Raw genomic sequence first — 138,955 nt, forward strand, 5'->3', positions numbered from 1 at the left:
TCTTTCAATATTCCACTCTGATATTTAGTCCCTTTTGATTTTGCATTTCTGACAATACCACAAATGACCACATCGGCATAGTTAATTTAGGAAATAAATTGTTCTATTGAACAGAACAGTCACAGAACGGTGATTTTTATATGCTAGATCACACATTGACCTGAGACAAAACCACACTGATCTAGTTTTAGACATGTCGCCATAAAGCCTTTTGGTGCAAAACAGTATGGATTTTGTAGGAATCTACAGATGACTTCCTGGTTAGACAAAATGCAATTTTCTCGCTGAGCTGGTCATTGTTTATAAACATTCCAGAAGATTTGTCTCTCCAGGGCTACATCAAAGTGGTATGGGAGCAGTGAAGATAAATGTTGGATCATGTGTCCATTAAGCACTAGAAATGCGTTCCTGTAGAAAAGGCTTTAGGTATGTCCATAACGTTTTATTTGATTTTGATTTGACGATACAGGGGAATGTACATATTGTTTTCTTTCTCAGGAAATGTCGGGGGTTTTCTGACGTTATGTAAGACCTTCGACAACATGACCTCATCCTACAATGGCACAGGAGCCTGCTACTCCGGGTGTTCAATCACCTCGGTCTATGAGAACGTGGTGGACATCTGTGTCAGCATCTGGGAGGTTTACAGTGAAGGTGTATGGACGCGTCAGTCTGTATGTGTTTCAACACACACCGTGTCCATCCCTTCAGGCGGTGGAGTGAAGGTAACTAGAGCATTGAGACTTTGTGCCGTAATGGACATTGAGCTGGATGAACACAGCGGCTTTAGTTGTATCATGAAGGAGAAGAGCTCTGGAGGACCCGTCCACATCTGCTCCTGTAAGGAAGAGGAGTGCAACGACAAGTCTGCTTCCCCTACCAGCGAGTCTTTTGTCTTTATTCCATTTCGTCCTTAGTTATGAAATGTAGAATAATGCTTGTGTTTTAACGTCCATCCATCCATCCATCTTCTTCCACTTATCCGGGGCTGGGTCGCGGGGGCAGCAGTCTAAGCAGGGATGCCCAGATGTGTTTTAACTTAAAAGGAAAATGATTAGAGAACATTAGAGTTAATCCATTTGACATCCGTTTTTTATTTGGTTACATTCTTTAACTTGTGTTTTTTGACGTGGTCCCATTGTGGTCCGGCAGGCCACGCTGCTGTGTGCACATGAACAGCTTCAGCGTGGGTTGGAATCTTTCATCAAAAACTCTGTCCTCCATCACCACGTTCCTGGTTCTGGGATCTGCTTTGACTAAACAGTGTCTCTTTGGCAACCAGTGGCCAGAAATCACACAGTTCATGTTAAAGCAAATTGTTTTTGTCTTATTATGTCATTTCATTACAATCTTGGGTGTAGCCTTTTATAAGCACTGTATCTGAGATTGATATTGCAACTGACATGCTTTCAATTATTATTTTCTTCTATGTGGCATGGGGGTCAGTAGAATGCTAAAAAAAATATGGTATTTTTCCATTAGGTGAAATTGAGTTCCTTGCTTCAACTTTTTTGAAAGTATTTTTGTTATTGAAAGAAGTGTTTAGATTTATGGTCAGAAATCAGTGGAGCCCAGCAGAATTTATTATGGTTTAAGTTTTTGTGAAAATTGTTGGGAAAGTTCAGTTCTACTATTCAAAGATAGTTTCATGTAGTAGATGCTGTTTCTGAAACAGCTGTCCTGCTTGTAGAGAATAGTCCGGTTCTGACTTCTAATCTTAAACACTGCTATATGTCAATCAACTGCTATATGAACGACTGTTGAGTCTGTTTTCACAATAAATTGCTAACATTTTCTATCTTGCATCCTGTATCAAATTACATCCTGTATCCTCCTGTATCCTACTGAATCCTGTATCCTCCTGTATCCTACTGAATCCTGTATCCTCCTGTATCCTACTACATCCTTTATTCTATTGTATCCTGTATCTTCCTGTATCCTCCTGTATCCTACTACATCCTTTATTCTACTATATGCTGTATCTTCCTGTATTCTGCATGCTCCTGTATCCTCCTGCATCCTGTATCCTCCTATATCCTACTACATTCTGTATCCTCCTGTATCCTACTGCGTCCTGTACCCTCCTGTATCCTACTACATTCTTTATTCAATTGTTTCCTGTATCTTCCTGTATCTTCCTGTATCCTACAACATCATTTATTCTGCTGTATCCTGCATCCTACTGTATCCTCCTTTATCCTGTATCCTCCTGTATCCTGTAGCTTCCTGAATCCTCCTGTATCCTCCTGTATCTTCCTGAATCCTCCTGTATCCTACTACATCCTATATCCTCCTGTATCCTACTACATCCTGTATCTTCATGTATCCTCTGTTATCCTGTATCCTCCGGTATTGTCCTGTATCCTATTTTATCATCCTATATCCTGTGTCCAACCTTATTCTTTGTTCTCTTGTCTCCTGTCTCGTCTTGTCTCCTGTATTATCGGCATATGTCCGTTTTCTTATTTTTTATAATGTTATTCTCTCATGATCTCTGGCTTAGGGGAAGTGTAGATGTTGTTTTATTATGATGTTGTTATGATGTTTTCATTTGAGTATTTGTTTTTATGCAATTGTTTTTTAATATTCTTTCATTTTTCTTTGTGAAGCACATTGACTGCTTCTATGTGCGATTGTGCTATATAAATAAACTTGCATTCTAGACTTGATGCACAGTGTGAAGTCGAAGTATTCACAGATTCTGCACAGTCTGAGTCATTTTTATCAACACAGGAAGTCAAATGTGCCAATTCCAATCTTCCTTGATATAAAACCAATAAAATGGCATTGATAGGGACGTGATATTATGCCTATAATGCCATAAAACGAATTGCCAGACAGATATTGCACTGCCTTGTCATTTGCTCCATATTTCAGTCTGAAACCAGAGTTAGGTAAGGTAACGTCATATAACAGGCTTATTATAAAACAACAAAATCACTACTTGGATTATCTCTAACAAATTAGAATATCACAGACACTGAAACATTCTCACAGTATGTTTACTTGACATATTTTAACTACATGGGTTCTGACCCTTGCCCAATTAATCAGCTTATGTCATCGATCAGAACTGTCAGACATGTTTTTTGATCTAGAAATCATCTTGAAGGTTCTCAGTTCCAATCTTTTTGTAGGGAAGATACTAACATCTGTACTCTTTGATGCTTACAAATAAATACTCAGAAACAACACAGCTTCCCGTAAATAAAATCTCAATCCACAGACAGTCCACGTAAAGGGTCCAGGAGATGACCCTGAAAATTGCAGCTTATTAGATTGTTGTCATTAGCGGAAGTGGACAGCAGCGTGTGACGGTAGTGCTGGATTGATCCTGAGAGGCCAGTGTTCTGCCGGCGAGTCCCACAAGGTTAATCATGAATGGGTTGTTGGGGTCAACTCTAGCTGCGGCTCAAGGCACCTCCCAGAGAGGCCTGCCGTTCGGTCGATATGTCATCATCTGGAACTCTGTAAGTTCACGCATGGCTACTGTGAACTGCCAGTCTGTGATGCCCCGATACAACTATATTAAAGGATTTGCTTCGTGGAGGCCTGGGGTCAGGTCAGAGAGGGGGAGACCTGCCCAGTGTCAGAGTTGAGCTAATCAGCGGAAAGCCAGGTAATATCGAAACGTGTGTGTGTGTGTGTGTGTGTGTGCAGAAAGTGGAATGATGAAGAAAGGAGGGAAGTGGACAGTTAAATAATGATTATGGGCTTAGAATACAGTCTCTCAGTTTTAATTTGAGAGTGTTCATATCCAAATTGGAGAAAGGGTTTAGGAATTACAGCTCTTTATTATGTAGTCCCCTCTTTTTCATGGGACCAAAAGTAATTGGACAATTAACTCAAAAGCAGTTTCATGGACAGGTGTGGGCTACTCCTTCATTATTTCTTCATTAATTAAGCAGGTTAAAGATCTGGAGTTGATTCCAGGTGTGGCATTGGTATTTGGAAGCTGTTGCTGCGAACCCACAACATGTGGTCAAAGGAGCTCTCAATGCAAGTGAAACCGGGCAGTCTTAGGCTGCAAAAAAAAACATTCATCAGAGAGATAGCAGGAACATTAGGAGTGGCCAAATCAACAGTTTGTACATTCTGAGAAAAAGGACCGCACTGGTGAGCTCTGCAACACAAAAAGGTCCACGGAAGACAACTGTGGTGGATGATCGTAGGATCCTTTCCATGGTAAAAATACAAGTAAATACAGAGGGTTCACCACAAGATGAAAACCATTCACATGCCTAAAGAATAGTAAGGCTGGATTAGACTTAGCCAAAAAAACATCTAAAAAAGACAGCTCAGTTCTGGAACAGCATTCTTTGGACAGATGAAACTAAGATCAACCTATACCAGAATGATGGGAAGAAAACAGTATGGAAAAGGCTTGGAACGGCTTATGATCCGAAGCATACCAAATCATCTGTAAAACACGGTGGAGGCAGTGTGATGGCATTCACCTGATCTCAATCCGATCGATCATGCATTTCACTTGCTGAAGACAAAACAAGGCAGAAAGACCCACGAACAAACTGAAGACAGCTGCAGTAAAGGCAAAACATCCCAGCGTTTGGTGATGTCCATGCCTTCTAGACAAGCAGTCATTCCCTGCAAAGGATTCTTGACAAAGTATTAAAAATAATAATAATATTAATTAAATAATGATTTATGATTGTGTTAAGATGTCCAATTACATTTGAGCCCCTGAAATATGGGGACTATATATATGCAAACTGTTGCAGTTCATAAACATTTCACAAAGATATGTTTGTTAAAACCCTTGAATTAAAGCTGAAACTCTGCACTTCAATTGCAGCTTGGTTGTTTCATTTCAAATGAATTGGCCTACAGAGACAAAATTATGAAAATGTGTCAGTGTCCAAATATTTCCAGACCTAACTGTAGCTGTACGTTTTTATGCAGAATCCACTAGAAAGAGTTTAAGCAAAGATACTACACATTTGATTGAATCGGGCCCTAAGTGAGGCTGTAAAATTCTCAGGTCCAATCTATTTTACATGTTTCCATTTCCAACCAGCTGATCAATATCCCTGATCAGTATTGACCTCTCCATCTGCTCAGCTTTTTCTTTCTCCTGTCTGTTTCTACTGCTTTTCCTCTCTTCTTTTTCTCTTCACCTTTTCTCTTTGTTCTCTCTATACATCTCTTCCACTATACACCTTCTTCCCACTTCTTTCTCCTTTCTACGTTCTCCTCTCTTCACCTCCTCTCCTCAGTCTCCTGTCAACACCATCTCTCTTCTTCCTCCTCTCTACACCTCCTCTCTTCATTCTCCTGTATTTATGTCCTCTTCTCTTTCGTCTCTTTACACCTCCTATTCTCTCCTCTCTACCCCTCTTCTTCACTCTTTCTCTTTTTACTTCCTTACAACCCTTTACAATTTTCTCTCTACTCCTCCTCTCCATATCCTTCTTTGGTCTACACCTTCTTCTCTCCTTCTTCTCTAAATCAATCTGTTCCTGACAGTTAGGTCATTGTTGATGAGCATGGAATTGAAATAAAGTGACTGTGTAGACATGTGTTAATATGTAATAATTATGGGCATTCATAATTGACTAGTCTATTTCGTAATGAGAAACAGTAGCCTACAGTATATTGAGTTGTGGCATATTTTCTACACACACCGTAACATTACAGAATGTGCACTGACTACATAAACATCAGTTAAATGACAACCCAATCATTCACGCTCATTCCCAGCATGCCTCAGTGCATGTTTTCCCATTTAGTTCACTGAGCTTAACCTCTGCACCACTGAGAGTGAATGCAATTCAACAGATTAAAACTAAGATACCTTATTACCAAGGTATTTAATTATCAAGGTATCTCATGAGGAATGTACCTCATGACCAAGGTATCTCATGACCAAAATGGATGTAAAATGGATGTTTCCAGGTTAGTGTTTGTTAAGCTTTTGCTAAGTTGGATTAGACCTGATGTCCTGGCTCAGTTGTGTTATTTGGGACTAAATGTAAAATATGTCCATTTTTACTGGTCAGTCTGGATGGCTATTGTATTCATATTGATATTCTGAGTTGATCATAGGAGAAATTATCAGTCATACTTTGATTTGATTGGTAAATGTTACAGTTTGTCAATCAATTACAAGCATTTCTTGGAACACTTTTCACGATGTTCATAACATTGTTCGCAAGACACTGAATTCTGAGGCATTTTACAAAACATTAAATGCATTCCTTCTTCCTTTCATAACATGAATCAATACACATTATACATGCTTTAATCCAAGGTAATGTATTAATTCTGGTAATGTATTAATGATCAGGGACAATGCTTTGGGATAAATGACAATCACAATACTGTTCCTAAAGTGCAACACAAATGGGTGTGAGACTGGAAAAATTCAAAAGCACCAAAATGAACAGACATTCTGCAGTGGAACTTATGGGCGTGTCATGCAACCAAGTGTACAAACAGTGGTATGTTAGCATGGGGGCCTGCTATTGATATTGAGACAAACAGAGAAACCTCATTCACATGACAGGACAAAGGCCTAAGGTCCCACAGACCACCCCTCCGCTTCAGTGGTTAGGTTGGGCCACTAGGGGGCGGTGTTTATACACTATACCGAGGTGTTGACCTGCCTGTGGCCGTACTGTAGCAACGTGAAGACTAGAAAGCCCCCACAGAGGATCAACCCCACAGTTTTTAACCTATGCACATTCCCATGTTATAACATGCTCATCGCTCCTATTGTGTTGCAGCTGTCTAAAGTGTACAAACATTTATATTCTAATTCCTTTTTGTATATCAAACAAAGCTTTGCTGGAATTGCCCCCAAGGCCTTTTCGATATTACGTTACCATGTAATTGACGTGTCATAATCCCCATAAAGCCTAGCGGCAAAGTGTGACACCGGTTTTTCTCACATTTCACCATTAATATGTTCCATGAGAAATTTCAGAATCGCTTCAGATAAGGCCTTGTTTATGTATACTCCGACTAGGCATTTTGACAACCATGTAAATCTGGCCAGGACAAGGTGACAACACATTTGCTTCAATTAACTCTAAATAAAAGTGTCTTTGCTTGTATTTAGCCAATATTGATAAAAGTCACCCTTGTCCTAGATAAGTCAAAACACTAAGGTGCTGTAAGCCTACATGAGACAATTGTATTATTTGAAGAGGATCTAATAATCCCTACGGACGAAAGAGATGATTCTCTGGTCTCGTCACAAGGTCGTCACAAAGTAAATCTGACCAAATCATCCACTTACTTTGAATCTTAAAGCATCCTTCAGATAGTTGTTTTGGCCATTTACTACACTTGTTGGACACAGCAAAATGAATGCTTCAAAATGTTGCCACAATAAACTACACTACCATTTCGTGTCTGAGGGATGTATAGGCTTGTCAACGCATAAACACTTCACTTTTTTCACTATTAGGATCATAAATGTGTATCGGTCCAACTGTGCTTACGTCCTGCTTTTCCCTGGTTTCTAAATACATTTCTGTGTCTGCACACTGCTACTCCTAGATAGCCATGAACACCTCTGAAATTCCACAGAGCATTCTCTTCAAATGCATAACTAATTGGACATAAAAATGCCTGTCTAATTTAAGAAGACCCCTCAAAACAATTTTGTCTCTAGAATTTCATGTAGAGACGGTTTGCAAAAAATGGGGTTTTCTGCAAAGTATGTCTATTGCACACAACTAGACAAACAAAGACATCTAAGAAATGGAACTTTGACCAAAACATCTGTCTGATTGATGCTCTGACAGTAAAAGTGGGAGGTCTTAAATCAAAATACAATGTCATGGTAACTGTAATTAGATTTATACAGAAATCTGAGCTGTGGGAATTTTCATCAACTTGGAAATGTGTACACTTTCCCTGTCAGTCTATGTCTCTCTCTCTCTCTCTCTCTCTCTCTCTCTGTCAGTCTGTGTCTCTCTCCTCTTAATCTGTAAAGATATTTCACTGCACAGTTGTAACTCTCAGAGGGTTTATACCAGCATTCCTTGAAACATTGGTGGTCTCTCTCTCCCTTTTGCACTCTCTCCCTCTCTTTATTTCTTTATCTCTCTCACTCTCTCTCTCTCCCTCTCTCTCTTGCAAGTAAGAGAAGGATCTTGTTCTCCAGCTTGGCGTTCAGCTCACCACCCACTGTCTGACTCGCTCACACACTTCCAGTGAGCCAACATCTGGTCCACACAGCAACCCCAGCGTTTAAGACCTGGGCCTTGTCACTGACCCAGAAGAGGCTGTTTCATACATGGTGCTCCATAAATACAGAATTCTACAATATTCCCCCACTGTTGGCAGTCACGGCAGCTTCAGTTTGTTGACAGAGTTACGGGGTTACCGGGACACCACAGTAGTCTACGAAATTAAAGTCAAACGCGTAAAATTTCCAAGGGAGTTGTTTTTCCTTCTCTTTCCATCCACAGAATGATTCAAAGTAAGACATGGAAAACTAACATGTCCCCTTCGCCAACACCCCTTCCTTTCAACTGCCTGGTAACAAATCTGCCAGCCTTGATGTTTACCCCTGGTTCTCTCTCTCGCTCATGAAATATCACGTCAAGGTTCAAATTTACCTGGGTGGACAGGTAGTCAAATGCCGCTACATGTTTGCGTGATGACCATGCTAGATTTAATCTTTGGGGCTATTTGTTATAATACTGTGTTATTGATAGACAACTGGTGAACTTTACTCTGCATCAGTTTCCACAAGTGTTTTATTACTACTGTTTGGTAATAACCATAGTATATTACTTTAATGCTCAACATTTTTATAAAAATAAATATTAGAAACAGTATCTAAACAGTAGAAATTGAGCAGGTCAGTAAGTTAACACATTCTTTGACACAAAACACTCACCAAACTAATAGGAGACTTCATGAGAGGTCTTTCTGTCCTAGACATTACTCAGGTCTCAGACAAATGTGGCTTGAAGCTATAAGTTAAACCAATAACAAACTGGGCCAAACATTTACTTTTCATCTTGAAGGAGTGAAATGGTGAAGGGCCATAAGGCCCAATTCATCATTGTATACTAGACTTGTCAGATCAGGCGACAACCAGCCCCACAGGACAAAAACTTGAGACATACATGTTGGTGGAAATGCCATGAAAGAAATGTGGCCAATCAGATTCAGCTATAACAGGTTGACTGAGTTTTGCGTTTTTTTTTCTCTTTTCAGTTTAAGGCCTTTACACTTGAAGGTCAGTTTTACCCCAGAGAAGAGAAAGGAGGTGAGGAGGAGTAGGAGCAGAGGAGGAGTAGGAGGACAGGAGGATATGAGGAAAAGAGGAAGAGGAGGAGATGAGGAAGAGGAATGGTGTCACGCCCTGGATCGTGAAATCCAACGCCCTCTTTGGAGCACAGACACCTGTTTGTATTTATTACCCTCACCTGTGTTCCTGATCACTGTCCCGATTTAAGTTCCTCCTTCTTTAGTGTATCTTTTTTCGGTCATTATTTGGATCTCATACCATTGTAGTATTTTTTCTGTGTTGGGGAGTAGTTTCTTTTTGTGCTACTACTTAGTTATGTTATTAAAGTCCTCTGCGCCTGTGTCCTGCCTCATACCTGCAGCATTACAGGAGGAATGGAAGATAGGACAGGAAGAGTTTAGGACATGGGGAGGAGGATGACAATGAATCTTTTGTGCTATCCCTGTTTAATTTTGTCAGTTTTCAAGGTCACTACAAACTTTAGGCTGTGCCTCTGGCCAGCAACTTCCGGCAGTCTTGGGAGAGTTTAAGATCCAGTGCAAAGTGCCTCTCGACAAGCAGTCGTTTTGCCCATTCAACCAGGAAGAACTCGTCAGTCATTGGCCAATGACCACAGATGAGCTTGCAGGATTCCAGTCCCCCCCTAGGAGTCACTAGAGCACAACGGGACATAGCAGCTCAGTCTGGAGATACCCGAACAGGTTTTTACATAAACCAATCCTGTCAGACTAGTGCCATGACTGGTGGATCCCATCCTGTCTGAGAAACATGTCCCCCTGTGAACTGAATATACTCACACATATTTGATGCTGTTACATTTGTGTTTACTTTCTAGTTGTTAAGTCAGGTAAGTGGAATGAATCATCTCTAAATGGAAACCTAACCTTTTAGTTTCCCACCTGTTTCATTGGATATCAGTTAGTAAAATCAATCTGCTTTGTTTAGTGTGTAAATACATTTCTACTACCGTGTGTATGTCAGGTAAAGACATTTCTCTGTGTCTGTCGGGCTCTTTCCGAATTTGGCAGTATGAACCATTCAAGCTTGGAAATGTACTGTATAGTGCTTGGAAAATGCAGTGGTTTATAAGAGGATGAGCATTCAGAAAAGACAAGAGTCACAACATCCTGTGTCGAACACCAACCACTTGAAATGAAGTTACATCTTCCCAAAGTAGAGTCTAGCGGAAAAAGATGGTGTCTTAATTATAGGACAAAAACAAATGTATTTTGTTCTTAGAAAAAAGTTTTTGTACACCTACATACCTCATATATATTTATATCTCATGTATATTTGTATACCTCATCCTAAAACTCAAAGCCACATTCCTAAATAATACATTTAATGTTTAAGTAGAAATACATTTTTGGTCAAAAACTGACATTCATTAAATGCCAGAGGGATACAATGTTGAGTTTGTTTAAAAAGATGTAGCCAAGCAGTGCATCCAAGTTATATTTGATTTACATGGTCATGTAAAACTGTAAGTAGAAGGCATGGGTTAAAAGGATTACATTAAAACAAAATGAATCTGCAACGTCAAAAATGAAGAAAAAAGGTTGATGGCGTTTTTTGCCTAAATTACGTTCCTACATTCTGACCCCCTTCTAGAACAACAACGTTTTATTTTCAATGCTGGGCAGCGCGCGAAATATTCAGATTCAAAATGGTTTCCATTGCTTCCGCGTTGTTCACCAAGAGTTTTCCCCTGTTTGCACAGTCAGAGCAGCGGCCATTGAAGTACGCAGTGCGAGTGATTGATGAAACAGGGGCTGGTGTCATGGCCAGACCAACCAGGGCAACAGCCTCAGGCCTTCCATTAGCGAGTCGTTCACAGGAACATGCACACACACAAAGATCTGCACACCAACGCCGCCTCACCTGAGAGCTGGGCCTTATCTGTAACCTTGGACACGTTTTGATGGGCATCAGCGGCAGACTAAGACAGAGGCCAGACCCCAATTACTGGTCAAATCAACCCCAAGCGACGTTTTACAGAAACTTAACGGCGTGGAGCTGCTCAGCGGAGAGGAGAGTAGAGAAAGATTGGTGAGAGAGAGAGAGACAGAGAACCTTGTTAGGTTTGCTAGCAGGTCAGGTCTTCCTCAGGGACTCTGGTGTCTGGTCATGTTGTGATGTGAGATCCTTGCTTAGAAGATGGCTGTTGGTTCCATCCAAGTCATCCTGAGACAGCTGTTTGTCCTCTCATTCCTACTGTGTCTATCAAACATGTGGAGAGGGAGACAGTTGTTTCCTCACACTTTGAAGAAATTATCAGTGAAATATAATAACTGCATGTACAAAGAGAATTGGTACTGCGTTCAACCTTTTTATTTTAATTGAATGTGCTGATTTGCATGAGACTACCATAGGAAAAGTTTTCCGGGAGCCGTGAATTAACTTTCATTGTTAGTCATTGTATCATTAACTCCTATCGTAAGAATCAGGTATTTACTCCTATAGAGTATTAATGTTTATAGTTATAGTCATGTATTAACTCCTACAATTAGAATAATGTATTAACTCCTAAAGTTATAGCCATGTATTAACTCCTATATTTAGAGTAATGTATTAACTCCTATATTTAGAGTCATATATTAACTCCTATAGTTATAGTCATGTATAAACCCCTAAAGTTAGAGTCACGTATTAACTCTAATATATAGAGTAATGTATTAACTCCTATAGTTATAGTCATGTATTAACTCCTATATTTAGAGTAATGTATTTACTCCTAAAGTTAGAGCCATGTATTAACTCCTATATTTAGAGTCATGTATTAACCCCTATATTTAGAGTAATGTATTAACCCCTATAGTTAGAGTCATGTATTAACTGCTATATTTAGAGTCATGTAATCACTCCTAAAGTTAGAGCCATGTATTAACTCCTATATTTAGAGTCATGTATTAACTCCTATATTTAGAGTCATGTATTAACCCCTATAGTTAGAGTCATGTATTAACTCCTATATTTAGAGTCATGTATTAACTCCTATAGTTAGAGTCATGTATTTACTCCTATAGTTAGTCCACTCCTATACAGTTATAGTTTCAGATCCTTCCAGGGCCAGCTAACATTGCTAGTTCCGCTCATACCCACCTGGCTTCCATTGGGACCTCATCATGGGATGCACCCATTCCTCTACCACCACCAGGAGGCCTCAACAATTATGACAACCAGCACCCATTCCTCCACCAACACCAGGAGACCTCAACAATTACGACAACCAGCACCCATTCCTCCACCACCACCAGGAGGCCTCAACAATTACGACAACCAGCACCCATTCCTCCACCCCCACCAGGAGGCCTCAACAATTACAACAACCAGCACCCATTCCTCCACCACCACCACCAGGAGACCTCAACAATTACAACAACCAGCACCCATTCCTCCACCACCACCAGGAGGCCTCCACAATTACGACAACCAGCATCCATTCCTCCACCACCACTAGGAGGCCTCCACATTTACGACCTCCATGACTAATTCCTCCACCTCCACCAGGAGGCCTCCACAATTATGACAACCAGCACCCATTCCTCCACCACCACCAGGAGACCTCAACAATTACAACAACCAGCACCCATTCCTCCACCACCACCAGGAGGCTTCCACAATTACGACAACCAGCATCCATTCCTCCACCACCACTAGGAGGCCTCCACATTTACGACCTCCATGACTAATTCCTCCACCTCCACCAGGAGGCCTCCACAATTACGACAACCAGCACCCATTCCTCCACCACCACTAGAAGGCCTCCACATTTACGACCTCCATGACTCATTCCTCCACCACCATCAGGAGGCCTCCACAACTACGACCTCCATGACTCATTCCTCCACCACCATCAGGAGGCCTCCTCTATCACGACAACCAGCACCCATGACCCATTCCTCCACGACCATCAGGAGGCCGTCCCAGAGACAACGATGCATCCTTATGAAAGGGGTTTGTAATTTGCTTTTGGTGTCCATTACCTTTGTCTCTCCCGGTTACAATATAAGTAAATACACTCACCTAAAGGATTATTAGGAACACCAGTTAAATTTCTCATTAAAGCAATTATCTAATCAACCAATCACATAGCAGTTGCTTCAATGCATTTAGGGGTGTGGTCCTGGTCAACACAATCTCCTGAACTCCAAACTGAATGTTTTAGGCACAGCCAGAAGAGGACTGGTCACCCCTCTGAGCCTGGGTCCTCTCTATGTTTCTTCCTAAAATTCGACCTTCTTAGGGAGTTTTTCCTAGCCACTGAAATTCAACACTACTGTTGTTTACTCCTTGGGGTTTAAGGCCGGGTGTCTCTGTAAAGCACTTTGTGACAACTGCTGTTGTAAAAAGGGCTTTATAAATACATTTGATTGATGTCAGAATGGGAAAGAAAGGTAATTTAAGCAATTTTGAGCGTGGCATGGTTATTGGTGCCAGACGAGTATTTCACAATCTGCTCAGTTACTGGGATTTTCACGCACAACCATTTCTAGGGTTTACAAAGAATGGTGTGAAAAGGGAAAAACATCCAGTATGTGGCAGTCCTGTGAGCGAAAATGTCTTGTTGATGCTAGAGGTCAGAGGAGAATGGGCCGACTGATTCAAGCTGATAGAAGAGCAACTTCAACTGAAATAACCACTCGTTACAACCGAGGTATGTAGCAAAGCATTTGTGAAACCACCACACGCACAACCTTGAGGCGGATGGGCTACAACAGCAGAAGACCCCACCGGGTACCACTCATCTCCACTTCAAATAGGAAAAAGAGGCTACAATTTGCACAACCTCACCAAAATTGGACAGTTGAAGACTGGAAGAATGTTGCCTGGTCTGATGAGTCTCGATTTCTGTTGAGACATTCAGATGGTAGAGTCAGAATTTGGCGTAAACAGAATGAGAACATGGATCCATCATGCCTTGTTACCACTGTGCAGGCTGGTGGTGGTTGTGTAATGGTGTGGGGGATGTTTTCTTGGCACACTTTAGGCATAGTTGGGCATCGTTTAAATGCCACGGCCTACCTGAGCATTGTTTCAGACCATGTCCATCCCTTTATGACCACCATGTACCCATCCTCTGATGGCTACTTCCAGCAGGATAATGCACCATGTCACAAAGCTCGAATCATTTCAAATTGGTTTCTTGAACAATGCATTCACTGTACTGAAATGGCCCCCATAGTCACCAGATCTCAACCCAATAGAGCATCTTTGGGATGTGGTGGAACGGGAGCTTCGTGCCCTGGATGTGCATCCCACAAATCTCCATCAACTGCAAGATGCTATCCTATCAATATGGGCCAACATTTCTAAAGAATGCTTTCAGCACCTTGTTGAATCAATGCCACGTAAAATTAAGGCAGTTCTGAAGGCGAAAGGGGGTCAAACACAGTATTAGTATAGTGTTCCTAATAATCCTTTAGGTGAGTATATAAATATCCTCTTTCTATCAGTTATTTTTCTGAAATGAAAGCATGATGACCTGATATATGGGAGATTGAGGGAACCTGATGGATCCTCATGTGAGTACCCTGCCTCTCAGTGTGGGTGGAGTGAGCCAGGGATTAAGCTGCCCTGGAGCAGGCTATTTCTATCTTACCACGTTGCTCTGAAAGTCTACCTGGTTTAAAGGTGAACCAATTTAGCAAGACCGGTTATTCCTAGTTGGACTGAACTAAGTTCACCTGTCAAACCTGTTTCATGGCAGAGGGCTCCTCTCCCTCCACCTCCCTTCAGGCTCCAGCGCAGACAAAGACTGAAGGTGAAAGGTCAGAGTATTTTGTTGTGTTTGCCTTGGGAAGGTGCTGCACCTAGAAATAGAGGTGTTAGGAGCGGTAGGTTTCGTAAGTTTCATATTTCAATCAGGAAGCCAGAGAGGAGGGAGGAGTGAGGAGATAAGGAGAGAGGAGGCAGGAGGGAGTAGGTGAGGACGTAAGGAGAGTGGAGGCAGGAGGGAGTAGGTGAGGACGTAAGGAGAGAGGAGGGAGGAGGGAGTAGGTGAGGAGGAAAGGAGAGAGGAGGCAGGAGGGAGTAGGTGAGGAGGAAAGGAGAGAGGAGGCAGGAGGGAGTAGGTGAGGACGTAAGGAGAGAGGAGGCAGGAGGGAGTAGGTGAGGACTTAAGGAGAGAGGAGGCAGGAGGGAGTAGGTGAGGACATAAGGAGAGAGGAGGCAGGAGGGAGTAGGTGAGGACGTAAGGAGAGAGGAGGCAGGAGGGAGTAGGTGAGGACATAAGGAGAGAGGAGGCAGGAGGGAGTAGGTGAGGACGTAAGGAGAGAGGAGGTAGGAGGGAGTAGGTGAGGAGGAGATAAGGAGAGAGGAGGCAGGAGGGAGTAGGTGAGGAGGAGATAAGGAGAGAGGTGGCTGGAGGGAGGAGTGAGGAGGCAGGAGGGAGCAGGGGAGGAGGTAAGGAGAGAGGAAAGAGGAGGAGAAGAGATGTCTGAGAAACCCCAAAATTGCCTTGTTAACATCCATCAGCGTTAGTCAACCAAAAATACTTGGCATTTCCCTGGAAACCTTTTTCCAAGATTGAAGCAATTCAATGTTTTTAGGCGGATACACATTTTTCCAGACCCTGAAAGGTGTGACAACATCGTTTTTGGAGGTGTGGCCATCCAGATTATAGGCAAACAGACCTTTCACAAAAGGCCATTATGACACCCTCTTGAAAACATTATTTACTGGCCGCTACGGTATCACAGTGTCAGAGAAAACAATAGGATGGAACATCATACTAGGAGAAAAGAAACAGATTAGACAACTAGTCATCCATTTCCCCATCATCCCTTTGTGAAACAGGAGTTATTCTGGACCCCCCTTCCCTCCATCCCCCTTTGTCCTCCCTCCCTCACCAAACCCCTCGCCCCTCCTGTCATCCATTTGTAAGGCCAAACAGGCATTTGGGCTGAGGGTCAGAGGGTAGGCACAGCTGTGTTTGCTGGCCTGTCAGCATGTTAGCACTAGTTGCCGGTCTATCAATACCACACACACACACACACACATATATGGTCCGTGTGTACCAAGCCTCAGCTTGTCTGCGTGAGTTCACGATCATTCGCATATTAAATGCTTCATATCCCGTGTCCTGTTTAACTGGTAATGCTTTTTGTTTGTCCAACAAACACGATATCAATTGACAAACGTACTGAGTATTGTCCCAGCACTGTTCTGTGTTCTGCTGTTGTCATAAGTTGTAGCTTAATAGAGTCAACATTAAATACCTTAACCTATTTCTTTCTGTGTATTAATCACGTTTTATATATTTAAGGAAGGATTTTTCAGTCAATGTTCAGTCAAATAAGGGCAACATTAGCTTTGATGCAATGTTAAAGAAACCAATTTCTACTGCATCAATTTGTGGTATGAACAGGAAACAATTAAGGCTGCTGTGTGTATAACTGAAATCAATCTAACTGACCCTGGGACAGGATATCAGAACACTGATGATTACTTATTTGCAGGAATTGATCACATATGAGTTGCTATGGCAGAGGGGACCATAGCAACCCTAAAACACAAGTCAAATGCCATTGGTCAGTGCTATGGAAACAGAGACAATAGAAACCAGTGTTGGGGTTAAGTTCAGAAATGAGTAAAATTCCAACAATGGCCTTTCCTCTACTGTTGAATACGCAGAACTTATAAACCAGCTGTCTCTAATGTTTTTTACATAACACTTAAAGACCACCTCTACCTACCTTTTAATTCACAGCACGTATAGTCCACTTGAATACGCAGAACTTATAAACCAGCTGTCTATAATGTTTTATACAGAGCACTTCTAGACTACCTGCCTCTAATGTTTTATATACAACACTTATAGACCACCTGCCTCTAATACTTAAAACACAGCACTTACAAACCACCCGTCTCTAATGTTTTATAAATGTATACACAGCACTTTTTGACCACCCCACCTTTACTGTTTAATACGCATGTATAAACCACCTGTCACTACTGTTTTATACACAGGAGACAGTAGTTAACTAATAGAAAACCATAATCAGTACAGACCACCCCTCTACTGTTCAATACACAGCAGATAGAGACCACCACCCTAAATTTCAATACACAGCAGATAGAGACCACCCCTCTACTGTTCAATACACAGCAGATAGAGACCACCCCTCTACTGTTCAATACACAGCAGATAGAGACCATCCCTCTACTGTTCAATACACAGCAGATAGAGACCATCCCTCTACTGTTCAATACACAGCAGATAGAGACCATCCCTCTACTGTTCAATACACAGCAGATAGAGACCACCCATCTACTGTTCAATACACAGCAGATAGAGACCACCCCTCTACTGTTTAATACACAGCAGATATAGACCAACCCTCTACAGTTCAATACACAGCAGATAGAGACCAACCCTCTACTGTTTAATACACAGCAGATAGAGACCACCCCTCTACTGTTTAATACACAGCCGATATAGACCAACCCTCTACAGTTCAATGCATGGCAGATAGAGACCAACCCTCTACTGTTCAATACACAGCAGATAGAGACCACCCCCTTAGATTTCAATACACAGCAGATAGAGACCACCCCTCTACTGTTCAATACAGAGCAGATAGAGACCACCCCTCTACTGTTCAATACACAGCAGATAGAGACCAGCCATCTACTGTTCAATACACAGCAGATAGAGACCACCCCTCTACTTTTCAATACACAGCATATAGAGACCACCCCCCTAGATTTCAATACACAGCAGATAGAGACCAGCCATCTACTGTTCAATACACAGCAGATAGAGACCACCCCTCTACTTTTCAATACACAGCAGATAGAGACCACCCCTCTACTTTTCAATGCACAGCAGATAGAGACCACCCCTCTACTTTTCAATACACAGCAGATAGAGACCCACCCTCTACTGTTCAATACACGGCAGATAGAGACCAACCCCTACAGTTCAATGCATGGCAGATATATTGTAAACCACACTTCTACTGTTTAATACACAGCAGATACAGATCACTTACCTCAACCTAAAACCTTTGGTTAATAACAGGAATATAGTACACCAAAACACTGCTATTAAACATTTTCTACAATATGATGGAATGTAAACCTTTTACAGTTGGCAACCACAGGTATTCGATTGACCTACTTAGAAAAGTAGACAACAATGAATTACAATGTAATGGAACACAATACACCCTATGATAATTTTGAGCAACCACATACATTTTTGATCGGCCCATTGGGCTACAAGTGGACCCTATGGCATTGAACTTTGGCCCCCCCGTTCCCAGATAGGACCGTCCTGTGAATGGGTGAAGGTGTGATCTGCGTATGGAGAATGATGGATGAGTCTATCAGGTTGCCTTTGAAGTCAAAACCCCTCCCTCTGGGCATTTTGTCCGTCCTGATGATAAACGTAATCCCCGCCAGGTTAGCTGGCGCTGCCCGGACAGCAACACAGCGAGCAGCGGGTCAAAGGCCTCCTCCGGCAACACAACAGGTAAAAGAAACGTGATACATCCCATAAGACACGGGTGGAGCGTTTGCCAGAAACACACAGCTACGGTGCTGTTCCATGGAAACCTCAGACAATGGTGTTACAAAGGTGTTCAAGGCTGGGACAATTGTCTCACTAAAATACATCAGCAAGCATACAAGCATTTGTAGAGCTCTACTTTACTTACTCCCGGCCAAAATACTTAGCGCGCTGTGTTTTGATTAATGTTTAAACCTATTCATTTTTTTTACAAAGCTTAATATAAAACATTTTGGTGTATGTAAGGTATTTTACAATGAGACAAATGGCTATCTGCCTAAGCTGAATTCCAGCATGAGTAGATGGATCAGATCTCAAGGTATTCTCTGCATTATTTTTCATTACACGTTTGTCCTTGGGAAAATGTACCATAGAAACGGTCACAATAGATATTTTACGGGATGACAAATTGTAATTATGTTTGTGGTGGCAATTGTGTGACATGGCCTTCAGTGAATCGACAACGTTCCTGTTGCTTTTATCTGTTGTATCTGTCCAATAAAGCATCTGCGTAGAAAAGGAGAAGGGTTTTTCATTACACTGTCTGTATATAAATCTCTCTCTACCTCTCTATCTGATTCAGTTTTTTTCTCACTCTGTCTTTCTCTTTTTCCTCTCTGCCCATGTTGCTGTCTCTCTCTACCTTTGACTCTGTTTCTCTCTGCCTCTACAATATAATATCATTAAAGTAATGACGATCAAGATTTTCAGCCAATTAATTTGTTTGAAAGAAAACATTTATAATAATGTTCACCCTTCTCAATGGCCGGGCAGAATCCAGTGAGCCTCCACTTCATCAAGAAGGTTTTGAACAATAACCACAGGCAGATATTGTGCCATGGTTGGAATGTGGATTAAGGGACAGATTGCACTGCAATATGCTTTTTGCTTGTGTTCGTGTTTCCCAAAAGGTCAATCTTGTTTTGTTTTAACTGTTTTGTAATTTGGTTAATTCTGGTTAGACTTTCTGGTCCTGAGGGTAAGTAGAAAAGGTTTTTTGCATCAACCTCTGGATGAAGGTGAAGGACTCTGCATCTCCCTCTCATGTCCTAACACACCCAATATGTACTTGGCTGAGGGAAAAAGCAACTGCCTCCAGAACTTGCCTCGCTCTTTGCTCTTTGCCTTGCATTTCATTAGCTGCCATCACAGTGTGTGATGTATGCCAACCTCCGTCTTGAATCCCCAAAGAACATGGAGCAACAGACACTGCAATGGTTTGAAGACAGAATTGGAGCAACTGACCCTGTAACGGTTTGGAGACAGAATTGGCAGTTGACGGAAGGTAGAAAACATGTGTGCACCTTCCAATGGCACTCTATTCCCTGGTTAGTGCACTACTTTTGACTGGAGGCCTATGAGGTAAAAGGGGGTCCCTAGGGCCGTAGTCATGGGAATAGGCTATGTGCTGAAGTAGCTAATTGGTATTGACAGAAGAGGAGCCGGCCTTTCAGATCAGAAGGGCAAATCCCGTCTGACGACGAGGAGGGCAGGAAGGGGGTGGGGTCGCAGTGGAATTCAGTCTGCAAGGTTGAAAGGTCACCGTTACAATCGATGGCCACTAAAAAACAGATGGAAAAGACACCATCTTTTTGTGTGTGTGTGTTACTCTTATCGATGGGTCGTCCATCACAAATAAGAAGGTTGTAAGCAGAAATATACATAACGAGAGGAAGAAGCAGAAGAATGAAGTACCCGGAGGCGTAAACGAAAGCTTGTCAAGTTGACTAGAAAAGTGTGTGTGTGCATGGGGGGGGTGGGGTGGGGTGGGGGATTTATTGTACCAGGCCAGTTCCTTAAGAACACATTCTTAGGCAAAAGGCTCTGGATCTGGGATTGCATGGGGGACACACACATCAAAGAAACACGGCAACAAAAAGGCAAAACAGCCTGGGGCACAACACCACAACACCACATCACAACACCGCAAAACAACTTGGGACACAACACCATAACAACACAACACCACAACATTACACCAAGTCAGACCAAACCACCAGGCACAACCTGACAACTTCCTACCCTAGTTAGATGGCAGATGTTATTTACCACTACCATCCACTTCGTAACCTCTGCCCTCCAGACTGACCTTTACACCTGTGACCTTTACACCCTGGTTAACCCTGGCCCTACATTCAAACCCAACACCAGACTCACTGGTAACTTATTTAGTCCCTTTTCATCTGTATCAGGTGTAGGATGATCACTGAATCAGGGATAGTTTGGCAGATGTAGGATGGTCACTTAATCAGGGTTAGTTTGGCAGATGTAGGAAGGTCACTGAATCAGGGTTAGTTTGGCAGATGTAGGATGGTCACTTAATCAGGATTAGTTTGGGAGATGTAGGATGATCACTGAATCAGGGTTAGTTAGGCAGATGTAGGATGATCACTGAATCAGGGTTAGTTTGGCAGATGTAGGATGATCACTGAATCAGGGTTAGTTTGGCAGATCCGGGACAGGAAGGAATTATTTATATAGAGCAGGCCAGGTGTGTCCGTCCCCTTGGCCTGCAGCCTTGAGTTGTATTGACACTGACAGTGGGACAGTATCCTGTCCGGCCAAATCCAAATCCCCGTACAAGGTGACCAGCTCTTAATCCACAGCTGGAGCAACACCTTTTCAATGAATGTTTTATGCAAATCAGCCACTCGTGAATTTCAGATATTTACCTCAGTGATCGTCGTCTTCCTAGGACTCACTGTGTTATTGAAGTGGATAAGGTGAAGGGGCAGGCAGTAGGGCAGATGTTCCCTGTGACATATGTGTAATTGAATCAGGACTTTTGTCTAGAGTGGAGTAATGATGACTATCATAGAATCCCTTTTATTTATAATAGACATGTTCTTTAGTCTAGTGAACATGCTTGTCATGCAAACAAATAGTACCATACCACATTATACTCATTCTATCAAGACTCCAGGAGATTTCTATTTTGGGGCCAGGTTTTGGGGGGCGGGTGTTGTGAATCCCTGAACACAAAAGAAGTGTCTTACAGACGGAATAGATGATTAAGTAAATTAAGTTAGAATTTTCACTTGTTTAATATGATTTGGTGGTTTGCAGATGACCCTTTGAAAAGAGCCATGGTAATCTGATCACTTGATCACATGACGCCGGTTGAATACTTTAGTTGTAATGAAGACTGGGGGTGAGGGGGGGCGGGATAAAGGGAAAAATAGAGGGAGTGAGAGGATTATTTAGAGAAGGAAAAAGAGAGAGTTAGGGAAAGAGAGGAAGAGAGAGAGAAAGAATGGAAGAAAAATGAGAGGGAAGGAAAAAGGGAGAGAGAAAACAGATAGGGAGGGAAACTCAGGGAGAGAAAGATATGGAGGGACAGAGAGAAAGAGGGAAAGAGAGAAAAGAAGCTGATGTTGGCTGACCATATAACCCTATAAGATACAATATGTAGTGGTTACTAACTATTCTGCTACTGGTCTAAACCACCCTGAGATTCAAACTGGTCTTGTTTTTCATTTGTGTACTTCACAGTTTACCAAAGTGACGGGTATAATTTCTCAAGTGAAACACTCGAACACGTATGAAGAATATAAATATAATGACAATAACGTCACGGACCCAACGTCTGGGTCAACCAGAGACACTCCCGCTGATGTTGTCACCATCATCATTGTCATCATCGTCGTCTTCATCATCCTACATAACATGAATGCTCTTCATCACCAACATCATCATCACCATTATCGTCAACACCATCATCATCACCATTTCAATACTCACACTGCTAAAGGGACTGAATAAATAATGTTCTAAAACTAAACACTCAAGTTTCCTTATGTCCCTTTTTACCACCTCTCCATCTTTCTTTCTGTCTTCCTTTCTTTCTATTTCTCTCTCTCTCACTCCTCTCCCTGCCACCTTCCTTCCTTCCTTCAGGCCAGATGGATGGCTGGCTGTGCTTTATAGTAGCGGTATTGACCAGCAGCTTGGCTGTCACTGGTGCATAAAATTAACACAGTGTTATAGGGGCATGGATTCCTGTCAACCTCCTGACAAGATAACCCATTATCGGAGACGGCGCTGCTGCTAATTTGTTTTTGTTTATTTAGAAGTGTAAAGTAACAGAGGAGAGAGGGTGATCTCCAATAATAACTCTATTACCTGCTGACCCTGGCCACGCCACAGAAATTGACCGAGGACCTTGCCCGGGCCACACACTAATCTCCAGTGAGGATAATTACATCAGCATTCCTCGCCTTAATTAACCAATCTTTACCCCGTTTTAGCTGCTTAACACTGCATTCACCACAGTTTCGCTCCTTTAATTGCCTGCGTTGGTTTGACCAATGGGATGTTGGCCTCTGTGCTGAATGCAGAGTTGTCAACTTAAGACAGTTGTCTTTCTCTCCCTCTCTCCCATCCTTTCTGTCTCTCTTTATTTTCTCTTTCCGTCGCTCTCTCTCCCACTCTGTCCATCCATCGCTGCAGAGATTAATTGACAGTTTCCTTTCATTCATTCAGTGCACCTGTGTGTGTCTGACAAATTAGGCCATCTGCTGTTTTTATTCAATTGTATTACAATGTCATATCTCTATTGGCCACTAATGCCATTGAAAATAGCTGGTGCCATATGTCGGTTTGGTGAGCCCTCCATGCTATACTCTCTCTATACTCAGCTTGTCCCCTGGAATAATTGCTTATGACATGATTGATGAATAACAGTTTGTGACACGGCGGATTTCCCTGGGAAGAAACACATTGCAAACAAACTATTATTAACTTAATCAACTTAACATATCAAGGCATTATTAAAATGCTTCAATTTAACACTAAAGAAATTGATCTGGAACACCTGAAACTGACCAATTCATTCATTATTCATGCGTGTCTTATTGAATGAATGATAAGAAGGGGACAGGTTGCTGGGAGTTGGTCAACCTGAGGAACAGAAAGCTGACATTTTAGGCTGTGTGAACACTTCAATCGCCCGGTATAATAATGTCCGAGAAGAAAAGAAAAAGAAAACTACCACGGTCACGAATTAAGATGCCTGTCACGAATAAAGATGTACTGTTAAAAAATAAGTATTTGAATAATTACATCCAGGCAACCACATACAAGCATTAAACATTGCAATATAATATTGATATATTAGATGGCAAAAAGCATGACAAAGTTTATATATTTACGAGGAAAAAGGGAGTTACAGACTTCCACGGTTAAGCTGGGAGAAACTGTGAATACCGCAGCAACAGCCTGAGTGCTTCACAAAAGTGGCCTGTATTGGAAAGTGGCAAAAATAAAACAACTCACACCAAATCTCAGTCAGCTGTAGCCAGAAGGCACATGGGAGACTGTGAAACTGAGTGGAAGAACATTCTATGGTCTGATGAGACATAACAACGGTCTGATGAAGCCTACCAACGGAAGCCTACAGTATCATCTTAAGAACACCATCTCCACCGTGAGGCATTGTGGGGGCAGCATCATGCGTCAGGGCATGGAAATCGAATGAAGACAGAGGGCAAAACAGATGCAGCAAAGTACAGAGAAATCTTAGAGGAAAACCTGCTGAGGCCTACAAGAGACCTGTAACCTGGGAGAAAAAAAATCTAGCAGCAGAGCAATGACTACAAACATACAGGCAAAGACACAGTGGAGCGTCTTAAAAGCAAAAAAGTTGATGTCCGGGAATGACCCATTCAAAGCCTTGACCTTAATCCAATTGAGAATATGTGGAAAGCGTTGAAAACTGCTTTTCACCAAAGGTGGACATGCAGCTTGAGCAATTTTGCTAAGAATAACTGCTGTGTCCAGATGTGCTAAGCCAGTTGAAACGTATCCAAATAGACTCAAGGTGGTAATTGCTGCCAAATGTGCCTTTTACCAATTATTGATTGATAAAGGGGATGAATACTACTATTTTCTGCTTGGAATTTGTAATTAATTTAGAACAATGTTTCATTTTTGGTTTCACTTTGACATTATGGACCTTTTCTGTTAATCACTGGCAAAAACTTCTGATGAAATCCTTTTTGATTTCATGTTGTAACACAATAAACTGTGGTAGAGTCTAAGGGGAGTGAATTCTTTTGAGAGTGACTGTATGTCATTTTTTAATCAACTAGAAATGTCGTCTATAACACAACAGAATGTGGAGAAACTGAAGGTGGCTGAATATTTTCAGAAAACACTGTACATAAAATGAAGAATAAAGACATTTGAATGAAGTTATAAGCAGTGTTTTATTTCTAAATATGCTACAAGTCAAATGGCAAAAACAAAGAATCTCTTTCACCTGTTATATATGTTTTTATTTTTATGTTTTCAATAACCCCTGAGCACCACAATCCAGCATTCCCATAATGCACTGGATTTATCCAAAATAAACAAAAGGGAAAAAAAAGAAATATTGAAAGCTTCATACACAGCGAATAAAGCCATTATAGGATCTACAATCTACAAGCATAGCATAGCTAAAATACAAAGTAAACAACATGTTATTTAAGTGATTTAAGGACATAAGCCAATGCTGTTGATTCATCTTTGTTACACTCAACAACTTCTCTGTCATATTTGGTAATTTTTTCATTAACAAAGTGATCTTTCTTGCAGTTTTTTTTGAAAAATATCTTTGGTTACAAGAATTATGTTGATTGTACTGGATGTTCTTGTCGCTTCAGTAAGCAAAGCTGCTCAGTGATTGGCTAAATGTTTTGGGTGTCCCGCCTCCAAGGCTGAGCAGTACAGGAAGAGATGTGAGCTGGAGAAACAGCCTTGAGACTTCCACCATGCCAGTGATGTGATATCAAAACCATCTCTGATATGTTCTGTTTCAGTTCTATTTCCCCCATAGGCATATAGGTCCTTCAGTAAATATCACCTTCATGGGTAAAACAATGGCTTCAGTCAGATTTAGAGACATAAATCGTTGTGTGGTTTGGTTATGTGGAGGATGGATGAAAATATATTGTACGTTCATCAGTGGGTCTCTGTATGGATTCCATAAAACATACACACCCAGTCCCGACACCCAGCTTCTCCCTGACATAAATCACTATCATATTTCACTCCCAGATGGCTAAAGTTAGGAGTTCTGTCTTCTCACATAGTATGTGGATGCTTATTACTCTGCTATGTTGATGCGTCGATTTGACCCAAAAAGTAGGACTAGGAGGTAACTATTATGGACGGAACTGGTTTCAAAGTGACAGAGCACTGCGAAGCATGGGATAAATGTGCTTCAGTGACTCCACAGAAAGTGACACTGTCCTGACAGAATGTTCTGCTCCTCAGCGCCGTTCCAGTGTCCACACCAGCATGCTACTCAGAATAAAGCAACGGTATATACAGTTCTGTGTGTTCTAAGAGGCATTCTAGCACAAACATTGGAATACAGCTTTGAATCTAAAAATGTTCTCCGTCCACATAATGACATGATTTCCAGAAGAACACATTTTTCAAGTGAACTCTGGGAATAATGATTACAGACGCATTCAATGACAGAAGTGACACCTGGAAAGACAATTAATTACAGTGGCCGAACGGAAGTTTGTTCTGTGTTGCTGCATGGTACCCTATTGTGTCATTACCATTTAACATTACTACCTATACATTATCTAACAAGATAAACCACAAACCTGAACACACTGTAGGACAAGAGCTGTGCAGTGTTGTACAGATGAAATTATGGATTCCAGGTGTTTTCCCCCAACAACAATACAAAAAGAGAAAAGTGTGAACTCCTTCACAACTTAAGTGGTCCACCTGTGTTGGTTTTGTCTCTGCATTTTCTGGTCTAGCAAATGTGTGTGTGGGTTTTGACCTAAGAAGGCTACACAGAAAAACTGGCAATTAGGATTGTGGTCATGTTTGATTGGCACAGTCTATAATGAATGAGGTAGATGTGTGTTCAATATTCCCTTCTTTGGTATAATTATACAAAATATGAAAAATCCAGTGATCTGTTGAAACAAAAACATTGATTCTTAAGTGGCTTTACAAAAAAAAAAATACAAATTAAATATATGAGGTATATTTTGTATTCATGCTCTGTAATATATATTCAGACAAAGGTTAATGAGGTATCTGTCTGTGGGAGAAAAGACAAAAAGTTTTGAAACAAAAGTTGTGTAGCTGAATGCATGGTTGCAGCCCCAAATCAAAACATAAAAACTAAATAAATAAAATATGAAACTATATGCTTAAAAGACTTAATAAAAAATCTTCTAACTGTTTTCCATTTCTCTTCACAATAGAAAAAAACTGATATCTTTATCTTCATGAAGCCAAGCAGAGAGAGAGAGAAGGAACAAGACAGAGATAAAGAGAGAACAATATAGAAAGAGCAAAAGAGTGAGTAGAGAGACTGCAGCGTTAGTCACAAGTGCATTACAAAAAAAGACATGATGCTATTTACTGAAAACCACTGTGTGATAAATGATTAGATTAGTACTCTGTATGTTCTGCTGTTTCACCCACATGAATCTGTTTGTCTGGACAGCAATCCGTAGGTTTTACCATGTGTGATTTACCTACATATCTCCTTCCACAGGGTCACACGTCGAAGTGCTCTGCCCAATCCTGTGCTCGGCAGATTGGGATCCCGTAGCAATTGTTAAAGTCTTAATTTCGTAGGATTTGAGACTGACTGCTCGGCAATAGTCCATCAGAAGATCCTTTTTTTGTTGTTGCTATAGTCTGATTGCAAAGTAAGACTTTTACACAAACTTTAATGGCAATGACTGATGGATACTGATGCGCAGTCAACAGAAGATGCCTTCCAAAATATTTCTCTTAAAGCCATCATGCATTCTGGGAACCTAGCCTAACCTGTCCGAAGGGTTGCTAAGAGACGTAGGCTACCAGGCCAGCTGACAAAGGCGTCGGAATAAAACAACAGGATGTCTTGATACTAGCTGTTACCCCTCTGCATCAGAAATGGTTTTGACTGCTTGTGACATTGACAGATCGGAACACTCAGCGTCTGAACCATCGGATTTCTGAGAAATGTTCGTCCCTAGAAGAGAAGTGATGAGGTTTCCCTGATTCTGTTGGATGTGCTTTTAGGGGAATATAGCGGTGGTAGTTTGATCACTGACACAACAGCCGCGGTTGAGTGTGTGCAGTGCATATTTCAGATGTTTATTCAGCTACTCTCTTTTCATTGGTTACTCTATTTTTTCTTTGGTTCTCAGATAAAAGTAGCAATACTCTAGTTCGTGATTTAAAGACAACGTGAGTTTTTTGGCGTTTATCAAGTGACAATGAAACGGCTTGTCATGCCTTGCAGTGGTCGCCTTCAAACCCTAGCGCAGATTAACAAGCACTCTCTCTCTCGAGGAACAAGGGTCAAGCATCTCATCTTTGATGGCGGAACAACAGACAGACAGACAGCAGAGAGCCAACTCGATCCCAGTGTCTTTGTTCCACAGTTCCTTATATCTGTTTGGATGCTTCTGCAAACTGAGCATCTGGTGTCAGGAAACAGAAATACAACCCACTCCCTCTGTACACAGACATGGTTCAGAGGTCCTCTATTGTACATATCACTGCTATTCAGAGTTCGGAGGAAGGAGGAGAAATTAGAACGAGAGCATTTTCTTTTTCTACGGAAGTATTTTTCTTGGTTAATAAAACTTGGATTCTTTCAACAGGACTAACAGAACTTGAGAAAAAGACAAGATTGACAATAGAAGTCTCTTCTCCAGGTATCACAGACTGCTTGTTGTCTTTCGGGGACGGGGGGGCGGAGTTTAGAAGTGAGACAGTGGGGCTGAGGGCGTGGCTCAGTTTAGGGGGAGGAGTTTCCATGTCCGTGGGTTGAGGACGTGGAAGATGTGGACGACAAGGAGCGGGAAGGCTGGATCTGCACAGAGGAGTGGAGCACCGGACTGGTCTTTTCCTGAGATGAGGATTGGTTCTGGTTCTGGACCCGGTGACCGCCCAGCATCATGGGGAGGGAGGGCTTCCTGGCAAACAGAACTCCTGGAAGGACGGCGTACGGCAGAGGTAGACAGAGTTAAAACATGTTGAGCGTGATGCCAGATCAATCTTCCAGTCACTGAAGTACTGCTACTGCTACAACTATCAGTACAATAGAACAGCTGACCATCAATGGGGACAACCTCTATTACTATCACTATTACGTCTAACATTTCTTCTTACTACCATCATTAACACTACAAATACTAACAGAAAACACTATTTCATACACGTCTACATGGCCTATCGTACTGTAGAATCTACACAATCAGACCCCACCCCAGTATCAACTCGCTAACAAATGGGCCCCATCACATAATCAAACAAATTACCTGAATATGACTAACTAACTGTAAGGCCCAGGGGGATTTAAAGAGAGGTCCAATCTGGTGTCATTATCAATCAGATCCACCCAATCAGATCCACCCTCACTCAGCACCGAGTTTCCGACAGGCGGGGAAAGCTCTCCGTCAGTTTAAACGGTGGTGGCCACTTCAACCCCACCGGAAGCCTTCCCCCAGCAGGCTTATCACCGGACCACGGCGTCGGTGGCCCGCTCTGCCCATCTCAGGGTAATCACCACCGTCTCTGCGGTGAGAGTGCAGGCGGGAGGCGTCGAAAGCGACCCCCCTCAGCCTCTCCCTCCCCCCCCGGGTCTAAGACAATAAGCCCCATCGACCCCCCGCCCGCCCGGCCTCCACCAGCCCGGTTCTGAGATATTTAACTTTTTTAACTCCATTGGACTGCCACTTCATTACGATGGATTTTATAGCAAAGACATCAACTTGTGTGGAGGACTAAGCGCCGGGGCGCTGCTATAACTTATTGAATTTCCTGCCTGCAATTACATCAGCAAACGGACCCTCTATTTACCTGTGTAGACAACTCCATTTATTTCTATTGACATGTTGATGCTGCTAATGCCGCTGGTAGACAGATTCAATGCCGTCTCTTGTCTGTCATCTGTCAGGAAGCGGGAGAGAGGAAAACTCAATATGAGCATTTAGAATGGGAACACAGGAGATGCAGGAGAGGAGTATTGGCGATAACTCACAGAGTGACAGGCTAAGGAGCAGTTTATTAAAGAGTTCTGAGGGAGAGGGAACTGTCCAAAGATGTAGCAGCCATTTGTACACATCGGTTATCTCCTTCCCCCCCTCGGGGGACACGCTGACACGGAAGAGTGATGTCACAGGACACGGACAGGCACCTGGAGAACTTTGATACCACTGATGTTACTCATACTACTGTTTTTACTGACACTACTGACACAAATGATATTACTCATCCTACTGTTTTTACTGACCCTACTGACACTGCTCGTGCTGCTGTTTCTACTGACAATTGATACTACTCATACTAGTGTTTCTGCTAACACTACTGACATAAAAGTGAACATGGAACAGAAAAGAAACAGAAAAAAAACACGAGTGTTTCTACTACCATTTACACAACTGACACTATTCATACTAGTGTTTCTACTGACACTACTGACACAAATGATAATGCTCGTACTAGTGTTTCTACTGACACAATTGATACTACTCATACTAGTGTTTCTACTGACACTACTAACACAAATGATAATGCTCGTACTAGTGTTTCTACTGACACTACTGACACAACTGATACTACCCATAGTAATGTTTCTACTGACACTACTGATAATACCTATATCACTGACACAAGTGATACTCAGGGAACAACAGGTTTTCCCAAATGAAATAAAAAAACAAGCAAGTATAGACAAATACAGACATTTTATTTATGTAACCAGTTGAAACATTAATCTCATAATGTGCTTATCATTTAACACTAATATAGGGTGAGCGGTGTGTAAGCGGAAGACGTGCAAAGAAATTCCATTATCGAAGCTTAAATGTCCCTGTTTTTGCTAATTGTCCCATTTTCACAACACTCACCCCACATTATTGTGATGCTCTATTTCTTAAAAAAAAAAAACAGGCCCATTATTACTGAACGTTTCAGGGGAGTTCTCCAACCAGGCCTACCATATTTAATCATAGTGTTTTGATGTAATCTGTAAATGAGTGTGTTTATTTGTAGGGCTGCTGCCCAGCCAGCCAGACAGTTTGTGTCAGCCAGTGGAGGAATTAACCCGGGAACAATCCTGAATCATTCTACCATCAAGCCTCAGAGCGAAACCTACTATTATGACTAATGCCTGAGAGGCAGTCATGTGGAGAGAGATGAAATCACACACGTGAAGATAGGCCTCTCAATCTTTAGACCCTATTATTAAAGCATCTAGGACTTATGACTTGTTCTATGCACCGCCCCACTCAGAAACATCAACAGCTCTGATATTCTGACCAATCACATCTAGCCGATTGGCCGAGAGCTGGTTCTGGTCCGTATATCTTCATAACATCTGTGAAGTCCTCAGAGATCTCATTCCTGATGCTATAATGACTTGCCTCTTTGCATTAGCGGATCATGCATTTTATAAAGAGAACTCACCAACCATTTCTACAATTCATTTACATATTGGTCATTTAGCTTATCGTGTGACTTACAGGAGCAATCTGGGTTAAGTGCGTTGCTAAAGGTCACATTGACAAGATGTATTGCACCAGTTGTTTTGATGCAGGCAATTGGCAAGTTTGCAAGCTACATTTAATCACTAGCAGACCTGATTTTCTTTTTATAAAATGCTTTAAAAAAAGTTTTCTTATGGAGGTTATTCTTTTGATAATTGGATTAAGTCCCAATTAACACAGATGATTTCTTTCGAAATTCTAAAGATTGTTTGGGATTATTGTGTCATAGACAATCTATCAAGCCTCCAAACTCCTGAGGAATGGTATGTTCCCCATCGATATGTGGTTTTCCATGTTTAGCAGTAGACTATGTAGCTCAGCTCGGTTGCTAGATTTTTCTTTTGGCCGGTAGATTTCTGAACACGGTGCTTTACCTTTTTATATCTGGGCACAGCCTTTATGATTTCATCAGTCTACCTCATCCGTGAAGTTTTTCTCATGTCCTGTCTGAATGACGCTGTACACTGACAAGGTCTGACAAGGGTTTCACAACAGACAAGCCAGACGGGCCAGCCCCAGGGTAAAATAAATATGTACGTCTTATCTTGTCAAAGTGGCAATACATTTCCACTCTATCTATCTGACATGGTATTTCTATCTCTCATTATCTACAGTATCTATTTAACATGCTATGTCAATCTCACATTATCTACAGTATGTATCTAATATGCTATGTCTATCTCACATCTATTTATCTAACATGCTATGTCAATCTCACATTATCTATCTGACATGCTATGTCAATCTCACATTCTATGACTTTCTGACATTATATGTTCAGTGCTGATGCCATTTTTGCTCTGAACTTAGCAAAGTCATGAAAGAAGGCTTGCCAGCTGCTAGCAATGAGAACGCTCGTCAGGACAGTTTACTGTGGAATTTTGCAAGATATAGACAAGTTGAGTGGAACCAAAGGCTGAATCATCTTAACACCATGAAATCTCAGTCAAGAAGGACCAACGGCTGAAACATCTTAACACCATGACATCTCAGTCAAGAAGGACCAACAGCTGAAACATCTTAACACCATGACATCTGTCAAGAAGGACTAACGGCTGAAACATCTTAACACCATGACATCTGTCAAGAAGGACTAACGGCTGAAACATCTTAACACCATGACATCTGTCAAGAAGGACCAACGGCTGAAACATCTTAACACCATGACATCTCAGTCAAGAAGGACCAACAGCTGAAACATCTTAACACCATGACATCTGTCAAGAAGGACTAACGGCTGAAACATCTTAACACCATGACATCTGTCAAGAAGGACCAACGGCTGAAACATCTTAACACCATGACATCTCAGTCAAGAAGGAAATGTAATGGTAGCTAAAACTTGCAGTGAAAATCAATACAATCTCAATCATTTAACTCAATCATTACAACTGGTGTAAATGACTGCAAAATGAGCCTGGCTTGGATATTATTCTGGGCAGAGATGAATATTCCTAGTCTTTTCAGTGTTCGGGAGTCATCTCATTTGAGTCCCGAAAAACTCTTGTAAAGGCCAAAGAGTAGGCAAGAATTATGTACGAGTGAAATACACGTTCAAATAAATTACATCTATTTTCCCTGACTGTAGCTGTCGCAGAAAAATGTGCTGTAAAAGGTGTTGTTGTGTAATCACATATATAATATTATTATTATTAAATTTTTTTAATAACATGTAACAATGTTAATATGGATTTTGCAATGTCTTGGGCAATAACAATACCCGTTTAAAGTAGTGAATTCTGTTGGCTAATTATCATGCGTATCAATGTGATCAAGCAAACTAATCAGAATAATCTTTCTAGAACTTTCTGATGTTATACTTCGAGTAAGGCGTTTGTGAAGAAAATAAGTAAAAAGATTGTTCCTAAACTATTCCTAAATCTCTGGTCAGAAGGCGCACACTTTTTTCATGGTGTTTGCTGTTAGAAGTAAGACGTTGAGGAACACAACAAACACTTGTGAAACATCAGTCGGAGCGTAGTTCATCTGTTCATCTGTCCAAAACCTTTGGGAGCTGATACACTGACATTACTCTAAAAATGCACTGAGGCACAAAGATGTGTTCTCCTCAGTATTCAGTGTTTCTGCACTGCAACATTTAGTGAACCATTTTGTAACTTATCTAACTGTTGTTTATGCTAAAAAAGTTAAGAAAACATGCAGAAAAAAGAAAGCCTCACATCGCCAAAGAGATTTGGTTCTCGGCATTGAGTAAAAAGAGATGTTCAAAAATAGCTGTTTTTTTCCTGAATGACCCTTCACCAGTTTTGTAGATGTAGTAAATATTCAACCCCAAACCACTTGGATATGGTCTTATTCTGGGGGTGTGGTTAATATTCAACCCCAAACCACTTGTATAGGGTCTTATTCTGGGGGTGTGGTTAATATTCAACCCCAAACCACTTGGATATGGTCTTATTCTGGGGGTGTGGTTAATATTCAACCCCAAACCACTTGGATATGGTCTTATTCTGGGGCTGTGGTTAATATTCAACCCCAAACCACTTGGATGTGGTCTTATTCTGGGGCTGTGGTTAATATTCAACCCCAAACCACTTGGACATGGTCTTATTCTGGGGGTGTGGTTAATATTCAACCCCAAACCACTTGGATATGGTCTTATTCTGGGGCTGTGGTTAATATTCAACCCCAAACCACTTGGACATGGTCTTATTCTGGGGCTGTGGTAAATATTCAACCCCAAACCACTTGGATATGGTCTTATTCTGGAGCTGTGGTTAATATTCAACCCCAAACCACTTGGACATGGTCTTATTCTGGGGGTGTGGTTAATATTCAACCCCAAACCACTTGGATATGGTCTTATTCTGGGGGTGTGGTTAATATTCAACCCCAAACCACTTGGACATGGTCTTATTCTGGGGGTGTGGTTAATATTCAACCCCAAACCACTTGGATATGGTCTTATTCTGGGGGTGTGGTTAATATTCAACCCCAAACCACTTGGACATGGTCTTATTCTGGGGCTGTGGTTAATATTCAACCCCAAACCACTTGGATATGGTCTTATTCTGGGGCTGTGGTTAATATTCAACCCCAAACCACTTGGACATGGTCTTATTCTGGGGCTGTGGTTAATATTCAACCCCAAACCACTTGGACATGGTCTTATTCTGGGTGTGTGGTTAATATTCAACCCCAAACCACTTGGATATGGTCTTATTCTGGGGCTGTGGTTAATATTCAACCCCAAACCACTTGGATATGGTCATATTCTGGGGCTGTGGTTAATATTCAACCCCAAACCACTTGTATAGGGTCTAATTCTGGGGGTGTGGTAAATATTTAACTCCAGCTACTTGAAAGCACCACTACAGACTGAGTTAGGTTAGATATTAAGCATGTGGATTTAGGTGTTGTTATAGAATACAAATAACCGATGATCTGTAAATAACAGTCGGCATTCTCCAAGTGCTCGTCTGTGGGTTTTCAAATGATTCATTCTTGTATCACAGTTATTAAAGCACAGATATCACAAAACTATAATTAAAAACAGAACAACACATTATTATCCGCATTAGCAACTATGGATGTTCAGGAAATAATATTTGATATCATATAAAATAAGAATAGTGCCTTTTAGACCCATCCAGTACTCATCCACTATCTGCATTAGTGACTCTATGATGAGTGGTACCAGGGAAAAGCCCATTGCTGTGGTATTTTGGTCATTCGCTGCAACCCCTAGTGCTCAGTTGTTTAAAAAATGTAACATAATAATACACAGAAGAAAATGTAATATAATAATGTAGTAACGTTATATGTAATAACATGATTACAGGTTCAATTAAAGACGGTTACAGGGCTTCTCATTGTGTCGCATGGTGTACATATGGGCTGCTCAACCCTGTTCACGGAGATCTACAGTTCTGCAGGTTTATTCTCCAAACCTAGTTGTGAAAAACCTGATTTAGCTTTTCATCACGCTAATAATTAGAACCAGGTGGGCTCAATTAGGCTTGGGGAGAGCCCCTGTGGGATGGCAGCTGTCCAGGAACAGAACTGCACAATACAACATGCTAATAACAGTGAAGAAATTTAGGCATACCTCTCATCGCCTCACCTCGGTTGTTGAGCTTTATGTTCATGGGCAGCTGCGTTGCCATGGCGAAGAGGTTCTGCTGAAGCGCGTGTTGCATGAGCCTGTGCTGCTCCTCGGCCATCATCATCATCTTCTTCTCCGGCGGCTCGCCGCTCTCCAGCTTCTCCCTCAGCTGCTCCAGGGCCGCGGCCTGAGCCGACTGGGCCGCCACAGCCTGGGCGGCGGTTTCCCCGTGGTGCCCCCCCAGGGACATGGTCACGCCACCGGTGCGTCCCGACAAGCAGCCCCCCATCAGGCCGTCCTCTGGAACAAAACACTCCATTAATCTACGGCCCGTTTTTTACTGTCTTTCGGATCTCGGGAGATATGTGTGTGGGTTTCTCGGGGCTTGACGCAATGCCATGATGGGTGAAATCACGCGGGCAGAAACGTTTCCCTGAACACCACTCTTCTCCCGTGTTTTCTTATGGATGCCCTAACATTGGTTGTGGTATTGCGGAACACACACGTTAGACACACAACAGCATGTCTGTGAAATTACCCCAGTGAATCCCAAACCAGCAGGGGAAATAATCGGGGTGACAGTCTGTGAACCCTAAACCAGCAGCGTCCCAGTGGACATAATCGGGGTGAAAGTCTGTGAACCCCAAACCAGCCTCTCTGCCCTGCTCACTTAGTCATGTCGCATCAACTTTAGGACACAGCTGTGACTGGAATGATGCAGTGTCCACTTTTTAATGATAAAACAAGCTTGACATTTAAACAGACAAATCCCTTCTGGTCTTTAAGATGGAACTGACCTGAGAAACAATTAAACACTTAATTTATCAGCTATTTCATCGGTCAAAATGTGTCAAGTCTCGAAATCATGCTTAAACATGCATGTGTCACATAATTAGGCAACCCTGAGCCATTCTGTTTAAAATATTCATGTGGGTGAAAAAAAGTAATAATGTGGTACATTATGGGATTCCACTAATCAAGGCTGCATTTTTGCACACGCATTGGAAGGATCTAATTAGCCCGCTACACCCTGGAACATTTTCTTTCCCTGGACTTTAGGACACGGTCTTGTTATCCACATCTCTCTCTCTCTTTTCCTCTTCCTATCATCTCTCTATTTTCCAACTTATCTCTGTTATGTTGCAGTCTACTCTCATTTTCTATCTCTATTCATGTTGTTTTCTAACCCCTCAGTGTTCCTTCTTCCTCTATGATCCACAGGTCATCATCCTAAATTGCTCTTTGTTTCTGCATTCCATTCCTCAAGGAAGCTGACAGCAGGGCATTGTGGGTATGAGGAAGTCCTGCAAGATGTTTCCTCTTCCCGAAGATGATCGGACTGCCCACAGGTTCTATGTGACTGAATGGAGGGCAGTGTGTGTGTGTGTGTGTGTGTGTATGTGTGTGTGGATATGTATGTGTTTCTGTGTGTGTTTGTGCAGGAGAGTGGGTGAGCACCCTGACTGTGAAGTCATTAAACCCATGAGTACAAATCAAACTTCTGCATCCGTAGGTTGGTGTTATGACACAGTACAGATATAGTATATTACATCCCCTTTATGTTGGTGAGGAAAACCTATCGCATATATCTACTACATATAACTACTATATATATATACACATATACATATAACATATACATATAACTCTTATATATATATATATATATATATATATATATATATATATATATATATATATATATATATATATATATAAGAGTTATATATATGCTGTACATTACATACATCTATTATCTATTCATGGAAGTGGAACTGCTGAGTGCTGTGTGTCACCGCAATTCTCTGAAATAGAATAAGAAATGTTGTGGTTTTGAGGGTGTGTGTGTGTGTGTACATCTTTCATGTTCTTCCTTTTGATGATGCTCTCATCTAGAGCAATTTAGCGTCTACGGTACTTTACAACACATGTTAGTCACAGTGGGAGGGGGATAATTAGCCCACTGGAGGACGGAGATGATTAGGTGGCCATGACGGTTTGGCGGACAGATTGACAATGAAGCCAGGATGCCCAGGGTCAACACCACTAATGTGTCCTGGGATCTTCAGTGACCACAAAGACACGCGTTTATTGTCCCATCTGACAACATCTTCAACAGGGCCCTTGGTCACTGGGATTTAATATTAAGACCAGAGAGAAGAGTCAGACCACTTCCAGCAGTAGCTGGTCTCCCATCCAGGGGCCAAGCCCGACCAAGCTCCCTTAGCTTCAGAGGCCAATCAACAGGGGGATGCGGGGTACTCTACATCCGGAAGAAATCCCCCACAGAACAGCAAAAAGCTTCATTTATATTTAGAGCAAAGTGAATCTGGAGTCAACCACAACTTCATCTGATTTTGTTGACAGATCTTTACCGCAGAGTTCCTACCTACACCTCTCCACTCTGACACCTCCACCTATATACTACAGTTCCTACCTCCACCTCTCCACTCTGACACCTCCACCTATATACTACAGTTCCTACCTCCACCTCTCCTCCCCAGACACCTCCACCTATATACTACAGTTCCTACCTCCACCTCTCCACTCTGACACCTCCACCTATATACTACAGTTCCTACCTCCACCTCTCCACTCTGACACCTCCACCTATATACTACAGTTCCTACCTCCACCTCTCCACTCTGACACCTCCACCTATATACTACAGTTCCTACCTCCACCTCTCCACTCTGACCCCTCCACCTATATTCTACAGTTCCTACCTCCACCTCTCCACTCTGACCCCTCCACCTATATTCTACAGTTCCTACCTCCACCTCCCCAGCCACCTTCTGCTCCTGTCACATGTCAGTGGGCTCTGCGTCTCACCTTTCTTGATGCTGGGTCCCTGGGTCAGGTGTGTTCCATTATGTGAGGTCATGGCCAGATGAGACATGCTCATCTTAGGGGAGGAGAGGATCGAAGGGGTCCCCACGGGGGAGTAATTAAAGATGGCCGACCCGTAACTCTGGCGACGACCCTCGCGGCGGTTGCTGTCGATTGCCGCCTGGAGCTCTCCGGGGGAACTCAGACCCCTCTTTTCACATTCGTATGGGTAAAGGTACTTCATGTACCTGTAGGAACAGGGGACAGTAAATTCACTTCTCAGTCTTTTAGCTGACGTTCTTATCCGGAGGCACTAACATACATTATTAATCGCACAGATGCTGTATCTATAGCCCTTTACAATCAGTTTTCATTACAGTGAGGAGGAGCTCATTTCAACAGTGAAACCGCTGAAATGATAAGCCTCTACAAGACTTTCGTGACGTCATCCTGTCCAGTCTGTTTGTCCTCCCAGACACATGGGCCATGTTAACTGCAACTCACTACATATTCTCCAGGTTCACCACTATACAATGCAATAAACACGGGTGAAGTAAAATAAATAAAGCAGTAAAATCAAGCCCCAAATGTAGGAAATAAAATAATACATTTTGCAAAAGTATAATAAAAGCTTCACATTATAGATGATAGCTTTAGGTTCCATTGCTATCTTCAGGCTGCCGATAGCATGCTGGGTAAATTAAAACATTAATATATGACAATAGTTAACTTTTAGGATTTGAATCAAATAATGATTTATAAATCAATTAAGTTTAGGTAAATAAAGTAAAGAAAACAGACGGATGAATATTTCTTCATTCTGCATGACATTGTGTTTGTATCTCTGTTTGCAAGGCTGGGTCGCCTAAACATGCCGTCAGTACTGGACGACATCTGTCTGTCACATCCGCCGCCAGCCGATAACTCTGTCACATCCGTCTCCAGTTGAATACGGTTGGGAGAGAAATGTGGCTGGTGTGAGGACGCAGCGGACCTGAGTGACAGTGTGGGAACAGGCATAAAGGCCCCCCCACCCTGCTCCATCATTACCACGCCCCCTGGCTCTAACGGCAGACACTCGCTGAAAAAAATCAATGTTATTGTACCTATCAACAGTCTGCTAAAACATAATGACACAACTGTCCAGCAGTGATGATTCCATGGGGTGTTTCTAGAATTAACCACAGAATAGTGGCAATAGTGGTTCAGGTTTCTCTACTCCTGGCCTCACAAACCCAACGTGAGCCCGGACAAAATCTGAATCAACTCAGCAAACGCCTCACGATTAATTGATTCAAGCTGAATTAGGTGTACATGTCCAGGACTATAATTAAAATGTGTATTTTTTGTGTAGATAAGAAACACAGGTTTGAATCCATCCATCCATCCATCTTCTTCCGCTTATCCGGGGTTTGAATCATATTATAAATATCCCAGTAACAAACCTACAGTAGAATACTGAATGAAGTGTAGTGGCACAGAAGAAAACGTATGGCTAGTTTTTACTTTAAGGCCAATGCGTAAGCCAACGCTATAAATCTTTGAACCAGCCTTTAATCTTTTCAATCGGCATTTAATCTTTTGAATAAAAATGTCATCTTTTTAGTCAGCTTTGAATTTATTGAATCAGCTTTGACACTTGCGCATACGTAATATAAAAATCCCTTGCCTTTTCCGGGAGAAATCAAGTTGGATTTTTTTTGGCTGGTAGCTATTTTACTGGGTAAAGTGCAATAATAATGGCGTTTGATGTGGATCCCAGCCTCAGCCTTATGCATGCTGGGAAGGGGAGTCCCAGCCTGGTGATCACATATTATTTTACAACTCCGAGTGGCTCCAGACAAGAGCATCCGCTGAACGATTGATACGTAAATCCAGATAAACCCTGCGCAGCCTTCAAGTGAACTGCACAACAGTTCAAGGGTCATCAGGGCCGGGTCATCCGTGTTACCGCCAGTTATCATCAACGGTGTTACTCACTGAGTTCGCAGGGTGAAAGCAGCGCTGGTGATGGAGGTGGGCAGGTTCAGGCCTTTCGTGATCTCACGCCATATTTTCTTATTGATGACCTCCACTAAGCCTCCTTTTTCCGTAACCAGCTTGTACAGCGTGTAGAGGTCCAACACCTGCTTAGCCATGATAGGAATACGATTCACTGGGGTCCCTGCAGAGAGGAGAACACAATATCCACAATCAATGCTATTAACTTCACCCCATCGACAGAGGGGGTTTCCACCAATGCCGGCTTATGAGGACAATTTATCAGGAGCTGGTCAAATAGCTGACAGCTGGGTTAACAAGACATATTACTTTCTGAAAAACTCCCCCTTGACTTTTTATACAGCGTTTTATTAAAGGGGCAATTTGTGTTTGCTAAATCAATTATTGATTTCCGAAGAATATTAATTATGAAAGCATCATGAGCTTAGTTCAACTGTCTTACTAAATTCATTGTACGATATTCTTCGTAAATGATCTGTTAATTTGAGATGAACTTCATTTTTCAAACCCATCCCTCAGCTACTTACTGAAGAGTGACTCTTTAATATACAACCATGATTCCAAAAAAGTTGGGACGCTGGGTAAAATGCTAATCATTTCAAACAGGGGATGCGGCGACCATGATTCCCGAAAAATATCTAAACATTTTATTCATCAGACCACAGAATAGTTTTCCACTTCGCCTCAGTCCATCTAAAATGGACTAAGCTTGGGCCCGGAGAAGGAGCCGGCGTTTCTGGATGTTGTTTATGTATGTTTTCTTCTTTGCATGGTAGAGTATAAACTTGCATTTGTGGATGCAGCGACGTACTGTGTTCACAGAGAATAGTTTTGAGAAGAGCCCATGCAGTGATGTCCACTACAGAATTGTGTCGTTTTTAATGTAGTGCTGCCTGAGGGCCCAACGATCACACCATCCAGAATTGGTTTTCACCCTTATCCCTCGCCTAAAGAGATTTCTCCAGATTCTCTGAATCTTTTAATGATATTATGTACCGATGAGATCCCCAAACTCTTTGCAATTTTATGTTGTGATACATTATTCCTGAATTGTGCCATGCGCAGTCATTCACAGAGTAGTAAACCCCTCTCCATTCTCATCTCTGACAGGCCCATCCTCTCTGGAATTGTCTTTTAATACCAATCATGTTTCTGACCTGTTGATCTAATTAGTTGTCTGATATTTTTTGAAACGTGTACCTTGCATCAAATTTAAAGTGAACATTTCTCAGTTTCAGCATTTGATATGTTGTCTTTGTACTATATTCTATTGAATAGAGGGTTTAAATAATTTGAATTCTGCTTTTCTTTACATTTTACGCAGTGTCCCAAAATTTTTAGAAACAGGGTTGTATTATCATCTTGAATTAAACTATGCTAATGAAATGTATGTATTGTACATTCTGAACATTATGTTTTAGTGGAACAAAGGGTTATTCTACACAAGACTTCTAAAAGATAGTTATAAAATTCACTAAAGCATGTGGAATAGAATATTACAAACTCAACTAAAGTGTGTTGAACAGACAGTGGCGGTCGCTACTATTAGGCAAGGTAGGCAGTCGTCTTTATTTTTTTGTATTTATTATTTGTCTTAAGATCTGATTGTGTTACTCAAAATGATACTCAGATTAAATCCTGCCATTTAATACATATTTGTACAGGGAATTAAATTATATTTGAGACAGAACCCCCCTCTCCTACTCAAATGGTCCCATATTGTTTCTCACGGTAGTTCCTACTTCCACCTCTCCAAAAAGTTTATAAAATATGAAACGCTGGTATGTGAGTGGGCAGAAAAAAAGAAGGAAAGAGGAAAATAGGGTGAATGTCCGGTAATAGCTTAGCGGCTACGGCTACTACTTGCGTCATAAACTTGAATAGCTTAGCGGCTACGGCTATTAGCCTACTGAATATGACACTTTGACAGTCACATAAGAAAGTGCTATCCCTGACCTGGACCAACACGAACGGCCACCAGACAGAGGATAAGAAGATATTGATTCAATTCTTTCACGTCGTTATTCAAACATCAGGCATTTTGATTAAAATGATGCCAATGTTGATTGTTATGATGATAATGATAAGCTACAGTGCTACTGATCACAAATCAGCCATGTTGACGTTCACCCTCCCCTGGTACCCCAAGAAAGATCTGACAGTGTAGTGACACAGAATATATCTGATCCAGGTGTTTGTTGCCCTCCCAGCTGACAGATGAGAAAAGGTGCGCCATAGTGAGAAAAGGAAGGTAAATGAATGCAGTTGATTAGGAAACTGTACACTTGAACAAAGTGGCTACGTGCTTTTCGCTTCAATGTAGTGGTAGATTATGAGTCAGTATGTACCCATCAGATAATTATTTTTACTGTAATTATTCTTAAACAAAGTTTTTTACTTTACTGAAAGGGGCAGCAGTGCAAGTGTCTATAGAAGTGGCAGTTCCATTCAACATTAAAGAAAGAAGGTATGTTCAAAATGTTGCCGATATGGCTTGGATGAGGACAACAGCGTAAAAAAAAATGTATGATGTTGGGGCCTCAACCAATCACTCAAACCGCCGCTGGGATCAGAAAGTTATAAACTTCACTAAAGTATTTGGAACAGAATGTTATAGACACAACAAAATTACACATATTTTCAATTTGAAAGCAATCGTAATGGCGAGCCCTTAAATCATGTCAATACGTGACCACATATTTAAACGGTTAAAACACCTGAAATAAATACAAAAACTCCCTGTAGCTATTCAGTGGCCATGAGGCGTTCAATTTGTTATTAAGTCTTTGCGCATTTCGGTATTTTTCATTTTTGTAAATATTTATTTTACTACCTTCTGAAACATGTATAGTGCTCGGACTGGTGAACCAAGATTTGAAAGGAGTTGACCCTATAAGGTTGGGTGGCTGTCTCTTGGGTCCGTTGATCAAACACCTGAGGACACATCTTTAGGTCTAACATGATTAACATTCAGTCAGCTCTATGTAGCAAGTGCTCACAACCCTGGAGACGACTAGCATAGCAACATCCCCAGGCTAGTTCTGGGCTGTGTAAAAAGACAAGACAAGGCTTTCAAGTTCCTCCCCTCCTCCCTACCCCCCCTTCTCCCCTCCGCCCTCCACCACACTCCCCTCCAAGACTCAGGTCTTAATTAGCAGGATAAAAGGAGACTGATAATAATTTGTACAGTGCAGTTTAATGCCCTGGTCATAAAGCGGGAAAGGTCGGCCCTTTGTGAGCCGCCTGACCCTGAGATAATTAACCTGTATTTTGCTGATAGAGTTCCATTGTGCCCATCGGATTTACCATAATAGCAATCAATACCAGCAGAAATATAGTGCAAACAGCAGCAGCCAGTGGAGTGAAAGCTGGGAGGAGAGGGAGGGGTGGTTGAATTATTGTCTGAGGGGGTAAAAACACATCAATTAAGGCCAGTAATTATGAGACGGCTTGGGTTCACTAGAAGAAGGTCTGAGAGAAGACAACATTAAAAGTGGAGATTTATTCTGTTTCTCTGCCAGGAAAATGCTGGCATTTTATCTAAAGTAGCACCAAAAGCCTATCTATAGCGGCTTCCAATTTCACACTAAACTGTCTATATATCATGCATGTATTGTGACTGGCTGGCGGACTGACTAACTGACTCAGGGGTGGCTGGCTGGCTGGCTGACTGGCAGACTTTCCGGTGATGGGAATTAGTGACAGAAGAGTGGGATTCAAGATAAAATCTAGTACAGTGTACCTCAAGTTATCTCATAGTTAAGACTGAGTTACTTGACTGAGAGCATGGGGGGATATGGTCTGTTTAAGTCTCATGAAGTACAGAATATCTGAGCCTTTCTCTTTCATTCTAATGTGCCTTTCAGAACAGTGTGGAGGAGGACAGTATAGAGGAGGACAGTGTGGAGGAGGACAGTGTAGAGGAAGACAGTATAGAGGAGGAGACTGTGGAGGAAGACAGTGTAGAGGAGGACAGTGTAGAGGAGGAGACTGTGGAGGAAGACAGTGTAGAGGAGGACAGTGTAGAGGACAGTGAAGAGGAGGACAGCGTGGAGGAGGACAGTATAGAGGAGGACAGTGTAGAGGAGGACATTATAGAGGAGGAGACTGTGGAGGAAGACAGTGAAGAGGAGGACAGTGTAGAGGAGGACAGTGTAGAGGACAGTGAAGAGGAGGACAGTGTGGAGGAGGACAGTGTAGATGAGGACAGTGTGGAGAAGGACAGTATAGAGGAGGAGACTGTGGAGGAAGACAGTGTAGAGGACAGTGCAGAGGAGGACAATGTGGAGGAGGACAGTGTGGAGGAGGACAGTGCAGAGGAGGACAGTGTAGAGGAGGACAGTGCAGAGGAGGACAGTGTAGAGGAGGACAGTGCAGAGGAGGATAGTGCAGAGGAGGACAGTGTAGAGGGGGACAGTTAGAGGAGGACAGTGTGGAGGAGGACAGTGCAGAGGAGGACAGTGTAGAGGGGGACAGTTAGAGGAGGACAGTGCAGAGGAGGACAGTGTAGAGGAGGACAGTGCAGAGGAGGATAGTGCAGAGGAGGACAGTGTAGAGGGGGACAGTTAGAGGAGGACAGTGTGGAGGAGGACAGTTAGAGGAGGACAGTGTGGAGGAGGACAGTGCAGAGGAGGACAGTGTAGAGGAGGACAGTGCAGAGGAGGACAGTGTAGAGGGGGACAGTGTAGAGGAGGACAGTGCAGAGGAGGACAGTGTAGAGGGGGACAGTGTAGAGGAGGACAGTGTAGAGGGGGACAGTTAGAGGAGGACAGTGTGGAGGAGGACAGTGTGGAACAAGAACATTTTCAAGTGCAGAACAGAGAGGATGAAGGAAATAGGTGAGCAGAGAGTAGTAGGTAAGGAGCGAGAGTCTGAGGAGAGGGGAGAAGTGAGATGTGAGGAGTAAGAGGCTCAGCTGTTGTGGAATTTGACTTGTGACCAGAAGCAGAATACAATTTTTGTAGGAGTATTCCACACACATGGACAGGTTGGTAACCTGGGAAACATCGGCCATCACAGAGGTAGAGTCCACTCTGCATTAATCCAGCAAGCTCCTTTGGAGCTCAGCCCAATTACCTTATTTTTTTGGCAATTACTTTTCGACCAGGCTATAGGAAACCTACTGTATAGTAACCGTGACAACCGTTGAACATAAAAGACCCTCATGCATACGCCCTCCACTCCTATTCTCAGCGGTGATAATGCACAGCCAGGCCATGATCCATAAAACAATTATTTCTCTGGATCCCACAATGGCCAACACAACGAGCGACGGGGCTATAAATACAAACGACCCTAGTCCAGAAAGTCTTTGTCTGGCCGGAGCTGACCCGTCCAAGACAGGCCTCTTAAAAACAGATTTATGTGCTTTCAATACACGGCATGATGTATTCTTCTGGACGATTCCCTGAAAGAGATATGGAGGATAAAAGCAGAGAGGAGGGTCTTTTGTCAGCAGGGACGATCTGATCAGCTCATTGATCACATTGACAATGAGGAATGGCAAATGCCGGAAAAACACCTCATATAACGGTTTAACAGTGGAACGCCAGTCCTCTGGTTAATCGCTCACTTGCTAAAAGATTGGAGTGTGTAATTGGAGCTTGCAGAGGGAATCGGGGCCTACTAGAGAAGAGTAATCATCATCTTTGCGCTCGACTTCGCTACCGATGCGTGGACTTTCGCACCTCGCAGCAGGCTGATAATGAGGCTGGCGGGAGACATTTCTCCCGTTCATTGACCTGCTCTTTTAACCCGTGAAATTAAGGACGAATGCAATGCAGCTAGCAGGAAAACAACGGTTTATCTACACAAGGACATCCCATCTAATTGGAGTGGCGCTTCAGTGGTTTTCTACATTTTAGTCATTTAACGATTTATATTCTGAATCCACTGTCTTTGAGCTTAGGAGGCCATATAGAACTACGGTATAATAGAATAGCGCTCTGTTATTCTTAAGAGTAGAATACGATGAAAGAGTCGTTTATTTTCCATAAGAGGTTGGAGACTACATTTGTCTTTCTCCCCCTGTCCGTCTCTCAGTTCCCCTGCTCAAGCCATGGAGATGTGTCTTTGTCTCCGGAGATCGATCAGCCTGAAATAAATGGAGCGGGAAAAAGATGAAAAGCCAAAAGCCCTACAGATAAAACCATACAGAAAGTCTGTATGCCGACACGCCTGTATGGCTCAGCTTACACGTCATCGGCTACCTTGAGAAATTACCAAAGTGCACCTACTATTGTATGCCAGAACGCACATCTGACATGGAGGAACCAAAACCCCAACAGCAACATCCCAGTTCCAAACATTTGACTGCTTTCAAAACTAAGTCTTGATTTTAAAAGAAGACTCAGAGGAAGGAGTGGAACTTGAAAAAGGAAAAGAAAAAGAACAGAAGTCAAAGCACCACCTAGTTTCCTACAGGATATTTAGTGTTGTAGCGATCGAAGCTCAGGACCATTCTTTAACGCTATGCTCAGGAGGTCTTTTCTTCTCAGTTAGTATTTCAGATAATTACACTGGCTGGGACAAAAGTTAAAAGACTTATTCAACAGAAAGTGCTGATGGTGGTTTCTGGAGTGGTAATCAATTAATATCCACAAACAGCGCCGGGAGAAGAGCGACTGTCCATCACACAGGATATTTATCAGTACACAAAAGACACTTTAACATGAGCATTGTTCTATCGGCTTCTGACCAGATCTCTCTAACAGCCTCCATCACTCCTCGGACAAGCTACAGGTCCGGGACAAAGATATTTCCTTCTTTATTTAGGAAAAGCTTCCAGTGGACGTGTTCCCAGAGTGTGTAAAACTACAACCAGAAACCAACTAAGATGTCACTATTTCACCTCAGGCTTATTATCGTAGCAAATCAATTTCAGTTGTAGTCAGTACTTACAATAGAACAACGCCTGAAGTTCTCCCATAGACTTTAGCTGGCCAGACAGAACACCTGGACCAACTGTCATCAGTGTGCTGCTTACAGGACATCTTCCCCCACTCTTCCTGTCCAATAGCAGGCTACGAGCAGCCTTTAAATGGATCCCTCCATTGGCAACATTTCAAGATAAATGTGGCACGAACATTGGGCATCTTCTCATTGTAACCTGTCAGCCTGACCTCCTGGGGTCCCTGAGTGAGCGGCAACACATTGAATACATACATACTGCCGTGCTTGCTGCTCAAATCCTGTGCAGGCAGTGCAAGCAGAATAGGGAAGGGTGGTTGACTTCGATATGTTGGCCTTACGTGTCGTGTATGAACACAGGACTGGATATGGTGAGAAAAAGTGATCTTCTGATCACTGGCACCAGTCTGCTGTTACTGAACAACGCCAAAAAAAACAACCTACACACCCCACATGAACACACACACACACACACACACACACACACACACACACCAACACACACACACACACACACACACCCACACACACACACACACACACACACACACACACACACACACACATTAACACCCACATAGCCAAGACTGTCTGAGTGGTGAACAGTGACACGATTGTCGTGCTGCTTCAATAGGAAAAAAGAGTTCCTGCATATTCTCGTTTCTGCCCAACCGGCCTGTGCTGTTTCCCTGGCAGCTCGTGATTAACGACGGTCGGGCCAGGGGACACCACGGGGGTCACGACCCCAGGCCTCAGGGCCTCGCCCGCAGGGATGGAGGAGTTGGGCCCCAAATCCCCTTTCAGGCTAGAGCGCAGCGGGGTGCACTGGTGGAGCCCAGAATGGGTGGAGGTAAAGACGAAACGGGGGGGGGGGGGTTAATCTGACTGTTCATAGGTAGTCTGGTAATACAATATGGGGTTGCTGGGACAGGAGGGAGACAGGAAATGTTCCCAGAGAAGGAGAGGATGCTAGCAGAAAAGATGCTCATTGGACGAAATGTCAAGATGACAGTTTAATTCCTGACTTGGGAGTTCAAAAGCAGCTCCGGGAACTCTATGGCGTCACAGTAACAAGGCACTGGATGTTTAAACCAGAAAAACATTAGAATGAGTTTGTTTTTTTAAAACATGCTGCCACTGATACAGCAAGCACATGGCTACAGTACCTGCATCACTCGTGTGAAAGAAAAAACAACAGATAAAGATGATGAGTACAGCCTGTCTCAATGTGTATGATGAGTACAGCCTGTCTCATTGTGTATGATGAGTACATGTTCCACTATAGATCCAGTCATTAAATACCCCAATTGATCACTGTGGCTTTGATAATCTTTCTAGCAGCTAGAAGCCTGTAAGGAATTGAATCACTTTAATTTGTCTTAATCTGACTGTTCATAGGTAGTCTTGTAATACAATATGGGGTTGCTGGGACAGGAGGGAGACAGGAAATGTTCCCAGAGAAGGAGAGGATGCTAGCAGAAAAGATGCTCATTGGACGAAATGTCAAGATGACAGTTTAATTCCTGACTTGGGAGTTCAAAAGCAGCTCCGGGAACTCTATGGCGTCACAGTAACAAGGCACTGGATGTTTAAACCAGAAAAACATTAGAATGAGTTTGTTTTTTTAAAACATGCTGCCACTGATACAGCAAGCACATGGCTACAGTACCTGCATCACTCGTGTGAAAGAAAAAACAACAGATAAAGATGAAGTCAACGCCACGAAACATTCTGTTAAAATAGATCAACCCAATCAAGTGGGGTACTAAAGCCAAAGTAGTGATATTGAGGCAGGTAAAGCCGACCCAGCAAAGTGAATCCGATTACAGGGTCAATTCTAACGACTGTCAGGTAGTAGATATTCAGCAGACAGATTCATATAATTTCAGCCCCCAGTCACATCTTTACTGTAGCTAGGACAGTTGATATTCAAAAGACAAATTAAAGTGATTCAATTCCTTACAGGCTTCTAGCTGCTAGAAAGATTATCAAAGCCACAGTGATCAATTGGGGTATTTAATGACTGGATCTATAGTGGAACATGTACTCATCATACACAATGAGACAGGCTGTACTCATCAAACACAATGAGACAGGCTGTACTCATCATACACATTGAGACAGGCTGTACTCATCATACACAATGAGACAGGCTGTACTCATCATACACAATGAGGCAGGCTGTACTCATCATACACAATGAGGCAGGCTGTACTCATCATACACAATGAGACAGGCTGTACTCATCATACACAATGAGACAGGCTGTACTCATCATACACAATGAGACAGGCTGTACTCATCATACACAATGAGACAGGCTGTACTCATCATACACAATGAGACAGGATGTACTCATCATACACAATGAGGCAGGCTGTACTCATCATACACAATGAGACAGGCTGTACTCATCATACACAATGACACAGGCTGTACTCATCATACACAATGAGACAGGCTGTACTCATCATACACAATGAGACAGGCTGTACTCATCATACACAATGAGACAGGCTGTACTCATTATACACAATGAGACAGGCTGTACTCATCATACACAATGAGACAGGCTGTACTCATCATACACAATGAGACAGGCTGTACTCATCATACACAATGAGACAGGCTGTACTCATCATACACAATGACACAGGCTGTACTCCTCATACACAATGAGACAGGCTGTACTCATCATACACATTGAGACGTTCTCATCATACACTTTGAGACAGGCTGTACTCATCATACACAATGAGACAGGCTGTACTCATCATACACAATGAGACAGGCTGTACTCATCACACACAATGAGACAGGATGTTCTCATCATACACAATGAGACAGGCTGTACTCATCACACACAATGAGACAGGATGTACTCATCATACACAATGAGACAGGCTGTACTCATCATACACAATGAGCCAGGCTGTACTCATCATACACAATGAGACAGGCTGTACTCATCATACACATTGAGACAGGCTGTACTCATCATACACATTGAGACAGGCTGTACTTATCAAACACAAGGAGACTCATAAATATACTCTGAGACAAGGTGTACTCATATACAGAGCCAAGTTGTACTCATATATACAGAAATATGTTGAACTCATTTATACTGGGACATATTGTATCCATCATATGAATGTCACTACCATCAAGACACTAAATATAGTGTGTGTGTGTGTGTGTATGCATGAATGCATCTGTGTGTGAAATGGAGAGACTGGGAGAGATTTGAGATACTCTTATGAAACTAATTCCCAGTAACTTGATTCTGACACTCCCAAGCTTCGCCCATAAATAGTTCATGTTATGGGCACAGATATGCCAAACCACCCAACACATCAAAACTTCTATGAAATATGATCCTATTCATCAACATATTTTGATACACAGCAAAGCAGAGAGGTACTTTGTGGTTTAACAACACAGTGGGTTCTTTACTTGCCAAGACACAAATGCTTTATTATAACTTGTTTCAGATTGTGACAGCAGGAAAAGACATTTGAATTGTTATGTGTTTTACAATGAATGGTCATTTTTCATATGTGCTGATTTTTGTTCTTGTGGAAATTACAAATGTAAAAGCCTTTATAAGCAAATAAACTTCTAGTTTGCTGCTAGAAGGGAAGTTACTGCAAGAACAGAATAAAGTTATTCCAAATTATTGTGTCTCCTAATTATGACAACCTTCTGGGCCCCCCTAACTAAGCTTTTTGCCTATCTCCTAATTTTGACTGCTTCCTCCCTGTCTTCTATGTATGACAGCTTCCTGCCTGTCTCCTAACAATGACAGCTTCCTGTCTGTCTCCTAAGTACGACAGCTTCCTGTCTGTCCCCTAACAATTACAGCTTCCTGTCTGTCTCCAATGTATGACAGCTTCCTGTCTGTCTCCTATGTACGACAGCTTCCTGTCTGTCTCCTAACTATGACAGCTTCCTGTCTGTCTCCAAATTATGACAGCTTCTTGCCTCTCTTCGCTGCAACAGCATCCTGCCTGTCTTCTAAATATGACAGCCTCCTGCCTGTCTTCTAACTATGACAGCTTCCTGTCTGTCTCCAAAGTATGACAGCTTCCTGTCTGACTTCTAACTATGACAGCTTCCGACCATGCCCTGGGGGTTTTTCTTGTCGAATGTTCAATATTGGAAATAATACCCATCCTCAAACGAGAGACACACGCATGCCCACACACATACACACCCCTACACATACACACACACAACCACACGTACACACCCACACACATACACACCCCTACACATACACGTACACACCCACACACATACACACCCCTACACATACACACACACAACCACACGTACACACCCACACACATACACACCCCTACACATACACGTACACACCCACACACATACACACCCCTACACATACACACACACCCACACGTACACACCCACACACATAAACACCCCTACACATACACACACACACCCACACACATACACAAACAATCGACTGTCATCTCAACCACTGCAAACCTCAGTACCCTCCGGGGCATAAACAAAAGGACAATGTGTGCGTGTCAGTGTGTGTTTTCATGTGTGTGTCTGTCTGTGAGTGTAGTGTTTGTTCCTAGGTATTATAATAATACCTAATAATGACAATGCCTCTTACTCTTATACAAACATTATACAATAAAATGCTAACATTCACGCTTGTGGCCACGGCAGCATCAGTCAGCCTGTTCTGTTCTTGGGTGTAATGAGCACAGAATGGAGTGTTTATGAGACCGGATGGTGCTCAATAAATGGCCTGTACGACAAAGTTGGATACTTCTGTCATGGTTTAGAGCTGACAGTAAATAACCCTGGAAAGTAACAAAAAGGGAATTTGAAGTACTATTTGTTAGGCATCAATAATTTTCTTTGAGAGAGGTAAATAGTCCAAAGACTGTGTGATATATTTTTGCTGTTACAATCACTACGTGAGGAGAACATTTAAAAAATTTAAACATTTTCAGTTACGTTTCTAATGTCATGAGGAGTTACAAAGGTGAACATTAGGTGAATACATTCCAAAGAGTAGTCGCTCCTGATTGAAGTTCAGAAGGGAATAATTACAACCTTCAAAAGACCTCATCGTGGCCGGTGTATTTATTCAGTCATTCATCAAACGGTTCAAATTCAAACCGACGTCAATAACATTTACCTGGAACTCAATTGGTGTTCATCTCATTCTAGAATCAACCACTTCATTTAGAGCCTATTTATCACCCAGCAGTACAGGATATGGTATTCAAAATAACCTGCCATCATTTACAACTGACATCTCAGTAGTCAGGACGCACCCCTAATATCTATTCATTACTCTTCTGAATGTTTGCTAGGTTCACATCCCCCTGAAACCCACACTAAGACCTGCACTGCGCTGGAGGTTATAAATAATAAAATGCAGCACAGGATCCATTTGATCAATGACCTTTCGTCGGCCAAGCTCACGGCTGAATTTAGACTAGCCAAACACAGCCCGTGGTAAAGAGGTTGGGCAATTTTAGACCTGGTGGCATGACGACAGCTGGCCGCTTCACAGCCTCAACTCTGTCTTGCCGTATCCCTCCGCCCCATCGCTGACTCAGGGTGACTGATTCCTCATTGCTGGAGTTAGGATACGGAGCACAACTCTGTTAAACAGCCTCACACAGTACCTGGTAACCCCTCCTGGCCTGCCAGAAAACACTTGAAACACATATGCCCCAAAACGGGCATCACGCTTACGAAGTATAGCCAAATTAATCTAGACTCGGGCCTTAGAACCCGGAACAGATGGGAAGAGGTGTTCTACTGATGGATGTCTGATTGCATAATGTGACAATGTCACCTCCTCAAAATGCACAGTTTCGTTTTAAAGAGCAAAGATGTACTGCTGTGCTGCATCTCAATTCAGTTTCCCCGGCGTTGCAGGACTTTTCTTTAACTGCAGGAAAAACAAGATGTGCATTCTAGGTTTAAACAGGTCTGTAAAGTTTGCAATTGCCAATAAAAATGTGAGAGCCGATTGGGCCGCACAAAAAAAAATAAAATGCACATTTTTGCAAAGAATGTCCATTAATTGTAATCCACACAAAGTGGCCTGGGGGGTCCGGCACACCTCAGTCTAAACCTCTGCCCCTGGTGCATGGGACGGCTCCAGCATGGGATTCCGTCACACTCTTTCAGCAAAAATTGTCTCCTCTGTCATTTTGAAATTTTTCCACCATCACTGCAACATTCTCTTACTGAATGTAATTTCAACTGTAAGTACTAATGGGTTACAGCAAACGATTAATCTTGTTTGACTTGTCAGGGAACCTGACTGAAATATGAGTGAGATTCAACCCACACGCACCCCAAAGACACAAACCAGTGCTTCACATCCCCTATTACTGTCAGCAGAAGGACCCAGATCAGGGTCGGCTGCAATATGAATCATAACAGTGTTCTGGTGTAGTGGACTATGTAGATTATAAGGTGCTCTATCCTGTAGAAGTCCTGGTCATTTAGGCCTCAATCAGTCTATGTCTATCTCTATCTAAATGTCACTGTCTCTATCAGTCTCTATCTGTATCTGTCTCCAAATGTCTCAGTCACTATCTGTCTCAAAATTTGTCTATCTGTCTCTATCTCTCACTGTCTATCTGTCTCAAAATGTCTCCATTTGTCTCAATCTATATCAAAATGGGGATTTTGTGTGAGCCCCACTCTTTTAAACACTTATTTTAATGAATTGTTAAGAACACTGGAGAGGTATGCAGCACTCTGCCTCACACTGCTGGACAACTGAAAATAAAATGTCTTCTATTCGTCAACTAGACTCTAGAGCCTCTGTCTCCAACCAGGAATGCCTTCAGCAGTACACTGATCTTCTCCACAAATTCCATCAGACCTGGGCACTGGCGGTTAATCTCAGTAACACAAACAGTTTTTCAAAAAGGAGGTCCAGGAGCAGAAGTTCTAACCAGACGTGGAACAAAGAATTGGCCCAACCTCAGCCTAGACATCAACAGCCAAGAAAACGTAATGTAAAACTTGACATCCCAATTACAGTCTTAAAATTCTCCACTTATAGACCACTTAGAGAACCCTTTGCCCTCTAAGGATGAGTGTGTGTGTGTGTGTGTGTGTGTGCGCGCTGTGAAGACAAAGAGAGGGACAAGAGGGAGGACTACAGTCCTGTTTCATGTTGGAGCGCAGACTAATGGAATTCAAATGATGCTGACTTTGAAAGTCTTTTCCGGTAAAAACATCCAGCATCACATTCAGCATTTAGTTAGCATTCAGTCAGTCAAGATGATTTCAGAAATACAAGCAAATTTAGGAACAGAAGTGTTCAAATTAAGAGACCACTGCAAATTGAACGCTTCTGTTCCTCACTCAAAACGTTCCTTTTCAACTTTTTTGGAAAGGAAAGAAAAAGGTAGAGTGGTCTCTTAATTTTTTCTGGAGCTGTATGTCCTGTACTTTATTTAGGCCATGTATTTTTGGTATGCTTTATATAATGCCATTTCCCAATAAATGAATCAAATCTGACAGAGTAAGAAGAGGTTGTCAAATCAAAGTGTTGCTGTATGAAAGACCAAGTAGGAACTGGGGCCCTGGCTAACCAAGGCGGTGTCTCCGGAGCTAGCTAATCATAAGACATTAAAACAACAACACAACGTGGAGGTTAAAACAAAACTGCATTCTGGTTGTCAATAATTTTACAAGACATTACAGACTGGCCTGACAAAAACGAGAGACAGGGCCACATCTCTCCGGTCCACTCTCCTCTCTCTCCTCAGGATCTCAGCCAGGCCATTATTGGCACCCGGTAACCAGATGACAAAGACGTGTTGGAGAGACATTGATTAGTAGGATTGGTCCGTCCGGGAGACAGGCCACTCTGATTAAGTCTTAAAGACAGAGAGAGATACTGCAGATATTGCGGAGGATGATGAACCTTCTCTCCGACCAAGTCCGTCTCCGCCCTATCGCTAAATCCTAAATCAATCCCTAATTGAACGCTTGGGCAACAATCCATAAGGTCTTAAGCCCTAGTGACCGAGAAGTGTCTCCAAACTAGACCCTTGTCACCTTGTGAACTTAATATATCTACTGACATACACACACACACACACACACAGGCGCACATTTGCAGTCGCACACATACCACTTTGCGGTGTGTTATTCACGTGACAAACCCCCGTTGTTTATCATTAACCACATAAAGTAAAATACCTCAGAAGGCCGATGGTAACCTGGGGGTGGGCCAACCTAAAGCCACGCCTTAAACTGTCCAACACTTCCATTAATGGATTAAAGTTGAACAAACACCCCTCCCCCCAAATCCTCTGTCTGAACCGCTGGAGCTTTCCGTCTCAAACGGCACCCTGTTTCCATACAGCACACTACCTTTGAGCCGGGTCAGGGAGAGGAGGGTCATTTGAGACGGGGAGACGGATAGGCAGCGTGTGTTTTTCTGTGAGACAGCTGACTAATTCCACCCGCAACATTGAGCAACTCACATCTCAGGATCTGAATGCAAGTGGCGCGGTTCGAACAAAACAGGTCTGACCCGATGGTCTCCATGCGTTGTTTTTCTTTTTTACAATGTTTGTCGAGAAGTTGTGATTGATTCACCGCCTCAGAATAGAGGACATCAATGTACACCCATGCTGTTACAGGTTGATGTGGCCTTTGCTTTTCCCCGTTGAGAAAAAGAAAATGTATGTCGTGTTCGAATATCAGGCCTCTTTGTTGACAAAGAGGCCTACAGTTTATCTAGAGTGGTAACTAAAATGATTCAGGCAGTATTGGATTTCTAGAATGAAACTACACAAAGGATAATGGTAGTTTGGATTCCCACCTAAATGACAACATTTTCATTTAGCATAATTTCAGCTTGTTATACTAGATGAAGATTGAGTTACTACATTAATAGTATACGGTTAGGGGTCAAATTAGAAAGATACCATTTATTACACACCTTGGATAATACAACCCTTATTTGAAAACATTGGACGCTGCGTAAAATGTCAATGAAAACAGAATGCAAAGATGTGCAAATCATTTAAACATATACACAATAGGAAATAGTCCCAACAACATATCAAATGTTGAAAATGTGACATGTAATTGTTTCTTGAAAAAAATATACCCAATTTGAATTTGATGACCTAGCAAATCAGTCCTGGCAATGGGTGTGAGAAATTAGGGCCGGTAAGAGGACTGAGACTGAAACTGGGGCTGGTAATGATTCTGAGACTGATACTGGGGCTGGTAATGGGATTGACACTGAATTAGAATTCAACTTAATTGTCATTGAACAGTACAAGTACAGTACAACGAAACACAGTTAGCATCTAGCAGGAAGCGCAAATAGAGAAGTGCAGAAAATGTATTAAGTATGTGTATGTACACGTGGAATGTATAGGTGTGAACATTTACCAATTAACTATAATGTACAGTATGTACAAGTGAGATACATAGTTGTAGCAATTTTCAATGGCATTCTGAATTTGCAATCCAGGCAAATTAAAAGAGTAGGGTAGCATGTGCAACTGACATAAAGGGCTGGTAATGATCCTGGGACTGAAACAGGGGCTGGTAAAGAGACTCACACCAAAACAGGGGCTGGTAATGGGATTGACACCAAAACTGGGTCGGGCAATGGGATTGACACCAAAACTGGGGCAGGTAATGGGACTGGCACTGAAACTGGGGGCTTCTAATGGGACTGACACTGAAACTGGGGCATGTAATGGGACTGACACTGAAACTGGGGCTGGTAATGGGACTGATACTGAAATATGCGCTTGTAATGGGACAGACATCAAAACTGGGGCTGGTTATGGGATTGACACCAAAACAGGGAGTGGTAATGGGATTGACACCAAAACCGGGGCTGGCAATGGGATTGACACCAAAACTGGGGCTGGTAATGGGACTGACACTGAAACTGGGGCTGGTAATGGGACTGACACTGAAACTGGGGCTGGTAATGGGACTGACACTGAAACAGGGGCTGGTAATACGACTGACACTGAATCTGGGGCTGGTTACAGGACTGACACTGAAACTGGGACTGGTAATGCGACTGACACTGAAACTGGGGCTAGTAATGGGACTGACACTGAAACAGGGGCTGGTAAAAGGACTGACACTGAATCTAGAGTTGATAAAAGGTCTGACACTGAAACTGGGGTTGGTAATGGGACTGACACTGAAACTGGGGCTTGTAATGGGACTGAAACAGGATCTGGTAATGGGACTGACACTGAAACAGGGGCTCGTAATAGAACTGACACTGAACCTGGGGCTGGTAATAGGTGTGACACTGAAACTGGGGCTTGTAATGGGACTGACAATGAAACTGGGGCTGGTAATGGGACTGACACTGAAACTGGTAATGGAACATTTAAAGGTGATACATTTACAATGTTTCCAAAGACCATTAAGTGGGAAAAGAAAATACCTAAATTGGACAGATAATAATTATAACCGTGATTTGATGAAGCAGTATTAGGTTATTAAGACCAAAAACATACCTCTCTTCTGCATGAAACTAAAGAGATCATCAAGAAACTCCTTCCTCTTGTCATCATCATCCAACTCGTACAACTGGAAGAAAAGCAGAACAAGACAATCTGTTTTAATTCACTTAGACAATAATCTGGTTAAAACTGACTCATGGGCAAATCTTTCAAATACATGAAAAAGAAAACAGTGACTGCAGATTGTCACCACTCCTTCAAACTCGTTCACAACGATCAGCAACCCCCCCCCCCACCCCATGAAAACAATACAATGTTTATTTGGTCACGAATAAAGGTAAGGGGAGTTGTTGTCGCCACGGCTTCCAGACAATCTGGAAGCAACCTTGAGTGTTCAGAAGACATTGGATGGTTATGCGATCAGGAAGCAGAGGGGCTGGATACAAAGAGAAGTCATGCCACCCTGGTGAAGGAACAATGTGAGGAAAATGCATGTCTCCACAGCGGGCAGGACTCACTGCCAGCTGTTCTCACACAACCAGGACCCAGAACAACATTTAATGGCTTGAATAACAGGAGACGGTCACACCTTCAAACCCTTTGATTGTCTGTGTTTATTTTGTCCACAACAGATACACTCCTGTAGCCGGGGCTGGAAATTACGCTCCCTTTCTATAGATTCATAAAATAAACGTGTTCCACTTGAGTATTTTTCATGCTTTAACTGCCTAAGTCCCAAGCCACAAGTGCAAAACACGAGACATTGTTTTTGATGTACAATACAATAGGTGCTAAAAATAACAAAACAACATCATCAACAACAGTAGCCATGTGTTCTCAGGACGGGACTAGACTGAGATGGTGTCACTGTCCTGTGTATGAGGACATGAAGGATAACCCAGCATGCTTCACTCCCGAACCCTCCAGGTACTTTATATCTCTATCCCCCTCATTGACAGATCCATTACGGCCCTACAAGCCACTACTACTCACTGTCCTGTTCTACAGGCCGAGGGGCCTCGAAGACCCAGAGCTGCCCGAGAGGACAGACAGCAGACACGTTAGAGGGAAAGAAAGAGATAGAAAGACAGACCGAAAAAGAGGGAGAGATCGGGGGACTGGGCCACGTGAACAGGGTGATCAGATCGATATAGGAAGACAGAGAAATGACCTTTGGAATCAGCGGGGCAGCGTGAACCAGCCCCCTGAGATAATAACCGGTCATTTAGGAGTGAATTAGCTGTCACCTACATTAAAGAACTGAGAAAGAGGGATAGAGGAGGGGTGAAGAGAGAGGGAGAGAGAGAGAGAGGGGGGGGGGCAGTGAGACAGCTGTTATCTGTAATAAAGAACTGACAGACTGAGAAAGGGAGAGAGAGAGAGAGAGAGAGAGAGAGGGGGAAGGATTGAGGGTGTGTGGGCGTTCAGTGAGTGTTGCATTACAGGATTATGTGGTACAAACACCATCTTCAGACCGTGTCATGCATACAGTGGTAACCTGTAACCAAACACACATACATTCCGTGTGATGTCTGACTGACGGCCCGAACTTGCTGATATTGTCATTGCAAACCTTGATCAGCCTGTTCATCTGGATGTGAAACCAGGGGAAAGGAGATTTCACGAGAACTACGGAAGCTCTAAACCAAACATTCCTCAGTACGCCAGCTGTAAACCCCAACCTTCCACATGAGGCTCCAGTCATTGGCTTAGTTTAATAGGTGCACCGATTTGTGTAATCTCTAACAAACTGGTTCATGTACATGTTGGTGTGTGTAAATGTAGCCAAAGACCACCAAACCAATCCCGGCCAGACAGTCAGAGATCCCTCAGTCCGATCTCGTAATTCACTTTTAAGAAAATACTTACTTAATACTTAGATTTTAATCCACATCCTAGAATTCCACCCAGCATTTGTTAAATTAAATTAAGTAATGTTTTTATTGTGCTGTGCAAAGTGACTAATGACTTGTAACAGGAAGTGACTCAACATGGACATGCTTTAAAGGAGCACCATGATCTCAGTTAGCTCCATCATCAAATATTAACAGATGGAAAACACCTCCCCTCACCCCCCACTAGGAACTTCCTGTCATCCCTCGTCTCTGTCATCCCTCGTCTCTGTCTGACATCTTTCTTTTATTTAACATTCATTCAACCAGGCCAGGACATTTCGCATTTACAACGTCGAACTGGCCAAGAGCTAATAAACGAAAGACAAGACATTCGACTACACATGAGTACAATAACAAATATTAAAAAAAAAAGACCACAAAGAGATTATTTACTGCACAAGAAAATACCCAAAAGTTCAGTAAGTCACACTCAGTGATAAACATTTACAGATGCATAAGGTGTCAAAAGATCAGGTTATCAGGTTAGACTAACAAATACAAAAAGACTAAGGTGTGAACTGTGTCACCATGAGGTGAAGTGGGTGTGGCAAGGGGCAGGGATCGGACAGCAGTTCGGACAGCATAATGTTTCTTCAGACGGCATAGCTCACCTGCCATGCCACTCCGAGCCTGAAGGAGGCAGCACAGCACTGGAAGCATGGTCACTTGGTGCGCTGCGCGTAGCTTCAGCATTCTGGCTAGCTGGCTAAATGTGCTAATGTTGCTATTGTCGTAGCTAAGCCCGAGCTGTAACTGGATCCCTCAGCCCTCCTCTGCTCCACACCAGAGGCTCCGGCCCCAGCAGAGCATCTGTCAAGCTACTCGGGTTTGTAGGTGACACCACTGACGGCGATGGGCACTGTGGAGGGGTCGACCCGGCCTCGGGGGACTGGTGCAGTCAAAACAACTTGGGCCGTGGACCCGTTGGTTGACAGAACTAGACACATTCGATACACCACCAGCATCAGCAAAAAAAAAGGCTAAAATCTCCCAGTCAGCCCTCGTCATGCTAACCACTGATCTCAGTCTGGTTCTGCACTCTGTCTCACCGCTGCTGAGATGAACTGCAAACCATTGTATGACATGCAGATAGGGTCATCTGCTGCCAATGTGTATATTTCTTTAGGGGTCAAAGGTGATGCTGATTCTAGAGGGACACGAATATATACCTTTTTAATAGATATTTCCTGTGCCAGGTCATGGTGGGAAGCGGGTGGAAAACATGGTTTTATTTATCCAAATGATGTCCTTATTAATGACATACAGGGTCTGCTGGGCTGACAAAATGGAGACAGATTTATGGCAGGGCCAAATGTTTTTTGTCTAATTCTAAGCTGACTTGTTCCTGAAGTATGGAAAGCGACTTATGTTCTTCCAGTCCAGGATTTCCAAAGGTGTAACCTGTGGTTTGATTCCGGGTCCTCATAGTTCATTAATAAAAGTCCCAACAAATGTAATTAACATTGATTAAAAAAAGTCCAAAGTAGGTATATGAAGCAATTAAATCAATACTCAATTAATAATCAACTATTACAGATATATAAAGAAAAACTCCTTAACAAAAATACAGAAAAAACTAAATACAGCAAATTAAATGTTTTGTATAATTGCAAGACCAGTGTTCAAATCCTGCTTGCTGACTGGCATATAGATGCTGTAGACAGTGAACAGTGACAGGGTTTAAAATGTACATTTATGGGAATGGAGAGAACAGACACACAGACACAGATAGGCAGATGGACAGACAGATAGAGACAGACAGAGACAGACAGGAGACAACTCCTGTTGACTCTGTGAACTGTCCTGCCTTGACACCAGCTTAGACAGGCTGGAGACTGTATGTACGAACAGGACTGACAGCACACACGCACACACACACACATACAGACACACACACAAACACACACACACACACACACAGACACACACAAGTGCACTTTTATTCTGTAATAACTAAATGAGTGTGTTTGTGTTTGTGTCTGTGCACTCATTAGACTGATTGTTTTACAGTGAGCAGACTGACAGGCCAGCTGTTGTGGCAGTATGACAGTAGAGGGAGCTATTTACAATACATTTATTACATTACAATATTTACCAATAGATCCATATATGGCAGAGAATATCATTCCTATGGCATCTGATTTACTATATTATTTAATATTATGTTTAACAACAGCAACATCTGGGAAAGAAAGAACGTCATCTCCAGATTGTGAAGGAAAGATGAGGGGATGAAAGGACAGGGGGAGGAGGGAGAGAGAAACAGAGAGAGAGAGGGAAATAAAGAGAGGGAGGGAGAGGCAATTAGTGGGAGAGAGGAGGCAGAGATGGAGAGCAGAGGGAGAATGTGAGGGAGGAAAAGAGGGAGAGTGACAGGAGTGCGGGAGAGAGGGATAGAGAAATTGAGTGGGATAGAGAGAGGGAGGGAGGGAGGGAGGGAGAGATTTGGATAGAGGGATAGAATGAGAGAAGGAGAGAGAGAGGGAGAGGAGGAAGAGATGAGAGGGGGATAGAGGGAGAGAGGGAGAGAGAGAAACACTCTGAGTTCAAAAGGACCTTCAGGAGCTAAACTGGACCTGGTTCAGGTCGTATTAGAAACCAACAGGTCACCAAAGGGGAAGAGCTGTCAGCATATTGAAAAGATGTCTTTCTTTACGTTTACATTCTGCTCTCTCTCCCTTTCTGTCTCTCGCTCTTTCATTCACTCTTTCTCTCCCTTTCTCTCTCTATTTTCTCTCACTATTTCTTTCACTCCATGATTTAGGTTAGAGACTTTACAGCAACTGAAGTATTTGCTCTGAAATTACAGATGTCCTAATTCTCTATAACGCCACACTGTAATTGTACAGCTATTTGTAATCCTTTTTATTTATTTAATGGTCTTCCCACACTCTAAAAGTATTCAATCTAGAGTGCAAAAAACGTCAGAGGATCAAACTCCTAAGAATAGAAACTCTGACAGGACTCTTCTCTCATCTCCTCACCTCTCCTCTCTTCTCCTCCTCTCCCACCCTCTCCTTACCTCTCCTGTCTCCTCACCTCTCCTCTCTTCTCCTCCTCTCTCACCCTCTCCTTACCTCCCCTGTCTCCTCACCTCTCCTCTCTTCTCCTCCTCTCCCACCCTCTCCTTACCTCTCCTGTCTCCTTATCTCTCCTCTCTTCTCCTCCTATCCCACCCTCTCCTTACCTCTCCTGTCTCCTTATCTCACCTCTCTTTTACTCCTCTCTACCCTCTTCTCCTCACCTCTCCTCTCATATGTGTGAGCACAGTTTATCCCACACACTCTAGGAGAGTGAATATGAGCATTCATGTTTGTGTTTTTTAGAGAGACAGAGAGAGAGAGAGAGAGAGAGAGAGAGAGAGAGAAAAGGGGGGGGGGGGGCGTGCGCAAGAGGCTTGGAGTAAAATTACAGAACAAGAGGACCACAAGAGCTCTCTCTCTCTCTCTCACACACACACACACACACACAGAAAAAAGCTTGGTCATGTTGGCACTCTGCCAGCTGGCTCCATGCCCGGTCTTCACAGTTCTCTCTGTTACGTTGGCTCCCATTCCCTCATACACACACACACTCACACACACACACACACACATTGAGAAACAGAGTAGGCGATACACATACCCTGGCACAATTCGCATACACTGACAACCGTATATGCATGCGTGAATACACACTATTGCCCACCAACATACCCATGATGCATTGGGCTGGGCTGATAGAAGGGTGGGCCTGGCAAGAAGGGTGGGGCCTGACAGAATGGTGGACCTGATGCAAGGGACGGGGCCTGACACAAGGGCGGGGCTGACACAAGGGCGGAGCAGACACAAGGGCGGAGCCTGACAGAAGGGTGTTGCTGTCACAAGGTCATGTGAAAGCTAATATGTAGAGATGATCTGTGTCTCCCTCCTCATAAAGCCTCGACCTAATCAGATTAACTGACTACTTGAGCTGAGGCCTGGATTAAGTGACAGCGGTTTTGAGGCTACAATGTAACACGACCAGAGAAGGGGGAAACCACCTTGTTTTAGATACAGGTGATTTATTGACAAGCATTATTGAACGCTAACTGTACTCACAGTTACATTTCACAATGATGTGATATCTGATTATCGTGGGAAAAACACGTAATATTTTCGATTCCCCAGCCTGCGTATGATATCCTGCCATGGAAAAGTCAGATTCCCTGTGATACCTGTTACCACAATTCTTCTCTCACTTTTTCTCACACACACCTCTTAAGAAAGCATGAATCACTGGGTGATATCAAGCCTTAGCAGCCTAATCCCCGGCTGCGGTGGTGGAGGCCATCTTGTAAATCCTGTCTTGATAAACAGACACTGTCAGTGTAGCTAACCGTGTTTCACAAAGCAGCTACCACAGCGTTAATACAGACTGCCTTGTAAAAGCGAGAATATATTCACTTAGTGGAAACTTCAGACACAGTCTCCATGAAGGAGGCCGTTTAAGGCAATCCACGTATTTGAATGTACATTTTGAGAGAAGGGATTATGACACAGAATTTACTGGGTTCAACTGACGACTACAGAAAAACTGTTACCTGTATTAACACTGTTAACCAGTGTTTAACAGAAAAATGTACCTATTAAACACAGGTTAACAGTGTTTCTCGCCCCCTCAGCCCACAAGATCCACTCATGTTATGTCAATATCAACTCCCTCAGGAGTTAGAGAGCGCCTGTAGCATGCTAGCAAGCTACTATAGCGTGCTAGCAAGCTACTACAGCGTGCTAGCAAGCTACTACAGCGAAATGCTTGTGGGCCACACAAATGCTATGGTATGGCAAAACTAAGGCTAATTCCAATTAGGATTACACCGCTAGGTTAACCTAAGATAGAAGGCAATACCAGCGGATTGGCGTCTGGCCTCCCTGGGAGACATAAACAACACATTTGCTCTGCGGCCTGCTCTCTCATTAGCTTATTTACAAAGACCTTGAAAGCCAGAGCGTAAAGCTGCACACTGGCACATGCCGTGCGTAGCGACGAGGGAGTCGTTCATTTTTGTGTGTCCCCAAATGAACGACTCACTTTTCCTATAGATCTCCTAATCCCCCCCGGGTCCTATACCAGGAACATCTGGTTCTGCTAAACTTCTCCATAAATGTTAGATGTGTTGAAGAACGTGGTGAATCAAATCCCTGCTTCATCAATTGATTTAGCTGCTTGGTTCGATGTTGGCTTGGATCATGTTATAGAAAACTGACCATCGCACTAGATAGAGGGTCTCTGATTGAATATGATGGGAGTGTTTGGTTGTAATTTCACACCCTATTCTAGTGCATGACTTTTGTAGAGCCCATTTAGAGACATCAAAACCCCTCTGCTGTGGTCAAAGGTAGTTTTCTTTCAAAAGGGTTAATTAGCTGTCCAAGTCCTGTCCTTTTTGGTTCCGGGTAGAACCCATTTTCAGCACCATGTAAAACCATGTAAAATCCATGAGTGTTCAACCTGGAACAGAAAAGTGCCCTACATGGAAACAACAGTTTTTGGAAAAGGTTCCACAGTGGGGACAGTTGAGGAACACTTAGGTTTCAGACAGCACTTTGTTTTCAAAGACTGTGGTAATGACATGGTCCCACCGTCAAGTCATTTAAGGATCTCCCAGAAAATACACCCTTTCTCTCCCTCTCTCCTTCTCCAGCAGCCTCCCTCTTTAATTATGGTCAGGGTTAAAATACTGTAGATCTCTGGTTTGGAACTGCTGGATGAGGGAGACCCTGAATTAAAGATGGAGTGTTGGGTTTGTTCCTTCATGTCTGGTTAGCATCCATAATTCAATACCATGGCACGTCTCTGTCTGAGTCCAAACCTGTCCTAAAGCTGTGGTATGGTGAGGAGAACATACATGAACAAGGCTCGGGCAACTACCACACCCTCCGGGGAGGACTCTGAGGGAGATGTGTTCGGAAAACACAGTGAAAGCCTGCCATTCAGAGACAATGATTTGAATCAGATAATGTTAGCACTTAAGCTGATATAGGCAGCAGGAAGCAGGTAAGACAGAGAAGTTTAGTGGCCAGTCACAACCCCCCGCCCCCCCACCCACCCCACCCGCCCTCCACCCCCCCTCCACCCCCCAGCCAGACTCAGCTCTAAGAAAAACAGACAGGCAGGCTGTAACCTAGGCAACCAACAGGCTGTAGCCTATAGCCTAGGGAATCTACAGTCTGTAACCTAGGCCCCAAACACTTAAAGAATTGAAAGTGCCTAGAAGAACTTTGGGGTTTTTAAAGGCCCTAGAAGAGTGCTTAAAAACCTTTCCAACAACACAGAAAGTAGCTAGGAAATTTAGGCTAGCTCTAAATGCCAGTCCTTTTGCGAGCTGGCACACTGCTAACAAACAATGCATGAAATGGTGTTTACAGCACTAGCTACAAGTCACTAGTCAAAGATGTTACTAGGACTAACAAGATTTCAATGTGAGACAAGAAAAAATACACACAAAAAAACACATTTCTAGACTGCCATTCTAGACACAGATAGGATAAATAACAAAAAAGTGTTGCAATGTAGAAATATTTTTGACATTGTAATCCTGACAAAGCAAAACTAACCCTAACCTTGTTACTGCTTTGGTTGCACTTAAAAGCCCTGATCTAAATGTGTTTGCAGCTGAAGACAGTAAGTTCTCTGGGGATGGGAGGAAAGTATTGAATGTAAAGGCCTAGAGCAGAACAATGATGTATTTATTATTATTATGATTATTGTTATTTTAAATTATGCCAGCTGACACGGTTAGTCTGACACTGTGTTTGTGTGCGTGGGTGAGCGTGTGTGTGTGTGTGTGTGTGTGCTTGCTGTGCCCATAGAGGTCAAAACATTAAAAAAAAAATTACCTCCTGCCTCCCGTCTCTCTCTCCCTGTCCTGCCTCCTCTCTCTCTCCTGTCTCCCATATCTCTCCCTCTCCTGCCTCCAATATCTCTCCCTCTCCTGCCTCCCGTCTCTCCGTCTCTCCTGCCTCCCTTCTCTCTCCCTCTTCTTCTCTGTGTTCACCATATTATAATACAATGACCTGGTCCATTATTGAAAGGCCCACTTCAAAGCAGAACCACAGCCAACCCCTGCAGGCCTGAAACTACAACCACAAAACACACAACCTCCATACTAGTCATGTCTCTCACACACACAAACACACACACACACACACACACACACACACACAACCACCATACTAGTCCACCATATGAGGAATGTACTACTAACTTTTCTCAGTCTCCTCCAGTTTTAAATTTTAGGAGGAGATGAGATCCTGGTCCACACCTGCGGATTACCTGGTTTGGGGGGCCCGTTGCTGTCCCTGTCCTTGTCCACCTGGTCATACTTCTGACCTAGTCTAAATTCAAATAGACTCTGGATTTAGCCCAGAGAAATTTATTTATTATTCCAATTGGACTCTTAATATCTCACCCGGCACAGCCAGAAGAGGACTGGTCACCCCTCTGAGCCTGGTTCCTCTAGGTTTCTTCCTAAAATTCGACCTTCTTAGGGAGTTTTTCCTAGCCACTGAAATTCAACACTACTGTTGTTTGCTCCTTGGGGTTTAAGGCCGGGTGTCTCTGTAAAGCACTTTGTGACAACTGCTGTTGTAAAAAGGGCTTTATAAATACATTTGATTGATTGATTGACTAGTCATGTCTCTCTCACACACACACATACAACCTCCATACTAGTCATGTCTCATACACACACAAACACACACACACATACAACCACCATACTAGACATGTCTTTCACACACACAAACACACACACACACAATCTCCATACTAGTCATGTCTCTCACACACACAAACACACACATACACATACAACCACCATACTAGTCATGTCTCTCTCTCACACACACACACACATACAACCACCATACTAGTCATGTCTCTCACACACACAAACACACACATACACACACATACAACCACCATACCAGTCATATCTCTCTCTCACACACACACACACACACACACACACACACAACCAACATACTAGTCATGTCTCTCTCACACACACACACACACACACACACACACATACAACCACCATACTAGTCATGTCTCTCTCACACAAACACACACACACACACACAACCAACATACTAGTCATGAATCACACACACATACATACATACAACCACCCCACCACATCATGTCACAGACACACAAATACATACACATAAATAAATACACACACAAACCCACACACTACCCAGAATTAATTCTTCCTAAACTGATTCTTTGTTGGTTGATGGGATTCAGAATACGGAAATGGTAGGTAAATCTGACATATTTTTGAATTTTGGGGTCATCAAATTTGCATGTACAGCACTTCCCTTGCATACACACACACACACACACACACACTACACCATACACATTTCAAACCTTTTGCAAAAGTCAAATATATTCGTAAAGACATTGAATGTTTACTCAAATTTATTCAAGTTTATTTTTATATTCTGTTGAATATTTGTGTTTCAACTATGTTATCTTGCATATACAGAAACAGTGAGTGTGTCCAAACTGTTCACTGTATACTGTAAATACTGTTAACAGTATATAGATACTTATCCAACCACTGAATTTTTTTCCTACAGCAGTAGGCCTCATTAACATGCCCCTGGAACCAAACTGACTTTAGCCCCCTGCCCACATACACACACAACCCTCAACTGGACACATATATAACCCCTCCCCACACACACACACAACCCTCAACTGGACAAATCTATAACCCCTCCCCACATACACACACAACCCTCAACTGGACAAATCTATAACCCCTCCCCACATACACACACAACCCTCAATGGACAAATATATTACCCTTCCCCATATACACACAAAACCCTCAACTGGACAAATCTATGACCCCTCCCCACATACACACAAAACCCTCAACTGGACAAATCTAAACCCCTCCCCACATACACACACAAACCTCAACTGGACAAATCTATTAACCCTCCCCACATACACACACAGTAATGCAATCTTTTTGCACAATTTTTATGCTCAGTCCACTGTTCTTATCTGTGTTTATTTCCCTTATTCCTTTTAAATTAATTGTTGCACCAGTGGCCAGAAGAAACTCCTTGTTTGTTGTGAAACATACAGGGCGATAAAATTACTTTTGATTCTGATTGATTATTTTCACAACACATATTATCACAATAACAGCAGCATCGAGGTATTGATCACTGGCTCTGATCATTAATGTATGGAAATAAAATACAAAAGCAGGAGCCTTGAGACAGACAGACGCTGAAGGAGAGCGGAAAACATCAGTGAAGACCTCCCCTGACACACACAGCTTACATTCTGCTTAGTACACGTGAAAGTGGTGCGCGTGTGTGTGCTCTTGTATGCATATGTGCAGCTGTGTGCGCACGTGTGTTATCTTTCACACACATGTACACACAAAGACACAAGCACACGCGCACATGCACGCCCACCAATTCATTCAAACACACACAAAGCCACACAAGACAAAACGTAACTGATGCGTTATATTGTCTAATGTTATATGCGATTGTAAATTATCTTTCCAAAGACGTTAGGACACTGCGTAAAATGCTAATAAAAACAGAATGCAATGAAGTGCAAATCACCTATCCCTATATGTAATTCAAAATAGTACAAAGACAACATGAGAAATTTTATCAATGGGTGTTTTCAATGGGTGAAAGGGCTGGACTGGCGGCGGGTCAATTGAGCACCTGGACTTACTATGGAGCAATGCTGTTGTAATACGTGCAGATAGGGGTTTGGCATTGTCTTGCTGAACTAAGCAAGGCCCTGCCTGAAAACAAAGTTGTCTGGATGGCAGCATGTGCTGCTCCAAAACCTGTATATACTGTTCAGCATTAATGGTGCCTTCACAGATGTGCAAGTCACCCCTGCCATGTCCACTAACGCACCCCCATACCATACACAGATGCTGGCTTTAAGACTGTGCACTGATAACAGGCTGGATGGTCCCTCTCCTCTTTAGCCAGGAGGATCCATGATTCCCAAAAGTAATTTCAAATTTGTGTCCATCTTAAATGAGCTCGGGCAGAGAATTTGAGTGCGGTTCTGGATCTTGTTTATATATGGTTTCTTCTTGAGGATGCAGTGTCATACTGTGTTCACAGACATTGGTTTTCGGAAGTGTTCCTGAGCCCATGCAGTGATGTCCACTACAAAATCGTGTCTGTTTCCAATGCAGTGCTGCCAGAGGTAGCGAAGATCACAGCCATCCATAATTGGTTTTCGCCCTTGTCCCTTACATACAGAGATTTCTCCAGATTCTCAGAATCTTTCAATTATATTATGTACCATTGATGATGAGATCCACAAACAATTTTACGCTGAGAAACGCTATTCAAAAATTTTGCACTATTTGCCCGCACAGTCTTTTACAGAGTGGTGAACCCCTCCCATCCTCATTTCTGACAGACCCATCCTCTTTGGAATGTTTTTTTAATAACCAATCATGTTACTGACCTGTTGCCAATAGACCTAATTAGTTGTGTGATATTCTACCAGGTTTTGTTTTTTTAACATTACACAACTTTTCCAGTCTTTTGTTGCTTCTGTTTCAACTTCTTTTGAAACGTTGCTGGCATCAAATTCAAAGTGGGCATATACGTACATTACATCTGTAAAAGCACTTTGTGACAACTGCTGATGTAAAAAGGGCTTTATATAAAAAAAATATTGATTGATATATTTTTCAAGAAACAACAAAATGTCTCAATTTCAATTGTCTTTGTACTATTTTCTAGGGTTTCTAGGGTTTAAATGATTTGCACATCATTGCCTAATGTGTTTATTTACATTTTACACAGAGTCCCAACTTTTTGGAAACAGTGTTGTGGAACTGCATATAATATAAAAGTATTCTGAAGTACATAAAACAATCTATAATAATGTTATGAAATAAAACTATTTATAATAGTGTTATAGAGTAAATAAGACAATATATATTATAATAGTACTATGAAGTAAATAGATTACAGTAGAACATCTCTACACCCTTCTTCTTCTTTTGGGCCTGTCTATCCATCTCTCCCATCCTGTCCAGCCCTCCCCCATCCTGTCTCGCTGTAACCGTGTGTGTGTGTGTGTGTGTGTGTGTGTGTGGTGATGTTAACTCTGTGAGCCCCAAGGCCTCAGCTGTAATTACCCCCACATGAAAAGGGGAATGTCCCCCCCTCCCCCCTCCACTATTATTACAACTATGGTTCATACTTAGACCTCCACACAGCCTCTCACAGTGTCACACGCAGGTGTGTTGTGTTCATTACACACACGCAAGCACGCACGCACACACACGCACAAACATGCACTTTCCTCAGAACCCCATTATTCCGGCCCGCCATTTCATACCGCCTGTTCGTAAATCTGTGCCAATCAGACAATAATTCACATGATGAGATCACTAGTCGTGATACTTCCTCTCTGATCCCTGCCACCACCAGGAGTGAGCCTGGGGCTTCTTTTCATTTCTGTGTCTTTCATTCGTACGCGGTCGCGGGTATGGAATTACTGGCGGGCGGGGTTGATGGGGCACCGGGAACCACTGGCGAACAACGTGGAAAAGTGTTTCATGTGAAACACCCCCCCCCCCACACACACACACACACACCCCGACCAACCCCCCCCCCCCCACCGAAAGCTGCTGGGTCGGTGCCGTAAGCGGAGGATAGAGCATCTGCAGGATCAGCGCAACGCTCAGTGACAACAATACCGGGGGGGTGTCGACAGGGCGGGCACGTGGAAGGTACTCCATGTTTCGGTTTCGCTGACAACAGGGGTCACCGGCCAATACACTGGACCCCTGACCCCTGGCTGGGGGGCCACAGGTCACGTCTCACACAGGCCGATCCTCTCCCTTCACTCCCCCAGAGATATGAACTGTCACACCTATGTTGTTTGAGAGCATCAAAACCGCAGTGCATCGTGGGTAAATCGTGATCTGTAAATAAGTGATTCAAAGTGATTCGTAGGCCACTCATTCAACAGTCGCAGTTGTTTTGGTCCACTCAAAGTGTAAAAGGTCATGTCAAAGGTCAGGGTCAATGTCCATACAAAAAATAGGACTTGTAAAACAATAGAAAACCAAGTCTTCAGTGATCTACATACAACTTATTTGGCTGGACAATAGAAAAAGAATGTAACTGAGCTGCCTGTCTGATAAATGCCAGCTGAATTCATCAGACATACCGGTTACACTACTGGTCTTGCTGTTTTATCGAACTATTAGGAAAGTGCTTCAAACCGTTGTAATTTGTGGATATTATTAGCAATATCATTCATATTTGTTTAAGGATAAGTAATCCCGTATCCAATAAAAATCCTATATCCTGTAAATAAGATTTTCAAATGTGGCCCCAGTAAGACTTGTTGTTGGACAGCCATATTGTATATCATTTGGACTTGGCATTGTTTTCTACAAAGCAACATCAGGTGGTTAAGATGGGAACATCTTAAATGCTTATCTCTAACACTTGGCTTACCAGTCAAGGCATTTGGAATTGTGTTTAGATTGTAAACGCCAGAAAATGTTCGCTGTGTAGCAACAAAGTGTATAAAGATGCATTCTGGGGATTTCTGGGCACTGTTTGTAAAGGTGGCGCTGTTGGGCCAAAACAGGTCCCAGGACACAGTGTCCTATGTATGTGCCAATATGTGCCCCATGTCATCAAACCACACACTTTGAATTCCATGGCTAGCTGAGGTACCATAGCGATTCTATTTATAGAGGATGCACACATAGACAACATATTACACATCCAGCCCAAAATGGACGGTTTAAACATACATTTTGTTACTCCCAAAAGTCCTTAAAATGAAACACTAGGCCTGTACATTGTTGGAATGGGGGAGGGTGATTAGACATATTTTCATATTTCCCAGCATTCCCTTCAAATGAATGAGACCCATCCATGACTCCTGTAGTGACAGAAACATAGATGTTGCATTCAAGCGTGTGTAACTATGAGGTGTACATCAGCAGCCATAATTACAGTCATCCTTACTGATATCTGAATGCATCTACTACCACTGATTAATGCTAACACACTAAGAACAGCCACTTCTTCTACAACTACTACTGATACTTTACTATTCCCACTACTGCTAATATCAATGATAATATCACTGCTAACATCACTAAAACCTCTTTAGCTGTCCCCTCTGGCCGCGGGTTCTGTAAAACACCTAGCTGTCGCTCTCACCAGAAAACCTAGGGAGACATCATTTCCTGTGACGCAGGGAGGGGCAGTGCCGTACGCCAAACCACAGCCTCCAAAACCAAACCAGATGGGCCCTAAGAGCCAGGCCCCCATTAGCTCCACAACCACTTCACCGGCTCTAATGGCTTTGTCCTCCACCACCCCCAGCTCCGCTCACCTCCCCCAGCTCCGCTCACCTCCCCCAGCTCCCTTCACCTCCCCCAGCTCCGCTCACCTCCCCCAACCCGAGGCTCAAAATACTTAACTTGTACAGAAAAAAACATTTGATAGGCTATAATAGGCATCCATATGACCCCCCCCACCACCCCCCTTGCACGAAATACTTAACTGGGTACTGAGAAAACCATTTGATAGGCTATAATTGGCCTGCCCCCCCAACCCCCCCCCCCCTCACCAGTGTAAATACTTAACTTGTGTGATACAAAGCTTGGCCCAGTGGGACTGATGCACTGTTAATCATTGTCAGAGAATTAGCCATTAAACATTTTATATTAAAATGCCTCTTCACGCCACTCTCCCGTGGAGAATGTTGTGGCTGAGGTTAATGTTCGATTTGTTTTTCCTCTCCTCCGGCGGTCCGCTTCTGATTCATTTATTCCCCAACAAACGTCTGCAGTCTTAAAATAAGGTAAAGCCAAACAACGGGCGTGTGATGTTAAGTCAAGAAATGTATTTAAAGTCCAACCTTGACATTAAAATCCCAAAAGATATAGGTGTGGTCTTTTGACTAGACTTCAAGGGGGACATTCTGTGTCAGACAAAGAGAAAATATTCTTGTCAAACGCATAAAAATGCTTCATCCCTATCTCTTGATGCACAACTTGTGTAAAAATGTCCAGGTTGTGTCTATTTCATGCCTGTTAGACCTCTGAGGTCAGTACACCTTTCCCGTCGATGACAACCACAGTGGACATAAACAAGATGAAGGAACAGGTGGTACATGTTCTTACCTGTGAAGGGGAGAAGGACCGACGGTCCAACGGGACAGTACCGCGTCAGGGAGAAGAAAAGACAGAGCAGTCAATTAGACAAAAGCTCAGGACGTTGAATAACTGAACCGAAGTCACACAGTGACACTTGATGTAGACAACATACAATGGCTAGAATGCCTGTTAAAACCTGCAAGTTCGAATCCGAGTCCAAGTCAACAAAGTGATCTGTTGATCTGCCCTTGTGCAAGGCACTTAACCCTAATTGTCGCTGTCAATGAAGGCTGACCCCTGGCCAGGACCCCATTGTCAGTGTCCCATGGGGATCTGAAATAAACACAGTTCTGCAAAACACTTCTTTTTGAGGGCTTCTTTAACCTCATGTTAATTATTTATTAACAAAACTAAATCACAAAATAAAGAGTTTTGAGATGAATGTGCTTCAAGTGACAGTATTTGTTTTCATAAAAACCATGGTGAGAAGGAACTGCTTGCTATTCTGACCATGACTGCCGATGTTAGCAGTTTATCTCAACGTTTCTTCTTGTTTTGATTACTCAGACTCTTTTTGAACGTGAGATATTTCAATGTTAAAGCCACTAATGTGCATTATTCAGCATACACACATTTTATTTTATAGGTTTAATCACAAAACAACTGTTAGAAAATGAAGAAGTGGTTTTGCAATGTGCCATGTTGAGTTGGTGTAACTGTAATATGCAAATCAACTTCTAACACCGTGGGTGTTGCAGTTAATATTTCACATGCATTTTAATACTTGAACAGTAAAATAAAAGATCCTAAAACACTCACACAGAAAACCTATTCAAGGGTGTGCCACTTTTATACAAGTCCATATTTGGGCTCTTTAAATGGGATCAGCAGGTCAACTGTGATGGCATGTAGTGTAGCAACATAAATATTTGCATTAGATAGCAGGGAATACTTTGAAACAGTCCGCTGCCCAAAAATCTGTCAGCTAAAATGTTAAAAAGGCATTCTTTAAACTAAGGAAGAATATATTTACACTTACATTTTATTCATTTAGCAGACACTCTTATACAAAGTGACTTACAGTTAGTTCCAAAACGTTTGTGCGAAACAAGAAAAAAACGATGTTGCCATGTTCTCTGGCGTGTCTTACATGACCATATTTGGGCGGTGCGGTGGGCTCGGCAGACCGGAACGGCATAGTGTGGAAGTGTAGCAGGCAGACTGGTTGAGTAACACACTCTGCGGTTACGATTGAACACCTCTTATTTCTATCCAACCGTAACGTGAAAAACAAGCCCTGGAAGCGCTGGTGTAATGTTCTCCCTGGGAAGACGTGTGTGTGATAAGACATTAGCCAGCCATGGAAGGCCATGTGACCTTCAAACTAAGTCCCTTAAGCATATTGAACCGAAGACCATGATAAGACACTCATACTACATGATTTCCTATAGGAAATGATGGGTCTTTCCTAAGACAAAGCTAGCATAAGACCTTAATGCACACAGTCCACTAGCAGGACTTTATTAAATGATTTACTATAACAATTCCCCATATCATCTCAGTCTCTCGGACCGCAGATGTAATGATCCATGAACTCATTCCCCTGCCGTATAGATTCTGTGTAATTTTGCCCATCTTTGACTTTTGATCTCCGATGTTATTAATCATTATCAATAGGATTTCACCACTCCAAACTCACTAAACCCGCTCGGCTTAGATCTGTGTTGCTCAACTAAATAGTTTGCTAATAGGTCATGTGGGTGTGCAGTATGACGGCAACTGTCCGCTCAATCGCCTGCGGACACAAAGAAAAATCGCAGGACAAGTTTCTACTACCAGGGGCATTTGGCGATACCCACAAGGCATTTTATACTGCCTGACGGGGTCTAGGACTGCCAAACCCAGTCAATGTAACATTTACATTATGCGACGGTAAACGAACCAAACAAAAATATATTTTATATTGCCTAATACATTTTACAAATCATAGTTGTATTTTATTGGATGAGATTCAAAAAGTGGTCCTCAACCTAATATATTACATTACACTGAAATCCAGAAAGTAGCAATTATTGTTAAGGCACATAATCCCTCTTTAAAAAGATACTTCAGAAAATAACTAATTAACCAATGAACATTAAAGGCAATAAATCTGATTCCCAAGATCCCCCTGACTATAAAACAAATCAAACTGATGACAAAATCATATGGGTCTTCCTCCAGATTTGATGGAACATAAACATTTAAGAGAATGCATGGAAGAAACCACGCTAGAGTCGAGCACCTTGACAGGACAAAAAATACTGGTTTTAGTAGGCCTGACATCGTTTTACATGACGAGAATAAAAACGTTCTTGTCATTACATCTCAAAGTGTTGTTTATTTCCATTGCATTTTCGCAGGTGTTGTTTAAATAGTTCTATTTAGTTGTATGGATTGTGTTTCAAATGTAAATACAGAAGTTCTTGTCGATAAAGGTTTTGTGTGGACTCCAGGAAGACCAGCTGTTAGAAAAAAACACCAATATGCTTCAGGACCATTTCTGACACCAACTTTCCCTGTTGACAACATGACCAACTAAACAACTCACTACCCCAAGTCCAAAAGACCAACCGCCCACTACCCCAAGTCTAGTAAACCTACCGCCAACTACCCCAAGTCCACTAACCCAACCACCCACTACCCCAAGTCCACTAAACCAACTGCCAACAACCCCAAGTCTAGTAAACCTACCGCCAACTACCCCAAGTCCACTAACCCAACCACCCACTACCCCAAGTCCACTAAACCAACTGCCAACAACCCCAAGTCCAGTAAATCAACCCTCAACTACCCCAAGCATACTAAATCAACCACCCACTACCCCAAGTGCACTAAACCAACCGCCAACTACCCCAAGTTCACCAAATCAACCGCCCACTAAACAAAGTCCACTAAACCAAAACAATGTAAAGACTGAGTGCCTCTTGATTTACACTGATGTATAGGCCTGATTAAATTAATTTAAAGGTATTTGGGTTCATCAGCCCATTCTGAAGGAACGAAAATGGCACAAATGCTTAATTACTAAAGTCATATGACAAAGAACTTTGTTCAGTGTGATTTTGATTTAAGTAAACTAAAGGGGTGTTATTAGCTAACATTGTCTTCGATATAGGCCCCTCCCACAGTAGCAGTTGGACACTGAACAGAATTCTCAAGGTCCTTCTTTGTAATCAGTGATTTTCAAGGCAGCAACCGATGACATAGAACAGAGAAAAACTAATCATCCAACTAACAGCCTTCTTTTTAAAAGGATTCATATAACAGATTAGACCATTTTGTCCACAGATTCTCACTGTATGTAATAGGTATTTCTAAATCCTGAAAACATGTCACTGAACCTTTACACATCATCAGTGGAAGAGGCCAATCCAAATACATTTTCTTACATACATTTTCAGATAACAGTGAATGACACGTTTGTTTACAAATCTGTCTCATTTTCTAATTTTTAAGTAGTTAATATATGATCGAGAGAGAGCCGTTGCCTCAGAAATTCAAGAATAAACCAACTCTGTGCTAGATATAGTGCCCTGTGTTCTCCAGACTGAACTATGGATTTCCCTGGAGGCACAATAAAGCAAATGAGTGTTCCATTCCTGACGGTTGTAGAATCTATAAATGCTGTTATTCTGTTCACTACCGCCAATCAAGGGCATCCAAGCAGTGGAAGTTATTCATTGTGGTATAAACTAACTGACTTCCAACATCAAAGGTCTCTCTCTCTCTCTCTCTCTCTCTCTCTCTCGCTTTCTCTCTCTCTCACTGGTGAAGATGTTTTTGTTCGGAAGTCTGTAAGGCTTAGGGAGCCCAACTCAGGAACCCGAAAGAAAGGCGACCATGAGAGCCAACCACACCCTCTACACTGGGCTAACCTAGCGACTGGCACCTGCTGTATTCGCTTATGTTAATTTATCTCATGTATTCAGCGTCTATAAGCAGCTATGGGAAGCATGTGAACGGAGACAGACTGGTACAGGCGTCCTTCCCAACAGGCCCAGGTTAGGCACAATGCTTGCTGGGTTTTAACTGACACACAATAGCTGCCCAGCGCAACCTACTCTGGCCAAATGTATTCCACAATGTTTGCAAAAGAAATCGGACATTTTTTTCCCCTCTGGATTTTGACATAAAAAAGCATCAAGGGTCATTGTTCAGCCTGTCTGTGTGTTGGCCAGGCTCTCTACGCACTGACCGAGAATAATGTTTAACTGTGCCAATTGAAAGTCTGGTTTAATATACAGAGATAATCTATTCATTTATATGCTTTAATAGAAACAGAAAAGGCCCTGAAATGAGCCCAGGAAAGGCCCACAGCATGGGTTCATTCTGACCTCTGGGGAAAAAGGTAACACAAAGTCGCCCTGACATTCAATCATTAACGAGTAGACTTTAATGACACGACAGCTAGCGGTTACCTGAGCAACTAATGTCATACTAGCTTACATTAACTTTGGGCATTAATTATAGCCACGCTATCTAACATTAACCTGAGGCATTCATGACAGACCCCCTAGCTAGCATTAACACAAGGCTATAGCGATTGCGCTAATTACGTAGCTAGCTAGATCCTTTGATTAAAACAGTGCCAGTCCAGTGAATTGGATTAGCATAGCATAAAGTGGACAGGGGTTGGACAGGTCAACAGACCAGCCATTTGGCCCACAGTATGCAGGCCCAAAGTAAAGAGGCAATATAAAATATTTTTACAGTTAAAATATTTTTAGGTTAATGTTTCATGTTTCAAATAATATTTTTCTACATAATGGAACACAGTAACATATTCTCCATTTAATCTTTTTCGCCAGTCCATCTATCAGTTTGCCAACTTATATCTATCTCCTTATACTTGCTCATATATCTCCTTATAGACATTCGCTATCAGTACTATCCTTCCCACTCAATACCACCCTGGACTAGCTAGTACTATACTGGTCTTGTTCAGCAAGGGAAGACAAGGAAGAGATTTTTGTCATTGTTTAGAGAGTCGGTTTTACGCACTGCCCCTTTAAATAATTCAAACGTCCATTAAATGGCTAACTGATGACACACTGCTAATCAGCAACTTAACCCAAACTGTTCTGAAATTGGTTTGGATATATGCTAGGGTCCTGCACTTGCAGTTTCAAAACACGGTATTTGTAGACTATAACTGTCTTGATAACCAGCTGTTATGCAACAGGCATTGCCTTTTCAAATCCCATAAAGTGCGTTGGGTGTTTTATTCAAGAGGTCAACAGTCTGTTGTGGACGTTTGTGTCTGTGTGTGGTGTGTAGATAGACCCCCCCCCCCCCCACACACACACACACACACACACACTACCCCATGTCCACCTTGGTCAGTCTTCTAATCAAAGTGATCAGCTCACATCTCCCACATAATGACAGATGGAAGCCAACCAGGTGGCCAAGCTGTCGATGTGGGGGGAGGGTGAGATGAAAGGGGGAGGCGGGAAGGGGGAGGGCGGGAAGCAAGGAAGTAGGGGGCGAGGAGGTGGGGCGAGGAGGTGGGGCGAGGAGGTGGGGCGAGGAGGTGGGGCGAGGAGGTGGGGAGAGATGGAGGATTTCTTATATCTTAGCATTGTTAGTTAATTGTGCAAGATAAAACACTGATTTCTGATCTGACAAGCAAAACAAAGTCAAATTTAATATGCAATTCCTTGTCTTTGTGTGTGTGTGTGTGTGTGTGTGTAACATTGTGATAAAGGTTCAGATTGGTGCAACACACAGGGACCATAAAAAAGGGACAGAGAGAAAGACATGCTTTAACCTGTATCTCTTTCTCTACCCCCTCTCTCTCTGTCTCTCTCTCTGTCTCTCTCTCTCCGGTCTCTCCCTCCCTCTCTTGCCCTCATTCTCTGGGTGTGTTTGTGTGTGTGTCCTTGCTTGTAGTTCATATTTAGCAACTTGTCCCAGTTGGCAGTTTCCCAGACCTTCACGTTATTGAGTCAGCAGCAGCACATTGCCAAACACACACAGACACACACACACACACATTTAAGCACGCAGACATTTAAACACACAGACATTTAAACACACAGACATTTAAACACACAGACTTTTAAACAGACACACAAACCACAGAGCTACAATTAAACTTTTGGCTGCCACTTCTTTCCTACAAAAAACAAAAAGGAGCCAAACCAATAAAAACAGTCATAAATGACTGACACATATCTAGACCAATAGAAACAGCCATTCACCATTAAAATGTATTTTGATCCTTCAAACTAAGCTCTGGACCTCGAAGCCAGTAACACACAAATTTAAGTGTGGCCCTCTACACAGGGACTTATTTAGACCTGGGACACAAGGTGGGTGACATTAATGATGAGGTAGAAAAGAAAACCAGCAGGCTCCAGGCCTCGTGAGGCAAGAGTTGAACACCCCTGATCCAGACCAACAGAAACAGTCATTTCAACATGTTTTATAAATCCAGAGAAATGTACAGTGGCATGTTTGAAATGCAGATGGAAGTTGGGACAGCGGGATACAAAAACCATGTATATTATGTTAGGGTTTCACGGCTCTGCCCAGGAAAGATGTTTTATGTTTTAATTTCAGGGTCATAGTGCGCGCGCACACACACACACACACACACACACACACGCACACACACGTCCTTACACTGTTTACCACTTGTGTTTATACAGGAATAGCAGGACACACAACTCCCCTATCAGGACAGAGATAATGTCTCTGCTGCTGTGTGGAGGAGATGGAAGACAGTTGATTGACCCGTGTCCCAAACCCCTGGTTGGTCCTTGTGGGCCTGGTCAGAGTAGGGTACTACACAGGGAAGAGAGTTTCATTTTGGACTCAGTCTCCGTCTGTCTGTCAGGTCAGGAATGCCAGGCCCGATCATTTACTGTGGGCCTGGAACCACACTGACACTGCCTTCAATACCAGCGCACTGCTATGGTGTGTGCGTGTCAGTGTGCGTGTGTGTGTCTTTGCGTGTCAGTGTGTGTGTGTGTCTTTGTCTGTGCGTGTCAGTCTGCGTGTGTGTCTTTGTCTGTGCGTGTCAATGTGTGAGTGTGTGTCTTTGTGTGTGTGTGTCAATGTGTGCGTGTGTGTCTTTGTGCGTGTCTGCCTGTGTGTGTCTTTGTCTGTGCGTGTCAGTCTGCTTGTGTGTCTTTGTCTCTGCGTGTCAGTGTGTGTGTGTCTTTCCGATGTGTGTTGCTTTTCTGTGCTCTCTGTTCCATTAAAGCAGTAAGCTGGTGGAAATTCCTCTGACAGACACCTCCCCAAATGCCACCCTCGTCCTCCCCAGACACTTCGCCCTCCCGAAACATGTCCTCCTCACACATCCTCCCCAAACACCTCCTCCCTGTTCCTCCTGCCCAAACACTTCCACCTCCCCAAGCAGCTCCTCCCCTCACATCTGCCCCAAACACGTTTTCCCCACACATCCTCCCCAAACAGCTCCTCCCCCGTCCTCCTGCCCAAACCATTCCTCCTCCGTCCCAAACACCTCCTCTTCTAACTGCCCCCAAACACCTCCTCTGCTCACCTCCCCAAACACCTCCTCTTCCCCAAACACCTCCTTCTATCTCCTTCTATCTCCTCCCCAACACCTCCTCTTCTCACCTCCTCCCTAAACACCTCTTCCCTGTCCTCCCCCTCTTTCCTCCCCCTCTCCTTCTCCTTCTGTTTCTGTTATGCTGCTACTAATTCTCCAGATTGACTGTTGCTTGAAAGGTGTTCATGGTAGAAGGCATCCGATGAATAGCTGAAGGACACCCAACATCTCTCTCCCCAACCCCTCCCTCACTCCCTCTCTGTGCTCCCTCTCCTCTCTCTCATTCGCCATTTTAAAAGCATCACAGACCGTCCTGACACTTTAGTTCTTTGATTGGAATCTCTTGAAACATTAACATTTCTAGTCCAAGAAGAGACATTTTGAATATTCTGTACAGTATGTGGCTGTAAAGTTTAATGGCAGGCCACCAGGGGTATTTAAAGGAGAGTTTCCCAGTGAAGGTTTTTTTAAAGGAGAGGTTCCCAGTAAAGTGGTTTTTAAAGGAGAGGTTCCCAGTGAAGTTTTTTTTTTTAAAGAAGAGGTTCCCAGTGAAGGGGGTTTTCAGTGTAGATATCTTTAATCAGCTAACTGGGTCCAACAGCAGAGATGGACATGGTAGTAATGACACGTCATAAAAACCAGCCAAGGGGCTGTAATCTGCAGTCCAGCAAAGGACACACACAGACATATAGACAGACACACACACACACACAGGCAGACACACACACAGACACACACTCACTCACATACGGACCCCCCACCCACCAGGGCCACACCTAGACATTGAGACGGGGACCAACGCCCTAAAAGTCCACGGAAAACCGTCCACTGGGAAGTGGGAGGGGAAGTGGGGAGTGGCGAGGGGGCACAACCCGCCCCTCATGGCTCGCTGCCCCTCAATGATGACTGACTTCAGAGGAATTTTAAGAGGTGTCTAGTCTGGCTTCCAATCAGCCTAGTCTTTTATACCACTGAGACACTCCCTGCCATTCCGGCTCTTCACAGGGGATAGCAGCATCTAAGTGGTGGAGGGACATCCATTTAAGCAGGGGTCAGTGGCCATTTTGGGTCTACAATCTTCTTATTTAAATCTGTGCAACAGATAGCAGAGTGGTCAAGCGTACATTTCTCTGGAGGCGATAATTAAATTGACTGAAATGTGGAAAAAACTGCTTACTGACAGCTTTCAATTAGGATGCGACTCCATCTCCCAGAATGCACTTAGAGAAACAGATCCCACATCTGCGTGACACGGAATAAGATTTAAAATCTGTGTGGCGACTGAAATGCTCCACAGATGTCTTGCCCAGTGATGATTCTAAGCCTGAGAAGCAGAGGCAGGAGGGCTGTGACAAACCCGTCCATCTGTCTAGCATTTAGCAGTCATGTCAACACCCATTTAAAGTGTGTGGACACATCTCCTGAACCCCTCCCACTCAAAGAGCCAATGCAAAGTGCCAACAGTCAACCTATGCCCTATACTGCTCAGGTTTAAAGTAGTGTACTATTTAGGGAACCGGGGGTTCTAAAGTACTGTACTATATAGGGAATAGGCTGGTATAAAGTAGTGCACTATATCGGGAGAGTCTAAATAGTTCCTATCTCTATATTTATTTTATCCGTCTATCTGCCTGTCTGACTGCCACATGTCTCAGTGTGGCTTCAAGTCTCCAACCAATCAGAGGTCTAAACGTGTTCTGACATGCTTTCATTGAGCGGCATTACTGCACCATAAAGAACTTCAGAGGGAGGGCGGGGGGAGGGAAGCCCACTCTGCTCATTTGTCCTTCATTCACAAGATGGAGGGTTGATATTGAAGCCTATTAGTTGGGGAATGTTGATATTGAGGGCTGGTAGGCGGAGGCTTGATATTGAAGACTATTAGATGGAGGCTTGATATTGATGACTATTAGTTGGGGAATGTTGAGATTTAGGACAATTAGATGGAGGGTTGATATTGAGGACTATTAGCTGGAATGTTGATATTTAGGACTATTGGGTGGAGGCATGATATTGAAGACTATTAGTTGGGGAATGTTGACATTTAGGACTATTTGATGGAGGGTTGATATTAAGGACAATTAGGTGGAATGCTGATATTGAGGACTATTAGGTGGAGGGGTGACATTGAGGACTATTAGGTGGAGGGTTGATATTGAAACCTATTAGTTGCGGAATGTTTATATTGAGGACTATTAGGTGGAGGGTTGATATTAAGGACAATTAGGTGGAATGCTGATGTTTAGGACTATTAGGTGGAGGGGTGATAATGAGGACTATTAGGTGGAGGGTTGATTTTGAAGCATATTAGGTGGAATGCTGATGTTTAGGACTAACATTTAGGGGCGTAGTCATCGGCGAGAGCATTCCAGTTGATTGGACCGTGTGGTTCTGCCGGCTTCAGAAAGCCATGCTTGAGAACATGGAATCTCAATGTTCGACCAAGGGAATAAGTTCCTTCATAATTTGAGGAGGGGGACGAGGGGTGAGTAGAGGCAATCATTAGCTGGGAAATGTAAAGGCGCGCACGTAGAGTGTTAAAATATATTATGTGACGGTCAAGACAGACACAGTCTAAAGACATCCACCGGCTGTTCAGGAGCAGTGAGATAAAGAACCGATCCACTGGGTTACACAGCGTGTCTGGACAACACCTTTCTCTTTCAGGGCGCGTGTGAGCGCAAGGGGCTATGTGGGGAGACAAGCAGGAAAAGAACTAAGAACAGTCTAAAATCATTAAGAACAGGAGCCTATGGTGAAAGATCCACATCGGGGGAAAAAACGCGTTATTCAACCCCTAAAACCACTGAATAAGAAATCATTAATGCAGAAGGAAGGCAACATAGAGATTGACCAGGTCACGGTTTGACCTCTAACTTCACAGGCGTGGAAAGGTTTAGGAGAATCAGAATGGTAAGCTGTGTAAAGCATACACACCACATCCCCAGAGTGCCCTCAAACTCGGGACTGTACTGCTCTCTTAAACCTTGTGTTCAGGACGCCCAATAAATGTTGGCTTCATAATTAACAAAACGTGCACACCTCCTCCAGTTCTCCTCCTCGATCAGCCGCCTCCCCAACCCTGATCCTCCCAACCCAGATACACCATTGGGAACAAACACAACACAATTTGTTTGTTTTCCAATCAAATGTGCATTTTTATAACATTGACTTCCCTGCCTAAAATGCATTTCAAAATAAAAAATACAGGGTAGAAACACGTTGTTTTGACAAATCCAAACTATAAATGGTATATTTATATGTGGAATATCAAGACTGTGATCAGACTGGTGATCCATTTATACTATAATGTATTTATAATTCAATAATTGATTGTATTTTAAATGGAATTGAATGTAAATTAAAAAAAGACACTGGTACACTGGTCAGACTGGACACTGGTCAGACAGATGTCTCTATTAAATCCCAGCGAGGGTGTTTCTGGTGGGGTATCTGAATGGCCCCCAGACACAGAAATATATGACCCCCTGACACACGAATGACCCCCTCTTGTCCCCCCGACAACCAGGGTGAGAATGGGGTGCGTTGATCCAGGTCAGGGACCGTCTCACCCTGGCCAACCCAGGAGGGACGCACCGATTTCAGACGAAACACACTGATCGCTGGGCCCTGGGCTCCAGCCACCCAATGAGGGTATTAATAGAAGGTCAGGGAGACAGAAAGTCAATGTGTAGATGTGTCCAGTTTAACCTGTGTGACCCAGGACAGCCGTCAACCTGTCAGTCGCAGTCCCCTCCGCTCGCCTCATCCCAGATGTCTAGGTGCAGGACAGGGGCCGGATGCTGGCAGGAAGGGAGAGGACTGGCTCTCTAGAGACAACAGACAAGGACCCCACTGCCCACGTTTCCCTCAGGACACACACACAGATCCAGGATCAATCTGAAATCGAATCACGGTAAATCCCTTGATGTTTGGTGAAATATTGCGGTGTGCAATGACAGCAGGAAAGACTTGTGACACTCTGCCATGAGAAACAGGCAACCAGTGAAACACAAACAGAACTGTGAAGTTAACCGACATTCATCTGTTGCTTTCATGCATACCTCTGCACACTGTTACAACACCGCAAAGTTATACCGTTCTAACCCTTAAAATGCTATTATCCTTTTGAAAATGTTTTCATAACTTTTTATTTAAACAATTTAATTCTCATGACAATAAGACGTTCACAGAATTAGAGAAAGAGAGAGGAAATTAATGAATGAGACTGAAACTAAAACAGGCAGAAAGATACAGAGAACAATAGAGAGAGAGAGAGAGAGAGGGAGAGAGAGAGAGCACTGCATTCCACAGCTCTCCTTCTCTTCAGAAACACCCCAGGGAAAAAAACGAGGCACAAAGCCAATGTGTTCCAATCATCAGCTGTGCACTTGGCTCACACAGTCACTCTAACTCACACACACACACACGCACCCACACACACACACACACACACACACACACGCCCAGCGGCTTCCCCATTTGTGGGAAGTGTAAATCTCTGAGTGCTTCCCAGACATATGTATGTAGTGGAAGGAGCAGGCGTGTGAACAGAGAACTAGGAGCCAGCTGGATCTCAGCCAAATGGAGCATTGCAGTTCACAGAGGATGGAGAGATACAGGTGATGAGAGAGAAAGAAGGGGAGATACAGGTGATGAGAGAGTAGGAAGGAGAGATACAGGTGATGAGAGAGTAGGAAGGAGAGATACAGGTGATGAGAGAGAAAGAAGGGGAGATACAGGTGATGAGAGAGAAAGAAGGGGAGATACAGGTGATGAGAGAGTAGGAAGGAGAGATACAGGTGATGAGAGAGTAGGAAGGGGAGATACAGGTGATGAGAGAGAAAGAAGGGGAGATACAGGTGATGAGAGAGAAAGAAGGGGAGATACAGGTGATGAGAGAGAACGAAGAACAGACACAGGTGATGAGAGAGAAAGAAGGGGAGATACAGGTGATGAGAGAGTAGGAAGGAGAGATACAGGTGATGAGAGAGAACGAAGAAGAGACACAGGTGATGAGAGAGTAGGAAGGAGAGATACAGGTGATGAGAGAGAACAAAGAAGAGACACAGGTTATGAGAGAGAAAGAAGGGGAGATACAGGTGATGAGAAAGTAGGAAGGAGAGATACAGGTGATGAGAGAGAAGGAATGGGAGATACAGGTGATGAGAGAGTAGGAAGGAGAGATATAGTTGATGAGAGAGAAGGAAGGAGAGATACAGGTGATGAGAGAGTAGGAAAGAGAGATACAGGTGATGAGAGAGTAGGAAGGAGAGATACAGGTGATGAGAGAGTAGGAAAGAGAGATACAGGTGATGAGAAAGTAGGATTCGAACCCAATTCGAACCCGGGTCGCACACGGGAAAGGCTGCATCATTAACCACTACACCACAGAGCTGTACACTTGCCTGCTGTCAGTATAGCCTCTTGTGTCTATCCTGAAGAAATCCTTTTAGGCCATTGGCCGTTTTAACAATTTATTGGCCATTCGCAAATTACACTGATACAGTTTCACTGACTAACGTTTCTAAATTTACCTCCACCACAAAGAGCTTCTATGTATGGCGTTTGCCACTGTCCGTTTTAATAGCGTATTAGCCAGTAATAAGCTTTACCGGTATCTACAAACTTACTGGAATAGTCAAAAGAATTTAGCAATTGCTAGCGAGTCTGCCAAAGCTATTTAATTTCATGGCATAAGAATGTATTTTTTTTCTTTCATGGCATAACAACTCACTTTTTTCTTTCATTCGTGAATGACATTGATACAATAACTACCAATAAAAGTGACAGTAACAATTTTTTTCATCAGGTGAAAAGACGAGAGAATCTTGGAATCTACAATAAATAATTAATAAAGGTCATTGCTCTCAATAGATTCAAACAATAGATTCAAACAAAGGGCTTCCAAATGAGAGGCACTGTCTTTAACCACTACGCCATGGCTTTACACGTTTCAGGAGTCGCTAGACACAATTGAGGATTGTGTTTGACTGACTAACATTTCTTATTAAGTTTACCTCCACCATAGCGTCTATGAACTGTATTACTTTTGCCACTGGCCGTTTTAACAGCTTATTAGCCAGTAATAGGCTTACTAGTATCTACTAACTTCCTAGGAATAATCATTAGGATTGAGCAATTGCTAGCGAGACTGAAGATGAACTTTTCCATGCCAGAAACAGTCGCAATATAACCGGATACAGTTTAAGGCTTACTATAACGTAACTACTGTATGTTGTAGCCAGCAAATCTGTTTGTCTATCCTGACCCAAAGCGCATGCACGGATGCGTACTTCGTAAATTCACAAGAAACAGTTGCAATATAACTGTAAACTGTTTTATTTCAGGCTTACGGTAATGTAGTTAATGAAGGTTTTAGCGAAGTTTCCGTCTATACAGAATAATTAGTGATGCGTACCTCGCTTCGCCGACGAGGAGTTACGAACTCAAGACCTATAGTTAACAGGTCCGCTCCTCTAACCACTAAGCTATCTAACAAGGTATACTCAGTCAGTCAGTAAGTGATATTTGCTCTTCTTGGCCGGCTCCGCATAAGCCGTCCGGCAAAAAGAGAGGAAAAGAAAGACAGAAAGAAAGGAGACAGTGAGCTCCAAGCATTATCAGCGTGTGTGAAGGTCATATAGAGTGTCGCATAACGCTTGTAGAGACAGAGGAGAGACCAGTGGAACGAGTGACAGAAATGTAGTGAGGGAGCAAGGGAGATAAAAAGAGAGGGATAGATGAGGGGGGAGATAAAAAGAGAGGGATAGATGAGGAGGGAGATAAAAAGAGAGGAATAGATAAAGTGCACCGGTCCACAGCAGTTAAACTGACATTACTGGTGCTAACTTCATCCCCCCCACAGCAGTTACACTGATATTACTGGTACCAATTTCATCCCCCCCCCCACGGCAGTTACACTGTGACATTACTGGTGCCAACTTCATCCCTCCCACAGCAGTTACACTGTAACATTACTGGTGCCAACTTCATCCAATCCCACAGCAGTTACACTGACATTACTGATGCCAACTTCATCCCCCCCACAGCAGTTACACTATGATATTCCTGGTGCCAACTTCATCCCTCCCACAGCAGTTACACTGTAACATTACTGGTGCCAACTTCATCCAATCCCACAGAAGTTACACTGACATTACTGATGCCAAGTTCATCCCCCCCACAGCAGTTACACTATGATATTCCTGGTGCCAACTTCATCCCTCCCACAGCAGTTACACTGAAACATTACTGGTGCCAACTTCATCCCCCCACAGCAGTTACACTGTAACATTACTGGTGCCAACTTCATCCAATCCCACAGCAGTTACACTGACATTACTGGTGCCAACTTCATCCCTCCCACAGCAGTTACACTGTAACATTACTGGTGCCAACTTCATCCAATCCCACAGCAGTTACACTGACATTACTGATGCCAACTTCATCCCCCCCACAGCAGTTACACTATGATATTCCTGGTGCCAACTTCATCCCTCCCACAGCAGTTACACTGTAACATTTCTGGTGCCAACTTCATCCAATCCCACAGAAGTTACACTGACATTACTGATGCCAACTTCATCCCCCCACAGCAGTTACACTGTAACATTACTGGTGCCAACTTCATCCAATCCCACAGCAGTTACACTGACATTACTGGTGCCAACTTCATCCCTCCCACAGCAGTTACACTGTAACATTACTGGTGCCAACTTCATCCAATCCCACAGCAGTTACACTGACATTACTGATGCCAACTTCATCCCCCCCACAGCAGTTACACTATGATATTCCTGGTGCCAACTTCATCCCTCCCACAGCAGTTACACTGTAACATTTCTGGTGCCAACTTCATCCAATCCCACAGAAGTTACACTGACATTACTGATGCCAACTTCATCCCCCCCACAGCAGTTACACTATGATATTCCTGGTGCCAACTTCATCCCTCCCACAGCAGTTACACTGAAACATTACTGGTGCCAACTTCATCCCCCCACAGCAGTTACACAGTAACATTACTGGTGCCAACTTCATCCAATCCCACAGCAGTTACACTGACATTACTGGTGCCAACTTCACCCCCCCACAGCAGTTACACTGTGACATTACTGGTGCCAACTTCATCCAATCCCACAGCAGTTACACTGACATTACTGGTGCCAACGTCATCCCTCCCACAGTCAGTTTCAGATGACATTGGAAAGAGTGTGTTAACAAAAAACATATAGCAAGACTCTGACCTAAATAACACTGTGACCCAGCTCGCTTTGAATAATAGCACACACTTATATATAGACATGCACATGCACACGCACACGCACACACACACACACACTGCACCATGACCTCTGAACTCCAATGCCACTGCACCCAGACTTAACCTGTGCCGACATGGCCAAGCAGTGGGGATGGGAAGGCTGGTAGGAAATGTGTTGGAGAGAAGTTATATAATTTCACTAGATAAAACCAATGTGCTTCAATGCCCTTCAATGTCTGTCTGTCTGTCTTTAGTTTGTTATTTCGGAGGTGGGGATCAGCTAGCATGCCAGGAGTAATCCGGAAGACTCTGTGGCCTACACAGGCCGGTCAACATGCCAAGGTCTAGGGCCCATATCGGTACGGGAGTGGGGAAGGGAACGAGGTGGTAGAAGGGATTGATGAGAGGTGATTTCCAGGCTATATCTACACTGACTATATCTACACTGACTATATCTACACTTACTATATCTACACTGACTATATCTACACTTACTTAACTGTTTATACGAAGTGTAACTCAAAGTTAGTGAAATGTTAGTAGACTTATTGCAACTTAGACCAATCCCCTGAGAGGACCCTGGTTACATACAGCCCATTCAACATAAATTAAGCCCCTGGCTTTAAAATTATTACTTGAATGTAGTTTTTATGTTCCACTTGCATTTGCACAGTAAAATAATCTTTCCCAAGACAATAAATATAGTAAAGCCCTATGAATTGAGTGAAGACAGAATCAGAGAGAAACAGAGAGACAGAAACAGAGAAAGCGAGGGAGAAAAGAGGTGGAGCAACTAGAGTGAAAGTTAAGGAGTGAGCGCTCATCCCTTCTCGCCAGTGGTTTTTCCCCAAGGAGGAAGTAGAGGCCGTCCAGGGGGAGGGAGGGATGAGGGAAGAGGAGGGAGGGCTGGGGGGAGGGATGGGGAAAGAGGAGGGAGGGCTGGGGTGGAGGCATGAGAGGGGCCTCATTAATGGCTCCAGCTGAGTTGGGGGCTTTGGCGTATCAACAAGCCAGCCCTCCGTGAGCCGGCCTTTCATGGGGCCTGACAGCCAGGCTCCAAATGGCTGCTATTCCCAGGACACCACTGTTTTTATAGGCCAACAAATATCATCAACCCCCGTCTGACTAGCTGCTGTCCTGTCTCACTGTCTCACAGCTCAGCTGTCTGTCAGTCTCCCTGTCTGTCTGCCTGTTTGTCTGTTTGTCATCCTGCCTGTAGGTTTCTCTGTGTGTCAGCCTGTTTGTCATCCTGCCTGTAGGTTTCTCTGTGTGTCTGCCTGTTTGTCATCCTGCCTGTAGGTTTTTCTGTGTGTCTGCCTGTTTGTCTGTTTGTCATCTTGCCTGTAGGTTTCTCTGTGTGTCTGCCTGCTTGTCTGTTTGTCATCTTGCCTGTAGGTTTCTCTGTGTGTCTGCCTGCTTGTCTGTTTGTCATCTTGCCTGTAGGTTTCTCTGTGTGTCTGCCTGTTTGTCTGTTTGTCATCCTGCTTGTAGGTTTCTCTGTGTGTCTGCCTGTTTGTCATCCTGCCTGTAGGTTTTTCTGTGTGTCTGCCTGTTTGTCATCCTGCCTGTAGGTTTATCTGTGTGTCTGCCTGTTTGTCTGTTTGTCATCTTGCCTGTAGGTTTCTCTGTGTGTCTGCCTGCTTGTCTGTTTGTCATCTTGCCTGTAGGTTTCTCTGTGTGTCTGCCTGCTTGTCTGTTTGTCATCTTGCCTGTAGGTTTCTCTGTGTGTCTGCCTGTTTGTCTGTTTGTCATCCTGTCTGTAGGTTTCTCTGTGTGTCTGCCTGTTTGTCATCTTGCCTGTAGGTTTCTCTGTGTGTCTGCCTGTTTGTCATCTTGCCTGTAGGTTTATCTGTGTGTCTGCCTGCTTGTCTGTTTGTCATCTTGCCTGTAGGTTTCTCTGTGTGTCTGCCTGCTTGTCTGTTTGTCATCTTGCCTGTAGGTTTCTCTGTGTGTCTGCCTGTTTGTCTGTTTGTCATCCTGTCTGTAGGTTTCTCTGTGTGTCTGCCTGTTTGTCATCCTGCCTGTAGGTTTCTCTGTGTGTCTGCCTGCTTGTCTGTTTGTCATCTTGCCTGTAGGTTTCTCTGTGTGTCTGCCTGCTTGAAGGCGGTTGTGTATAATTTATGCATAGCAGCATCCCCATATGTCTCTTTGTCCCTATGTTGAGGAGTGTTATCCTACATCAGGGGATCCGACGACCCCAATTCGATATCTAACAATTCTCACGACCCCAACTATGTGAAGAAAAAGTATATAATCGTTATTTTTTTATTTGGGGCTATGAGAGTCAATTTTAAAACATTCTCCCCCGACCTCATTTTCATATCAGGTGACCCCACATAGGGTCGCGACCCCTAGTTTGGGAACCTCTGTCCTACATGTTGAAAAGTGTTATCCTACATGTTGAAAAGTCTTATCCTACATGTACAAATGTGAAAAATCAACTAATAATATCACCACCCATAGTTTTTTTGGAATTCTATTGGTGAATAATAATAATAAAAAGCGAACAATCAGTGTATATTTTAGAGGGGTTGACATCAAAATTATTGTTATATTACAAAACTGTTTAAGTTAAAAACATGTTTTACATTCCTGCTCAATCAGGGAATTGAAGTGAATCCTAAAGACCTACAAATAAAGATATAGATTTGACCCAGCCATTTTAACTGTCCTTGCTACTTCACAGTGCAGCCAACCACAGGAACAGGAGGAGACCCATTTCCACTTAGTTATCGGTTATAAACATTTATTACTTAGAGAGAGGGAGCGAGAGAGCGGGTGAGAGCTAAAGAAAGGAGAAAATAATAGCATTAGAGATGAGCGGACGAAAAAACTCCCTGTGAAGAGCCAACCCCCTGTGAAGACCTAACCCCCTGTGAAGATCTAATCTGTCTGTGAAGACCCAACCCCATGTGAAGACCCAACCCCCTGTGAAGACCTAACCCCCTGTGAAGATCTAACCCCCTGTGAAGACCCAACCCCCTGTGTAGACCCAACCCCCTGTGAAGACCTAACCCCATGTGAAGACCCAACCCCCTGTGAAGACCTAACCCCCTGTGAAGATCTAATCCCATGTGAAGACCCAACCCCCTGTGATTATCTAACCCCCTGTGAAGACCCAACCCCATGTGAAGACCCAACCCCCTGTGAAGAACTAACCCCCTGTGAAGATCTAACCCCCTGTGAAGACCCAACCCCCTGTGTAGACCCAACCCCCTGTGAAGACCTAACCCCCTGTGAAGACCCAACCCCTGTGAAGACCCAACCCCCTGTGAAGAACTAACCGCCTGTGAAGATATAACCCCCTGTGAAGACCCAACCCCCTGTGTAGACCCGACCCCCTGTGAAGACCTAACCCCCTGTGAAGACCCAACCCCCTGTGAAGACCCAACCCCCTGTGAAGACCTAACCCCCTGTGAAGACCCAACCCCCTGTGAAGACCCAACCCCCTGTGAAGACCTAACCCCATGTGAAGACCTAAACCCTTGTGAAGACCCAACCCCCTGTGAAGACCCAACCCCCTGTGAAGACCCAACCCCCTGTGAAGACCTAACCCTGTGTGAAGACCTAAACCCCTGTGAAGACCTAATCCCCTGTGAAGACCCAAACCCTGTAAAGACCTAATCCCCTGTGAAGACCCAACCCCCTGTGAAGACCTGAAACCCTGTGAAGACCTAACCGCCTGTGAAGACACAATGCCCTGTGAAGACCTAACCCCCTGTGAAGACCCAACCCCCTGTGAAGACCTAACCCCCTGTGAAGACCCAACCCCCAGTGAAGACCTAACCCCATGTGAAGACCTAAACCCTTGTGAAGACCCAACCCCCTGTGAAGACCCAACCCCCTGTGAAGACCTAACCCTGTGTGAAGACCTAAACCCCTGTGAAGACCTAATCCCCTGTGAAGACCTAAACCCTGTAAAGACCTAATCCACTGTGAAGACCCAACCCCCTGTGACGACCTGAAACCCTGTGAAGACCTAACCGCCTGTGAAGACACAATGCCCTGTGAAGACCTAACCCCCTGTGAAGACCCAACCCCCTGTGAAGACCTAACCCCCTGTGAAGACCCAACCCCCTGTGAAGACCCAACCCCCTGTGAAGACCCAACCCCCTGTGAAGACCTAACCCCATGTGAAGACCTAAACCCTTGTGAAGACCCAACCCCCTGTGAAGACCCAACCCCCTGTGAAGACCTAACCCTGTGTGAAGACCTAAACCCCTGTGAAGACCTAATCCCCTGTGAAGACCCAAACCCTGTAAAGACCTAATCCCCTGTGAAGACCCAAACCCTGTAAAGACCTAATCCCCTGTGAAGACCCAACCCCCTGTGAAGACCTGAAACCCTGTGAAGACCTAACCGCCTGTGAAGACACAATGCCCTGTGAAGACCTAACCCCCTGTGAAGACCCAACCCCCTGTGAAGACCTAACCCCCTGTGAAGACCCAACCCCCTGTGAAGACCTAACCCCATGTGAAGACCTAAACCCTTGTGAAGACCCAACCCCCTGTGAAGACCCAACCCCCTGTGAAGACCTAACCCTGTGTGAAGACTTAAACCCCTGTGAAGACCCAACCCCCTGTGACGACCTGAAACCCTGTGAAGACCTAACCGCCTGTGAAGACACAATGCCCTGTGAAGACCTAACCCCCTGTGAAGACCTAACCCCCTGTGAAGACCCAACCCCCTGTGAAGACCCAACCCCCTGTGAAGACCTAACCCCATGTGAAGACCTAAACCCTTGTGAAGACCCAACCCCTGTGAAGACCCAACCCCCTGTGAAGACCCAACCCCCTGTGAAGACCTAACCCTGTGTGAAGACCTAAACCCCTGTGAAGACCTAATCCCCTGTGAAGACCCAAACCCTGTAAAGACCTAATCCCCTGTGAAGACCCAACCCCCTGTGAAGACCTGAAACCCTGTGAAGACCTAACCGCCTGTGAAGACACAATGCCCTGTGAAGACCTAACCCCCTGTGAAGACCTAAACCCCTAACCCCATGTGAAGATCTAACCTCCAGGCTCTATACAAGAAACAAGACCACTGTTTACCACTGTTATGTGCACTGACTCCACCTCAACTTCCAATATTGTATGTGCCTCCATTGGTCTCTTTTCTGTTTTTGTCATCCAAAGGGGTTAATATTGATTTCCCCCCACGTGAGGCCGTTAGAATCCTCCTCTATCCTTTCACTCCAGTGAGCCAAGCTCTTATTATGACCGACCGGACATTTGTCCTGATGGAGCACTGATGGGCTGTGAATGAAATTGGTGAGGAAAACAAATCCATTACGTTGTCCGAGTCTTACTTAGGCCTTATTCACAGGGAGAATGCAAGCACGACCACAGCTGGTGGACATGTCTTTTATCACAGAAAACCAAGACAGTCTTATACAGGACTACAGTAACATACTAGGACTACTCGGTATAGGACTGCAGCTACATACTAGGACTACTCTGTGTAGAACTGCTGCTACATACTAGGACTACTATTACTTACTAGGACCACTTGATATTGGACTAATGCTTCATACTAGGATTACTTGGTATAGGACTGCTGCTACACACTAGGACTACTCTGTATAGGACTGCTGCTACATACTAGGACTACTCTGTATAGGACTGCTGCTACATACTAGGACTACTCGGTATAGGACTGCTGCTACATACTAGGACTACTCTGTATAGGACTGCTGCTACATACTAGGACTACTCTGTATAGGACTGCTGCTACATACTAGGACTACTCGGTATAGGACTGCTGCTACATACTAGGACTACTCGGTATAGGACTGCTGCTACATACTAGGACTACTCGGTATAGGACTAAAGCTTCATCAGGAGACCACCAGTGTCGTAACAATGAGGTCGGTGAGAAGAATAAAATCTGCCAAAAACATTTGAAATAAATCACCAATGGATTATATCATGCCCATTTATACCCAATGGATTGATGGTCATGATATAACTGTGCCATGTGGGCATTGGCTGCTTTGTAGAGAACATTATATTCAGGAGGTCTTTGGGAAAGTCTATTTCATCTAGCAGAAGAAGGTTATCAAATTTGAATAATAGGAAACGGTTAAATAAAGTGGCAGGCAAACATGGAAACAGACAGGAATTCCTTGTCTCTTCAGAAATAATAATAATTGATGTATTACTATTAATTATCTTGCGTTATTACTAAATAGAATGCATTATGGAATATTGTTAAATGTCTCTAGTTTCTGTGATTATGTCTGCGTTCTCCACATTCAAGTGAGTTTTGACATAGGTGACCCAAAAAAACATCCCAGATACAAAGTTTAGTTTTTTGCCCAGAAAGCTTCAGAGCTCAGACACTGGACACAAAATGAGCTATATCGCAATGACATGTTTAAGCATTATTGACATAATTATTGACATAAGTACTAACCTGTAATTATACTGTTCTATCAGCCAGACATACTCTGCACTAGGTATTTCTTTTTCATCAGGAGAAGGGATCACATCTTTCACTAGCATCCCGTGGACAGCCACTGGTATACCTTTGTTAACAAAGCCATATTGGGTTTATTGCCCTTATATTTATGTTCATTTATCCGTTACAAATGTGGTGAATACTGTCTCTGCTCAGAGGATGTTATTTTACTTACTGTGCCAACAGTCAGAACACATTTTGGGAAATGTGCCTTCATGTACTCTGCTGCATCCACTTGGAACACCTTTTAAAATCATTTTTTAAGCTACAAGATCTTGTCTCTCTTAGCATTTTTAAATCATTGGTGATGGACTTGGAAAGTGATTCCCTTACATGTCAATGTTTTTAATTATGTTCTGTCAACATCTCAGAATAATGGTGTAATTGCCTTATGGTTGTATTGATTATACTTGTATTTTGTTATATTGTATTCTGAAACATTTGATCTCACGACTTATGGCTGCCTATTCTTGGCCAGGACGCTCTTGGAAAAGAGATTTTTAATCTCAATGAGCCTATCCTGGTTAAATGAAGGTTTAATAAAGATTTAATATAAAAATATATATATTATCATTTATATCACAAGGAAACATTTTCTCTCTCTAACACACACACAAACACACACACAGAGCAGAGGCCAATTTAAAATGGCCACCTTATTTTCCTGCGGCAGGGGACCAAACCTCCCCATAAACTACGCCCTAGCAGTTATAACCGTCCTTTGTTTGGCTAGTGTTATTCCTCCATGCTATCTGACTTAGAGGAAGAAAGAAAGGAAGCCCAACGGTTTCCCTCCCAACACCAGGGGATCTATATAGCGAGCAGGGAACGTCATCTGGTTTGTAATGAGTTCCAACTACACGTTCGATCTGAATTCACAGATCTCTGATCGCGGTAGCAGTAGGGCGACAAGACCTTGGCTGAGGATTTATTTTTATTACAGTTTGAAGAGTTTTAATGTCATGAATCTACTTTGCCTTACATTGTTCAGTCCACACTAACACGCCAAGAATTACACACTCCCCCTGAAGTGTCCAGTAGCACTTCACACTCCCCCTGAAGTGTTCAGTAGCACTTCACACTCCCCCTGAAGTGTTCAGTAGCAAGTCTGGACACAGAACCGTTCGCCTGCTGAAGACAGGCAATTTCCTTCTAGCAATAAGCTCTGGAATTCTCATGGGACCTTTTTTTTTTATATACAATAGGACACATTGATGCGTGCATTTTTCTTTTCTGCTTCTACAGACGGACGGACTGAGAGGGACACCAGAATGGGCTCTCTGCTATCTGATGGAATCAAACTAAAAGAAACAGGAAATAGCTGGCCCTCTGATGAAGGCAGGGAGCGCCAGTATCACTTTGGGGAAAACAAGACGAGGCTCCCGGCCATTCCAAGAAGAATGACCTTGACTATCAAAGACATGAGAAATGAAAACAAGTTGCTTTCCTCTCTCTTAAATTCCGTTGTTTATAAGACATTGCAGTGGCCAATGAACTTAAGAGTGGAATGCGGGGGGAAACAATGGACCTGAGAAATAAATAGGGCTGTGAGATTTAATAAATATATTCAGACTATCCAACTTTTCTAGACACATGATAATAATAGGACAATTTCTGCAAACAAAAAGGCTTCTCACATAGCTTGATTTGAAGGTCAGAGGAGGCATTATGATTTTAAGACAGCTCGCAGGATAATGGCAAGAAGACCTTTTAGCTTCCATTCAGAGCTTTGTGAAATTAGCAATTTTTTTCAGACCCACTGAGCCATTGACCCTCAACAACATGTTCAGATTACATCTAAATTTAAGGTTAGGTCTGATGAATGGCACATAGCGAGGAAACATGTATAGCAAGAATTAACCTCAGCAACACTCAAACGTTAGTACACCCCTCACATTTTTGCAAATATTTGATTATATCTATTCACACTGAGGAAATGACTCTTTGCTACAATGTACAGTAGTGAGTGCACAGCTTGTATAACAGTGTACATTTGCTGTCCCCTCAAAATAACACAACGCACAGCCATTCATGTCTAAACCACTGGCAACAAAAGTGAGTACACCCCTAAGTGAAAATGTCCAAATTGGGCTCAAAGTGTCAATATTTTGTGTGGCCACCATTATTTTCCAGCACTGCCTGAACCCTCTTGGGCATGTAGTTCAAAAGAGCTGCACAGGTTGCCACTGGAGTCCTCTTCCACTCCTCCATGACGACATCACGGAGCTGGTGGATAATAGACACCTTGCGCTTCTCCACCTTCCATTTGAGGATGCCTCACATATGCTCAATAGGGTTTAGGTCTGGAGACATGCTTGGCCAGTCCATCACCTTTACCCTCAGCTTCTTTAGCAAGGCAGTGGTTGTCTTGGAGGTGTGTTTGGGGTCGTTATCATGTTGGAATACTGCCCTGTGGCCCAGTCTCCAAAGGGAGGGGATCATGCTCTGCTTCAGTATGTCACAGGACATGTTGGCATTCATGGTTCCCTCAATTAACTGTGGCTCCCCAGTGCCGGCAGCACTCATGCAGCCCCAGACCATGACACTCCCACCACCATGCTTGACTGAAGGCAAAACACACTTGTCTTTGTACTCCTCACCTGGTTGCCGCCACACACGCTTGACTCCATCTGAACCAAATACGTTTATCTTGGTCTCATCAGACCATAGGACACGGTTCCAGTTATCCATGTCCTTAGTCTGCTTGTCTACAGCAAACTGTTTGCTGGCTTTCTTGTGCATCATACTTAGAATAGGCGTCCTTCTGGGACAACAGCCATGCAGACCAATTTGATGCAGTGTGCAGCATATGGTCTGAGCATTGACAGGTTGACCCCCCCCACCCCTTCAACCTCTGCAGCAATGCTGGCAGCACTCATACGTCTATTTCCCAAAGACAACCTCTGGATATGACGCTGAGCATGTGCACTCAACTTCTTTGCTCGACCATGACATGTCCTGTTCTGAGTGGAACCTGTCCTTTTAAACCGCTATATGGTCTTGGCCACCGAGCTGCAGCTCAGTTTCAGGGTCTTGGCAAACTTCTTATAGCCTAGGCCATCTTTATGTAGAGCAACAATAATTTTTTTCAGATCCTCAGTGAGTTCTTTGCCATGAGGTGCATGTTGAACTTCCAGTGACCAGTATGGGGGAGTGTGAGAGTGATAACACCAGATTTAACACACCTGCTCCCCATTCACACCTGAGACCTTGTAAGGAAAAATGGCTAATTGGGCCCACTTTTTCACTTAGGGGTGTACTCACTTTTGTTGCCATCGGTTTAGACATTAATGGCTGTGTGTTGAGTTATTTTGAGGGGTCAGCAAATGTACACTGTTATACAAGCTGTACACTCACTACTTTACATTGTAGCAATGTGTCATTTCTTCAGTGTTGTCACATGAAAAGATATAATCAAATATTAGCAAAAATGTGAGCGGTGGACTCACTTTTGTAAGATACAGTATATTATTCTTACACAATGGACGAAACCAAAATGGGAAAACCCATGTATTACAGAAAGTTTCCCAAAAACATTCCAAACTATTTTTGAGAAGACCCATTACTGTGCACTCATCTGCTCTGTTAAGGGAAAACTGTCCTGCTATATAAAGGACAATACATTCTTAATCAAGTATATTTTTTTAACCAGTGAGATTTCATCTTAACCCTGGACTTCGGTACTTTTACATACGATGTTGCTCGACGTCCTGAATAAAACTGAGTTTGGTGAATTTAACTGCTGTGGCAATGAGGTCCATTAACAGAAGAACATCACGTGAACCAGTCAGATCAAACAGACAGGCAGACATGGTGAGATTACAGTGTTATATATCTGTCTAATATCTCTGTAAATGCCTGTCTTTACGTCTGTCCCTCCGTCTTCTCCCTGACTTGTGACATCATAACAGCATCCATCATGCCCAGTACATCTGGGCTCTATCCTGTCTCAATAGAGCCTCTGATGAACCAGTAACATTCCATCAACATCAACCGCCGGTTTCAACATGGAGACATGAGTCACCTCTCATCCCTGACCTGTTCATGACTAATGTATTATCCGGACCACACACATGCATGCAAACACACACGCACACACACACCTATTCATGGTTCATGGATGACTTAACAGGCATCTGCACGATGTGTTGACTGAGCCGATAAAGTCGTGGCCCCGGGACACGCCCAGTGCAACCATAGCAGGTCCCAACAACAACACTGCCTGTCTTCATTTCTTTGTCACCCAAACATTCCCGTTCTATAAACTGTTGCAGTTTTTTAAAAAAAACGTCTGGGCTTTTAAAAACGTTTGCAGTTCTATAAACTGTTGCGGTTCTCTAAAAACGTCTGTGGTTTTATAAACGCTTGTAGTTCTGTAAACACTTGTTCTATAAAAAGTTTTAGTTCTATGAATGATTGTGTCTCTATGAACGGTTGTTGTTTAAATTCAGGCAAGCATCTATTCTGATAAATTGTAAAGTAACTGAAATAAAGACTAGCTGAGTCAAAAATTCATTTAGGGAATTCTGAAGAAACTGTATTTTTTTTAATTTACATACTCTATATTTACCAAATGGCTTTATGATAAATTGTCTTTCCTGTTCAAGGAGGGAGACCTGCAGGGAAGGATCCGAGAGGCCGATGGAGGAACAAAAGTAGGGAAGGAGTTGGAGGAACTAGGAAGTCTCTTGGGTAAACATCTCTCTATTTTCACTATTAATTCATGGCTGTTTCTCCATTGCCGTGGTAACAGCAAACAGCACCATCCCCTACCCTATTAACGCACACACACCCTCCCTAAAACACCTTCACACACCACAACTACCTTAACTACCTCAACTACCATCATTACCCCAATAACCTCAACTACCTTAACAACACCAACTGCCTCAACTTCCTTAGCAACCTCAACTACATGCACTACCTCAAATACCTTAAACATGTCAACTACCTAAACTACATGCACTACCTCAACTACCTTCACAATCTCATCTACCATAACTACATGCACTACCTCAACTACCTTCACAACCTCAACTACCTTTAACTACCTTCACAACCTCAACTCCCTTCACTACCTCAACTACTTTCCATACCTTTACTACCTCAACTACTTTCACTAACTCAGCTAACTCAACTACCGTTACTACATCAATCTCCTTGCCAATGTTGTGTCTTTGCTGTGACAGAACTTTCTTTTTTCACAGACAATTGTTATTTCACAATGTTCCATCAAAGTGCGTTAGTGGGTGGAAATAAAACCAGATGCTCTCCCTGAGTGAGAGAGTTGAGTGCATAGGGAGGAAATAAAACAATTAATTCAAGAGATTCATGAACTTAGACACACTGTAGATATTTGTCATTATTCTCATTTAAGGAAATATAAAAACATGGCCTTTATAGTGCTACGATGTAATCAATTGGCATGGCATTGCATGCTACGAAGTACACCAGTGCCATTTAAAACTCTACCACGATTCACCTTTCTGCACCTTTTACCATCTCACAGGAAAATGCACTTTAATGTTCCCTGGTGAAAACGGAAGAGGATAACCAAGGCCAACAAATTCAGTAGGGACCAAGCAGCTATTCTACCAAAATCCCAAATATCTAACAAGAGTGTAGAAAAAAAATCTGGAATTCCAAGCATCACAAAAACATTTACAAAAACATTCACAAAAGCATTTCAGAAATGTTTAAAAAGAATAAAGATGCTATAAAATTGTTTTGTTATTGGCTGTGTTGTACAATTTTTTACTACTTACAGTAGTAAAGGGAAAATAAATTTAGAAATTAATATTGGTTTAGTGACAATATCGTTTGTGCTCCAGTGATTTTCAATCTTAATATCTCAATCCATCAGAAAATTCAGCTAGCTTTATTTGCATGATGTTTAAAAAGACATTGCCAAGCACAACATTTACAAGAAGTTATTAACAAAGTAAAAAGTGAATGTGTCAGTGTGATCGTTGCTATCTCAGTGATAAGACAGTTGAGTTTGCGTGTTTCAAGGTAATATTTAGTTTGTGATTCAGAGGTGTTGTGGGTACAACGACAAACTGGCAGTCTCAAAACATGCTATTATAAAATGAGCCCAATCAGACATCCAGACGTTCTGTGTATTTCTTAATAATGTGTCTGAATGCATTACGTGACCTTTATTACCATCCATCATGGACAGACTAAATCCAAGATGAGGATTACATAGTCATGGCTGCTAAAAGTGTTGGGAGTAAATGTATTTCAACAGCAAGACCACTTATCAGTGTTTTTGACCATGCTGACAGGGATTTAGGTCATACGACAACCAGGAATTAGAAAAATAACAATTTAAAGATTCCGTAATCAGAGAACATTATCTAATATCTTCGCGATCCATCATCTATAGCTACCATCTAGCACCTCTCATGTAGCACGCAACACAACAATCATTAAAAAGTAGCTAGCTCCAGTTTCCTAGTGTTTCTGTAGGAAGAACCGGACACCACAGACACACTGTCTATCTATAGATCTTATAGTACTGTTGATCCATTATTGGATAGCATTGATGGCTGAGTGTCACCTCACACCTCTGGAGCTGCCAAAAAGGGGATTGTCTTTCACAGAGACAGCAGGGGGAAAGGAGGAGAAGACGAGGAGAAGAGGAGGAGAGGAGGAGGGGAGAGGAGAAAACATGACTATTGTTTATTCCCTCTGTTATGTCAGGAGGGGCCAGGTTACGGGAGGTATCCAAGAGCTGATTGGGTGGTTGGTCGAGGGCGGGTTAATGGGGTGGGGGCGGGGTTACTGACCTCCTGAATCAGAGACGAGGAGCCACCACCGATACCGACACTTGAATTTCCCAGCCTCCCCTCTGGCGTGCTGCCTCTTCCTGACTGAACAGATTTTAGAGGACGAAACAGATGATCATCTCTCCAGCGGACAGGAAGGAATGCAACCAGAACACACACTGATACACACACTGATACACACTGCAAATGGGGACTTAAAAAGCACACACAACGACCCCGTTTTAATAAGACAAGGAATGGAAAATTAAGATATCCTGTGAAATGTTTTGGGGTGGTTGCACTGGGTTCACACACAGACAGTTAATGAAACAATATTTAGCCCAGATCGCTGTGGGCAGAAGACATGAACATGAACATAATTACTAGAAATCAGAATGTGACTATGAATACGTCACCTTTTCAGCAAAGTGTATTATTCTAAATGCATATACACATATGGAATAATCACCACTAATGGTGCCAAAGACAGGATTAAGATGCAAAATGAATGCAAAGAGTCAAGTGTGGGATTCTTCATGCAAAGCAGCCATGCAAAGAGGAAACATGTTAGTTGTCTTAGCATGAGTAAAGGTGCGTGATAATAAACACATAAGGGAAAGGACACACACACTTACACAAACATACAAACACACACAAAAACGCACACTGCCTCTCACAAACATGGAGATGAAGGGAGAGGAGGGGCCAGTCCTGAGCTCATTGAAAGAGATAATTTGCATCAGGATGCAAACACACTGTTCCCCAGTTAAGGTTTGTCTTTCGCTAACTCCCACCAACTCTCACTTCTCAACCCCTTTCTCTCCATAACCTCTCGTTTTGTTTATATACGTTCTCTCTTTCTATTTATAGATACAAATCTAATTCTATATTCATATGGGAACAAGGGAAATGTGTTTACAGATGGGGAAAAAATAGCATCCTCTTTCCATTAATCTTGTGTTGCTAGCCAGATAAAGTTAAACCCTTTGGTAATACGGACCGGGTGGGGCTTAACATTAAGGTCACATTACATCTGATGTTTACTCTCTGGAGACAGACATCGAACAGTCAGACAGGCAAACAGGCCGACAGAAAACTGTCGGAGTTAAATAACTCTCATATAGATGATAACAATATATAATATGATAAACTATAAAACAAACAACTTAGTACAATTACTGTCAATATACAACCCCGTTTCCCAAAAATGTTGGATGCTGTGTAAAAAGCAAATAAAAACAGAATGCAATGAAGTGCAAATCATTTATCCCTATATGTAATTGAAAATAGTACAAAGACAATATATCAAATGTTTTTGAAAAATAAAAATCTGTTTACTATTTTCTATTGAATATAGGGTTTATTCTCTTTTTATTTACATGTTACGCAGCGTCCCAACTTTTCTGGAAACGGAGTTGTAAACAAATATACTGAATAATGCTCAAGTAACGATACACACATTACAAACACACAGAAACCACTCAGAAGGAGCTGGCCTCCAATCAAAGCATCAGTGGTTTGATTGACCACTACTTTGCATAGAGTGTGTGTGTGTGTGTGTGTACATGTTACACTAACTCAGACTTCTTGTGCAGAGCCCTATAGCGTCAGGCTGTTGATGTGGAATGCTGTACCGCCAGTCAACCGTACAGGCCGGGGCTACTTAACTCTTCAACCTTGCAAGGGTCGGAGCCTGCTGCTTTTCTGTTCTACCTCATCATTTTGAAACATACAGCTCAGCAAAACGAACTTGCTGCTTGTGTGAATCTAAAATTGCATTTACATCTTATTTAGTTATTTTAATGAAGCTGTTTTCACGAAAATGTATGTAGACTAAATAGGGTTTAACAAAACTGTAGTCTAGCACATCTAACTCTTTTCAAATCTTCCAAATCTCCCTAGTCTTCCTCTTGCGTATGTATATCTGCAGTCCAAATCACACATTTGTGGCATTGCAACGCAGGTTCACCCGGTGATGGTCAGCTTCTTGAAATACATGCACATTGCTGTTTGCGTTGTTATTCTCTTTCATTCGTTTTGTCTTCAGCACAAGATACAATTACTAAGCTTTCAGAAGTTTCATTAAATTGCACTGATGTTCATGCGCTGTCTGCCAAAATAAAAGTGTACACAAGAAAGGAGATATTTGATATTCTCCTTGGGGCTTCAGGCTGGGTGTTTTGTATAAGCACTTTGTGACAACAGCTGATGTAAAAAGGGCTATATAAATACATTTGATAGATTGATTGAATTATTTGTATCAGGGTGAAACCACTGTTCTCGCAAAAGGCAAGCATATACAATTTCAGTAGCACATCATTTGTTGCTGATATAGATGGCTTAGTGACAAACTGGCTGACACAGCCACTTGACTACACTGCAAAAAGCTCCACAATGGAGTCGTCCACGCAGAGAGGCAGGAATCGGACAGGTGTTGGTTGTCGTTGCACCTGGTAGACTAAAAAAACATACATCGCCACAGGCTTCGAAAATAAACAATAGGTTAGTCGACTGATTGCGGTCAGCCCCAGAAGACACCTCTTTAAAAAATCTGATCAGAAAGGCAGCAACGCACAAGGGGCAATGTCCCCTTTACTGCCCTGGGGGGCTGGGATTTGACCTTTAGATCAGACGGAAGAGTTCCTCCTACTGGCCCTCCAACACCCCTTCCAGCAGCATCTGGTCTCCCATCCAGGGACCAACCAAAACCCAGGCTGGCATGACCAGAGCCCCTATGGGTAAGCAGGAGTGCACTAAACAGGGAATAGGGGACATTAAAAATAGTGCACTGAACAGGGAATAGGGGACATTAAAAATAGTGCACTGAACAGGGAATAGGGGACATTAAAAATAGTGCACTGAACAGGGAATAGGGGACATTAAAAATAGTGCACTGAACAACCATTTGGGAATCAGGTCCAATGAACAGAACAGAAAACAGGACTAATATGGAACTGGAAAAACCACTATACACTTCAGTAAAGCGGGGGGGGGGGCTAACACATCTCTGTCATGGTAACAGCCACCTGAGAAAGAGAGCGGAGTGAGCAGGGAATCTTAGGCGTGTCGTTTCATTCCGAGCTGGCTGACTCACACACACACACACACACACACTAACACCCCAGGGTGCCTGGGTTATGGTGAGAACTATTATAACGTTACACATTCCGGGACCGAACCATCTCAGCTATCTGTCATATCTCTGTTGAATGCAACGTGTATCTCTGCCTCCACGGGTTATACAGGCCTCCTGTCCACCTGCAGCAGGAAAACCCAGGCCGCCATGCAGCCCAGCCTCTACAGTATGTTCACTGATCTTTGTTTTTTTTAACAAAACAGAGCTGAGGAACTTTCCACCAACAGCGCTCTGCCATTCTAACGCGTGCTCAGCAGTGTCAGAGGGAGACAAAGAGTTTTTGCTGTGTGCAGAAACCTCTTGGTTGATTTTGCTACATCACCATTAAAGAATCTCAGGTTTGGCCGATCTGCAGAAATTAACTTCCGGTAACCTGGAGGGGGAGGAGTCATAGGGGGGAAAGGGGAGGAGTCAGAGGGGGAGGCTTAGCGCCAGGGCAGGCTGTGTTTGTCGACCAGTCCCGTCTCGTAAACAGAGAGCCTTTTGCAAGCAGCTGCAGAAATTCCAGGCTTGTGTGATTAAAAAGTAACACCCACATTGAGGGAGGGTGTTTAAACAAGTCTGCCTGACTCTGTTTTAATGATGGAGAGAGAGGGAGAGAGAGAGAGAGAATTTCAGATTTTTTCTATGTTTGTTATTTATAATTTTAATTTGATATTTTTTCCACATGCTTTGGAAATGTAAATAAATGTAAATAAAGCTTTTTAAATTCAGTTTGGATTAAAAGACAAAGAGAGAGGGAAAGAGAGTCCATTTGAAGTATATCTTAATTGAGAGAGAGTGCAAGTGAGAAATAGAAGGACAAAATGAGAGAGGGAGGGGCCATATTCAGAGAAAACAGAACCTGAACAGAGAGCATTGTGGGTCTGTCCATCCAGCCGGCGTTTTATTGGTGCTCTGAGTTATGGAAGCAGTTCCTGGCATACTTTGACCAGTGGAAAAGAGACCCCGGCTTCAGCAAACATGACATTAAAACACTATACCCTGAGAGTGGGTACACACAAAAACACACACACACACACAAAGACAGACGTAGAACGTAGACACACACACACCACTCTAAATCCAGCCCAGCCCCCACCATTTCGATCTGAGACATTTCTAGCTAGTTGTTTAACAACCCGCCTCGGCCCCCACCCCGAGCCACCTCCCCCCTGCCCCACACTCACCCTCACCCACACACTGCTGTCCTGCACCCTTTTGGCACCCCATTATAAAAAAACACAGTGAAATAATCCAGGAATGCTATTAAATCCTTTCCAGTGACAGAGCACTTTTAACAGTGAATGCAGCTGTCCAAGCCCCATGGGGCCTTATTTGCCTTGATGCGGGGGGGTGGTGGGGGGGGTGGAGGTTGTGGGGGGGAATCAAGCTCTTTGCCATATGGAGAATTTTACTTCATGCATATGTTTCAACTTCACAGGAAGCTGCATGCTGTGATCTTATTGGATTTCCAGGCAGCCCCGAACACACACACACACACACACACACCTGCACGCACATATTCACGCACACACAAACACTCGCACACATGCATGCACACAAACACACACACACACACACACACACACACTGGTATAATCACAAGAGAGGGAGGGAGGAGCTGGATAAACCAGTAGAGACAGCAGTGGCCCTAACCCCTACTGTGTTGATACAGCCTAACAGCCAGAGAGTATGTGTCTGTTTCAAAGACAGACTCCCAGGTTTTACACCCACATTAAAAGGTGTGTGTGTGTGTGGCGGGGGGGGGGGGGGGTCCTTTGGGTCTCTGGATAGGTGGTTTAAAAACACCTACTACTGTGGTGCTACCGTGGCCCCCAGGATCTGGTTCTACTGACAGTTTGGTAACCAGTACCTGTTATAGCAGAACCTGGGGATTATACTGGCAAGCTTTGAATGGGAAGTCAAGTGGAATTGTCATCTAATACTCAATTGGATTTAAAGGCCTCCACTGGCATTGGAACAATGTCTTAACAGAAGAAAGGAAGAAAGTATTATATTTACAGGTGTTCACCGAAATGTTCTACTGTTTGCTACTTACAGTGTTTTTACACTACATAAAATTTGTTAGAACTAGCCTTAGACAGAAATAATACCATCCTCCTATCATGTCCAGTTTAAACTGTCCTTAGACAGAAATAATACCATCATCCTATCATGTCCAGTTTAAACTGTCCTTAGACAGAAATAATACCATCATCCTATCATGTCCAGTTTAAACTGGCATTAGACAGAAAGACCCTAAGGAATGGTCAAAACCCTGGCGTACACTGATATAGAGGAATGCTGTTCCAACTGGCATCAGACTGAGAAGGGAGAATAAATGTGCATCAGAAAGACGAAAGACACACCAATATCAACTACATGTTGGAAGTGCTCAGACTAACTGCATGCACAGCAGTAATGAGGGCCTGGAGTGGAGTGGGTTTTTAAACTAGCCTCTCTCTCAGCCTCTCTGTCTCTCTCAGCCTCTCTGTATCTCTCATTCTCTTGTCTCTCTCAGCCATTCAGCCTCCCTGTCTCCGCCTCTTGTCTCACTGTCTGCAGGTCGTAGTGAAAACGTTTCTTTAGCCGGCAGCTGTCTCAGCCCTTCCTGTCCTGGAGAGCTGATCCTGTCAGCTTCTCTTCCTCTCTGTGATTTCACAATTGACATGTTTCCCCTTTTTCGCTGTTTTGTTTTCTTTCCTCCGCCTCGTCTCAATCCCTCTGGCTGCCTCAACTAAACAACCTCTGCTCTCTCCAATTAGTCCTATCAGTCCTCTATTGGTTCTATTAATACTACCAGTTCTTTTAGTCCTTTTAGTCCTATTAGACCTATCAACTCAATTGGTTCTATTAATACTATCAGTCCTGTTAGTCTTATTAGACTTATCAACTCTATTGGTTCTATTAATACTATCAGTCCTGTTAGTCCAGTTAGTCCTATCACATCTATTGTTTCTATTAATACTATTAGTCCTGTTAGTCCTATCAACTCTATTGGTTCTATTAATACTATATGTCCTGTTAGTCCTATCAACTCTATTGGTTCTATTAATACTATATGTCCTGTTAGTCCTATCAACTCTATTGGTTCTCTTAATACTATCAGTCCTGTTAGTCCTATTAGTCATATCAACTCAGTTGGTTCTCTTAATACTATCAGTCCTGTTAGTCCTATTAGTCATATCAACTCAGTTGGTTCTATTAATACTATAAGTCCTGTTAGTCCTATAAACTTTGTTGGTTCTATTAATATTATATGTCCTGTTAGTCCTATTAACTCTATTGGTTCTATTAATACAATATGTCCTATTAGTCTTATTAACTCAATTGGTTCTATTAATACCATCAGTCCTGTTAGTCCTATTAACTCAATTGGTTTGATTAATATTATCAGTCCTGTTAGTCGTATTAGCCACCTTGGTCTAATTAAACCAATCAGTCCTATTGAGGCCCAGTGTTATGCTAAGACTAAATAAAAGCATAAGCGTTTCATATTTTCATTAAAAAAAATCTTAAAATGTGCCTTTATTTTAAGCGGCATTCCACTCTGGGCAACCTAGTTGGTTTGTATCATGTCTGCGAGATTTCTATGGCATTGAGATTTTATTTTGTTGCGACATGAAACCAAATGGATTTCATCTGGGTTTTTGCCACTGCTCAACACAAGAAAGTCCATCTTGTCAAAGTGTATTTAATGAATTACTAATAAATAACAGAAAATCATTTATTGCATTACCCCTTTGCTATGGCACTTCTGAATGAGCTGTAGTGCAACCAGTCATCTTTAGAAGTCAAGAAATTAATTGAATGAAGTCTATCTGTTTGCATCAAGTTGTTTTACATGATTTCAGGTTAAATACACTCATTTCCGTGAGGTCCCACAGTTGGTTACATCAATTCCTAATAAAAACAACATCATGAAGATGAAGGAACATTCCAATCAAATCTGGAATAAGGTTCTTCAAAAGCACCAATCCGAGGTGGGATCCATTTCCAAGGCATTGAAAATCCCCCAAAACACTAAGAAATTGAGAGAAATATGTGAATCTGTCTAGATCAGGCTGTCCTCAAAAACAGAGTACCCGGGCAAGAAGGGCACTATTCGGGCAGGCCACTGAGAGGCTTATGGCAACACTTACTGTCTTCCACGGCTGAGCCGGAAGATACTGTGTGTACTGCCACAACAGGCTGGGGGCTTCACAAAGTGGCCATCACGTGAGAGTGGCAAAAAGGAAAAAAAATTGACAAAAATTGACATCAGATCTTAGCTAGTTTCCCAGAAGGCACTTAAAGGACTATCAGTCACCAGTCATGTGCATTTTACAGCGCAGTGGCTTCTCTCTGGTCATCATCATCAAGGCCTGCGTGGTGGAGTGTTGCAGAGAGGGGTTGTCCCTCTGGAACGTTCTCCCGTCTCTAGAGCTGACAGAACTCTAGAGCTCTGTCAGAGTAACCATGGGGTTACTCCCTGACCATGTCCCATTGCTCTGTGCTCTAAGATGAGGGATGGTGGTTCCAAACTTCTTCCATTTATGAATGGTGGAGGCCAATGTGTTCTTGGGGACCTTCAATGCTGCAGATATTTTGTGTTACATTTCCAAAGATCAGCCACACAGTCCTGTCTCAGAGCTCTACAGACAATTCCTTTGGTTGGTTTTTACTCTGATAATTGACTTTGTAAAGTGGGACCTTATATATATAGACAGGTATGTGCCTTTCAAAATGATGTCCAATCAGTTAAATTTACCAGAGGTGGGCTCCGATCAAGTTGTAGAAACTTCTCAGAGATGATCAATGGAAACAGGATGCACCTGTTCAAGTGTGAGTGTCATATCAAAGGGTCTGATGTAAATGTGATATTCTTTGGGGGGAGGTATACACTTACAAACATATATAATAACCTGTTTTTCTTCAGTCATTACAGGGTATTGTGTGTAGATTGACGAGTAAAAAAAGGAAATGTCATCTATTTCAAAATAAAGCTGTGACGTAACCAAATGTGGAACACACAAAGTTCAATTAAATGTTAAAAATGCTAAGAAGCGTATCACATTACAGGCATTTGCACACACTACAGTTATCTGTATCATTTTTTATTTTTTATTCTCAAATTGTTAGTGTGCATTAATTTAGCTAGTGACCTATTCCGCCTCTCTACACAGAATCAGTGAGAGAGTGCAGTGATATCATACAGAGGAAGTACGTACAATCTGAGAAAACAACCTAAAGATTAAAGAAAACTTTTTTGTCACACAGATGTTGAGTGCACGTGAAGACTTGACCAGTAAAAATGTAAACTTAAATTAAGAGAGGACAGGTTTCTTTAGCATTGGGAAATACACTGCTTTAGCCTTTATTCAATATTAACCAACGGACCTCCCATCCTCAACAGTTCCCACATGTAGCTTAGCGACAGATGCCATCATCGTGGTCCTGCAGAATGAACGAGTCATGCGTTCCACTTGCCACTTGGCCACCAGATTCAGCAAAAATCCATTAAGCAAAAATCACCCAACAATGGTTTTACTCATGTGTATAATCTAAAAAGCAACTGTACTTTGCATTATAATCTTACAAATGAACTTATGTGGTCAAAGCGTATTAAGTTGCATGATTTCATAACGGTAAGTTTCTTTTCAAGCCACCACCTAGGACCCTTTTGGACCCCAGAAAATCCTGTCAGTCTGTCAGCTCCCTGTGACATGGAGACATTGAGTTCTCACACTAAACCTGCGCATACTAACACACTGTGGAATTTGCTTTCTCCGTAATGTTTAGATTACTGGGGATATGGTCACCAGCAGGATGGGGGGGGGGGTGACAGGAACTTCTTCATTGAGGCTTGTGGAGTGAAAGGGTACCCACGTTTTAAAACCATAACACCCATCTTTGCACACACACAAAAGACGTGCACTGCTTGGCAAAGTGTGTGTGCCGCCTGGATGGCTAACTGCCATTTTGTTCCAGCAAAGCCCACCGCTCCTAGGGTTTACATAATTAAGATTTTGTAACGGCCTGTATACCCTGACAAACAAGGGGATTTATAACAGCCTACATGTTGTCAATTACTAGACATGAACTAAGTTCTGTTGCTCTTTATTACAGAACAGGTATTACATTCTGTTGCTCTATATTACAGAACAGGTACTATGTTCTGTTGCTCTATATTATAGAACAGATACTACGTTCTGTTGCTCTATATTATAGAACAGATACTATGTTCTGTTGCTCTATATTATAGAACAGGTACCATGTTCTGTTGCTCTATATTTCAGAACACGAACTACGTTCGGTTGCTCTATGTTACAGGACAGGTACTACTTATTGTTGCTCTATATTACTGAAAAAATCATATGTTCTGTTGCTCTATATTACAGGACATTCTGTTGCTCTAGAATGTCATTTCTACATTCAGGTCATTGTATTTTAATGTATTCATTTGAGGCCACATTGCTATAAACCCTAAATTTGTAACTTTTTTCCTCTAAATTATTTTCTTCTCTTCACTACCTTCATCTTGTGAATGTGGTTGTGTATATATGTGTGTGTGTGTGTATGTGTGAGTGTGTGCATATTTGTGTGTGTGTGTGTGTGTTTGTGTGTGTATGTGTATAAGACTAAGTTTGTTGCTGTTTCGTAATGGGTTGGCTGCAAGCCGACATACATGCTCGCTCACACACACACTCAGCTGCACACATTCCCAGACACACACTTCTCACACACTGCTTCCAGAGAGGGAGATCCCGACATTTCTGGGTGTGAGCCAGGCTGGAATGCAACCAGGCCTAGTTTTCTGAATTTCCTGTCCTTCTGCCAAAACTCTACGCAATCTTCACTCTTGCTCTCATCTCAATCTAAAACGTTCACTGTTTTATTTATTTAGCCCTGTGTTTTAACAGCTTGTACTTTATGACAGCCTGATAACAAGGAATTGATATACAGTATATGTTACAGCGTGTTTTCTCTAGATACTTGATCCCCTCATTTATTACAGGTCCTGTAGTAAAAGTGATGTGGTATCCCGCTTAAAAGAAAAGAAAATTGCAACTTGACCCAAGCAAGCTCTACCAAAACTGTTACAAGTCAGAAGTCAAAAACAATGCATAATTGTATATTCTATTCTAATCTGCTCTGTTAATTTCATCCACAGAAATGCATTCACAAAAGCACCCTTTTTCTTTTGCCTCTTTATCGGTCAACAGAAGATCGCCTACTTCGGATTAAGAATGTCTACATCAGGTCAACAGAAGAAGGTCTACATCGGAGTAAGAATGTCTACATCAGGTCAACAGAATAAGGTCTACATCAGGTCAACAGAAGAAGGTCTACATCGGAATAACCTATGACTCAGCAGTGACGGTATTTACGTCTTTCACGTTTAACGTCAAATTACACTTCTCTGTACACTGGTTCCGCTGTCGTCACATCCAAACTCGAAAACGCCACACATTGTTTTGCCTCACAAAGACACAGTTAGCCGATGCCTCCTCCGATTGGCCCTAAATCTGGTGTTGCGACTCTGGACACATTTAGTCTACTGGCTCCAGCGGGTCTACTCAGACACCATAAGCATCCTTTTATTGTCCTATGACCATTACCGCCCAGTGATCATTGGTCTCCCAATGACCCGTTGTACCAGCCCATCCTGAACCTCTCCGCTCCCTTTAAAGTGGCCTAGAGAAAATATGTTTTGATGTTGTTGGTGAATCAAGTGAACTCTTACAAACGTTAGTCATACCTGAAAACAGGGGTTTGTTTGTCGGCGAACCTCTTTGTAAAATACATTTTGACTCATTGATTTTCGGCAAAGCCTTGTAAAGACTTGGGTATGTGTGTGTTTCTGAACATGCATTACTTATTGTTATAGATTCTATGTAACTGAACAGATACAAGACACAGACTGGAATTATTGAGGGTTGAACAGGTTGTCCTATTTTACTGGTTGCATTAGAAAATGATATTCCTATATAATCAAACAGCATTGGATTTTGTTTAATTTATACAATATATTTTAGAGTTACACAATATGAAACTGTACATTGACTACCAAATACGAGAATATACTGTACAGAAATACACAATTGAATCCCCTGAAATGGGGATGTGCAATGTGGTATAATAAAATATGTACAATGTAGTACATAATGCAATCGATTCCGACGAGTAACATTGTACATCTTCTACCTAATAGTACTCAATCTGTGTCTCTTTTTCATGGGTTTGAATCGCATTTCCATTCCTTAGGTTACTTAATGCAGGACTAATGCATGGCCCTAATGTACACATTACATTTAAGGAAGTCTCTGAATGATCTGACATAAATAAAGCATGACATGCCTATTCACATTCACTCTGAAATATAGATCTATGTTGACCTAGCAGGCAGTCTCTGGTGAATTGGAATGATCTAGACAGATATCAATCTGAAGGATATTGGTTGTGAACAGGAACGTATTGACTAGAGGGTTAGAGCTGATTCAGAACAGGACGTTTTTCTTTAGTCACAAAATATATGAATATATTTATGAACATGCCACATTACAAAACCATTCATTTATTGTCTTGTCTTTAATCAACATTAAAGCAAATACTCCAACAATTATTGGGTCATGAAATATATAAATCCACTACTATTTGTAATCAATACAGGTTTATAAAAATGTATGAAGCAATAATGTGTTAGAAATAACCTTGTAATAGGCAGGAGAAAAAGGTTATTCATTTCTCTGCTGAATTCTTTTATAAATAAAAAAATTACATTAATGTATATTAAATAAAATAATAATACCAATATGTGTAAATAAAGGAGCTAGTAAAGCTTGCAAGTAAACATCAAATAAATACATAGAGACGTGACATAAAAGCAACATAAAATATATTCTCTTTCTGCACAGGCCTCCCATATGGAAGCTGCATGTCAACTATGTGAAGCCAAACGCTGAGATATCTATCAGGAGGCCATGGAGAGGAGAACCAGGCTCCACAGCATCACACACAGACACACACACACACACAGAGAGACCATGTTCAACATAAACAAGAAATGTGTAGAAGTTTAGTGTAGGTTGACCATACAGACTGGAGGCCTAAAAAAACAGCTAGGGTCATTTCAGGAGTGCTAACGTCAAAACGGTCTGAAAATCCTCTTGAGAAGATATAGCCATTACTCAGAACATACGTTCCAATTACATTTTTGGAATTGCACTTTTAAAAAAAGAAAAAAAAGGTTTCCAAATGGGTTCCCTGTTGGAGAACCCTTTTATGTTCAAGATAGAACCATATTGGATTCCATGTTGAACTCTCTGTGGAATGGTTCTACATGGAACTAAAGTGGTTGTACCTAGAACCTAAAATGATTCTACCTGGAACTCAGAAAGGTTAATGGTTCCCCACTGGGACAGCCAAAGAATGCTTTTCGAGACATGTTTTAAGAAAGAGTGCAGAAAGTTACTAGCTGGCGCACACGTCTTTGGTGACGAGATGGGTTTGTTATCAAGAAATGTTAGTTCAGTCAGGCTAGCGTTTATTGGGTTAAGTTTCATAACACGTTATTGCGTATTAGAGGTCAGCTTTACCTGTTTGAACTGCTCTTCGTACGTCCATTCATGGTGCTGAGACTGTGGTGCCATACCACCCGGGGACTCCGACTGCCGGGGCGCAGCGAAGGACGGCGGGATTCTGGACGTGAGCTGTACAGGGGTGTCCGTTGGAGAGTGTCCCGCACCCGGATGCATGGGGTGGCGGGGCTGGTAGTGGCTGAGAGCACCCTCCATGTCTTCCTCATCCTCGTCTTCCACGACTCCCTCGTTGTCCATGTCATCCCCGTCCAGATCCCGGTCTTCGTCCTCCACACCGCGGTCCATTCCCTCTTGATCGTCGTCCACATCCGAGTCATCCACTCTGTCTGAATGCCTGCGGACGTCGAGGTGAGGTATAGCCAGTCTCCGTTCAGCGGAGCTCGTCAACGCCGGAGACGAGTTCCCTACTCCCCCCGCAAAAGCGCCCCGGACCGCCGCTTGGTAGTGGCGGAAGGCGAGGGCTTGCTGTTGAATCTGAGACTCCACCATGGACCGTAGATCTTTTTCTTTCTCCGCTTGCCGGAGCTTTTCTTCCAGCGCCAGGCGGGCAGCCTGCTGTCTCTGAAGGTTTTCCATTACTGCCTCTAGCTTCATGCCTCCGCTACTGGGCTGGTGGGACTGCGAGTGTGAGCCGGGGAAGTGGTTGTGTGTCGAGGCAGAAGAGACGAGCAGGGGGAGGTTGCTGGCGGAGGAGAACGGGACCGAGGAGAACGCAGCTTGCTGTGAACGCGATGGGGTAAAAAGAACCCGTCAGAAGGAATGTAAGGGAGAGCGCACTGACTGGAAGTCAAAAACTTAAAAAAAAATAACTGGATAGGCTAATAAAATGTTAGATCAGATTAGCGTATGTATTAGATATATTGTTCCGACGAACAATGAATTTCATTGCTGAACGTGGTGACAAATAAAAAGTCGGAGCCGAGAACAAGAGATTAAAAAAGACTGTAGGGTATGTGGCAAAATCATTAACCTGAATAACTAGCCAACATACACAAACCAAACGTCCATGTCATTGCATTGCATTGAAAAGCGTTAAATGGAAAGTCATGTAAAAGTTAATTTAGCCTACTGCTGGCCTAAATGTGCTTTTAAAACAGTAAAAATGTATTAATAATTACAGTTACAGTAAATTGACTGAGCCTTGAATAAAACGAAATAACAAAACGAAATATCTAGGTAGAACATATTAGCTTGCATTAAGTTATAATAATCATCCCAATCAATCAACATTGTTAGCAAAAGAAACAAAACGTGATGCTTACCAACGCAGATTTAGTTGCTATACTGGTGTTATCAACCATGCTTCTACACCCGTCAGATCAGACCGAAATATCAAACAGTTCAAAAAGTATCTCCTTTCAGTGTTGGATGCGGGAGTATTCCTGAATCCTGATTCAACATCGAAATACGCGTCTCGATTGAAGGGAACAGAATAATGATGTGTATAAATGAATTCGAGGTGATCGAGTCTTGAAGCGCCGAAGGTTTTGGCAACAAGTGGCGACTGTAGTCAGAATGACCTCTTCAGGCGAAGGATCGGCCCTTCTGCTCCCATTTGCTAATAACACGTCAATACGGTGATATACGGAGGGCAGGGTCTAATGACAACCTAGGAAATAGACTACACTTTAACAACCGCACAGCACGGCTGAGAACCACAGAAGCTTTGGAAACCTTCCAAAAACAAGGTTCCGTTCGTTGCCAAAATTCTTAATAGGTTACATATTATGAAATCTATAAATAGATATAATGATATTCAACAGGTTATACATATTCTAGACCAGACCCTGCGTTGTAAACAGGCTACCCCGACCTAATGTATTAAATGTTTTCCACTGGGCCGAAGTAGATTACACTGTTTTTATGTAATCTACGTAAATTGTGTTTTTTAATAGCTGTATTGTATACAACGATTCATATGAAACGCTAACAGGACTACGTACTTAACGTCAGAGCGGGAACATCTTTCGGAGGGCGAGGGCAGGACGAAAAAACCCATCGTTTTAACATTGCATCAGATAAAGAAGGGTAACTTCCGTGGGCCCGAATTAAAGTCAACTTTATTTTATGGTAATGGCCTACATTAACGGATCACAACCCGATGAAGGGATCACGTAATATGCTACTGTGAATTGGCCTACTTGACACAAAAGTTGACTTCATTATTCAGAGCCAGGGGATAGGTCTTAGCTAAGCCTACCTGAGGGCAGCATAAACACCACCCAGGAAAATAAAAAATGTTGTGTGTGTGTGTATGCGTGTGTGTGTGTGTGTGTGTACGGGTGGGGGGGGGGGGGCGGGGCTACGATTAGGCTACTCCACCTGCCCGATGAGCTGATGTCAATTGTTTCGATCCAAAACATTAACTTATGCATCGACTATTGTTGCTGTGTTTTTCATTTCCAAATGTACGCTGCCCAAAATGTAATTTCGACAATATTCTCTGAATGTGAAAATACGGGCATCTGTTTTTCTGGCTGAAGATAAAACTGTTGATATCCATCTACTGAATGTATGTCTTTTTACTGAATTTTCCATTCTCTTGGTGAATCTTTTACGTCCAAACTCCGCTGTTAGGTCTTCTAACCCAAAACTGCCACTACCAAAATGGCTGTTGAGAAAAACATTGTCATTTAAATGTATTTTATTTTATTAAATTATAATTATAGATAGGCTACAATCATAGATAAGCTGGTTTAAACACATGTTTATATTGCTTTAATTATTTAGTCCCTAACTGTATTTTAACTATACCCTACATTGTTTTGGATTGGATGTTGCCTTTCGTTTTCTATTACTGGCAGCTCATATTTACCTATTCAACTGAATGTAACTCTGAATATGATCAAATGGATCGGAAAAGCTGTGCTAAAAGAGTCTAGTTAGTCCAGGATATACTAGCATTACTGTTCATTAGTCAGCGTCAGCACGATGACCTCACGCGAAACAAGACACCTCTTTCTTGTATCCCCTGGTAACTGTTGTCGACCCCACCTTCATCTTGGACAGAGGGATCAGGGCGATCCGAAGGAAAAAGGTTGAGTTTGTTGTACGAAAAACATCAACGGTATGAACTGAAATGTGATGGAAATCTAAATAACTTAAACATAAATAGCCTACCTATTTTAAAATACCAACTACTTAAGGATAAAGTAGCTAACATCTAGAATGTTATCAAAGTATGACACAACACATTTGGGAGGTTTTGGGCTAAATTAGTCTGCATATTTCTACTGATTACTCGGTTAAATGCAAATTAACTTACATTTTAAACAGTGGGGCAGCCAGCAAGTCCATTAAACAGAGAGATTGAATTTGACATTTGTACACTTCACTCCAATTAAAAACGTTTACACAAAATTGAATATATTGATTGTCCAGTACAAAGTTTCTATTTCTAGGGTTTACTAGAGCATTTACTAATTAGTTCAATTCTTGACACCCACCGCTCTGATTCATAACTGAAACCTAAGCAAATCTGGGACACTGAGTAGTCCTTTTAAGATATTATTTGTAAAATCCTGCTTTTATGAAGCATTACTAAGACATGTTTATATTTATTATATTAGGCTAATATGCATCGATATTTATTATATTAATTTCTCTATTTTGTAACGGAAATTAATTAGGCTAGGCTAATAACACCGCCTCATATAAACAGTTAGTATTACTAGATTGACTCGCGTTTCCATCCATTTTCATGTAATTAAAAACGAAGGAGTTCTATTACAGTTGGTCAAATATAGTTGTATACTGATTTAAAATACACTTGGAAAGAAGTAGGCTTTAAAATGCGTCTGGGAAGGTCATTAGCCTAAACGTGTTTTTATGATCTTCCATGTAGAAAATAACGTTCACTGACGATGTTCTTTCACCATCACTGCTTATTATCCTTCAAGAATGTGCTTATAATATTGGTGTGTACCGAACGTTTAAAAAGTCTAATTTCCTTGTTTAATACAACCACATTTCACAGCTACCAGAGCTAAATCATCTCCAGATTACTTTAAATCTCAGAACAAATCTGGCAAATTGACACGGTGTTGCGACCCGGACTTTGGGCAACTCTTAGCTATAGCTCTTACGCAGTGTCGGCTCTAGCCTTTTGGGGACCCTAAGCAACATTTTATTGAGGGCCCCTCTCCCCTATCGGCCGTGGCGCCCTAGAAGTTGTAGGCCCCTTAGCATGCGGAGGCCCTAAGCTACCGCTTATGTTGCTTATGCCTGGTGCCGGCCCTGCTCCGGGGTGGTAACAAACCCTACAGAGAGATGACGTTTGTTTGCGAGCAGCTGTGTTTGTATGGGAAAAACTCAGCATTCTCCTTTCATTGAGTTCAGCAACAGTTGAGATTTAAATTTTTGTTTTTAATCTGGTAGTAACAGGGACTGGGTCAAATCTGTATGATTTAGAACCACGTTTCTCATTCAAGCCTTGAGAGAATTGGTGAATGACAAAATACAGCTAAAATATCCGATCCCATCTTGGACAAGCACTAGCTGCTTCAGGAAGGCGTGTCGCCGGTCAAGACCTGTGTGCTTCCGATACGGACTGAAATAACTTACAACACGTGATGACGATTAAACTAAACGGGGAAAAAAGCACATAGGTCTCTTTCAAGGTTCGTCTGTTAAGATATAGTGAATCCTTGGCGAAAAGCACGCTCGACGCAGAGATGCAGTGCACATCGTGGTTGGTCTCGCAATTAAGTTTGGTCCGGAGAACAGGAAGCAGGCTCACATGATCTTTAGGATCTAAAACCCGGGAACCTAATCTGGTTGACCTCACATGGTTTGTTCATCAAATTCCATTAACAGTGGACCTGACATCATGGTTCTCGCTGTAGAATGAAATGGATCTGAAGTCTCTACATTTTTCACATTCTTCTTGCGTGTTAGAGGGGATTTGTAACATTGTATTTTGTATTTTAGACGTATCACATTTAAAGTACGCTATATATTATGTGTATTAACTTGCCATGCACATTGATGCTAGATGTTTTGACAAGTCGGAAGTTTTTTTTCCAGAGGTCTCTCTATCGAGGTTGTACCTCCCCCTTGTGATGAACTGAAGGTACTTCCGGTCCAATATATTTTTCTTTCCACCAATTTTCGCTTAACTGATTGAGAAAATTAGCGTTCTTTTCATTCCTCACACGGCCTGAAGCAATTTGATGTGGGAGCCTTTGCAAATACTTTTACTTTGATGGTAAATACCGTGTGATGTTTACAAATCCTGGGTATGGCTGGAAACACATCAGAGAGTTAGGCGCTCAGTGACACACTGGGGAAAAAACAAGAGTACAATCAGTCTGTGTGGTTATAATTACTGAATGCAGCTTAATTTCTGCATTTGCGTTTTCCAGTTACATGGAGCTGACAGTATACACTGGCTCCGTTGTCTGCTGCTGCTTGACTCAGAGCCATAAAAATTGATGGTCGTTGGTGGAAACCTACTCTGCCGATTCACTGGAGAACAATATGAGTGGGTTTCATGAGCGGAAATAAAAGATTCCATAAACTTTCCACATATGCACATGTGTCATAATGCTGATTAAACAGCATAATCAAAGGCATTCATCTAGTCAGAAACTAGCCCCCCGGACAGCTGGTGAAACTGTGGGTTTGGCAATAGGAGTGGCAAGTTGGGGAATAATTTGCAATGAATTCCAGTCACTATCAGGTATTTACCACAGCGCAGTGTTCTGTTACTGAGGAACAGAGAAGATTTGCCTGAAATGGACTTGTAGATGAGCTGATATCAGTGTTGAATGTTAATAGTGAGCATGTAAATTACATTTCTGAAGTCCAGACATGTTTTGCTGCCTAGGTAAAGGATGTTGTGTTGTGAAATAAGAAAACAATTATGGAGTATTTTAGGCTGGAGGTGGAACCCAGAGGAACAGGAACCCTGAGGAACTGGAATTCCAAGGAACAGGAACCCAAAGGAACACCCATTGAGACGGTCAGCGGTTTAGACAGCAGGCCCTGAGATTATACACATCGAACACGGTCAGATAATTTCTTTAACAGGCCAAGCAGCTCTCTGAGAACCAGAGGTCATTGAGTCTATCAATAAGGATGAGATGATTAACTGAGTCAAAGGTTTTGGCTACGTCAATAAGAACAGCCGCACAGTACTGCTTGTTAATTGCGTTCAGGACCTCGAGTGTTGGGTGTTGGGTGTTGCAGACGTACAATTCATCCAGCTCTAAAACCTGTCTGCACTGCAGAGACTTTAGACAGGCACAGCAGGATAGCAATCACTCTATAACGGTTCAGGTTCAGCTTGTCGCCTCCTTTGAAACATTGTTTTTCAGCTCAGTGTTAGTTGGTTCTTTGCCCTGGGAGTCATTTGTAGGCAAAGATAAACTGTAATCCATGGTTCACTTTTGTGCTTTTTCTAAACTACAAGCACAAATGACCAGAAGACATCTGCAGGGAATTTATTAAGTTAATGTTTCAAATAGCTACAGTGGAACGTCTTTCAGGGATGGCATGGTCAAGACACCAGAGATGGCAGAACAAAGAGCTTGGGTCAGGATGTAAGGTCTGAGGAAACTCTTGTAACTCGGACTGCTAGCAGTTTTGGATAACTTGGCTAGCAATGTCAGAATTATGAAGCCTGGACATTCTGTCGAAGATTACTGGTGATTTGCATTTTATTGTGTACCCTCTGAAATTCTACTGCTGTACTCATCTGTGTGTCATTCTTTCACATACCTGTATCTACGTCCTGGAGAATGTTCCCGATCTGTTGGACTGTTATGGATTTTTCTCTTCAACCGTGAAAATATTTGCCGGACGTGAGCCCTTGGACCATGCCCCAGGACTACCAGGCTCAAGGCTGATTGAGCTGTACCAGTCTGAAGTTCTCCTGGATGAGTTGCAGATCGAACCTGATAATTCCTGCAGCCACCACCCACAGCCCACCTGATTGCCCCTGTCCTGACCACCTAGTTATGCTGCTGACTTATGTTTAAGGACTGGTCAAAGCACTCTTGCATTTATTGACATGCTTGTCTTCTGATCATGAAAAAAACACTAATGAGGCTCAAAGGTAAATGTACTTTTCAATTTTCAATCTTAAACTAGCAAGCCAGAATAAGACTGGCTACCCCTCAATGTCTGGTTCATCACTAGGTTTCTACCTTATTTGGGACCCCACTAGGGAGTTTTTCCTAGCCATTGTAGATTTACTCTTGTTAATTGCTCTTTGGGGTTTCAGGCAGGGTATGTGTAAAAGCACTTTTTGACAGCTGCTGAAAAAGGTCTTTATGAAATACAGTACATTGATTGGTTGATTTATATCATTCAGTCATCCACTATAGTAGTATTCCTTAGTCTACCAAAAGAATTGCCAAAGTTCTCTAGTGCTATCTTCTTGTTAATGTACAAAAATAGTTGTTTTCGGAACGGCAAATATTTTTTTTCTGTTACTCTAGAATATAATTATTCGGATTTATCTGCCTCATGATTGGCCAGCTTGACCTGTGTTCCCTCTTTGTTTGTGCTCATGTATTCAGGCACCAGCAACAGACAAAAAATGCAAATAGTCATTAACAACCTCTCTTTTGCGTCCAAACAAACACACCTACCTAATAAGAAACAGTTTTGAATTCAACTGTCCAAATATCATTGGTACCATAAAAATGAAGGGACTATGTACAACACATGCTGACATTTATAAATGGTTAATCAAAAATGAATAAAAAGTACCTCAAATTGAAAATGAAAGTCTTCAAAACTAAATATGTTTTTTGTTACCAAACCAACAAAACTGTAATTGTAAAAATAGCTTTGAGTTCAATGTATATGCATTCAATATTGCCACTGTTATTTTTAGCAATTTTGGTTATTATAGTTTTACAGTTTCAAAATGCATTCAATAATTGCCACACTCCGTAGTCATATTTGAAATTTGTTTCAATGAAAAGCATTGAAATATTATGTCAAATCCTTCTTCACCCTAGTGTTGAATAGGAGCCTCACAGACACTGCTTGGCAATTCCAAAGCTGTACAATGTTCTATGCAATATACATATTACTCATAAAAGCCAGTATACACTGCAACTCCATAAAGTTCCAATTAAAAACATTAACATTGCACTCCACAAAGTCTCTTTATGGCAGTTTATCCCCAATGTTCCAAAGTTTCAAAAAAGCCATACACTGAAATACTGCCAAGCCACTCAGGGATTCCATTCCAACTCACTGCAGTGCAAATATTCAATGCAACACAAACATTTGCAGGTGAAACCGTTTTCATTCCATTGTCCATGACTTCCTTTTCAGGTCCCATTTACTTTCAACTGAAAATGTTCAATACTTGCCACAAAGCCACCCTTTACACAGCAGCGATCCAAAGTTCCAGTTTCTGTGTTCAATATGCATTTGATACTTGCCACAGACCCACTCTCCACCGCTCCAAGGACAGCATTGCATTCCTCAGTGTTCCGTTGATTCATTGAATGCAATGCAAACATTTTCTAGTTAATCCTCTATTTGTGACAATCAAAGCAGCGTGTTGCTTAAACCACGGTCTGTGATAGTATCCCAGTATCACAAAGGTTTTCTACAGATGGTGTTACATGGTTGGTTCCAACACATTTTTCCCCTATTGATTAGTTGTTGCTGTAGTTACATTGCTTGTATTAGTTATTTATTTATTTATTTATTATAATTCTGAAATAGTTGTTGGGGTTGTCACAGTTCCTGGTTGATAATAGATATAAAAAATGATAGATAAACCGAATAAAACCCTCATCCACATCTCCAGCCCCACGATCCACCATCTACAACATTTGTCACGTCCACATCTCCAGCCCCACTATCCACCATTTACAACATTTGTCACGTCCACATCTCCAACCCACTATCCACCATCTACAACATTTGTCACGTCCACATCTCCAGCCCCACTATCCACCATCTACAACATTTGTCATGTCCACATTTCCAGCCCCACGATCCACCATCTACAACATTTGTCACGTCCACATCTCCAGCCCCACGATCCACCATCTACAACATTTGTCATGTCCACATCTCCAGCACCACTATCCACCATCTACAAAATTTGTCACGTCCACATCTCCAGCCCCACGATCCACCATCCACGACCTCTGTCACATCCACATCTCCTGCCCCACCATTTTCCCTGCTTCCCCGTGCCAGACCTGTTGCACAACCCTGACCCGTGTAACTTCATACTCCCTCACCCTCTCAGGGACTTCATGACCACCACCTCAATTGTAGCACATCAGTGTGGCCCTCAACACACCACATCTATATAATACACACAGGTGCTTTGCAACAGTAAAGAAATAACTCGCTACAGCATGGTTTGATGGATGCTCCGTGGCCCAACAGAAGGCCCTGCAACAGGTTGTGAGAACCTCCCAGCACATCACTGGTGCCCAGCTCGCAGCCATCGTGGACCTCCAGTGCAAGCGGTATCTGCATAGGGTGCACGGCATCATCAGGGACCTTTCACATCCATGCCACAAACTGTTTGTCCTCCTACCATCAAGCCGCCTGCCCGCCTCTTTGTTTCTGCACCAGCTGGCTCAGGAACATTTTCTTTCAGTCTGCTGTAACCCTGCTGAACTCTGTGACCATTCACTAACCATACCCACCACTTAGTACTGCCACTCAGGGTCCTTGTTGCACTACTCTCTTTGTACTACTGGACTCTGACACTGCTTTACAAAGTCTGGTAAGGACATTTTTCAGTTGCTACATGTACATGTCAAAGTCCTCATAGCAAAGTCTGGAAAGTGGAACGAGGCATTGATAATTAAGGTAATGCTGGTTGGATATCACCATTTGAAAATGTTTTACTAAAGCACTGCCCCAGAAAACCAAACTGTAACATTTACTTTAAAAATATGTGGTGTAACTCAGTAATAAAGAAAATCATGGTGTTACGTATACAAACAGCAAGTAAAGAAGAACCAATCAAAACACTCTCACATGTTCTGAACCCATGTTTTGGTTACGATAGGCTCCCTTCCAGACCAATGAGTCATAACCCTCATTAAGCTGTCAGGGACATAAAGTAGGTCAGTGGAATTCAAATCTGTCCCTCGAAGCCATTTCCACTCATTCTTTTCAATGCAACCCCCTAATCAGGGACTTAGTTAGACTTGGGACACCTAGCGTGTGCAATAATGATGTGGCAGTACAGGAGGAAATGTCCCTGGCTAGGGAATTGCAATGGAAACATGGGGCGGAACTGATTTGAATACCACTGCAGTAGATTGCCTTAGCCAGGCTACCTTCCATCATCTTAGACACCTCAAATGGATCACCCACCTGCCGACTCATAAACCGAATACCATCTAGGAATCCCTTTGTTTTACCCCCAAGAGGGGTGCGGCCACAACGATGGACATTTATGTGTGGCCTATCGGGTGTATACTCTCAATTATATGACGTAAGACGGGAGGGGCTTGGTTAATAGGGTCAGGAAGGCTGAGACACAGGAAGGCTGTGTCTCAATTTCCCAGGGAAACAGGGCTTAGCAGAAGGGTATGATGCAGGGAGGGCATGGCCAGCCTCACACTCCGGTACTGTAGGTGGCAGTAAATGCACCTTTCGTGTGGTTACGATCCATCAACGAATTACCAGAAGAAAAAGAAGAAGAAAACGGGGTTGTTTACTGTTGTTCCGATTGATTGTGGTATTCCTGTGTGCCTGGATGCAACTCATACAAGAGGAGAGAAGTTGATAAAGAAATCTCTCCTTTCACCGGTTCCCTACCGACCATAAACTCCCTGCTGATCAAGTTAAAGGAGGATACGGTGCTGTCTTTGTTTTTGTGGAGTAAAATGCACAAACCAAGCAGACTCATTAAACATATAATGTAAGTTGAGCTGCTAATTTACAATGACCATAATTAAAATGTCTTGTTTGAGACATTACTGTCCAATGGTCACAACTGACTTTGCTTTCCCTTTTCATGGTGACCCTATACATGTTGAAATAGATCAGACTGAGACAGCAGAATTAGTTGGTGTAGAATTAGAGTGTTTCTACATTTTTTTTTTTACTTAAAAAAAGAAGAAAAATGTGCATTTTGAACATTTTGGGATCTTTTCTTTCAGCTTATAAAAAGCGGGACCAACAATACGTAATACACATCTATGTATAATCAATGCCATTAACCGAAAACACTCTAAAGCACACATGCATACATTATTAACATGGGTGGCTCCAGGGAGTGACATGCCACTCTAATTATGATAATAGTCTTCATACATTATCTGCGCGGATAACTCAAAAACACTAGTGGTTGTCCTTGAGTCTCAGTGTTCTTCATTGCATGGCCCCCTGGTGGCCATCTGTGCGGCACGCAATGTGTCCGCCATTGCATAAAGGGATGCATTATCTTGTCTCCTGTCGGCCCTCACACGGATGTCTTTTCAACCAAAGTTGCCCCCTTCGGAAAATGTGTGTAGAACACTGGCTTAGGATTTGACACTGGCCGTGAAGGAACATCTTCGCTATTCTGTTACATCACCGTCAAATCGAAGTTGGCAGTAGTCATGACGGGTCGCTTAATTCAGCTCCACCCAGGATGCTGAGCTAATGGTCCCGGAGCAGGACTTCTCCCGGAAGCCCCCGGTCTTTGGAGGAGCGCCTGGAGACGGCCCGCCATGAAATCCATCGCCCAGCCAAAGAGAGGCAGTCGCTCACAAGCCTTTAGGTTTGTCTAGAATGATTCCAGCATGGCCCCAGGCTCATCACGTTCTACAATGGGTTCAAGGACTACGAAACCCTCAAAGGCATCTTTGTCGCACTACAGCCCACAGCAGAGAGCATGGTGAGGTGGGGTCGGTCACAGACAACAAAAGATGAAGACTCGTTAAGAACTGGGTTTTAGTGCGCTCAGCCTATAACTGATTGACCAGTTTTTCATGTTCCCATGTCGTGTGAGGCAGGCGTTCCCGGAGCAGGATCTGTCTGTGCGCTTTAGGGTGTCACAGGCTGTCGTTAGCAGGACAATCGACATCTGGTCCAACTGTCTGTGCTTCACGCTTAGCTCTTCGACTCAGTGGCCTAATAGAGCTACAGTGGACAGCCTGATGCCGAGTTGCTTTTTTAACAGTTACCTCCGCACAAGTCCAGAGATCCTGCTCCACGCTCCTCGATTCGTGGACCTACTCGTAACGTTTTTTACGTTAACGTTGTTCTCTGGCATACCTGACTAAATTAGTCAACTAACAATCAAGCCCTTGAGTAACAAGCGTCAGCTGCTACTCAATGTGTGATACACATGGGGAGGCCTAAAGAGAAGCTTGAAAAAACCCTGGTTTACTCCTCAATACAACTTTCAACGTTCTCCAAGCTGCCGCAGTGAGGAACAATGAACCTTTAAATGGAGGGAGAAGGCTGTACTTCCGTGTTGTACATTATCGACATCTACAGGTTCTAACAATATATTTTTTATTATCAATATCTACAGGTTCTAACAATATATTTTTTATTATCAATTTCTACAGGTTCTAACAATGTATTTTTTATTATCAATATCTAACGGTTCTAACAATAACTTTTTTTATTATCAATATCTACAGGTTCTAATAATAACCTTTTCATTATTGACATCTCCAAGTTCTAAACATGACCGTTTTGTGATTGACAGGTTCTTAAAGTGACTGTTTCATTATCACTCCAGTTTGTTACAGATTTTCATTATCAACATCTCCAGTTTGTTACAGTTTTTCATTATCGACATCTCCAGTTTGTTACAGTTTTTCATTATCGACATCTCCAGTATGTTACAGTTTTTTATTATCAACATCTCCAGTTTGTTACAGTTTTTCATTATCGACATCTCCAGTTTGTTACAGTTTTTCATTATCGACATCTCCAGTTTGTTGCAGTTTTTCATTATCGACATCTCCAGTATGTTTCAGTTTTTCATTATCGACATCTCCAGTTTGTTAGTTTTTCATTATCGACATCTCCAGTATGTTACAGTTTTTCATTATCGACATCTCCAGTTTGTTACAGTTTTTCATTATCGACATCTCCAGTGTCCATCATTTAACAGGATTCTTTCAATCTCATAACTAATTATTTACACAGTCACGTAAATCACTAAGTCAAGTTCACATGGCTATTTATTATTACTCTAGTTCCTCTGCTCCACCTAGCGGTGTGACTTGGACTTTTTGCCCACCTACTTTTCATGGTCAAGGAAATAATCAACGTTGCATGTGACAAAGTCTGTGTTGGTGGAACAGACGTGTTATAATTATCAAAATTATTGAGCCCCATGTGATGTCATTAGCCTGATGTGATATCTTGTTAACCCCATGTAATATCTTATTTGGCCAAATGAGGGCATTGGATCGCTGGTGCGTTGGGGAAAGACATTCTTGCTGTTCCATTGATCTTTGTGGCCACTAGATGGCAGTGATATATGTGAAACCCATTTGTTAACCATACTGTTTGTATGCAACCCAATTTGATTAAGATAATGCTCTGTTATTTGACGGATCGCTCCCAGACCATAGGAATCATCACCCAGTATTCTAGTTTAAATAATGAGCCCTTGATGGTAATGCCCATAGAACAGGTTACATTCATATAGAGTCCTCTATCTAACTCTGCAGCCTAGATAGAACTGCTGTACCACCCCCAGGAGGTTTCAGGATGACTTATGCACCACAAAATAGCAAACCATCTCCTACCAAAATAATCTGTGAGCCAATAAGAGGTGGAGACTGTGTTTTTTCCCCTGCGTTTTCTTTACTGTAATGTTGTGGTAATGATGATCACATCAAATGTTTACATCAGCAATTGTAGTAATTTTTCCTCCCCACTCCTCCTTAGGCAATAAAACTACATTTGTTTAAAAGTACATATGGGATATGTTGCTTTTATTTTTCTGGGTTTTTCAAACACAAAAAATGGTAAATAATAGCATTCAGTATACATCGACATTATTGATGAAGTAATATTTTAATACATTTGTGTATATCTTATTGGTAGGTAATGGTTAATCAGTGAACATTATTTTCACCTGAAGATGATTATGTTGATTATTAAATACGTTTAAAATATTTCTGTTCCAATTGATTAATTTCTGCTTTAGACAGCTGGCTTTCTCTTGTAACTGAGGAAAGAAATGATCAGTTTTATAGTCAACATCGGTGCCTGTTGGATCCGGTTTTTACTATTCTTGTAAGAATCACAAAGTCCCCACAAAGGCAGTTTAACTTGACAGTTTAATACACAAATATGTTTTGGCTGGTTGCCAGAAGGTAAAAGGATATTTCCTGCTTTGAGTTAAGGTTTAGGATAAAACATAAACGGTTTGAGTCAGGATTAGTAAAATATCATTATTGTGGGGTCATCAAATTTATACAGTTAATGTAGGTGTGTTTTCTGTATTTTCTTCTGTAACTTGGCAATGAGTTTGTTGATCCATTTGGCTTCTGGCGACACACAGATGGTGGAATGGTCCTCCTTGGTAATGCTGATGAATGAAAAGGTATGTTACTGAAAATAAGTATCAATGGCTGGATTGTGCAGAACAAAAAATATAAAAAGTGTCAACATGCATCTGAACTTGATGGAAACTGCCATTGGCTACTGGTAGATTTCTCCAATAGGCCTAAAGTCTTGCCTATGCACCTGCAACTGAAAGAAATCATCAGGGTCTATTGATTGCTTTGCATAGCAGTAAGTTAATACTCAATCATTACTTTCCCTCCACCACACCTGTTCCACAATACATTTGAAGACCACAATGAAGAGTGTTATTTCAGTTCCATTCGGCTGACTAACAACTTTGTGAGAAGACAGAAACCACCCCACTGACACCACCAGGGTTTCATGTCGGTTTCTAGGACACACTGAACAAGCAGTAGATTTAGGGTTCATTTCAGTGAAACATGCATTGCACTATTGCAGAATGCTGCTGTTAGAATGTTAAACAGGACCAAGAGAACAGAGCACATCACTCTGGTTCTTAAAACTTTGCATTGGCTTCCAGTCAGTTACAGATTGTGGTGCTTTTAGTTTATAAATCTGAATGGTTTAGGACCCGAATACATTTCTGATATGTTTGAAGAATCGAGCAGGGCTCTTAGATCCATGAACACAGGTCAGCTAGTACAGCCCAGTGTCCAAACTAAACATGGAGATGCTGCGTTTAGCAGTTATGCTGTACACAACTGGAATAAAATACCAGAAGATCTTAGACGTGCCCCAAATGTATTTAAAAAAAAATCCAGGTTAAAAACACTTCTCTATTCACGTGCCTATGACTGAGCACTTAAACTTAATCACACTGTTTAGCCTTACAGTTTTATAACTTCCTATGTTTTTATCCAGTTTTTATTCTTTTTAAATTTTCTTATTACATTTTTTCTTATTTTGATGTTGTTTTGATGTTTTCATTTGAGTATTTGTTTTTATGCTATTGTATTTTTATATTTTTTCTTTTTCTTTGCAAAGCACATTGAATTGTGCCATATAAATAAACTTGCTTGCTTGCTAACTATTGCACACAATTTCTCTTTTACTACTATGAACCACCCGATGGAGCGTTCCCACAGATATGCTCACCCTTTTAAGAATGTGATTGGGTGAACACTGAGTGAACACAGCAAATAACTATGCATTTATTAACATTGCTATGCTTGTTCTGATCTTAATAACAGCGTGAGATTTGCACTGGGCTCAGTCTGTGCGGGGAAACCGGCTCGTAGGTCCAGTGGACTCACATGATCTCAGTGTAACGGCAGTGGGCTCCTGCAGGTAGAATCTCCATCCTCTTAAACAGCTTAGGAGGGATGAAGTCAGAGGACGAGCGAATACAGCGACAGCTGACTGGAGCAAAGCCTTCCATGGGGATCGCTGCCGGAGCGTGAAAAAAACAATAATGTTTTGCTTGTGATTAACATGTATGTGATATGTTGAACGACCTACTGCGAGATAAATCATCCAAATGCCTTGTACGTTTAACAAACAAATATTTTCTAAATGTGTGTCTCACCGTGAAGAAGCGTGAAGCTGCAGATAGTCAGGACCACCAGCAGATAGGTTGATGTGAATGGCATCTTGAGGTTGGGTCAGCTGTGGTTGCTTGGTGCCGGCTGAGGTTGAATAGAAAGGAGCTTTCTGAGACTGATTGATGCAATGGTGTGCACTCTGTGTTTATATGGCCTTATGTGAGGAAGTATGTGGGGGAACATGTGTTTTCCCATGAAAACAAATTACATGAATGTGTGTGTGTATACTTAAATGGGAAGGTGGAAGCTTTTTTATGTCAATTCAGCTTTTATTAAACTGTTGATGTACATAAAACATTGACTGACAATTTTTTTGACAATTCTTTCTTTCTCCTGCATCTATAGCCTAGAGATACATTTTAATGAATTCAGGATGTGTTCTGCATTTTATTTATATTCCAAATCCATTACTACTTCAGGAACCTCCACATTTCAGTTAAAGTGAGACATTAGTTGTTAGTAATAGATGCCTTCATAAAACATAATTTTTCATAGCCACAATGTGATGTCAGATCCAATATGATTTACAGCCTTGGTATTTGCGTAGATGAAGCCTGTCTGGGCGGCTGGAGGAGAGGCACTGCAAGTGGTAGTTCTCTACAAGGTCAACAGACACTCCTGCTAGCTATCCTCATTGCTGCTCTGCCACAGCGATCCGTGAGGAGAACGAACACCTTGAGACAAGGAGTGCCAGAGTCCCCCAGGTTCCTGCCTGGATTACAATGCCTCCCTCCAAGACCCTAAACACTTCTGTTCCCTGTGTCTCTCCCTGTACCACAGCATTAAATGAGTTACACAAGTACTACGCTTAACATTTGCCTGATAAACTTAAAGGAAGAGATCTGCTGGATGTTAGCAGAAGAACGAATATGACTGCCTGTGTAAACGTGTCTTTAAGACGCGTACCCAGTCTGTCCGGATGCTTCATGCTTTGGTGTGTTGGTATTTCATTGTCAATAGAAAACAACAGGTCTTTAATACGGTTCAAGACAAGAGACTGAGATGAAGGAAATGGTCCATAACACCAGAGCCACCTCTTCCCAAACTTTCTTACTCATTAGACCTTGGAAAAACAACTCAACAGGAGACTACATTTACTGTCATGTGTTCATGTATGCCTATATTTCGACATGTATATTGGAGTGTTTTACAATGTAGAAACTCTCCTTGGGGAACCCCAGCCTGTCCGGGTATTCGAATTAGTCCTGAATTAGCACACCTGATTCAACTAGTCTTCTAATCCTCAAGCCCTTGATTAGTGAATCTGCTGTGCTCCTTTCTGGGTTACAGCTAAGATGTAGAATGCCCAGGGTTCCACGAGGAGAGCTCTGAAAACCAATGCTCTAGGCTAAATATATATCCCAGTTTCCAGTTGGAACGCTGTGTAAAATGTAAAGAAAAACCGAATGCAATGATGTACAAATCATTTAAACCCTACATTCAATAGAAAATAGTACAAACACAACATATCGATTGTTGAAACTGAGAAATGTTATTGTTTCCTGAAAAGTATATGCCCACTTTGAAATTGATGCCAGCAACACGTTTCAAAAAGCAAGTTAATACCATTTAGAAAGAATTAAGAAGAAACCATATGTAAACAAGATCCAGAAACACTGTCGCCTTCTCTAGGCCCAAGCGCATTTAAGATGGACTGAGGCAAAGAGGAAAACTGTCCTGTGGTCTGATTAATCAAAATGTGAAATTTTTTTGGGGAATCATGGACGCCGCAGAACAGGAGACATCCGGCTACTTGTCAGCACACAGTTCAAAAGCCAGCAACCATGATGGTATGGGGGTGCATTAGTGCACATGGAATGGGTGACTTGCTGTCATCTGTGAAGGCACCATTAATGCTGAACAATATATGCAGGTTTTGTAGCAACACATGCTGCCATCCAGATTACATAATTTTCTGGGAAGGCGTTGCTTATTTCAGCAAGACAATGCTAGAACATATTCTGCACAAATTACAAAAGCATGGCTCTATGGTAAAATAATCTGGGTGCTAAACTGGCCTGCCTGCAATCCAGACCTGTCACCCATTGAAAACATTTGGTGCATAATGAAACGAAAAATACAACAAAGGAGAACTGTTAAGCAGTGGAAATCCTATTTCAAGCAACAATGGGAATATATTTCACTTTCAAATCTACAGCAATTGGTCTCCTCAGTTCCTAAATGCTTACAGAGCATTATTAAAAGAAGAGGTAATGCAACACAGTGGAAAACATGCCCCTGTCCGAACTATTTTTGAAAGTTGTTGCTGGCATCAAATTCATAAAATTTTTCCAACAACAATAACAATTCTCAGTTTGAACATTAGATATGTTGTCTTTGAACCATTTTCAATTAAATATAGCAGGGATGTCCAAACAGTTCCACAGAGGGCCATGTGTCTGCAGGTTTTTGGTTTTTCCCATAAATTGGCTCCCAGTTCACACCTAAACAACCAGCTGAGAGTAGAAGCTAACCAATTAGTAATCTAATTAGTTTAATCAAATACAAGGTGAGAGCGAAAACCTGCAGACACACGGCCCTCCGTGGAATAGTTTGGACACCCCTGAAATACACTCACTTAAAGGATTATTAGGAACACCTGTTCAATTTCTCATTAATGCAATTATCTAATCAACCAATCACATGGCAGTTGCTTCAATGCATTTAGGGGTGTGGTACTGGTCAAGACAATCTCCTGAACTCCAAACTGAATGTCAGAATGGGAAAGAAAGGTGATTCAAGCAATTTTGAGCATGGCATGGTTGTTGGTGCCAGACGGGCCGGTCTGAGTATTTCACAATCTGCTCAGTTAATGGGATTTTCACACACAACCATTTCTAGGGTTTACAAAGAATGGTGTGAAAAGCGAAAAACATCCAGTATGCGGCAGTCCTGTGGGCGAAAATGCCTTGTTGATGCTAGAGGTCAGAGAAGAATGGGCCGACTGATTCAAGCTGATAGAAGAGCAACTTTGACTGAAATAACCACTCATTACAACTGAGGTATGCAGCGTCCCAACTTTTCGGGAAACAATGTGTGGAAAACGTGTGCAGAATATCAGGATATCATGTTTAACAAGAAATCGTGTGTTCTGTGACGTCGCCCGGCATGGCGCAGCCGGGGCCCCACCCTGGAGCCAGGCCCGGGGTTGAGGCTCGTTCGCGACATGGGGCCGCCCTCCCGTGGGCTCACCACCCACAGGAGGGACCATAAGGGGCCGGTGCAGAGAGGATCGGGTGGCAGTCGAAGGCGGGGGCCTAGACAACCCGATCCCTGGACACGGAAACCAGCTCTAGGGACGTGGAATGTCACCTCGCTGGCGGGGAAGGAGCCTGAGATCGTGCGTGAGGTTGAGAGGTTCCGACAAGAGGTAGTCGGGATCACCTCTACGCACGGCTTGGGCTCTGGAACCACACTCCTTGAGAGAGGATGGACTCTTCACCACTCTGGAGTTGCCCATGGTGTGAGGCGGCGGGCTGGTGTGGGTTTGCTTATAGCTCCCCAGCTCTGCCGCGGTGTTCAGTTATTGGACTTCTGTGCTAGTCACAGTTTGTCCATAACGAACACCATGTTCAAGCATAAGGGTGTCCATCAGTGCACGTGGCACCAGGACACCCTAGGCCGCAGGTCGATGATTGACTTTGTTGTCGTCTCATCTGACCTGCGGCCGTATGTCTTGGACACTCGGGTGAAGAGAGGGGCGGAGCTGTCAACTGATCACCACCTGGTTGTGAGTTGGATCCGATGGCGGGGGAGGAAGCTGGACAGACTCGGCAGGCCCAAGCGTACTGTAAGGGTCTGCTGGGAACGTCTGGCCGAGTCTCCTGTCAGAGAGATTTTTAACTCCCACCTCCGGCAGAGCTTTGACTGGATCCCGAGGGAGGCTGGAGATATTGAGTCCGAGTGGACCATGTTCTCCACCGCCATTGTCGAAGCGGCCGCTCGGAGCTGTGGCCGTAAGGTCTCTGGTGCCTGTCGAGGCGGCAATCCCCGAACCCGGTGGTGGACACCGGAAGTAAGGGATGCTGTCAAGCTGAAGAAGGAGTCCTATCAGGCCTGGTCCTAACTCGGGCCTGGGAGGAGTTCGGTGAGGCCATGGAGAAGGACTATCGGCTGGCCTCGAAGAGATTCTGGCAAACCATCCGGCGCCTCAGGAGAGGGAAACAGTGCCCTACCAACGCTGTTTACAGTAGAGGTGGGCAGCTGTTGACCTCAACTGGGGATGTCGTCGGGCGGTGGAAGGAGTACTTCGAGGATCTCCTCAATCCCGCCGTCACGTCTTCCATTGAGGAAGCAGAGGATGAGGGCTCAGAGGTGGACTCGTCCATCACCCGGGCTGAAGTCACCAAGGTGGTTAAGAAACTCCTCGGTGGCAAGGCACCGGGGGTGGATGAGATCCGCCCTGAGTACCTCAAGTCTCTGGATGTTGTGGGGCTGTCTTGGCTGACACGCCTGTGCAACATCGCGTGGCAGTCGGGGACAGTGCCTCTGGGATGGCAGACCGGGGTGGTGGTCCCTCTTTTTAAGAAGGGGGACCGGAGGGTGTGTTCCAACTATAGGGGGATCACACTTCTCAGCCTCCCCGGGAAAGTCTATGCCAGGGTTCTGGAGAGGAGAATACGGCCGATAGTAGAACCTCGGATTCAGGAGGAACAGTGTGGTTTTCGTCCAGGCCGTGGAACACTGGACCAGCTCTATACCCTCTACAGAGTGATGGAGGGTTCATGGGAGTTTGCCCAACCAGTCCACATGTGTTTTGTGGATTTGGAGAAGGCATTCGACTGTGTCCCTCGCGACATCCTGTGGAGAGTGCTTCGGGAATATGGGGTCCTGGGTCCTTGGCTGTCAGGTCCCTGCACGACCGAAGCAGGAGCTTGGTCCGCATTGCCGGCAGTAAGTCAGACTTGTTCCCTGTGCATGTTGGACTCCGGCAGGGCTGCCCTTTGTCACCGGTTCTGTTCATAATTTTTATGGACAGAATTTCTAGGCGCAGCCAGGGGCCGGAGGGTGTCAGGTTTGGGGACCACACGATTTCGTCTCTGCTCTTTGCGGATGATGTTGTCGTGTTGGCCCCTTCAAGCCAGGACCTTCAGCATGCACTTGGACGGTTTGCAGCCGAGTGTGAAGCGGTGGGGATGAAAATCAGTACCTCCAAATCCGAGGCCATGGTCCTCAGTCGGAAAAGGGTGGCTTGCCCACTTCAGGTTGGTGGAGAGTGCCTGCCTCAAGTGGAGGAGTTTAAGTATCTAGGGGTCCTGTTCACGAGTGAGGGAAGGATGGAACGGGAGATTGACAGACGGATCGGTGCAGCTTCTGCAGTAATGCAGTCGATGTATCGGTCTGTCGTGGTGAAGAAAGAGCTGAGCCGCAAGGCGAAGCTCTCGATTTACCAGTCAATCTACGTTCCTACTCTCACCTATGGTCATGAGCTTTGGGTCATGACCGAAAGGACAAGATCCCGGATACAGGCGGCCGAAATGAGCTTTCTCCGCAGGGTGGCTGGGCGATCCCTTAGAGATAGGGTGAGAAGCTTGGTCACCCGGGAGGAGCTCAGAGTAGAGCCGCTGCTCCTCCACATCGAGAGGGGTCAGCTGAGGTGGCTTGGGCATCTGTTTCGGATGGAGGGAGGAGACCCCGGGGAAGACCTAGGACACGCTGGAGGGACTATGTCTCCCGGCTGGCCTGGGAACGCCTCGGTGTCCCCCCGGAAGAGCTGGAGGAAGTGTCTGGGGAGAGGGAAGTCTGGGCATCCCTGCTTAGACTGCTGCCCCCGCGACCCGGCCCCGGATAAGCGGTAGATGATGACATGATGACATGTTTAACATTGCATCCAATGCAAAGATTGACAACACTAATAATAAATAAAACCCCATTATAGGCATTATTTAGTCCCTTCTATTCATTATCTTTTTATGAATTGTATCCAATCTAATAAGTCAAATCCATGCAGACACAGTTGTGCTCATAAGTTTACATACCCTGGCAGAAATTGTGAAATTTTGGAAATTAGTTTGAAAATATGACTGATTATGCAAAACAACTGTCTTTTATTTAGGTATAGTGATCATATGAAGCCAATTATTATCACAGTTGTTTGGCTCCTTTTTAAATCTTAATGATAACAGAAATCACCCAAATGGCCCATTTCAAAAGTTTACATACCCTTGAATGTTTGGCCTTGTTACAGATACACAAGGTGACACACACAGGTGAAAATGGCATTTATAGGTGAATTTCCCACACCTGTGGTTTTTTAAATTGCAATTAGCGTCTGTGTATAAATAGTCAGTAAGTTTGTTAGCTCTCACATGGATGCGCTGAGCAGGCTAGATACTGAGCCATGGGGAGCAGAAAATAACTGTCAAAAGACCTGCGTAACAAGGTAATGGAACTTTATAAAAAGGAACTTCATAAAATAGAAAAGGATCTAAAAAGATATCCAAAGCTGTGCTAATGCCAGTCAGTACTGTTCAATCACTTAACATGAAGTGGAAAATTCAGGGATCTGTTGATACCTAGCCACACTCAGGTAAACCAAGAAAGATTTCAGCCAAAACTGACAGAAGAATTGGTCGGGGTACAAAGAAAAACCCTCAGGTAACCTCAGGAGAAATTCAGGCTGCTCTGGAAAAAGACAGTGTGGTTGTTTCAAGGAGCACAATAAAATGATACTTGAACAAAAATTTTGAAAGAAGCATTTACTGTGCCAATGCCACAAAAAAGCCTGGTCACAATATGCCTGACAACACTTTGACACGCCTCACAGCCTCTGGCACACTGTAATTTGGAGTGACAAGACCAAAACCGAGCTTTATGGTCACAACCATTAGCGCTGTTTGTAGAGGGGCCAACAAGGCCTATAGTGAACAGAACACCATCCCCACAGTGCATAATGAATGGTGGTGGCTCACTGTCACATTTCCTGGAGGGAGTAGGGAGCAAATGCAGCATAATCTAAGGAGGTTTAATATAATAGAAACCAAACAAACACCTTGTGCTGAAGAAGTACAAAACTGAAAGAACCACAACAGCCAAAAACCCAACAGACTGGTACATAACATTAAACAATGATCCACCAGAAACACTTGGCCAGGAGGAACTTAAATACACAGATTTACAAGGAGAACAGAAACAGGTGGGGGTTGAACACAGGTGAAAGGAATAAACTGATTAACTGAAACGAGAACAGGAAAGACCAAACAAGGACATGATGACCCAAGGGCACACAGAAAACACGAAGCGGAACGGTCCCATCTGGCCTGGACCGTTAAACTCACTTTTGTTTTGGGGGGTGTGTGAGCCCTACAGGCAAGGGGAATCTTGTGAAAACTGATGGCAAGTTGAATGCAGCATGTTATCAGAAAATACTGGCAGACAATTTGCCTTCTTCTGCACGAAAGCTGCGCATGGGACACTCTTGGACTTTTCAGCACGACAGTGGCCATCACAGTCTCCTGACCTTAATATCATCGATCCACTCTGGGGGGATCTTAAACGTGCGGTTCATGCAAGACGACCAAAGACTTTGCATGACCTGGAGGCATTTTGCCAAGA

General features: G+C 42.9%; 2 protein-coding genes across 5 annotated transcripts; both read right to left on the reverse strand.

Annotated features, from left to right (window-relative positions):
• Positions 1 to 26,730: 26,730 nt before the first annotated feature.
• On the reverse strand, positions 26,731 to 116,972 carry arid3c (AT rich interactive domain 3C (BRIGHT-like)). 4 transcript variants are annotated; one of them, XM_010876946.3, is made up of 9 exons: positions 116,636 to 116,971; positions 115,371 to 116,093; positions 102,696 to 102,779; positions 57,593 to 57,665; positions 40,125 to 40,308; positions 38,148 to 38,392; positions 35,334 to 35,615; positions 29,562 to 29,651; positions 26,731 to 28,691 (listed from the first exon to the last, which is right to left on the reverse strand). In XM_010876946.3, the coding sequence occupies exons 1-9, from the start codon at positions 116,672 to 116,674 to the stop codon at positions 28,498 to 28,500; spliced, it is 1,914 nt and encodes a 637-aa protein (XP_010875248.1). In that variant the 5' UTR covers positions 116,675 to 116,971; the 3' UTR covers positions 26,731 to 28,497. The 4 variants fall into 4 exon arrangements, with proteins under 4 accessions (XP_010875248.1, XP_010875247.1, XP_010875249.1 ...); XM_010876945.3 differs by having other exon boundaries at positions 35,319 to 35,615; XM_010876947.3 differs by lacking the exon at positions 102,696 to 102,779 and having other exon boundaries at positions 35,319 to 35,615; positions 116,636 to 116,972.
• Positions 116,973 to 129,053: 12,081 nt separating this feature from the next.
• On the reverse strand, positions 129,054 to 131,505 carry LOC117595439 (C-X-C motif chemokine 13-like). The gene is made up of 3 exons (XM_034296627.1): positions 131,386 to 131,505; positions 131,114 to 131,246; positions 129,054 to 129,861 (listed from the first exon to the last, which is right to left on the reverse strand). Exons 1-3 carry the CDS (start codon positions 131,447 to 131,449, stop codon positions 129,753 to 129,755), a joined length of 306 nt encoding a protein of 101 aa, XP_034152518.1. The 5' UTR covers positions 131,450 to 131,505; the 3' UTR covers positions 129,054 to 129,752.
• Between the last annotated feature and the right edge of the window lie 7,450 nt (positions 131,506 to 138,955).

Source organism: Esox lucius, chromosome 13 (genome assembly GCF_011004845.1).
Source record: "Esox lucius isolate fEsoLuc1 chromosome 13, fEsoLuc1.pri, whole genome shotgun sequence".
Classification (NCBI taxonomy): Eukaryota; Metazoa; Chordata; class Actinopteri; order Esociformes; family Esocidae; genus Esox; species Esox lucius.

Bases quoted from the DNA above. Each gene is read 5' to 3' on its own strand.
- arid3c (XM_010876945.3), bottom strand. From the start codon at position 116,674: ATGGTTGATAACACCAGTATAGCAACTAAATCTGCGTTG. The intron at 57,666-102,695 runs GTCAGTAACCCC...CTTTTCTTCCAG, and splicing joins CCTCGTCTCTGATTCAGGAG to TTGTACGAGTTGGATGATGA. The intron at 40,309-57,592 runs GTATGTTTTTGG...TCCTCTCTGCAG, and splicing joins TAGTTTCATGCAGAAGAGAG to GGACCCCAGTGAATCGTATT.
- LOC117595439 (XM_034296627.1), bottom strand. From the start codon at position 131,449: ATGCCATTCACATCAACCTATCTGCTGGTGGTCCTGACTATCTGCAGC. The intron at 131,247-131,385 runs GTGAGACACACA...ACGCTCCGGCAG, and splicing joins CAGCTTCACGCTTCTTCACG to CGATCCCCATGGAAGGCTTT. The intron at 129,862-131,113 runs GTGAGTCCACTG...TTCATTCATCAG, and splicing joins TGCCGTTACACTGAGATCAT to CATTACCAAGGAGGACCATT.